Below are 137,176 nucleotides of genomic sequence, written 5' to 3'. Positions count from 1 at the left end.
ATGGGGCCCTGTGCTCCCGACTCTCCTAACTAGTCCTGGGCCATGTCTCCGTGGAGCCCTGTGCTCCCGACTCTCCTAACTAGTCCTGGGCCGTGTCTCCATGGGGCCCTGTGCTCCTGACTCTCCTAACTAGTCCTGGGCCGGCCATGTCTCCCTGGGGCCCTGTGCTCCCGACTCTCCTAACTAGTCCTGGGCCGGCCGTGTCTCTGTGGAGCCTGGTCCTTCTGGTGGAGGAGGGTGTTGAAGGCTGAAGACGAGGTGCTGGGGGAGATGTTTTGTTTTTCAAACCGACGCCCGACGTCCTCTCTGCCCCCAGTGACCTGTGTGCGGGACTGATCGGCGGTCTTGGCGTGACACCAAGTGGCAACATTGGCGCCAACGGGGTCGCGATCTTCGAGTCGGTAAGCACCCTGCTGACGCCCAAAGCCGAATGCGGGCAACGGCGTGAGGACCGGGAGGGGGACCTGTATAAACCTGTGTGAACTCGGGTTTTCTCGTTGAATGATGCTTTGTGGAGGCTTTTTACATACGCTCGGTGTAGTCATTCGTTTTCCGGCTCTGTATCCTATTACTTATCCTTCCTCGGTTAAGATATTTTAGCAGAAGTTGATAAAGTTGGTTAGTCCGTGGTTTTGCAATTAAAAAAATAAAAGTTACTCTCGCCCTTTCATTTGTGCGGCCTTATTTCTAGGCCTTTGTCTGATGAGGGGGAGCAGCCACTGCCCAGGGTCTCCCACGGGTGCGGCCCCGGAGGAGGCTGCCTCCTGTGCCCCTGACTGTGCCCCCCCCGCCCCCCCCCCGCAGGTTCACGGGACGGCCCCCGACATCGCGGGAAAGGACATGGCCAACCCCACGGCCCTGCTGCTCAGCGCCGTGATGATGCTGCGCCACATGGGGATGTTCGACCACGCCGGGCGCATCGAGGCCGCCTGCTTCGCGACTATTAAGGGAGGCAAGGTACCGTACGCGTCGCCCGCGTGTCCTCCGCGTGTGCTCCCCGGGCCGACTCTGGGTGTGCACGAATCTATGTAATTGCTGAGGGAGGGGCTGCGTGTTTCGCAGGGGAGGGCTGAGAGGCGCTGAGAGCCGTGGGGAGAGCAGAGGCTGGGAGGCGGAGCCAGTGCAGGCCCGGGTATCCCCTTGGTGGTGATGGGATCTTGGCCAAGGCCGTTACTTTTTCTACGCGGCTTTTTTCTCCTCCCAACCAAAAGCTACTGTGTGTGTTATATGGTATGAAAAAGACAACACACTGAGGAATGAGATAAGGTCTCGGGCCTCCAGGAGATCTGAGGCGAGCGGTAGGTAGAGGCAGATGTGTCTACGACACGGTATTATATGTTATGCCACGTGCATCAGAAACAGCTACATGAATAAAAGAGAAAAATGCAAATTGACCATACCTTCGTGACACCCACCAGCCAATCAGGAGTGAGTATGCAAATTAACCCAACAAAGCTGTTGGGTTAATTTGCATACATGTGCCCAGCGGCTGGGGGCGGGACGCAGGCGTTCCACACTGCCCCAGCCGCTCCTGGCCTCTGGGCAGCGTGGGAAGGCGGAAAGGCGGCTCTGGGCAGAGCGAAGGCGGTGCCGGCAGCCAGGGGAAGGAAGGCCCATTCTTGCACGAATCTTCGTGCATCGGGCCTCTAGTAGAAGTATGAACGACTAATGTTAACGGGGTGCTTGCAGTTTACGTCAAGCTGTGTGAGAGCACGCACCTCAGCACACTGCTCTATGAGGTGGGTCCTACAATGAACCCCATTCTATAGATGAGGAAACTGAGGCACCGAGATTACGTCATCTGTCTAAGGTCTCAGGGCCACATGGCAGAGCTGGGTCACGCCCAGTCCGGCTCTGGCCCAGGAGTGTCCCTGTTTCCGTGAGCTGGTGGCCGCGGAGGCGATGGAGCACCCTGCACGCGGGCGGAGAACGGAGGAGGGGATGGCCTTAGGCTGATCCATCCTCCGAGGCCGCTTCCTTTCTGAATCGCAGTAAAACACGCCTGGTGCCAAGCTGCCCGTTTTGAAGTGGCACTGAGCACGCTCACACCGCCCATCTGCGGGCCTTTCCTCGCCCAGGGACACTGCTCACACCCTGTCGTCTGGGGCGGCCTTGTTGCACGCAGCTCCGTTTTCAGGGTCGGCTCCTTTAAAAACAGCCCGGTAACCTGAAATCACTTCTCACCGCCAGAGGCAAGAAACTCGGACCTGTTTTCCACAGCCGGGCAGTCCGGCTGAGGGGCGTGGGGCTTTGCGTTTTTTATTCTGACGCTGCTGCGTCTGTGAGTTTAACCGACGGAGCCGCAGAGAGAACACAGGGGCTGCTGGTTAGCAGGCCGCGGCGGTGGGAGAGGACATGGAGGTCCTGTGGGCGTGGCCAGGGGAGGGGCCTATAGAAAGCAGCGGCTGTGTGATTGACATGCTACCTTAGTCTGTTTCCCAGCTCCAAAACACATCCAAATGTCTTCTAAGTTCCTTAAAGTTAGGAATTCCCCAGGGGAGTCACGAGTCCCTGGTTTGGATGTGAGTGTCCATCCTCAGTGTTTCCTCGGGGCCTGTCCCGGTGGGCGGGCGTGGCGGGCGCCGTGAGCGTTGGGAGGAACTGGGCGGAGCCGGACTCAGCGGTGCCTTTAGCAGATCTCTCCTCGCTCTGGCTCCGTGCGATCCGTTTTTACTTTGCTTTCCCTTCCTCAGAGCTTGACAAAGGACTTGGGAGGCAATGCCAAGTGCTCGGACTTCACAGACGAAATCTGCCAGCGAGTGAAGGACTTGGAGTAAGGTTCCCGCCGGCGTGTCCGCACCAGCCGCTCCTAACGCCGCCACGTCAGCCGCCTGCGCGCACGCCCCGTGTGCACTCGGCCCCCCCGTCCCCGACCGAGCCCACTCCTGTCGGCCTTTTCACAAACCGGAGCAGAGGATGCAGGCGACGCCCGAGGTCTGCTCCCAGGGACGCCCCAGTGCGTGGCCGGTTTACCGAGGTCTATTTGGTCCACGTTTTTTGTAAACTCTACGCGGACTGTGTCATTTGCCATTGTTAACCATTTTACACTCCAGTTAAAACACTTTTCCTCAGCTGTAAATAGGATACAGAATTAATCAGAACACACCTAACTTTCTGAGGAAAAGGTTTTCCTTAGCTTATGAAACATGTAATAGAAATAAAACAATACTGATGTAAGAGCACAAGATGACATTCTTACGAGGTGAACGGGCACAGGAGACATCTAGGGACGTGCGTGTCACACGGTGACTGTGGTCTGTTTACGATGCGGAAGGTGAAGACGGGGTCTGTCCTGTGAATGACTGAGGAGGAGTAGAGACGACGGAGCCACGAAGCAGACGAGCAGTAACCGTCGGTGGACAGACAGGTAATACATTGGCCACAGAGACACAGACGCGGCGCTGGCTCGGTACTGGTCACCTTGAGAGTCCTCCTGAGCTTGTCACCAAGGGCAGGGCCCGGACACGCGGGGCATCGCGGGGAACCGCTCTGAGCTGACGGACACGTCGGACGTGACGTCTGACCGTGCGCGGCCACACTCCGCTGGTCCCGCTGAAAGGCCTGACCACGCTATTAACTTGATCTTTCCATGGCCGCCCCCCTCCCTTCCCCGAGCACCGCCACCAGGAGGCGAGGTCGCAGGGCAGCAGGCGGCTGTGGGCGTGGCTCAGCCCGACCCCCTGCGCCCGGCATGGCGTTTCTAAACCCTCAGGTGCCGGGTCACCATCTCATCGACAGCCAGCCACGCGCCCTTGCCCCTCGCGTAGCCACGCAGACCTGTGCTTGGCAGGAGGCGCCCAGGTCCCGGGGTTCCCTGACGACACCCCCGTCTGGGTGCTTTCAGGCTGGGCCCCGGCTCACCCCCTTCCCTGTATCTGCTGTGTAAGCTGCTGCTTCCGCTTTACTGGCTGCGAACGCCTCGGCTCACACTAATGAATAAAGAGTTCCAGAGCTGACTGCGTGTGCTCTCTCCCTCTCCCTCTCCCTCGGGGCCTGGGGTGCTGGTGCGGCCCTGGGAATGACCGCTTCGCTGGGGTCCTGAGCGGCAGGGGGCCGCGTGCGGGCGCCCAGGGTCACTCGTGCCCGCTGTACACAGTCCTGGGGGCTAAAGACCCTCCACCCCGCACGGCTCCCACCTGCTCAGCCGAGAAAACAATCGCCAGGGCCTGCTGACAGCTGGTTAAGAAGTTTAATGTCCAGGACACACGTTAAGGGCACAGGCAGCAGCAGCTCTAGGAGCGGCCGTGAGGGCGAGTGCGTGGGGAGCCCCGGGCAGGAGTGATGGGCTGGCCGCCCGGCAGATTCCGGAGGGAGGGAGGGAGGGAGGGAGGGACAGCGAGGCTTCCCTGTGGCCGCGGAACAGAAGCCCCCCCCCCCCCCACCAGCTGCTATTGGCCCTTCAGTGCTGGAAGGGAGCCGGTCTGTCACCTGAACACACAGCGACGCCGAACACTACAACTACGCACATGGGAAGCTTCTCGGGACGGCCAGCTGCCTGGCCCGCGGCCCGCGAAGGTGGATGCCGGCCTCACAGCCGGCCAGCAGCCCCGCCCGGCCGCAGAGCAGGGGGGCCGGAGGCGCTGGGGGCCCGGCACCTTCACTCCAGGTAGAAGGAGTCGATGACGTCCTTGTACTTCTCCAGGACCGCCGGCCGCTTCAGTTTCATCGTGGGGCCTGGACGGGGAATGGGAGAAACGCGCGTGTGAGGGGTCTGAGGCGTGAGGTCAGGATCCAGTCACGAGTCCTGTACCCGGAATGAAGCCACACCGCCCGGGAGCCGGCCCCCAAGCCGGCCGAGTGACCTGCTCCCCACGCGGCGGCAGCCCGTCACTCCAGGGAGCGGCCGCGAGACCTTTCCCTCCTGCACGTCCGGGCCCCTGACCCCTGACCCCTGACCTGCACCCGTCTCTGATCTCCGTGCACTTGAATAAATGACTCAAGTGGCCCAATGAAGACTATAGGTCTTCCCGGCTCACGGGCCTGTGTCTGGGGCAGCCACGGAGAGGCCCCGGTGGTGCCACACCCCGAGGGGGCGTGGAAGTGGCCCTGCAGGTGGCCCTGCCCGCTGACACTTCCGGAACCCCGGAGACCCCAGCCAGCACCGCCGGCGAGCTGCTGGGCGGTGGACCCGCAGAATGACCCGCAGCGCCTGCGCCCCGAGCGGCGGAGTTCTACGTGACACGTTGCACAGCAGCGACGCGCGTGCCCGTCCTCAGCACGGGACATGATTCTCTGCCCCCGAGATGGGGACGGGGCGCCTGCTGAGAGGCCTTCGCCACCCCCGGGCGAGGCTGGGAGGGCGCACCAGGGCAGGGGGACATGGCCGATTCGCGGCCCGGGAGCTGGACGTCCCCTCTGTGCTCGCTCACGCTGGGCCGTGTCACCGGAGCCGCCAGCCCGAGTCATTTATGGAGGCTGCTTAGCGAGGACACCTGTCTGGCTGGCTGGCCGCGCTCAGTGCTGGGCCAGGCGGCCAGCCGCGCCAGGGACGCGCTCCAGCCTGAGGTCCGAGGGCATCTCACGGAGGCGGCCCTGCCAGCTCCGCGCCCTGAAACGCCCCGAGACGCTGCAGGAGCGCCTGCCGCCCCCCCCCCCTGAGGCCGTGCCACGGGCCCTTCCGGTTCTGCGGGCCGCGTCCCGAGGGCCTTCACCCCGACCTGCCACGTGGGCTGACGGTAGGTTTCGGGGTCTCACCCACGAGAGGCAGGCGGCCCCTGGTGATCTCAGGGGGCAGGGGTCCCACAGCCACCGCCGTCGGATGTCACCGGTTCAAACTAACAAGTCCCAGCCCAGGCCTCGTCCCTGTGAGCAGTGTCCTCCCACGTGCAGGAGGTGGGCGCTGGCCACCCCAGCGCCGCCAGGGACCTCTGCTTCCCGCCAGGCACCCCCCCCCCGCCCCCGGAACAGGGGGCCATCAAAGCAAAGCCAACCTACCCAGCTCGCCGCCCGAAATGGAGAAGTCCCGCTCGAGGATCGCCCACTTCTGGATGTGGTAGGGCCGGGCGGCCGCGTTCCCGTTCACCCGCCGGATGCCCTCCTCGATGGCCCGGTACACGGCCTCGTCCCTGCGGCCCACGATGTCCGACACCCGCGTGGCCCTGCTGCCCACCCGCTGGCAGAACTCCACCGCCTGCTCCGTCAGCGTGTCGGTCGGGTCGCAGGTGTCCGGGTCCAGCGTGCACTGCGAACCGGAGGCCGTCAGCCCGCGCCTGCCCCACGGGACGCGGCCGGCCCGGAGGAGTCGCTGCTGGAGCCGGGCCCGCAGCTCCCGCCTCGTCCAGCAGCCGGAGCCGCGCCTGCTGAGCGGTGGCTGGCCGATGGCCGGGGACAGGGAGGCTGTCCCAAGAGCGTGTGCCACCCGCACCCCCGGGGGCAGAGGGCAGAGGACGGCCCTGGGGACGGCTGCCCGGTCCCGAGCCCGGTCCCACCCCAGCATGCACTGCGGGGACCCACCTTCAGGGTCAGCAGCATGGACAGGAACTTCCTCTGGTCCCCGATCAGCACGGCGCTGCTGATGAGCGGCAGCTCGGTCTTCACGGCCTCCTCGATGGGCACCGGGGGCACGTTCTCCCCGCCCGCCGTGATGATCAGTTCTGGGGGGGCGAGGCCGGGCCCGGCTGAACCAGGGCTCGCACCTCGGCCACCCAGCTGCTCTGACCCTCCCCCTCCCCCTCCCCCCTGCTATGTCCCCCCTCCCTGCCTCTCTGAGCGACATCTTCACCCCTGCAGGCACTGTGCCACCTGCCGTGTGTCAGCCACTCACTTCACCCTCCCCACAGGCCCTGACGGGAGGGAGCGCGGCCTTCCCATTTCACAGACGAGGAAACAGAGGCACAGCGCGGTTCAGGGACTTGCCCGTGGCCACGGGCAGAGCTGCCTTCAGCGCAGCGCCGTCCAGAGCCCGGGCCCGGGCCCAGGCGTGCCCACACGGCCCTCCGGGACGCCCCTCCCTTCTCCCCACTGCCCACAGGCCGCCTGCTCGGCCAGGACCAGCTCCGCGGCCTCCAGCAGCCGGCCCGCCTCTCCCCGTCACTACCGCTCCTCTGCGCTTTCTCGTCCGGTGTCTGCCCTCGGCAGGTGCCCCCGTCTTTCGAGTGTGCACGGGGCCTGCGCACGGGCCAGCGTGGGGCCTGCCGCTCTGTCTGTCCTCTGAGGCGGCTTCCTTCCTTAATAACGACCCTCGATCAACTCGGGGACGCTGTCCGCCTGTGCCCGTTCTACCCAGTTCAGCGAAGGCAAGCTGGTCCCACTCTGTGCACGGGCCGGGCTGACCCCGGGCCTCGGGCAAATGGGAAAACGCTAACGTTTACGTGTTCAGAGGTTCGGCAGAGACGCCCTGGCTTCTCGAGGGAGTCCGAGGCCCAGCTCCGCCGTCTACCAGCTGGGCGTCCCCAGACGAGTTCCTAACCTCGCTGGCTTCCTCATCAGCAATAAAGCCCTGCCCATCACGGCGGTGGCCCCTGAGGACGCACCGCTCTCGTGCGTGTCAAGGTGGTGGCCCGGCCCCCCACCCCTCACACCTTTGAGACGCCCTGTGATGGAGAGGAAGCCGGGGTGTAAATGGTGGTGCCCGCCCCCGCCCCCCCCCACACACACCTTTGAGACGCCCCGTGATGTAGAGGAAGCCGTCGCCGTCCAGGCGGCCGAGGTCCCCGCTGTGCAGCCAGCCGTCGGCGTCGATGGCCTCGCGCGTCTTGTCCTCCATGTTCAGGTAGCCCATGAAGACGGTGCGGCCCCACATGCAGATCTCGCCGATGCCCTCCGCATCCTGGTTCACCAGCTTCGCCCGGCAGCCGGGCACCACCTTGCCGGAGCTGGGGGTGGGGGTGCCAAGGGCAGAGGCCTGGTCAGAGGGACCCTGTTCCTCCAAGCCCGGGGATCAGCCCCCGAGGGCCCTGGGATCCCCAACTTCTCAGTCTGCACTGAGGGCCGGAGGGTGTCCCTCCCAGGCCTCTTGTACTCTGCCAGGGGCCTGGCGCTGAGAAGCAGGGCCAAGGAAAGGGTTTAGTGAATGAATGAATGTGCATGTCCCGGATGGGACGGCTCAGGCTCGGGGACAGCTGAGCAGGGACGGGGAGGCAGTTAAGCCTGAGACATGGCCTTCACTCGCTTCTCAGCCCTGACTGTCCTCTCTGCCCACCGGAGGCCGGCCCTGCCCCAGCTCCCACCCCTGTGGCGCCTGCGCCCTCAGCGATGCGGGGCACCTAACACTGTGTGGGTACGAGGAGAACGCCTCCCCGGAGCCCTGCTCTCCACCACAGACCGGGGAACACGGCAGAGACCAGCTCCCCGGGACGGGGACCCCACAGCCCGGGGCCGGAGCTCCGAGCCCCAGGCAGCGGGGGGGACCCCGGGGGTGTGAGCGGGGGTGGTGCGGGCACGGCCCACGCGTACCTGTACAGCCGGAAGTTGCAGGGGCTGGACATGAAGTGGGGGCCCGAGGTCTCGCTGAGGCCGTAGCCCGAGTACAGGCGGATGTCGAGGCCCAGGAAGAAGCGCTGGGTCTCGGCGGCCATGGGGGCCGCTCCGTAGAAGCTCTTCTGACACTTGGCGAAGCCCAGCGCCTGGCGGACCTTGGCCAGCACCAGGTGATCCGCCAGCCTGGCCGCGAAGGGCTTCAGGTCACTGCGGGGGAGGGGGGGGCAGGGCCACAGAGGAAACAACACACACGCACTCTCACTAAAGTGATTCTCTCTCATCATCGATGTTTCTCTCTCTCTCTCCCTCACCTTCCTCTGAAATCAATAAAATTTTTAAAATCAATAAAAAAAATTGTGACGATGAGCTGAGACCCTCTCTCGCGGGCACAGGGACCTGGTGTTGGTTTTTACTGTCAACATCCATTGTGGGCTCCCTGACCCAGCGAGGGGACTGCCTTCCCGCCTGGGGGCCTGGCCCCTCCCGGCCCCTTCGGGACCCCGCGCTTCAGGGCCTTCTGTTCCGAGTGTCGGTCTGTCTGGCTTGGATCGGTGCTGGGGATGGGGCGAGGAGACTGGGGTGTGGATGATTCGGCCCAGAAGGAACTGCGCTGGGAGCCCCCTTCTCCTTCCCCCGTCCCCCGAAGCCCCAGGCCCCTCACGACACGGAGGAGGGTCAGAGTCAGAGGGTGGTGGCAGGTTCCGGGCCCGCCAGGCACCCTGAGCTCAGTGGGGCCTGGCTTCCTCACACGTGCTCCCCTCCGATCCCGGAGAGGGGGGGGGGGCGCTATAAGAGCTTCAGGGCCCTTTTTATTTAAAAAATAAAAAGAAATGTGGGTCCTCAGGCCCATCCCAGACCCTTTGCCGGGGCCTGTGATTAGAACATCTTCCGGATGCGCCTGAACTCAGGCTGGGCCCTGGTCGGGGCACGGACAAGGATCACCCAACGAATGCATCAGCAGCCGATGTTTCCTTCTCCCTCCCACTCTCCTCTCTCTAAGTCACAAAATAGCCCTGGCTGGTGTGGCTCAGTGGATAGAGCGTCAGCTTGCGGACTGAAGCGTCCCAGGTTTGATTCAAGGGCACACACCCGGATTTCGGGCTCGATCCCCAGTGGGGGGCGTGCAGGAGGCAGCCGATCCATGATTCTCTCTCATCATGGATGTTTCTATCTCTCTCTCCCCCTCTCCCTTCCTCTCTGATCAATAAAAATATATATTTAAAAAAGTCACAAAATAAACCTTCAAGAGAAAGGGTGGGTGTTCATTGGGCCACACTGGCCCGGCCTGTTCTCTCCTGACTGCTTGGCATGGAGGCCGAATCCATTAGTGGACAGTTTACCTACTGGCCCTGCCTATGAACATGCCTGCATACGTAGGGGCAAACACGTCTCGAGCCAGGACACAGATGGAGCTGGGTACAGGCACCAGGCCACCAGGAGTACACACGTGCAGAGACTGGCAGCAGTCACGCCTAGACACCCCTGGACAGACGTGTGGGAAAGCCCGTAACTGCACCGACATGCACGTCCGCTTCATGCCTGCGCATAGGACGCGCAGGTGCAGGCACGTGCACACGTCTCATGAGCCGGACACCAGCCATGGAAGTATTTCTAACCCGGTCCCGACCCTCGCAGCACCGTGTGGGGGTTAAAAAGCAACTGCGAAGTCACGGGGAGGCCGGGAGCCTGGAAAGCCCACCCCTGGGGCCCCTTCTCCCAGGAGGGAGCGCGTCCAAAGGCTGACGACTCCTGTGGGGCCTGAGAGAGGGCGGGGCCTGGGAGAGGGCGGGACCCCTGTGGGGCCTGGGAGAGGGTGGGGCCTCCTGTGGGGCCTGGGAGAGGGCGGGGCCTCCTGTGGGGCCTGAGAGAGGCGGGGCCTGGGAGAGGGCGAGGCCTCCTGTGGGGCCTGGGAGAGGGCGAGGCCTCCTGTGGGGCCTGGGAGAGGGCGAGGCCTCCTGTGGGGCCTGAGAGAGGCGGGGCCTGGGAGAGGGCGGGGCCCCCTGTGGGGCCTGGGAGAGGGCGGGGCCTCCTGTGGGGCCTGGGAGAGGGCGGGGCCCCCTGTGGGGCCTGAGAGAGGCGGGGCCTGGGAGAGGGCGGGGCCCCCTGTGGGGCCTGGGAGAGGGCGGGGCCTGAGAGAGGGCGGGGCCTGAGAGAGGGAGGGGCCTGGACAGGGCGGGGGCCCCCTGAGGGGCCTGAGAGAGGGCGGGGCCTGAGAGAGGGCGGGGCCTCCTGTGGGGCCTGAGAGAGGGCGGGGCCTGAGAGAGGGCGGGGCCCCCTGTGGGGCCTGGGAGAGGGCGGGGCCTGAGAGAGGGCGGGGCCTCCTGTGGGGCCTGAGAGAGGGCGGGGCCTGAGAAAGGGTGGGGCCTGAGAGAGGGCGGGGCCTGAGAGAGGGCGGGGCCTGAGAGAGGGAGGGGCCTGGGAGAGGGCGGGGCCTCCTGTGGGGCCTGGGAGAGGCGGGGCCCCCTGTGGGGCCTGGGGAGAGGACGGTCTCCTGCACAGGCTCCCAGCACGGATAGGGGTCAGGGGTGAGGGTGAGGGGGGTAGTGGGAGCGCGCACACGAGGCTGTGACCCCGCCCTCCGTACCTGCTGGGGCAGCTGAGGTTGTGCTCCAGCATCACCGACATGGCCCACAGGAGCATCTTGCGCCGGATGAAGCCAGACTGAGCCACCACCTCCTGGATGCGCTCCATGATCTTCTCCCACACCCGGGGCACCCCCATGTGCGACGTGGGCTCCACCTCCCGCAGCGTGTCCACCAGGCTCCCCTGCTCGCCGCAGAGAGAGGCCGCTGGTTAGAGCCGGCGTGACAGGAGGCGGGCGCCAGGGTGGGCGCGCACCCAGCTCAGGCACCCTGCTCCCGCGCAGACAGGCGCCCACGCACCCGCCCGCATGGCAGGGCTCAGGCTGCGGCTGCTCTTTCCTCCAGCAGAACCTGGTACTGCTCAGAGGTCACTCCTGGGCTAACTCAGAGGCCACATCCGCCCCCTAAGCCCGGGCTGGGTCAGGGGTCGACATGTGACCCCACCTGGGCCAATGAGAGGCCGGGGGAGCCACCTGGGGCTGGGGGATTCCTGGTGCTAAAAGGCCCAGAGCCCTAAGCGGTGTGGCTCAGTGGATAGAGCGTCGGCCTGCGGACTGAAGGGTCCCAGGTTCCATCCCGGTCAAGGGCACATGCCTGGGTTGTGGGCACATCCCCAGTGGGCGGCGTGCAGGAGGCAGCTGATGGATGTTTCTCTCTCATCGATGTTTCTGACTCTCTCCCTCTCCCTTCCTCTCTGTAAAAAATCAATAAAATATATTTAAAAGAAAAGAAAAAGACGGGCCCAGAGAACAGGTAGCGGACGAGGCAGGCGCAGGGCGGTGCGGTGCAGGGGGGGTGGGGGAGGGGCATGTGCGACCATCTGTGCGCCCTCTGAGGATGCTCCTCGGCCGTGGCCCACAGAACTACTGACTGGACTTCCCTGCACGGAAGGTCATCAGAGTTCCTCCTCGGCTGACACAGGATGGGGAGCCGGTGCAGCCCCAACGCCCGCCCGGGGCCCGTGAGCACACACACGCGGGTTGGCCCCGGCACACATCCGGGAACCCCCATGCGGGCAGAGGGCAGACTGACCTTCAGGGCGTCGGGCTGGGCGAAGCAGACCTGGGCCCCCCACTGGATGCCCGTCCACAGGTCGTAGATCTGGGCGGCGATGTGGCTGAGGGGCAGGTAGCTGACCACCACCTCCTGCTGGACCTCGGCGGGCTGGATGCTGCCGGCCTGGCTGCCGTACCGAGCCGTCCAGGTGATCTGAGGACGATGGGGGGCCGCAGGTCGACACGCCACCCGGAGGTGCTCACAGCTACAGGGGCCGGGGCCTGGGCTCCTTCTTTGGGGGACCCCTGGAGTGTTTGCCCCTGGGCTTCTCTGCAGGAACCCCCCATGGGCAGCCCCCCGCCCCTGTGCGGGGCTCAGGGTGGGCCACAGACGGAGTCTGCCCACACCTCCTGCGCCCAGCCCCCCCCCCCCCCGGGCGCGGCCTACGTTGTCCTGACTCAGCATCACGCCCTTGGGGCTGCCCGTGGTGCCGGACGTGTAGACCAGCGCGCAGCACTGGTTGGGCTGCTGGGTGCTGAGGACGGCGTCCAGGTCCTCCTCGGGCACCTGGCCCCCCAGCTCCATGAGCTCCTCCATCTGCGGTGGGAGAGAGCGGGGCCGGGTCAGCTGGCGGCCCCGACGCCCCACCCCCCACTGCCAGGCGCCCAGGCCTCTCCCGTACCGTGTACACGTTGGCCACCTTCCCCACAGGAGGCTCCCCGTACATCACCACCGCCTTCAGGTGGGGCAGGTCTTGCCAGATCTGCGTGACAGAGACACGGAGTTCCACGGAGAACAGGAAGGTGGCCTCCGGGGAGCGGCCCGTCGCTGGGGGCCTGTCTGCCGGGCAGAGGCTCCGTGGGGAGGTCACTGGGCTCCCCATCAGCCTCTGACCCACAGGACACGGGCCTCCAGGCAGCTTTCCCTTCGAAGGACGTGAGTGGGTGGGGCAGCGGCGGGGGGGGGGGGGGGAGGACTCTCTCGGGGGGACGGTGTGCCCGCACGGCGAGGCGGAGAGGGAGCAGGAGAGAAACAGCGCAGGTGCCTCACGGGCTCGGGTGACGGAGCCGAGCGGGGGAAGCAGGTGGGCAGGAGGCGACAGGGATGTCGATGGCAACATGTCACCCCATCCGCCTTCCTGACATCGTTAACAGGACGCACATTGTGCCGTGGAGGGTCTCGCCTTCAATTGGTAAAAAAACACAACCTTGGCCGGCGTGGCTCAGGGGTTGAGCGACAACCTAGGACCCAGGAGGTCAGGGTTCGATTCCCGGTCAGGTCACATGCCCGGGTTGCGGGCTCCATCCCCAGTGGGGGGCGTGCAGGAGGCAGCCGATCCAGGATCCTCTCTCGTCACTGATGTTTCTCTCTCTCTCTCTCTCCCTTCCTCTCTGAAATCAATAAAAACATCTTAAAAAAACAGAAACACAACCTGGGTGGGGCTCGATCAGACAAACTATTCCCACACCGTGATGCTGACGGCCGCCCCCACCTGCTCTGCACCGAGGGGGGGTGTCAGGTGGCACAGCGCCCCCTGGAGGACAGAAAAGAAAGCGAAGGCGAAGAGGCCGTTGCTCATGAAATAATTAATTCAGGCAAACGTCGTGAGCGGAGTAAGGCCGACGGGACGTCACGTGGACGAGCGTGTGGCACGGGCACCCACGAGGAATTGCAGCATCTCCGCCTGCCCTCACCTGCCCGGCGAGGTGGTGCCAGGTGAGGGTAACAGCACCACCTGCAGGGAGCTCCCGCCCACGAGGTATGTCCTGAAACGCACGGCCCACGTGATCTCCGGGCACAGCCGGCAGGGAACTGCGGGTGTGGGAGGCTGGTGACCCGGATTCTGGAGGATCTCACCCACGAGCCCGCGTCAGCTCCCGGGGGCGGGGGGGGGCGGTAGAGGGGGTAGGTGCTGGATGCAGCCTGGGGGGCCCACACCCTGAGTTTCTGAAGCAATGGGTCTGGGATGGGGCCTGAGGACCCACATTTCTTTTTATTTTTGATTTTTGATTTCAGAGAGGAAGGGAGAGAGAGAGAGAGAAACACCCAAGATGAGAGCGAATCACAGACCAACTAACTCCTGCACGCCCCGCACTGGGGATCGAGCCTGCAACCCGGGCATGTGCCCTGACGGGGAATCGAACCGGGGACCCTTCAGTCCGCAGGCCGATGCTCTACCCACTGAGCCACACCGGCCAGGGCAGGGGACCCCCCTTTCTAACCAGCTCCCAGGTGGTACCGAGGCTGCTGGTCGGGACCACACGGGTCTGTGGCTTGAGGAGCAGCAGGTGGGGCTTTGATTTGAATTCAGACACTGAGACACACTGGGGTGGGCTGAGGTCCTGATCGCAACGCCGACGGAGAGAGACACGGGTGTCTCACGTGGAAGGGGGTTTGCTTGTTGGACGTGACACGGTCACTGTGATCGTTTACGAAAAGTGTCCCTTTTCTGAGATGCACGTTGGAATTTTCAGGGTCGGAAAGGGCGCTGTCAGAGGTTTGCCCGCAAATATCTCAGCACAAAGAGTGCACGGGTGAGAGGGGTGACGGGATGTCACGCCTGGCTATTCACCGGGGGATCGGCACACCCGGGCCCCCTGTCCGCCTCTGTGTTCGCCCGGAAACCTCTGTAACAGCTTTAATCCGGGTGATTACCAGGCGCGGCATTTCCTGATCCCGGGCCTCGGCTGCAGCTGCCCACGGGCCTGGGAGGGGGCACGTGGGTTAGAGCTACATCGGTGAGGGGGTGCTGTCTCCCCGAGGGATGGAACACAACTTCCTGGGGTCCCCTGAAGCTCTTACAGCACGCCCCGGCCCCCGGGATCGGAGGGGAGCACGTGTGAGGAAGCCAGGCCCCACCAAGCTTGGGGTGCCTGGCGGGCCAGGGACCTGCCACCACCCTCTGACTCTGACCCTCCTCCGTGTCGTGAGGGGCCTGGGGCTTCGGGGGACGGGGGAAGGAGAAGGGGGCTCCCAGCGCAGTTCCTTCTGGGCTGAATCATCCACACCCCAGTCTCCTCGCCCCATCCCCAGCACCCATCCAAGCCAGACAGACCGACACTCGGAACAGAAGGCCCTGAAGCGCGGGGTCCCGAAGGGGCCGTGAGGGGCCAGGCCCCCAGGCGGGAGGCAGTCCCCTCGCTGGGTCAGGGAGCCCACAATGGATGTTGACAGTAAAAACCAACACCAGGTCCCTGTGCCCGCGAGAGAGGGTCTCAGCTCATCGTCCAACAGACCAGAGCCCTGCGGCTGGGAGCTGGCGCCTCGCACACGCATGGGGCGTGTGGACGGGGCCCGTCAGGAAGGCCTGACACGCACGAGGAGGCAGCACCCCTCCAGGCGAGACCTGCGAGTCCCGAGTCCCGCTGGCTCAGGAGGCTCCCAGCTCCCGCCGTGTCCTCTGCAGACGCCCCGACACAGCCTCCCTGCGGCCCCCTCGCCCCATCCCTGGGAGTGAGACTTGACGGCCCAGGGTATCAGGGCCATGGGGGCACACGACCCTTCCCCGGGGCACGGGACCCCAGACCGCGGGGCCTGGCCCTGAAGTCACAGAGGCGGCTGGCTGAGAGCACGCTTCTCTCTGGCCTCAGTATTCTGATCTGGTAAATGGGTCTGTGAGTGCACGGCGGGGTGTGTGTGTTTGGCTGAGGATGAAGGGGACTCTGCAAGGGGGGTGGGAAGTTCCCTGCAAGCTAAGCTAGACGTCCCCGAGGACCCCCAGTCTCCAGCCCCACGCCTCCCCCTTCCCCCCCTAACCTTCAAGATCTTCTCCAGCTGCTTCTGTGCGTCGACCACGATGATGTTGGCGCGGCTGTCCCGGGCGATGTACCGGCAGGCCTCGGGGGAGCTGGTGGTGTAGATGCCGGTGACGATGCCTCTGCAGGGACCGGAGGCCTGTGTCCACGCCGGCTCGACAGCCCCCCTCTGCCCAGCCCCAGCCCCACGGAGCACCATGGCCAGCCAGGCAGGGCTCCCACAGACGCTCGCACAGCTGCCCAGGCAGAGGGGCCCGGGAGAGGTGGGGTGTTGGGGAGGGGTGGGGGCCTCTAAAAAGGAATAACCACCTTCTCTTCCCTCCCTGCCCACCTCCCGCCCCGGGGCTCTGCCCTGCCCGCCGCTCACCCTGCAAACACCGTGCCCACAGCCGAGAAGAACCACTCCGGGGAGTTGAAGCCGAGGATGGCCACACTGTGCGCACGCTCCAGGCCGAGCTCCAGGCGGGACAGACAGACAGCCAGGTCAGACGACGGGAAGGGTCTCCCGTGGCCGTCACGACCCCTCCGAGACCTCCAAGCCCAGGCCACCCGCTGGAGCAGGCCTGGGGCCCGCCCCCCAGCCCCCTGCTGCCCCTCAGCCCAGCACCCGCCTCCCAGCCCTTGGCTTGAATGTGACCACACACGCAAAGCCCCTATCAGGTGCCTGCACCGTGAGGGCTCGGTGCACGGGCCACCCTGTGTGGGCCCAGGTGCCAGTCACCGGGGAGAGGCCTGCGGGCCCAGCGAGGGGGGGGCGAACCCTGGGAGGGGAGGTCGGGTCTCCCTCGGGGCCTCACCTTCAGGAAGCCCTTGGCGGCCCGGCGGGCCTGCAGGTAGTACTGCGCGTAGGTGACGCGCTCCCAGGAGCCCTGGCGCTTGTAGCCCAGCGCGGGGAGGTGCCCGTACTGGTCCAGGGCCCTGCAGAACATCTGGTGCACCGTGTAGGCGCGCTGCTGCGGGCAGCTGGGGTCCAGGCGCAGGCGGACCCGCCCGTCGGCCTGCGTCGTCCACAGCGCCTCCTCTGCAGGGTGGGGAGAGCGCAGCTGGGGTCCCCTGGCCCCGTGCTGTCCCCAGCCACCCCGGGCCTCCCCTGGGCAGCGCGGCCCGCCCTCTGGTCCCAACGACGCCTTGGGCACTGGCCGTGGGGCTGGCAGGCAAGCCGGGGGGGCTGCCTGGAGGAGGCGGTGGACAGCCTCGGAGGGCAGGCACGGAAGAGGGAGCAGCTGGAGGCAGGCGGCCTTGCCCCGTCCACCAGCTACGAAGCCTTTGCTCAGCAGAAGTCTCTCAGGTTCACACTGACCATCTTTTTTCAAAACCACAACACAGCACCTCCTTGTTCTGAGGAGCCAAAGCGGTTCAGAAGGGATGGGCTATGCAAGGGGCAGGCCGTCCTGCGCCCGCCCCTCCAGGCCACCACACGGACACGGTGTGCGTCCATCCGGCCGACAGAAACGCACGCGTGGGGCGTTGGGTTTCATTCTGCGGCCGCTGCTTTCTTCTCATCCGAAGCGGGGAAGGGCCCTGACCGGTGTGGCTCAGTGGATAGAGCGCCAACCTGCGTACTGAAGGGTCCCAGGTCCCAGGTTCGATTCCGGTCAAGGGCATGTACCTTGGTTGCAGGCACATCCCCAGTAGGGGGCATGCAGGAGGCAGCTGATGGATGTTTCTCTCTCATCGATGTTTCTAACTCTCTATCCCTCTCCCTTCCTCTCTGTAAAAAATCAATAAAATATATTAAATTAAAAAAAAAAACAAGGGGGGAAGGATTACATTCCTGCTGTTAGCTGAGGGCAGCAACCCCGAAGCCCTCGGGGGCCAGCTGGGGAGCGCACCCACGTCCTCATCAATAATGGAGGACGATCAATAATGCAAGAGCGCAGCGACCCAGGGCGTCCATCCGTGCGGCTCGCGGTGACACGGGCCTCAGGCTCGCTCTCGGGCCCTGGAGACATGCCTCGTCTTTCTGCTTCTGAGACAGACGAGGAACGGGGCCCGCGCACTAGGGAAGGAAGCCACACGCAGGGCAGTGGTGACCGCCGGCCCAGCGGTGCCGGGGAGGCGGCAGGGCGGGCGGGAGGCCGGGGGCGGACAGCACAGGCATCCAGGGAAATGACAGTCACCTGCGATCTGGGTGTTTATTTGTAATCACCTGGTTTTTAAAATACTGGCTCACAGTTTTAAAATAAGTATTATGTGCCCTGGCCAGTGTGGCTCAGTGGATAGAGCGTCAGCCTGCGGACTGAAGGGTCCCAGGTTCGATTCCGGTCAAGGGCACATGCCCGGGTTGTGGGCTCGATTCCCAGTAGGGGGATGTGCAGGAGGCAGCCGATCCATGATTCTCTCTCATCATGGATGTTTCTCTCTCCCTCTCCTTCTCCCTTCCTCTCTGAAATCAATAAACATATACTAGAAGAAAAAAAAAAAACAGTATTATGTGGAAAGAAAAAAAACGAGAGAAAAAAAAATTCCGTGGACCAAGTCAAACACAGCCGTACGCCAAAGCCTGCATCTTAGCCTTGTGTGGGTGTGCGTCTCCCTCGCGATGGGTGTGTGTGGGCAGGACGCCGCGGCCTGGCCTCACCGTTCACTCCACTTCCCCCGACACTCAGATCCAGCCCCCAGCCGCCTCCCGGGCTCCCAGGAGGACCGGTTTCCACAGGTGGCTTCGTGGGTCAGAAGAGACCATTTACACGGAGTGGCCAGATGATGATGATCTCTGAACGCATAATAATCCGGCCACTCAGTGTCTATCCTATAGAATAAAAGGCTAATATGCAAATTGTCCCCTCGACCGGGAGTTCGACCAGCAGGCAGGCCAGCCAACTGCCCGTGTCCCCTCCCCCTGGCCAGGCTGGCCGGACCCCACCCATGCACGAATTCATGCACCGGGCCTCCAATATATATACACACACACACATACTGAGTGGCCAGGTTATTATGCGTTCAGAGATCATCATCATCTGGCCACTCAGTGTACATCTGACAGGCGTTCTGGACAGAGCTCCTTCATCTCATTCCTTCTGTCCCATGATGGACCCCCTGAGCCACAGGCCCTGAAGGCAGAGCCAATGGCTCCCGGGTCCTGAGAGCAGGGTCCAGCTCAGGGCAGAGGTCAGGGCCCTGCGGGGAAGGACACGTGAGCCTCTCCCCCCGCTCACCCAGGAGGGCTGGACCGAAGGACCGCGTGTCCAGGGACCAGGCCGCGGCCTTCCCCCAGTCCTCCCAGGCTGACGCCCGTCCTGCCTGCCCGGAGGCCCTGCCTGCCCTGTGCTCTGGCAGGAGTCCACTCCGCCCAGGCTCAGGGCCTCCTCCTCGTGCCCGGGGCCAAGCCCCCCGTGGGCGTGGGAGCTGCGAGGGCAGCGAGGTGGGGCTTTCCCAAGGCCCGGCGTGCACTTTCTGCCCTCTCTCCCTCCTCCCCTCCCTCCTGCTGCCAGGCCTGCCTTATCAATCGCCCATTATGCGGGCGCCCAGCAGGCAGGGGCCCTGGGAGAAAGGCGGCCAGGCAGAGAGAAGCCCTCCGAGGACGAGGATGGAGGGGAGCGGGGTGCTTGCTGTGCCCCGTGGGAAAGGCCTGGCCCGCTCCCATGCAGAGCAGGGACGCTGGCCCGGGACGGGGGCTCTCGGGACGGGGACAGATGTCTCGCCCCGGCGCCGGGACCCGGCCCCTGTGTGCAGAGGGCCCAGGCCAGGCTCTCCGGGGAGGAAGGAGGACAAGGCCGGCCTGGCCGGAACAGTCTGTCTGGACCTTGACGGTGGAACGGGGTGTACCGGCTCCAAGGCTGTGGCGTCCAGGGACCCCCAGCTGCTGGCCTCCCAGCTGCTCCCCGGAGGGTCAGAACTCCGAGTGCTGGCCGCTAGGCAGTGACCCTGGGCAGAGCCCGCCCTCCCTGGGCCTGCGTCCCCAGCTGAATTCCACCGGATGGGCCGCGGTTTCAGCTTTCTGTCCCCACCCCGGGCCTGGACCCCCGGGTGGGAGCTGAGCTGGCCGCACCGCTGGCGAGGACGGAGCCTGGGAGGGAGGCGGGGGTCCCGGCTGGAGCCTGCGGCGGGGGCGCCCACACTTGCTGTGTGTGCACAGGCGGGGCTCCTGAGGGACAGGCAGGTGAGGACCCCCGCGGAGTCTGAACATCTGGGCCCCATGGCCCCTGCCTGAGACCCAGCCATGCCTGCAGTCCCCGCCCCTCGACGGGGTGCCCCGCCCCCAGGCCCCGGGACCTTGCGAGCTCTCTTCACTGCCCGCACCCCCTCAGGCGCCTGGGCTGCAGCCATGTCCTCCTGGGCACGAGCCCGGCGGCCTCCTGCCCTCTGCCCTGCATCCAGCATCCGGGCCCCGGCCCAGAGTGTGACCGGACAGAACTGGACGTTCTGATAGGAAAAGGTTTCTACCAGGATCCCCGAGGCCCCGCTTTCTCTGGCTGCGGGGGGGGGGGGGGGGGGGGGGGAGGGGGGGAGGGGGAGGGGGGATGAGGCCTTTCCCACCTGCCCTGTCCCCTCCCCTGGAAGCTGCCCTGACCGTGGGCTCTCCCTGCCCCCCAGCCTCGGGCTGTGAACTGCCCCAGGACCAGGGGAGTGCCCGCTCCTCCCAGCCAAACCCACCAAGCCCCGTGCCCTTGAAGGGTGCGTTCGGGAAGGCGGCAGCCAGGGCAGAGCCGGCCGGCACATCCCTTACCTCACTGGGCTGCGGGCCAAACTGGGCCGAGCTCCCAGTGGGGTGGGAGTGACTGGGAGACGGGAGACGGGGTGGGAAGCCTGCAGACCTCCGGGCCCAGGCCCAGCAGCTACTCTGCCCCATCCCCGCCCCGTTCCAGCTGGGCTCACGCTCAACCTGGACGGTCTAGAGAGGAATGTGTCCCGGCCAGCACAGGGCTGCCTCTGGGGGGGAAAGGGGGGTCAGATCCTGGCCGCCCTGGGGCCCGATCCGTGGGGCTGCCCTGGGGAGAGTGGCCACCTGGGGCCAGAGCTCAGGACCCTCGAGCTCCCGGGGCCCTCGGAGATCTGGGGACATGCGTCCGTTAGCAGGCAGGGCCTGGGGGACCCCAATCCAGGCATCTAGGTCCCCCAGAGGCAGCGTGGCCACCACGAGGAGACCCCCCCTCGAAGGAGCTGCCTGCGCTGAGAAACCCCTGACCCTCTGAGCTCGGGTTCCCATCAAAGGAGACCGATAAAGAGTCCCCCGCTTCCATCCCCCCCCCTGCTGCAGGGCATCCAGGGACAGCTGAGAGGAGCTCCTGGGCCTGGGGTGCAGGCCCCTCCCGGCCCCCCCCCCCATGCTTCTCTGGGGCTCAGGGGACGCTGAGCTCCCCCCACACTTCCTGCCCGAGTGGCCACCACGGGGCCAGGACTCCGAGCGCCAGGGCTTCACGTGTGCCAGGCCCCGGTGCCCCGGCCACCGAGTGCCGGAAGGAGCCAGAAGCCTGCGGAGCCGAGCCAGGGCGCGGGCGGGCCTGCCAGAGGTGACAGCGAGAGTCAGGAGGTGCCCGGGCCCTGGAGGAGGACGTGGGAGGCCTCCCGCCTGACCCCCACCCCCCACCCCTTCCCCCGCCCCCTGCGGAAACCAGTCGGTCCTCCTGGGCCCAGCTCCTTCCTTGTCTCTGGGGGCCGGTGGGAGTGACAGGTGCGCCCACCTGGGAACCACCCCTCAGGCCAGGCCACCGAGACCTCGGCTGGGAGAGCACAGCCTGTCTGACGGCAGCTCAAGCCCCACGGGGGGCGGGGGGGGGGGGAGGGACGGACATGTAGTCTCCAGGGAGCCAGGTGGCCTGGTCACCCCTTACGCCCCCGGTGCCCAGGCTCCTCACGACAATGGGCAGGGGCCAGTGCCTGCTCCCACCCTCCGGCCGCCGTGCTGTGACAGCGCACAGGGTCCTACTGTCCTGTCCCCCCCAGTTCGGCCCTCGGAGCCCAGAGGGGAGGCCTCGGAACGCGGCCCGGCCACTGCCCCTTCCTCCTGCCCGGTTCTGGCCCCCTGCCCCGTTGGGAGACCCTGGGCACCGGCCTCCCAGCTGGCCAACCCCCACCCCCAAGCCCAAACCCGTCTAAAAACGAGGCCACGCCAGGCGTGCACAGATCGCAGGGCATGCTACAAAGCGCACGGCCAGGTCCAACGCTGCCCGGCACGCAGCGCCCACTCCCGGACCGGCTCCCACCCCAGGGAGCGGGGGCGGCTGACGGTCAGGCTGGGAAAGCCACAGCTGGAGACCTGGCACCTGGCGGAGCTCTTCTCCCCGACCCCCAGGTGGCAGGCGGGCGGCCGAGGACAGCGTGGGGCTGGGGGGGGGGGCGGGGGGTCAGAGACAGTGACCCCGGGCCGCGCTGTTCCCATTCCCTAAGCTCCCGCTGTTGCTACAACATCATCGTGCAGCCAATGAAAGCCAATAAAGGTGCGATTATCCGACGGGAAGGTCAGGGAGAGAGCAGGTGACTCAGCCGCCAGAGCCAGCCCTGCCCGCGGCCTGCCCCTCGCCCCAGTGCCCCGCTGGCAGCGCCAGGGCCTGGCTCACCGCGCCGCCTCGGGCCTCAGCCCCGCCCCGGTGAGCGCCCGGCTCTGCCGAGGCCTCAGCTGCCCAGCCCTGCCTCTCCCCGTCCTCAGCTTCTGGAAGACACCTTCTCCCACTACCTTGGTCACGCTGGCCACGGGAGGGTGTGGTGGGGAGTGCCCCTCCCCGCCCCCACGCCCTGCCCTGAGGCTCCCTGTCTTCTTGCCCCAGCGCAGCTGGGTTCTGCATCCAGCCGTCCCGCCCGCCCGCCCGCCCGAGGCGCCCCTGACTCACCTGCGGAGTTCGGCTGAGCATCGTTTGCCTTCTCCGGGGACGAGAGGTCGAGAGCGTGGCTTAGGGCCTCTTTGGAGAGTGTGTGCCCGTCAGTGAGGGAGCTGGCGGGTAGGGAACAACGGTGAGCACCGGCAGACACGCATCCGGGCCGGCTGGTCCTGCTCCACGCCTCCCAGGGGGCGTCGGTGGACCAGACCCCCCGGAGCGGCAGGGGCTTCGCCACCCACCCGGCCTGTCCCTGCAGGTTCTCAGGGCTCAGCAGGAGGAGAACTCGGCTGGCCCTGCTGTGCTGTGCTGTGTGACTCTGGGCAAGTGCACGGCCCTCTCTGGGCTCGGTTGCCGTCCCAAAGGACACCAATGGCCTGGCCCTGCAGGCTCGGGGCTGGGCGGACTCCCCGCCCTTAACCCCCCACACGCTCCGGGGCTCTCAGGGGTCCAAGCAGGCCCAGTGGGGCCTGTGGCTGGCCCTGTCTTCACCCACAGAGAGAGCATGGGACCTGGAGGCCTGGCCCCGGTGGTGACTGGGCCTCCCTGCGCCTGGCCCGCCACGACGGGGCCCACCCAGCCTCTGTGGGCGAGCAGGTGGGGACCAGCAGGCCCTCAGCACGGGGCAGGGCTGCGGCCGCACCAGCTCAGGACGCGCTCGGTCAGCGTGTGCACAGCCCCCGGGGGCTTTGGGCTCCAGGGACACCTGTCTGTCCGTCTCTCACAGGGGGTGGGGGGCCCCCTTCCCAGGCAGCGGGCCAATTACCTGCTTCTCGCATGCGGCCTCGCGCCTCGCAGGGACCACGCGTGCAAACTAAGTTTGCAGACACACCTGGGCCCGCCGGGCGGCAGTCTGCTTAAGAACCTGAGGTGAGTTTTAAAGCAGAGACACCAGGAGGTTATGAAGGGAGAAGGGAGGGAGAAGGAGCCGAGTGGGGGGCCGAGCCGTCCCTTCCGGGGAACTCGGGGAGCAGGGCCTGGCTGAGGGGCTTGGTGCTGCCCTGCTGTTGCTATGGAGACCGGCGGAGGGGATGCTGCGGGAAGGACAGGGAGGAGGACCAGGCCTGTTTCTGGGGGAGGCCTACGGTGCCAGCGGGGGGCACGGGGGGCCTGACCGCGTGGGGACAAAGCTGCCAAAGAGCCGAGTGCGGGGCTCAGCCAGCCGCGGGCCCGAGGGGACATACACAGCGGGCTGCGGGTCCCGCTGTGAGTGTCCGGGGCCATGTCCGCGCCCCATCTCGGCCCGTCTTCAGGACCGGCTGGTCGCAGGGCCACCCCAGGGCTGAAAGCGGCCGACCTTTGAAGTCAGCAGCCGGGCAGCCACCCTCCAATTAGCGGAGGCCGCGGGCTGTCATCACGTCTCCTTCCCCTTCCCCTTCCTCACACACAAGCCTGTCTTTAACCCGCCCCCCCCCCCGCCCCCGTCAGAGGGACAGGCAGCGTGTCTCCCTCTCCTAGTCTGTGCAGCTCCACAAGGACCAAGCGAACAGACGGCCGCCCGAGGAAGCCGAGGCCAAGCACCTCACCTTGCTTGCTGATGGGGAGACGGCTGCTGGAGCCCCTTCTCAGGGCGTCTGGCACCCCGTCCTGTGGCTCAGACACGGCCGCTGCCCCTCCCCTGCCTGCCCTGCCCGCCCTCAATGGCAGGTGAACCGCGGCCCCTAGCTGTACCTCGTGTGACAAAAACACCTCACTCACCCCTACGATGGCCCACGGGGTCTCCCCCAGCCTCTGCCGCATGCCTCACGGAGAGCAGGGCGCACCCCGCCTCCCAGAGGGCCCACCCCCCAGCCTCTCCCTCGAGGCCCTGCAGTGGGGTACCGCCATGCCCACCCTCTGAAACGGAACTCACTGACCGCCCTGAGACTTCCTGCTCACGCAGGGTCACCACCCACCACAGACCGGCTGCCCGGCCCCTCACCCCGAGGCCCCTGCCCATGCGTCAGCACGGGTGCTGCTGGTGGCGTCCCCGTTCGTAAACCCCCTCGTGTTGCTAATGGTCAGCTCCTCGTGCTGGCCCCGCTTTGCAGCCTGCCGGGAACCGATTCCAGCATGTCATCATTACAAGAGTTTCATCAAAAGGTTGGTGAAGCTTGGGGGGCTCAACAAGGGCTGAGCCACATATGCAATTACCTGTTGGAACGGCTATGGCACTTCCGCCCAAAACTGAATAGGATAATCGTTTGCTGCCAGACAGCTCAGGGCATCTCAATCTGCATGTTATTGCCTCCTGTTGGCCAAACACCTGAACAGCTGCAGGCTATTCCCCAATCTGACACTGCTTCTGTAAACCCTACCCTCTGAAGTGTATTATCGCCACCTGGCCTTAGGACAAATTGTGTTAATAAAAAGCAAGGGTCCTGAGACAAGGAGAGAGTCTTTAGCTCCTTTAGCGGAAGCTCCTTTGACCCCCAATGCCTTTCAAAACTATCTTTCATCCTTGGACTCCTTGAATCTACGCGCAGCCCCTTTCTCCAGATTGCTGAACCCTTTGTAAAGCTGGGACAAGAACCCCGGCAGCAGCCGGCCGGGAAATTAGACGGCCACGCTGGACGGCCATGCCTGTGGGGACTGCAGGTTCCCACGGAGGACCTGCCTCCACAGTGGCGCCCAGGATGTTTCCCTCCGAGAGAGGCACCTGTGTTTGGGGGCAGACCCTACTGTCCCGACACCTGAGGGCACAGGGGCCTCTCCGAGTCTTGCCGCTGTCCGGGGGCACCTGGCCGGTACATCAGCCCGGCAGGTGGGGTGTGACTCGTCACCATGGTCACGACCTGTCAGTGGGACAGGCCCAGGAGGGCTGCCTCTCAGGACACGGAGAGCCTCCTGAACAGAGCGCAGTGCCTGGAGGCAGGCGGCGGCCTGGGCATGAGTCCCCCCTGTCCCGAACGACAGGGACCAGTAATGGTGGGGAAAGGGCCCCAGGAGGCGGCCCTGCCTCCGCTGTCCCCTCCGTGGGAGGAAGGAGGCCGAAAGGGTCACCTTGCTGAGGGCAGGGTCTGCACCCGCCCAGCGTACACCCGGTGAGCACCCTGCCTCCCCTGCATCCACAGAACAAGCCTCCCCAGCACCTGCCCCGCAGCACAGGGAGCAAGCACACACCGGCAGGGCCTGTTTGGGCACATCCGAGGGGCGTGGGAGGAGGAGGAGGCGGAGGCAGCCTGCATGCTCCCTCTCCCTGAGCAGTCTGTGGGGGATGGGCCTCTCCTTGCCGCAACTATGCTGTCAGAGGAGCTGATGGGAACCACTGAAGAAGACAGAACCTGCCGAGCCTCCTCCAGCCCCTCCTCCAGGAAGCCCTCCTGGATTAACCCCAGCACCCTCTCGCCCTGGGACACTCAGGTTTGGCCTTTGAAGGCCGCCTGTGGCCGGGAAGCTCCCTGAGAGCAGGGCCGGGCCTGCCTCAGCTATGTCCTCTGCCCGAGCCGTCGCTGAGGGGCGCCGAGGGGGGGCTTGGTCACATGGCTGGATCGAACCTTCTCGAGTCCCCACAATGTGCGTGGCCCATCGTCGAGGGACGGCCTTTTCCCCGTGAGCCGCTCAGGGATGGGAATCCATGTCCCGTTTTATTTCTGCGGCCCTTTCTTCCCATCCGGCCCTCAGTGGCCAGGCCGGCCACGGCTCCGTATGCAGTAGGTGCCCAATAAATGCTTTCTTGCAACAACACACGGCATGGAGGCTCGCCGTCGGTGGCCTGCCCGGGCTCACAAGGCGGACTGGCTGTGTGACGTGGGCAAGTCACGGTACCTCTCCAGGCCTCCGTGTTCTGCCTGCATCTACAGCGATTGTGGGGACACACCACCCACAAAAACGCTGAGGGGAGAGTCAGCCCTCGGGGTCCCCGGCGGACTCCCACGGGCCTTTGGGAAAGCGCGTAGAAGGAAATGCTCTGGGGAGACGAGGAGGGGACCAAGTGTGCGAGGGTCAGGCGTTGCCCGGCCCGGCGTCCGCCCTGCCGGGGCAGCGAGGGGCCTGGTTCCTTACGCGGTCCTCAGGATGGAGCCGGCGCCCCTGAGCAGGAGCACCTCTGGCATGGTCCCCGGGGGCGGCGCACCCCTCGGGCCGCCCGGGCGAGAGCCTCAGAGCGCGCGTCCTGGAGTCCCCCGGGGCAGCGGCATCAGCCCCAGAGAGGCCCGGTGCCACCAGGCCGCCCTGCAACAGAGACACAGCGTGAGTCACGGCCCGGCGGCCCGGCGTCGCCCTCCTCCTGCCGTGACTCACCGGGCCGGCACCTGTCATTTGCTTCCTCCTGAGCCCACGGGCCTCGCAGGAGGGGGCGGCTGGGGCGCCCTCTCTGTTCCCCAGGCCCCACTGCCTGCCAGGACTCCCCGCACCACTGGCTGCCCCCCTCCCCGCCTCCTCCCGTGACCAGCTCCAGGTCCTGCCTTCTCTGCTTGGGGGCAGTTGGAGGGGGACCTGCCCCGCCTGCACGATGGAGACTCTTTCCAATTGGGGGGGTGTTGCCCCCACACTCCCCGGTCCTGAGGACCGAGCAGGGAGAGAGCATGCCTGGGCCTGGCTCTCAGCGGCAGCCAGGGTGTGCGAGATGCTGGCCCGGCCTCTCCCGTCCCCTGCAGGGGACCCAGCCCCTCCTTTCTCAGTCTGCATGCTGTACTGGCCCGAGGACCCCACAGAGGACTCGGGGGGGCGTGCCGGGGGCCTGGCTGCCCGGGCGCTCACCTTCCTCCGCGCGGCCAGCAGGCTCGGGGCTCAGCATCCCCTGTGCTCTCAGCTCCGGCTCGAGTGTGGGCGCTGCCAGCCCGGGCCCAGGCTCCAGGTGAGGAGACAGTGGGCTGGGCGAGAGGGGACCCACCCCAGATGCCTGGGGCTGCCCGAGAGGTGTGGCTCCGGATACCTTTGACCCACCTGGCACGGCCCCGCTGCCCACCTGCGGGCCTTACCCAAGAGGGACCTGCTGGTGCGGCTGGGAGAGGCGCTGGCTGTCGGCCCTGGCAGAGCCGCAGGACTGTCGCCGCCACGGGGCCTCCACCTGGAGCCGCCCCGGGAGCCGCCTTCCCTTTTCCTTACTAACTGCACGGACTGCGCCTGCTCCTCGCATCCTCGCACGGGCAACCTCCGTGTGGGCTTAGTGAGCGACCCGTCCCCAGACGAGGCCACAGCCCCGAGACCTGAGGCTTGTCCGTGCCACACGCCAGAGCTGTCCCCTGTTTGCATCGTAAAACTCAGCCAACCGTGTCACCCACGTCCCGGGGAGCCCCTGCCATGGTAACAGACGGCCCAAGACCGCGCCCTTTGCCCCGGTGCCCCCCACTTCCTCCCGCGGTGCAGGGTTGTGGCACGAGACCTGCACCCTCAAAAACCAGGGGCCTGCTTCCTGGAGCCCTCCTCCCAGCCCCCCCTCCTGAGACCTCCCAACTCCAAACCCCCCACCGCCCCCGAGACCCCCCCCAACTCCAAACCCCCCACCGCCTCTGGGTGCGTGGGGCTGGACGAGGTGCAGCGATGGGGACCCGCCCCCCACTCAGATGGCAGACGACACGCAGAAGGCTACACGAAGGTCCATGCCAACACTCCAACTTCCAGAAAGTTCTGCCTTCGCCAGACGCTAGTTCCTTCAAGGCCTCTTTTCCCACGGCCACCTCAGGACACCCTGAAACAGGACCTGGGGTACTGGCCTGAGCCTCCTATGGGCTACGAGCCCCTTTGAGAACCTGCTGGGGGACCCTCCACCCCACCCGTGGGCCCAGACGCGCTCTCGCTGTTTGGGCTCCAAAGATTTGGAAGCTGTGAACAAGCCCACCCCGGCAAACCCCATGAGCAGTGCTGACCCGCCTCTGCCCCCCCCCGCCCCCCCCCCCCCCCCCGCTCTCCTGCGAGGGCTGAGCGGTGAGGTTAAGGACCGAGTGGGCGCTGGGGAGATGGAGGTGGCGGACATGTCACCACGGGGGCGCTGGCAGGAACCCGGTGCCCAGACCTCTCAGGCCCTCCGGCAGCTGATGACCAAGCTGGATGCAGAGTTTCCAGACGGAGGAGGAGGCCGGGCAGACGGGCCTGTCCCAGGACCGGGAGGGCCCGGGACAGGTGGCACCCTCCCTCTCCACCCCCCGCAGGTGCCACAGGCTGCCCTGCCCCACGGGCGCCTCCTCCCCCAGGAAGCCCTCTGGGAGGGTGCCCAGGCCCTCGTGCTTCTTCCTGGAGCTGCCCTGGCCAAGCCCCCCAGGCACTCAGCATTTAGAGACGTAAACACACGACTATCCACCATGCTGTACAAGTCCCCCGTCCGTTCCCGGGGGGAAATGACCGCTCCTGCCTCAGGACCAGGGTCCTCGATCAGCACGTCCCTGTGCAGACGGACAGGGGGCAGGGGCAGGGGGCAGGGGGCAGAGGCAGGGGCAGGGGGCGGAGGTGGGCACAGGAGCCTGGTCCCTGCCTCCCAGGCTCCGAGGTGATGGGTCTGATTGCCACTAAACAAAGTCCCGTTCCCGATCCCTGTGGGACCCCCAGTCCCAGGCAAGGGCAGGGGCAGGAACGACATTGAAGGGAGAAGCCGGCGGGGGGCGGGGAGGAGGCGGGATTACTTCATGGAGCAGAGGGCGGGGCGAGCGTCCCGGGCGGTGGGCAGTGGGGGCCGCTGTGGGGAGGGACACAGACCCAGGGCCAGGGTGCCCGGCCAGGTGTGGCCCTCACGAGGGGCTGGGCCGCGGCAGAGGTCTGGGGACCCGGGGCTCCTGGACAGGAGGGCGGGCTGGACCCGCCAGAAGCCCCGTGGCCGTCACTGAGCCAGAGTCCCAGCCCCGATGGGAGTGGAGGCCTCAGCCCCCAGGGCTTCCCTCGGCGCCTGCCGGTGGGCGGGGGCGGTGCCGCCAGCCAGCTTCCTTCTGACCCAGTTGGCAGCGCCCGGATGTCCCCCCTCTGAAGCCGCGTCCCGCAGCCCGAGTGACAGGCAGCAAGCTGCCCGGGAAGCCGGAGGAGCTGGCAAGCAGCGTGGTGCCGAGAGGACGGTCCCTGGGGGCGGGACACCTGGGCTCCGGCCCGGCTCTGCCTCTGCTGGGTCACCCTGTGCCCCCTATCCCTGCCCCCTGCCCCTGCCCCCTGCCCTCTGCCCTCTATCCCTGCCCCTGCCCCCTGCCCCCTATCCCTGCCCCCTGCCCCCTGCCCCTGCCCCCTGCCCCCTATCCCTGCCCCCTGCCCCCTGCCCCTGCCCCCTGCCCCCTGCCCCTGCCCCCTGCCCCTGCCCCCTGCCCCCTATCCCTGCCCCCTGCCCCCTGCCCCTGCCCCCTGCCCCCTATCCCTGCCCCCTGCCCCCTGTCCCTGCCCCCTGCCCCCGGTCCCTGCCCCTGCCCCCAGCCCAGTTTCCTCCTCTACGTCACAGACGGAGGGCGTCGTGTTCTCTGGGACGGTGATGGGGCGGGGGCTGGCATCCCGCTGCCCTGGGCAGGGACAAGGCTGCCAGGTGCCCAGGCCTCGGGGGCAGGGCAGACAGCAAGGCAGGACCAGTCATGGTAACAGCTGGCAGCGGCCACTGTGGGCCTGCATGTCCCCATTTTACAGACGGGGACACTGAGGTGCAGAGAGATTGCGTAACTCGTGCAAGTCCCTCTGGGGAGCAGAGTCGAGATACAGAATCAGGCAGGCGGGCATCAGCGTCTATGCTCCTAACTCCCAGGCGGCACCCCAGGGTCTCAGGGCCACCGAGCGGGGTGGGGGGTGGGCACGCTGCGAGGAGGCAGAAGGGGCGCCCATCTTGTGTGTTGGAGTGATGGTCAATTTGCATATTACTCTTTTATTAGATAGGATGACTTAGCCCAGTGGTCGGCAAACTCGTTAGTCCACAGAGCCACATATCAACAGCACAACGACTGAAATCTCTTTGGAGAGCCACATTTTTTAAACTTAAACTTCTTCTAACGCCGCTTCTTCAACATACTCGCCCAGACCGTGGTATTTTGTGGAAGAGCCACACTCAAGGGGCCACAGAGCCGCATGTGGCTCGCGAGCCGCGGTTTGCCGACCACGGCTCCAGAGCGTCCTCTTTCTGCTCCTCACACAGACAGGTCTGCTGTGAACAGTCCCGGCGCGGCCGGCAGCAGCCTCGCGCCCCCGGTCGCATCACGCCCCGTGCTGATGTCACGCCGCTGTTGGGCCGAGCCCTCGGCTGTCCCACACGCTGCAGGGCGCGCAGAGACGCGGGCGGGGAGGGGGTACCTAGGTTGGAGCTGGGTCAGCGCCAGGCTCCACGCTCCCGCGATGCCCCACCCACAGCCCGCAGTCCCCTGTGTGTCATCACCAGGCGTCACCACGCGTGCGGGACGTGGACTGAGCGATGCGTCCCGGCTCTGAGGGGCAGCCCTGCGGGCAGGCCCTGCCCTGGCCAGACCCGACCCTGTGGCTCCCGGGTCCTGGCCCCCTGCCTCCAGGCCACCCCACTGTGCCCCACTGCCGGACTCACCTCCCCAGCCAGCTCCCCCGGCTCTGCGGCCGCCCGGCCCAGCTCCCCTCTGCTCCTCCTCTGCCCGCTGTCCGCACGCCTGGCTGCCCTCACCTGGCCACACCAGCCTACCCAGACCTGGGAGCTCCCGGCCCCAGCCTGTCCTGTCTACTGGGCACGGCTACTCCTCTGCACCCACCCCCTCAGGCCACACGGCACCACGCTTCCCACCGCAGGACGAGCCGCCCCGCTCCAGGTCCCTGGAGGCCCTCCATCCATCCAGCCCGGGCGCCCTCCAGCTCAGAGGCAGGTGTCTCCTGGGCTCACAATGGGCACCCCTGAGGGATGGCCGGGTCCACAGCCACAGCCTCAAAGGGCACAGGCCTGTCCCAGTTCCCGCCCAGCTGGTTCCGCCCCTCCTGGCCTGGCCCCTTCCCGCTAGGCACGGCCCCTGCCCCTCGGCCCAGCCCTGCACGGCCCCTGCCCCTCGGCCCTGCACGGCCCCTGCCCCTCAGCCCAGCCCTGCACGGCCCCTGCCCCTCAGCCCTGCACGGCCCCTGCCCCTCGGCCCAGCCCTGCACAGCCCCTGCCCCTCAGCCCTGCACGGCCCCTGCCCCTCGGCCCAGCCCTGCACGGCCCCTGCCCCTCAGCCCTGCACGGCCCCTGCCCCTCGGCCCAGCCCTGCACGGCCCCTGCCCCTCAGCCCTGCACGGCCCCTGCCCCTCGGCCCAGCCCTGCACGGCCCCTGCCCCTCAGCCCTGCACGGCCCCTGCCCCTCGGCCCAGCCCTGCACGGCCCCTGCCCCTCAGCCCTGCACGGCCCCTGCCCCTCGGCCCAGCCCTGCACGGCCCCTGCCCCTCAGCCCTGCACGGCGGCGTGGCAGCTCAGTGAGGCTCAGTCTCCAACCCCACCTCCTCTCCCCCGAAGCACGGGGAAGGCGAGGGGAAAGGAAAGGCACCTCTCAGGCCCCCTGCCCGGCAGCAGCGCGGCCACACGGCCAGGACAGGGGGCAGCCTCGTGCGGAGCCGGCGGGAGGGGCGGAGCGCAGCTGTCACCACCTCTGACGTTAGGACAACAGAAACAAGGGCTCCGAGCCCTGTCCTCACAGCAGGGCTGACAGCAGGCAGGACCCTCCCATTGGACAATGGGGAGACTGAGGCTGAGCAGGCAGGACCCTCCCTTGGACAGATGGGGAGACTGAGGTGAGAGGGTGTCTTGCCCAGGTCGTGGACAAGGCCTCCTGTCTCCGTCTGCACCCAGCGGGGGACGGGCTCAGAGTCCCTGTGAGGCGAGCGCTCGGCCGGGGGTCCAGCCGCTCCCCCGGGCCCTCACCGGCCTCCCCTCCCTGCACCAGGAGGCTCTGCCTTCTGTGGGTCTAACCGGGCCCCGACCTCCGTGAGCCACGTGCCCGCCTCCCCAGGGCGGCCAGGCTCTCACCGCCCCCCCCCCCCCCCCCGTCACCGTGGGCCGAGGCAGGGACCTCCAACACGGGCTCCTGACCCCACTCTGGCCCTCCCTGACGGGCAGGGACCCTGAGAGCCAGCAGCCCTTGTTTCTCACGTCCCAGGCCGAGCCTGAGAGCACCTCCCGCACGCCCGGCACCTCCGTGGTGAGGGCGGACCCGCAGCTTCACTGTCGGGCGGGGGGGGGGGGGGGGCGTGCTCCTGAGGCTGTGCGTGAGGTGAGGTGCCCCGCTTCGGGAAGGACAGGAGTCCGCCTCGCTCTGCCAGCCACGGGGAGCCTCGGGGCTGAGGCACACTCACTCCGATGCTTCTGCTCCGTCCTTCCTTCCTGCCTCTCACCCGCCCCGTCAGAACAGCGGCCACCACCGCGCTGTGGCTCACGCCCCGGCTCGGCCCACATCCCTCTGTCCTCGCGCACTCCGCGCTGCGCCCAGACCCCTCCTGTCCCCGAGTTCCCTGTCCTCCTCCGTGTCTTCGCACCCTCGCAACGCTGCTCCCTCTGCCCGCACGCCCTCCCTCGCCTCTCCCCCTGCCAATGCCCGGACCCCCCAAGGCCTGTGTCAAGTGCCCGTCCTGGGCTCTGGGGCCAGGGTCTGCCTGCTCCCTGCTCCAGGCTGGGGAGCTCCGGCCTGAGCTGGGGTCCTACCTTCTCAGGGTGCCCACACCCTGGACGGCCAGGGCCTGGGCCCACTTCTGGCTGCAGCTTAGCAGGACTTACGGCCGACGGCTGTGGGGAGCCCGCACCCAGTGCACGCAGGCGGACAGGGAGGCGGGAGCCCAGACAGGGACAGCGACCCGCCAAGGTCACACCGCGTGCTGGAGCCAGACCCTCCGGCTCGCCCCATCCTTCCGTCCTTGACTCCGCATGCCGGACGCGCCGGGGACACTCTCCGTGACTGGAAAATGCCTCCTCTTTCCGGCCGCAGCCCCCGCGCGTGAGCAGTCCATGGAGCCCCTGGGCGTGCACGCGACCAGCACCCCACACAGCACACGCCCGGCCAGGACTCTCCCCGCCCAGAGACACAGGCTCAGGGGGCAGGTGCCCAGGCCACACAGCACAGCTACACCCTGACCCCAGGCTCCGTGCACAGAGGCCCGGCCGCCGCCCACGTACCTGGCCCCCAGGTTCTCCTGGGTGGTCCCCAAGCCCGGGTCCGGCCGGCGGGCCTGGGGGGCCTCTCGGCTGTCCGGCATGCTGGGGTCCCGGGGGGCAGCGGCGTCCGGCTCCAGAGCTGCGTGGGTCCGCCTCGGGCATCCGCTGCGGAGGCTCGGTCTGGCGCCGCGCCGGGCTGGCCTTGAGTGGGCAGTGGGGGCGGGCAGGGGGCGGGGAGCCCCTGGAGTGGCCCAAAGAGGCCATTTCCTCTGTTTTTGGAAGCTCACAACGCTCCTCAGTGGCGGGGTTGTCGGGACTGAAACTTTCCTTTTCTTGGTGGTTTTGTTCCACTCGAGACAAGGAGAATGTCAATGAGGCCAGTGTTCTTTCTGATGCAAATCCACTCCCCTCTCCCAGGAAGCCCTGCCAGTCCCCGGCCAGCAGCCGGCTGCACCACCGACCCTGGGCTCTCCCCCCACCCTCACCCTGCGGCCCTGCTCCCCCCACCCTCACCCTGCAGCCTGGGGGCTCTCCCCCCACCCTCACCCTGCAGCCCTGCTCCCCCACCCTCACCCTGCAGCCCTGCAGCCCTGCTCCCTCCACCCTCACCCTGCAGCCTGGGCCTGCTCCCCCCACCCTCACCCTGCAGCCCTGCTCCCCCCACCCTCACCCTGCGGCCCTGCTCCCCCCACCCTCACCCTGCGGCCCTGCTCCCCCCACTCTCACCCTGCAGCCCTGCTCCCCCCACCCCCACCCTGCAGCCTGGGCCCTGCTCCCCCCACCCTCACCCTGCAGCCTGGGCCCTGCTCCCCCCACCCTCACCCTGCAGCCCTGCTCCCCCCACCCTCACCCTGCAGCCTCCTCCCCCACCCTCACCCTGCAGCCTGGGCCCTGCTCCCCCCACCCTCACCCTGCAGCCCTGCTCCCCCCACCCTCACCCTGCAGCCTCCTCCCCCACCCTCACCCTGCAGCCTGGGCCCTGCTCCCCCCACCCTCACCCTGCAGCCCTGCTCCCCCCACCCTCACCCTGCAGCCTGGGCCCTGCTCCCCCCACCCTCACCCTGCAGCCCTGCTCCCCCCACCCTCACCTTGCAGCCTGGGGACTGCTCCCCCCACCCTCACCCTGCAGCCTGGGGACTGCTCCCCCCACCCTCACCCTGCAGCCCTGCTCCCCCCACCCTCACCCAGCAGCCTGCTCCCCCCACCCTCACCCTGCAGCCCTGCTCCCCCCACCCCCACCCTGCAGCCTGGGCCCTGCTCCCCCCACCCTCACCCTGCAGCCTGGGCCCTGCTCCCCCCACCCTCACCCTGCAGCCCTGCTCCCCCCACCCTCACCCTGCAGCCTGGGCCCTGCTCCCCCCACCCTCACCCTGCAGCCCTGCTCCCCCCACCCTCACCCTGCAGCCCTGCTCCCCCCACCCTCACCCTGCAGCCTGCTCCCCCCACCCTCACCCTGCAGCCCTGCTCCCCCCACCCTCACCCTGCAGCCTGGGGACTGCTCCCCCCACCCTCACCCTGCGGCCCTGCTCCCCCCACCCTCACCCTGCGGCCCTGCTCCCCCCACCCTCACCCTGCGGCCCTGCTCCCCCACCCTCACCCTGCGGCCCTGCTCCCCCCACCCTCACCCTGCAGCCCTGCTCCCCCACCCTCACCCTGCAGCCTGGGCCCTGCTCCCCCCACCCTCACCCTTCAGCCCTGCTCCCCCCACCCTCACCCTGCAGCCTGGGCCCTGCTCCCCCCACCCTCACCCTGCAGCCCTGCTCCCCCCACCCTCACCCTGCAGCCCTGCTCCCCCCACCCTCACCCTGTAGCCCTGCTCCCCCCACCCTCACCCTGCAGCCCTGCTCCCCCCACCCTCACCCTGCAGCCCTGCTCCCCCCACCCTCACCTTGCAGCCCTGCTCCCCCCACCCTCACCCTGCAGCCTGGGGACTGCTCCCCCCACCCTCACCCTGCAGCCCTGCTCCCCCCACCCTCACCTTGCAGCCCTGCTCCCCCCACCCTCACCCTGCAGCCTGGGGACTGCTCCCCCCACCCTCACCCTGCAGCTCTGCTCCCCCCACCCTCACCCTGCAGCCTGGGGCCTGCTCCCCCCACCCTCACCCTGCAGCCCTGCTCCCCCCACCCTCACCCTGCAGCGGTCCCTGGACGGGGCCCACCTCTCCCAGGCCCCCGCGGGCAGCTGCCCTCCAGGGAACAGCCCACCCCGAGGACTGTCAGGTGCAGAGCAGGGCCCTGGAGTAGACCTGAGACAGGAGACCCCGGGAGGGGCCGTCCAGGGCCCCCGGACACACGCAGGCGCCGTCTGTCCTTCAGCACCAGGGGAGGACAGTGCTGGTGGTGGGTGTGCCAGCCCCAGGCACAGGGGGGCCGCGAGGCAGCGGAATCCCCTCTAACACTGCCTGTCCTCGGTCCCTGGGCACGGGACAGAGACCCGGCCTCGGGCCTTCAAACCACAGGACCTTGTCCTCACCAGCCGGGACGGAGGCCACGTCCTGGTGCCTCAGGGCCGCCCCCTCCCGAGGCGCAGGCTCAGGGCAGGTCCGCGTTCTGGGGCAGACGCTCACTCCCACCTCTGCCGCCACCTTCGCAGGCCGCCGTCCCTCCGTCACGTCTTCGCCAATGACATCTGTGAAGACCCAACTCCAAGTAAGGTTACGTCCCAGGCTCTGGCTGGACGTGATTTTGGGGGGACGTGATTCGACCCAGAATAACTTGTATACAGAAGGCAATGGTGGGGAGTCCCACGTCTCCAAAAGGGGGCAGTGAGGGGGGCTGCTTGGGGGACAGGGCTGCCGGCTGGAACCAGAGGGGCTCTGGGAGCAGTACGGATGGCAGTGGGGCCCAGCCCACGGCACTCCCTCCAGAGACAGCCGTGGACGGTGCTCCCCCCCGGAGACTGGGCACCCCTGAAGTCACAGGAGCCATGTGTGGTGCGTGCACGTGTGTGTGTGTGTGTGTGTGTGTGTGTGTGTGTGTGTCCCAGGGGAGGGCTCCAGCCCTTGGCAGATCCTCAGGTCTGCCGGTGAGGGAGGAGCCACGGGAAGGGAAGCCCAGGCTGCAAGTGACAGACCTGGTTCAATGCCTGTCTTTTTTGTTTTTGAGAACTGCCAGTTTTTGTTACTGTTTTAATCTACACTAGGTCCTCTAGTCACGTGGGAGGTCTGTTCCTACGGCGACGTGACGCGATTTTCGCTGTGAGTCGGAACCCACCTACATAAGCGCCTACGTCACTCACATGGAGCACAGACACAGCAGTGATGAAGTGAAACAGTAAAAAAATTAAAAGGAAGATAATTCCTGACCTTTACTTGTGGGAAATAAATAATAAGAAACATGAAGCACATGTGTACAGACATCGAAATGACGGAACTTTTTTTTTTTATAAATAAACTTGAGGCCCGGTGCACGAAGATTCGTGCCAGAATGGGCCTTCCTTCCCCTGGCTGCTGGCACCGCCTTCGCTCTGGCCCGGAGCCGCCTTTTCGCCTTCCCACACTGCCCAGAGGCCCGGAGCGGCTAGGGCGGTGGAGAACGCCCCTGGCGCCTGCATATGCAAATTAACCCGCCATCTTTGTTGGGTTAATTTGCATACTCACTCCTGATTGGTTGGTGGATGTCGTGAAGGTATGGTCAATTTGCATCTTTCTCTTTTATTAGCATAGATGGGAGATGGCAAGGTAACCACGAAACGACATACATACATCCAGTCCGATGTAACCCGAGGACTGCCTGTATTTTTATTGATTTCAGAGAGGAAGGGAGAGGGAGAGAGAGAGAAACATCAATGATGAGAGAGAATCATGGATCAGCTGCCTCCCCCACGCTCCCCACTGGGGATGGAGCCCACAACTCAGGCACATGCCCTTGACTGGACTAGATGGAGCCCACAACTCAGGCACATGCCCTTGACTGGACTAGATGGAGCCCACAACTCAGGCACATGCCCTTGACTGGACTAGATGGAGCCCACAACTCAGGCACATGCCCTTGACTGGCACCACCCGGCCAGGGCTCTCCTGGGTACTTGCCAGTGGCCTGGGCGAGGGCCTCCACCTCTCCTGAGCTCCGCCGTGTGGTGGGTTGGGGATCGCGGCTGCTCGGGGGTGTGGTTGAGGAGCCAGCGAGGACTGGGAGGTGGCCAGCATGCAGCGGGTCGCGGGGCGTCCTCGGGGACTGCTCTGGGTGGGGTGGTGCCCTGGTTTTGGGTACTTGTCTGCCTCCGTCCTTCCCAGTGGGCCATGTTCCCTCCGCTGGTTCACAGGACATGGAGCGAAGACTCCCAGGAGCGGCTGGCCTGGGCCTGTGGGCGGTGGGGACAGGCAGAGCCAGTTTTTCCTCTCCTGGAGATTAGATAGGAGGTGGAAGCGGGTGAGCAGGGAAAGGAGAATGAGGGCATGTGGGGCGGGACGGAGCAGTCCTTGAACCCGAGGGGAGGGGCTGGAGGGACAGGGTGTGCGGAGGCTGAGCCCTCCCGCCAGCGGCTGTGGCCCCGAGTGACCGCCCTGAGCCCATGGGGTCTTGGGCCCCCTGCGCAGGGAGGAGGCCATCAAGGCCCCAACACACCTGAGCCTGAGAGCACCCGCTGTCCTGCCAAACCAGCCAGAGGCGTCCCTGCTCCTTCCGTGGGCAGCAGGCCTCTGACCTCGGTGCCCGTGTCTCCTCCCCCGTCACCAGCCACACGGGCTGCGCCTGCTCCTCTGTGTGGGCTGTCCCTCGGCCCGGGAGGCACCATCCCCATCCATCAGCCAACTCTCCTTCACCCCAACATCCCCCCACCCTGAGCCTCCCCCTCCCCTGACCACCCATGTGAACCCACGCCCCCCTACCCCCCGCACCGTCACCATCATCTCACTCTAATGTGTCTGTTGTCAGGAAGACGGGCTCCTGACACAGCGCCTGGCAGGGAGCAGGCCCTCGGCGAACACCTGTTGGAGGAATGACCGGGACCGGCGAGGGTCACTGGCTCAGCCGTGGGCCCGGCCACCGGGGCGCCATCAGTAGTTCCTCTGGAGGTGGCTCCGGGTGTCTGCAAGCAGAAAGGGGCTCCGTGTAACAGGCACTGGGGCCCGGACGACGATTCAACCTGCAGATAGGCCGTTCGGTTCGTGGTGGGGAGAAAGGGTGGTTAGGAACACCCAGAAAACAACTTGCAACAGTAAATCACGGCACAAATAGGAATGTGGGGGACCGTCGGCGACGAGCTGGAAGAAGACAGAGCCTCCGTGTCCTCAGTGCGAGGCGTGCTCTCTTGGGCCCCCAACCACGGGGAAGGAGACCACCCACAAGGAACAGGCCACCCGCAGGGAAGGAATCCACCCAAGGAGTCTACCCACGAGGAACAGGCCACCCACGGGGACAGAGGCCGCCGGTGGGGAAGAGACCACCCAGCACAGCGCAGTCCTCGCTCACTCACTGGCTCCCAATCTGACCATCAGAACCAGTTCATCTCTAAACTCCCTTCACGCCGTTCGCCACATCTGCCTTTGGGATTGGAAGTCATTTTTTTAAAAAATATATTTTATTGATTTTTTACAGAGAGGAAGAGAGAGGGATAGAGAGTTAAAACATCAATGAGAGAGAAACATCCATCAGCTGCCTCCTGCACACCCCCCACTGGGGATGTGCCCGCAACCAAGGTACATGCCCTTGACCGGAATCGAACCTGGGACCCTTGAGTCCGCAGGCCGACGCTCTATCCACTGAGCCAAACCGGCTTCAGCAAGGAACTGGATGTCATTTAATCATTGTTGTCACCTCGATGCCCTTTTAAAATTTTAAAATCGAACCTGGTCGGCGTGGCTCCGTGGTTGAGCGTCGACCTATGAACCAGGAGATCACTGTTCGATTCATGGTCAAGGGCACATGCCTGGGTTGCAGGCTGGATCCCCGGTGGGGGGCGTACAGGAGGCAGCTGATCAAGGGTTCTCTCTCATCATGGATATTTCTACCTCTCTCTCCCTCTCCCTTCCTCTCTCTGAAATCAATGAAAAAACTAAACAAAACAAAACAAAAAAAGTTTAAAAATTAAAAATTGTGGTCTTGGCCAGGTAGCTTATGATTAGAGCATCATCCCAATATGCCAAGGTTGTGGCTTCGATCCCCGGTCAGGGCACACACAAGAATCAACCAATGAGTGCATAAATGGGTGCAACAACAATCGATGTTTCTCTCTCTCCCTTTCTCTATCTAAAATAAATAAATAAAAAATTCTAAAAAAATTTTAAAAAATATATTTTATTGATTTTTTTACAGAGAGGAAGGGAGAGGGATAGAGAGTTAGAAACATCAATGAGAGAGAAACATCGATCAGCTGCCTCCTGCACACCCCCTACTGGGGATATGCCTGCAATCAAGGTACATGCCCTTGACTGGGATCGAACCTGGGACCCTTCAGTCCACAGGCTGACACTCTAGCCACTGAGCCAAACCAGTCAGGGCTAAAAATTGTTTTAATTTGACTCTCGTTTCATCCTAAGTAATTAGATTTGTGACACCACAGATTGAAGGGCTCATGATATATACACATACCTATATAGATATTTCCCAATACACGTTAAAATTAACATGAAACGATTCTTTAAATGTCCATGTACCACCCAGCCAGCGTGGCTCAGTGGTTGAGCGTTCACCTATGAACCAGGAGGTCAGGGTTCAACTCCCAGTCAAGGGCACAGGCCCGGGTTGCAGGCTCGATCCCCAGTGGGGGGCGTGCGGGAGGCAGCCAATCCATGATTCTCTCTCATCATGGATGTTTCTCTCTCTCTCTCCCTCTCCCTTCCTCTCTGAAATCAATAAAAATATATTTTAAAAAAATAATAGCCCTAACCGGTGTGGCTCAGCGGATAGAGCGTCGGCCTGCGGACTGAAGGGTCCCAGGTTCGATTCTGGTCAAGGGCATGTACCTTGGTTGCGGGCACATCCCCAGTAGGAGGTGTGCAGGAGGCAGCTGATCGATGTTTCTCTCTCATCGATGTTTCTAACTCTCTATCCGTCTCCCTTCCTCTGTAAAAAATCAATAAAGTATATTTTTTAAAAAATAAATGTCCATGTACCACCTCTACAATTTGATCACAGGACACTTGGAATCTGCTATAGAAGCAGCTGGGAAATTAAACAATTTTTTTCATTAAAGAAGGTAAATGTGATTCACGGGAACGGCTGACAGGGTGGGACGTGAACGGCCGCTCGCACCCTCGCCTGACGCGGAGGCCGTGAGATGCTGGAAAGTGGGTGGCGGGAAGCGAGAGTCGGGCAGGGGGCGGGGAGAGAGCGAGCGGGACGAGCTACATCACTGCACACAGGCGAGGCTTAGGGCTGGTCCACCGGGATCTGGAAATCAGCTAGGTTCTAAAACTGTGGAACCCTCTAGAAAGAGGTATTCGGAATGAAAACGGTAAAAAAAAAAAAAAAAAGTGCCTCAGGGGCCGGGGCAGGAGAGAACTGCTGTGCCTTTTCAACTTCAGAGCTTCTGGCCAACTTTTGTGTTGCTATGTGTGTGTGGTAAAATTTTTACTTACGTTTTTTAAATTTCCAAAGGCTGCAGCCTTGGGCTCTGGCGGGAGGCCTCCTGGCCCAGGCCCAGGGCTCAGGCGGGACGGCGGGCCTCTGCTGACCCCTGGTGGCCGCAGATCCCGCACCGGCCCGGCTCCAAGGAAGAGTCGCCGTCTTTTCCCATCTGCCTCCCCGTGTGTGCCTGTCCCAGAGGCCAGCGGGGAGCCCCCGGGCGCCTGGGCTGCCTCCCTGTCCTCTCGGGCCCCTTCTGAACTGGATGGGTGGGACCCGGGTCCAGGATCAGAGCTGAGCCTCCCCCTCCGGATCCAGCCCCCAGGACGGCTCTCCTGCAGGCGGGGGCAGAGGGAGCGGGCACAGGGCTGGGAGCCGGTGGCGTGCCCCCAGGACCAGGCCCTTTGGGACAGGAGGTCCGGGCAGCAGCGGAGGAGGCAGCGCCCTCTGCAGGACGCCCCCTCCTCCGGCCGTGGATCTGCATCGAGGGCCGTGTGGCCTGTGTGGATCCGGAGGGCACGGGGTAGAGTGGAGCTCCCCGGTGCGGGGGTCAGCTGAGGGACCCCGGCCAAGCCCCCCTTGCTTCTCGAGTCTCCGTTTCCTCCTCTGTAACAGGGGAGCCTTGGTGGCCAGGAGTAGGGAGCGGCTATAGGGTTAAGCCTGGGACTGACCTGTTGGCAAAGCCACAAACAAGGCGCAGCTTGGAGGGCACAGCCCACTTGGCATGATTAAGCTTGACCTTATGACCCCCCCTAGATCCTTCCTGAGTCGCTGATGGGCTGTGGGAGGTGCAGCAAGTGCTGTCAAAGCAAGTGAAACTCACAAGAACATTGTAACCATGGTGACCACTACCTTGTTTACCTCTGACTATAAAATAAAGGCTCAGCTGGCCGTCCGGATCTTTCTCTGCAGCCTCAGCCAGGCACAGGAGATCCACCGAGACCCAGCTTATTCTCTTTGTCTTTTCTTCAATCCTTCGCCGCCCTCCCTCAGGCCCGCCGAACCCCTGGCTGAGCTGGCCCGGCACAGCCAGGGGCAGACACCCTAACTCAGTGGTTGGCAAACTTCGGCTCGCGAACCACGTGCAGCTCTTTGGCCCCTTGAGTGTGGCTCTTCCACAAAATACCACGGCCTGGGCGAGTCTATTTTGAAGAAGTGGCGTTAGAAGAAGTTTAAGTTTAAAAACTTTGGCTCTCAAAAGAAATTTCAATCATTGTACTGTTGATATGTGGCTCTGTTGACTCATGAGTTTGCCGACCCTGCTCTAACTGAAACCAGCTTAGCAAAAAGGACAAATAACTCACATGCCCCAGGGCAAGGTTAACAACTGAAGGTGGAGGGTGAGAGGAAAGACGGGGACAGGCTCACCTGAACAGACTCCCACCTCTCCCCTCCTCGTCCTCACCCTACACTGGCCTCCTGTGCAGACACGGAGCGGGAAGGCCGGGGTCAGCTCCCACCTGCCCCCCTCAGCAGAGCCCGGCGTGTCTAGCCTTCCTGTGTGACATGGCAGAGCCCGAGTTCTCTCGTGAACAGCGGGCCGCTCAGCGGTGCTCTCGCGCCTGTATCTGCTCTCCTCCCCGCCCCCCCGCCCCCCAGCTCCTTCCCCACTGGCTTCCTTTTCCTCCCACTTCCTTTCCCCTCGCTTTTGGACCCGGGGACCCACGCCCAGCAAAGCCTCAGGGCGTGCACTTGCTGTGGGCTGTTTAGGGAAACCTGGGACCAGACAGGCTGTGTGGCCTTGGATACACGATTAACCTCTCTGCGCTCCCATTTCCTCACCTGTAAATGGAGCTCTAACAATCTGTACCCCGCTGGGTGCAGTGAGCTGGACACACAGAAAGCACCCCTTTCACTAAGAGCCAGCCGGACATTTTTATCACTGGGACCCCAGAAAGCTCTGGATTGGGACGGGGCAGGTCCCCATGAAGCTGGGGGATGGGCTGCGGCTGGGGACCCCCAACATTAGGGAGCTCCGGCGGGGGTGGGGGGGCTGGTCTGAGTCTGGGGACTTCCCCGCTGCTGCCTGGGCTGGCTGGGTGGGTGCCCTCCCCCAGGGGATGGCGGGACGGGGGAAGGGGAATGTGGTGAGAGGCCCGGCAGAGGAGTCGGGGCCGGGGCAGGCCGGGGCAGGCCGGCGCTGCTCAGCACGGGAATCACACAGCGAGCGTGGCCAGCCCGCCTGCTCAATCCCGTGTCCCCCTTAATGACAAACCGGCAGGGCCGGCGGCAGGTGGGAGGGTGCCCAGGGCGCATCTCTGCTGCGCCAGGCCGGGCCCTCGGTGCCAGCGGACCCGTCCCCCCCAGGTCCTGCTCCTTCACGCCACGGGCCCCGCTGGGAAGAAGCCGGCGCCCAGAGCAGCTCACTCTCGGGCGTGAGGGCTGCTGCCTGCCTCGTGGTGCTGGGAGCCTGGCCTTTGAGACGGGGCGAGGAGGGACGTGCCCAGGGCCATGCCAGGTGTCCCCATCCTCGTGCCTCACCCGTGTGACCCTATGGTGCCGGGGGACGCCAGAGGGGCTGGGATGTGCCGAGTCCTGCAGCGAGCACTTACCAGGTAGATGGGGCGGGAGCCGGGCTGGCCCGCTGCGAGGGGGCAGGTGCTCATCGGAGGACGGGGGTGGGTGGAGGTCGCCCTGACCTGGAACGGGACCCTGTGGAACTCCCAGTGCCGTGGTCACAGCTGAAGGAGTCGCGTGTTCCCTAACGTTGCCACGCAGCTGAAAAACATGTTTCCTTTTTCCAAACAGGAACGTGAGCGCCTCCACAGACCACGCTTGGCCGCTGGGACCTCAGGAGCCCCGTTCTTTATGGGGGTCTCCCTGAGGCGGAAACAGATAGACCTTGACTCCCTCCGCCACCCGTCCCTCCCCCCCCCCAAGAAGGCACAGGGAGCCCCACGGAAGAGCCCTGGCCTGGCAGATTGGGAACAGGTGGGCTCAGCCTTGAGCGGCCCTCCCTGAGCACCCGGGACCTCCTGAGAGCTCCCGGCCTCCCTCACCCCAGGCTTCCCCCGCTCACCTCTGCCAGGAAGCCTTCCCGGATGCCCTGCGTGCTCCATCTTTCTCTGGGACGCTCCTCGGAGGCCTCCTCCCTCCACGGTCAGCTCCTCTGTGAGCGACTCTCCTGCTGGGTCTGAGGGCTGACCACACGCTCGGGCAGATGCGTCCAGGCCCGTGTGGCCACGCGTCCATCTCTGGGGACCACCCCACGGTCCACTTCTGAGGAGGTCACAGCCCGGCTGGGAGGGAGCGTCCGCGCCCTGGGGTGGAGACGGGACTGCTCCTACGTCAGGCGCCCGCTGTGCCAGCAGGCTCTGCGCACGCTCTCCCACGCGGCTGCCGTGACCATCACCTACAGGTGCGGACACACAGGTGAAGTATGGTAACAATAATCTCAGGGAGAAACTGCTGTTTGGCTTCTGTACTTATTTGTTTGCTGAAACAATAGAAAGTTATTTTGATTTTCTGAACTTATGTATACTATCTCAGTATTCCATTGGGTTTGAATACCCCATCGATTGTGATCTCACTGGTCACCGAAGCACATTCTTCTGGGACCCAGGACAGCTCAATTACCCTAAATTGTCTCAGTAGCTACCCATAATGCATTCCGGTTGACTCAGTGGTCCCGGAATCCGGACAGCACAATTCTAAATTGCCCCGGTGGTCCCAGATAATGTGTTTCTGTTGACTCAGTGATACTTTAGATACTTTAGATAACTAACTTGCTAAATTTCGCTTCTGTAAAAATGCTTTTCGCGAAACAGGTTCCTCTTTCCAGACCCAAAGATGTAATCCAGGCGTCCTCAAACTACGGCCCGCGGGCCACATGCGGGTGTTTTTGCCGTTTTGTTTTTTTACTTCAAAATAAGATATGTGCAGTGTGCATAGGAATTTGTTCATAGTTTTTTTTAAACTACAGTCCGGCCCTCCACCGGTCTGAGGGACAGGGAACTGGCCTCCTGTTTAAAAAGTGTGAGGACCCCTGATGTAATCGATACGTTTGTGATATTCTGCCAATATAAGCCAGACGTGGCAAGCTGTTCGGGGCTGCGAGGTCTGGAGCGCTTTAGGCCCTCACATGCCACTGGCCTTTAATAAATGACTCCATAATTGGACTTCTCGAGGCGTCCTGTGTGAGATGGGGTGCACACAACACAGGGAGCCAAGGACAGCGGCTCCGCCCGCAGTGCCAGCTGCCAGAGCACCCCCGTGTGCCACTCAGGAGAGGCCCCTCGTGGGTCGGAGGCGGCTCCTGGTGACGGTGGCTTTTCAGTGAAGGAGGGCGTGGATCTGGCAGACACGTGGCTGGCACGCAGTGACCGAGGAGCATGGTGGGCCCGGGGGGAGGACTGACCGGGAGGAGGTGCAGGTTCACAGCTTTGAGGCGCTGAGGCTCGGGGGCTCGTGGATGGCAGAGTGACGGCCCCCGACGACGTCCGTGTCCTGCCGCCACCGACCGGGGATGGCCGACTCACCCGCCAAGAGGGACTGGGCAGGCGTGACCACGCTGAGGGCCTTGAGGTGTGACGATGACCCGGGGTCACCCAGTGGGGCCAGGGTCACCGCAGGGATCCTATACGAGGGAGGCGGGAGGGCCACAGCGCCTGCAGGAGAGGTGGCGATGGACACAAAGCGAGAGAGCGAGATAGAGGGGGGGGGGGGGAGCCCTAGAAGCCGGAGGAGGAAGGAAACAGGCCAGCCCCCCAGCACTTCCATCCCAGCCCCGTGAGACCCAGGTTCGCGCTCCGGCCTCAGAACTGGGAGGGAGTAAACACGGCAGCTCAAGCCACTAAGTTCCTGGCGTGGTCACAGCAGCCGCGGGAAATGGACCCGGGGCTCGGGGCGGGCATGGCGTGGGCACTGGGACTCCCGGCCGCCCCACCTCCCGGGCCTCTCCGGAAGCCGGATTCAACCCCACACACGCAGGGTGGCCCCCCAAAGGCACACACGCTTCAGCAGCAGGTTCCATGACATTCTGAAAGTGGAACGGAGTCCAGGAAACACGTCTGTTATAGTCATCCGACGTGTGCGTACTTCTGGGGGGGGGGCACCTGTGTGTATGAGCACCTCCCGCACGAGGCGCGGCGCCGGCCCCGCCCGGGGAGACAGCGGCCGAGGAGAGGCGCAGCCCCTGCCCTGGGTGGGGCCCCGGTGCCCTCGGAGGTCACCCCACCCCACCCCTCACTGGGCCGGAGCCCGGGCCAGGATCAGCCGGTTATCTCTAGCCAGCAGCCCGCACAGGACCAGCTCGCACGGGGCAGGGCAGGCCCTTGGCTCGGCTGGAAAGGGAGTGACGGGACGGCTCAGGGGATGGCGCCTCTCAGCGGGCGTGCCCACTGCCCTTCCTCAGAGGGGCAGGTCGCCCCCAACCGAGCCAGAATCCCACCCCGGGGAGCCCACCCAGCGGGAGTGTCCGTGGGAACGTCCGTGCAGCAGGACACGCTAGAATGCGCACCACAACCGCCCCTGGACGCGCCAGGGCCCCCGATGGCAGCCTGGGCGCCACGGGGCGATCCGGTCCCACAGGAGAGCACTAACCCACAGTGAGAAGGAACCCGTCAGAGCCAGCGCCCGCAACCATCCTCACGCACGTGACGCTGAGCAGAAGAGGCCAAACGCCAAGGAGTACCGATTGCGTGACTCGATTGATACAACGTCCACAGAGAGGCACGAGGAACCCATTTTAGAAGCAAACAGGGCCCTGGCCGGTGTGGCTCAGTGGATAGAGCGTCGGCCTGCCGACTGAAGGGTCCCGGGTTCGATTCCGGTCAAGGGCATGTACCTTGGTTGCGGGCACATCCCCAGTGGGGGGCGTGCAGGAGGCAGATGATCGATGTTTCTCTCTCATTGATGTTTCTAACTCTCTATCCCTCTCCCTTCCTCTCTGTAAGAAATCAATAAAAAACATATATTAAAAAAAAATAGAAGCAAACGGGGCTCCCCTGGGGGTGCGCGCGGGTGATGTTCTAACCCTGCACGCGGGGGGAGGGGGAGAAGGGAGTTCAGTGTGTGGCTCTGCACCGTCCGCCCACGACGTGTGAATTCCCACCTGTATGTACATCGCAGCGGGAAGGTCACTCGGAGAGGGAGCGTTCCGGGGCACGTGACAAGGACTGCATGTTCTGGTGGCGATGGGACGTGGGGGGCGCTGGCTGGGCGTCAGACGGCCCGGGTCCTGGCCCTGACCTGCCCGGACGAAGATGCTGTGTGATGTCCGTTTCCTCCTCCCCCAAGTCGGGAGGGCATGTGGGTGACGTGGTTTCTGCAGAAACCCTACAAAAAGCGTCCCCGCGGCTAACTGCCTCCGTGCGCGGACCTGGCTCTGCGCCCAGCGGCCCGGCTCCCTGGCCCCGGCGCAGGGCAGGTGTGTGGTGGGCTGGAGAGGCCGTGGGCTCCGGGCGCAGTCAGTCTGGGTCAGGGTTCGGGCAAGGTCCCCACCTCCGTCGCCTGTGACCTTCGGCAAGCTGCTTCGCCTCTCCGAGCCTCGGTTTCCCCCCTGGACAGACGAGGGCGACGGTGCCGCTGCTGGGGGTGTGGAGACGCTGTGACCAGGGCCAGCCCGCGGTGGGCACGGCCGCTTGTCCTACGCCCAGGGAGGTCCCTGCGGGGCAGGTCTCCTGCGGGACCAGGCGGGGGACGCTGGTGTTTCTACCTGGTGATCCAAGCTAAACAGAGGAGCGCTCTCTGCCTCGGGGGGCGGGGGCCTGGGGAGGGGTCAGTGTCTGGGTGGCCCTCCCAGTGCCTCGTGGACCTGCTAAGGGCAGGTGCCAGGTAGCGCCCCTGTACTGTGGGGACCTGCGCCCCGCTCTGCGAGGACTCTGGGGAGGGGTCCCGGGGATGGGGGTGGGGGATCGTGACCGGGGAGGGACGGCTGGGGACATGACTGCGTGGGCACGGCAGCCTGGAGAAGACCAGCGGCCTCGGGCGCCCGGTTCTGCTAACCCACGGGCTTTCTGGGTGCCTCTCTGTGGGACTAGTGTTCCTCCAACCCCAACTCTCTCAGAGAACCCAAACCTGCTCATTTTTAAGACTCGCTTCTAAGATGTATGTACCAGAGGCCCGGGGCACGAATTCGTTCCCTGGTGGGGTCCAGCCGGCTGCCTGAGGGGATGGGGGCCATCGGGGGCCGGCCGGCTGGGGCGAGGGGCCACGGGCATTCCAGTCATTCTGTGGTTCAGTCAATTTGCATATTACCCTTTTATTATATAGGATGCCAGACATACCCACACGCGTGTACGTTCCTGCAAACACGAACGGAAACACACAGAAAAGCAAACTGAGGAAATAAACACACCCCATCCTTTCACCACCCGGAGCAGCAGGTGCTGAGCCTGTCCCCTGTGCCCCAGGACGGCAGTGCCTCCGCGGGAGGAGGGAGCCCGAACCCTTTCCACCAGCTGGGCCGGCTGGGCTCCAGGCCTGTCACCCTCAGGGGCCAGCGTCTCAGTAAATTGGGATCTTAGGGGCCTGGGGTCTTGGTGCGTTAGGATCTTAGGGGCCAGGGGTCTCAGTGGGTTAGGGTCTTAGGGGCCTGGGGTCTCAGTGGGTTAGGGTCTTAGGGGCCTGGGGTCTCAGTGGGTTGGGGTCTTAGGGGCCTGGGGTCTCAGTGGGTTAGGGTCATAGGGGCCTGGGGTCTCAGTGGGTTGGGGTCTTAGGGGCCTGGGGTCTCGGTGGGTTAGGGTCTTAGGGGCCTGGGGTCTCAGTGGGTTAGGGTCTTAGGGGCCTGGGGTCTCGGTGGGTTAGGGTCATAGGGGCCTGGGGTCTCAGTGGGTTAGGGTCTTAGGGGCCTGGGGTCTCGGTGGGTTAGGGTCATAGGGGCCTGGGGTCTCAGTGGGTTGGGGTCTTAGGGGCCTGGGGTCTCAGTGGGTTGGGGTCTTAGGGGCCTGGGGTCTCAGTGGATTAGGATCTTAGGGGCCTGGGGTCTCAGTGGGTTGGGGTCTTAGGGGCCTGGGGTCTCAGTGGGTTGGGGTCTTAGGGGCCTGGGGTCTCAGTGGGTTGGGATCTTAGGGGCCTGGGGTCTCAGTGGATTAGGATCTTAGGGGCCTGGGGTCTCAGTGGGTTGGGGTCTAGGGGTCTGGGGTCTCAGTGGGTTAGGGTCTTAGGGGCCTGGGGTCTCAGTGGGTTAGGGTCTTAGGGGCCTGGGGTCTCAGTGGGTTGGGGTCTTAGGGGCCTGGGGTCTCAGTGCGTTAGGGTCTTAGGGGCCTGGGGTCTCAGTGGGTTGGGGTCTTAGGGGCCTGGGGTCTCAGTGGATTAGGATCTTAGGGGCCTGGGGTCTCAGTGGGTTGGGGTCTTAGGGGCCTGGGGTCTCAGTGGGTTGGGGTCTTAGGGGCCTGGGGTCTCAGTGGGTTGGGATCTTAGGGGCCTGGGGTCTCAGTGGATTAGGATCTTAGGGGCCTGGGGTCTCAGTGGGTTGGGGTCTTAGGGGCCTGGGGTCTCAGTGGGTTGGGGTCTTAGGGGCCTGGGGTCTCAGTGGGTTGGGATCTTAGGGGCCTGGGGTCTCAGTGGATTAGGATCTTAGGGGCCTGGGGTCTCAGTGGGTTGGGGTCTAGGGGTCTGGGGTCTCAGTGGGTTAGGGTCTTAGGGGCCTGGGGTCTCAGTGGGTTAGGGTCTTAGGGGCCTGGGGTCTCAGTGGGTTGGGGTCTTAGGGGCCTGGGGTCTCAGTGGGTTGGGATCTTAGGGGCCTGGGGTCTCAGTGGATTAGGATCTTAGGGGCCTGGGGTCTCAGTGGGTTGGGGTCTAGGGGTCTGGGGTCTCAGTGGGTTAGGGTCTTAGGGGCCTGGGGTCTCAGTGGGTTAGGGTCTTAGGGGCCTGGGGTCTCAGTGGGTTGGGGTCTTAGGGGCCTGGGGTCTCAGTGGGTTGGGGTCTTAGGGGCCTGGGGTCTCAGTGGGTTGGGGTCTTAGGGGCCTGGGGTCTCAGTGGGTTGGGGTCTTAGGGGCCTGGGGTCTCGGTGAGTTAAGGTCTTAGGAGCCTGGGGTCTCAGTGGGTTGGGGTCTTAGGGGCCTGGGGTCTCGGTGGGTTAAGGTCTTAGGGGCCTGGGGTCTCAGTGGGTTAGGGTCTTAGGGGCCTGGGGTCTTTGTGGGTTAAGGTCTTAGGAGCCTGGGGTCTCAGTGGGTTGGGGTCTTAGGGGCCTGGGGTCTCAGTGGGTTGGGGTCTTAGGGGCCTGGGGTCTCAGTGGGCCAGGGTCAAGGCCCAGGGTCCCAGGGTACTGGTGTGTGTGAGGAAGGGAGGGGGGTCCCAGTGAATTGTGGTCTCAGGGTCCCGATGAGTTGGGATCTAGGTAGGCTAGGTGGTTTGGGTTTGGGGGGTGGTGGTTTGGGTTTGGGGGGGCTGGGTCTTAGGGGCCTGATGTGTCTGTGGACTGGGGATCTCAGGGGCCTGGGGTCCCGGAGGGCTGGGGTCTCGGTGGGTGGAAGGCACAGGAACCCCTCCCGCTAGGCTTCCCCCTCCCCAGTCTGCCCCCCTCCCCCGCTCCCGGAGGCGCCCAGAACTGGGCGTGGGGCGCCGGGCGCTATCGCAGGGCTACAGCCATTCGGGCCCCGAGGAGGCACCGGGCGGGGCGGGCCTCACCGCAGCGCGGCGCCCGCCCGTGACCGTGACCGTGACCGCACAGAGGCCCCGCGCGCAGCCCGGCCCCGCGGCCCCGCGAACCCGCCCGACCCCGCCGATTCGCACGGCCCGCGCCCCAGCGGGAGGTCCGGGGCGGGGAGTGTGGGCCGGCGGCCGCCCAGCTTCCAGAAAGTTCCGGGCGTTTGTGGCGTCACCGTCCCCGCGGAAACGGCCGCCCGCGCCCCATAAAAGCCGCCGCGGAGGCGCCGGCGCCCCAGGGCGAGCCGTGACGGGATTGTGACGTGACGCGGCCGCGCCGTGACGTGCCGTGACGCGCCGGGCCCGAGCCTGACGGGACGCGGACGCGGCGGGAGGTGACCGGCCGGGCGGGCGGCGGGGCGCGGAGCGGCTCCTGAGCGGCGTCGCCCGCCGCGGCGCGGGGACAAGATGGTGAAGGAGACGCAGTACTACGACATCCTGGGGGTGAAGCCCAGCGCGACGCCCGAGGAGATCAAGAAGGCCTACCGGAAGCTGGCGCTCAAGTACCACCCCGACAAGAACCCCAACGAGGGCGAGAAGGTGGGCGCGAGGGCGCGGGCCGTGGGGGCGCAGCGGCCGGGCCGTGGGCGCGAGGGGCCTGGGGACGTGGGCGTGAGGGGCGTGAGGGGACGTGAGGGGGCGCGGGGGGACGTGAGGGGGCGTGAGGAGCGTGAGGGGACGTGAGGGGGCGTGAGGGGGCGCGGGGGGACGTGAGGGGGCGTGAGGAGCGTGAGGGGACGTGAGGGGGCGTGAGGGGGCGTGAGGGGACGTGAGGGGGCGCGGGGGGGACGTGAGGGGGCGTGAGGAGCGTGAGGGGACGTGAGGGGACGTGAGGGGGCGCGGGGGGACGTGAGGGGGCGTGAGGAGCGTGAGGGGACGTGAGGGGGCGCGGGGGGACGTGAGGGGGCGTGAGGGGACGTGAGGGGGCGTGAGGAGCGTGAGGGGACGTGAGGGGGCGCGGGGGGACGTGAGGGGACGTGAGGGGGCGCGGGGGGACGTGAGGGGGCGCGAGGGGACGTGAGGGGGCGCGGGGGGACGTGAGGGGACGTGAGGGGGCGCGGGGGGACGTGAGGGGACGTGAGGGGGCGCGGGGGGACGTGAGGGGACGTGAGGGGGCGCGGGGGGACGTGAGGGGGCGCGAGGGGACGTGAGGGGGCGCGGGGGGACGTGAGGGGGCGTGAGGAGCGTGAGGGGGCTTGAGGAGCGTGAGGGGACGTGAGGGGGCGTGAAGAGCGTGAGAAGGCACGGGGGGGGGACGTGAGGGGACGTGAGGAGGCACGGGGGTGGGGGACGTGAGGGGACGTGTAGGGGCGCGAGGGGCGTAGGGTTTGTGAAGAGCAGAGGTAAGGGGACGTGAGGAGGCGTAAGGAGCGTGAGGGGACGTGGGGGGCGCGAGGGGCGTAGGGTTTGTGAAGAGCAGAGGTAAGGGGACGTGAGGAGGCGTAAGGAGCGTGAGGGGACGTGGGGCGACGCGAGGGGCGTAGGGAACGTGGGGGGGACGTGAGGGGACGTGAGGAGCGTGAGGGGGCTTGAGGGGCGCGGAGGACTGGGACGCGGCTGATCCAGGAGCTCGGTACGGGACTCTTGCGGGATGACGGCGGGAGTTCCTTTGGACTCGGAGCCCCCGGTGATGCCTGCGCCCAGGACGAGGGTCCCTCCTGGGGTGGCGCCCATCTCGGGTCGGAACCACCTGGCCGCACAGGGAGGGGGGATCCCCTTTTCTCCCTTAAACGGGGGCGCCGCCCTTTCAAGGGAAGGTCCCAGGCTCCCGGTGACAGAGGCGGCTCCCGAGGACCAGCCATGAGGGGGACAGGGGGGAGGCGGGGCGGGGAAACGTGCGTAACAGGCCCCGGTTCCGTGCTTTCATCCCCGTGGAGGCCCCACGCCGCCCGCCTGGCCGCCCGGAGAGTGACGGGGAGGAGCGGGCACTGTCCCTGGTGGGCCCGCCCGCTCCTTCCGGTCTTGCCAGCTTTCTTTTCTTTTTTTAAATATATTTTATTGATTTTTTACAGAGAGGAAGGGAGAGGGAGAGAGAGTTAGAAACATCGATGAGAGAGAAACATCGATCAGCTGCCTCCTGCACACGCCCCACTGGGGATGTACCCGCAACCAAGATACATGCCCTTGGCCGGAATCGAACCCGGGACCCTTCAGTCCGCAGGCTGACGCTCTATCCACTGAGCCACACCGGTTAGGGCATTGCCAGCTTTCTTGTAAAATGTGCGCATCCCGGATGGTTTTGGGGAGGCCGGGCCTTTGTAGGAGCGGATACCAACGACACCCTGCCCACTTTTTAAAATATATATAAATTTTTTTATTAATTTCAGAGAGGAAGGGAGAGAGAGAGAAATATCCATGATGAGACTCACGGATCGGCTGCCTCCTGCACGCCCCACACTGGGAACGTGGCCTGCAACCCGGGCATGTGCCCTGACCCAAATTGAACCCTGACCTCCAGGTTCACAGGTCAATGCTCCAACCACTGAGCCACCCGGGCCGGGGTGCCTGGACCATTCTTGAAGTCACAGGTGCGCCCCCCCCCCCACCCCGGCAGTTAGACTGGGGAATGGATGCTCAGATCTCGTTACCTGTCTCTGCCTGAGCCGCTCTGGGCTGGGGACGGCCGCTCGGGGCAGGCCGGCGGGTGGCAGGAGTGACGGCATGTTTATATTTAGCCGTCGGCGCCCGGTGTGGCGGTCACAAGCTGAGTGCTTTCCTGGACGGCCATCCGCCGCTCGCTGGCCATCTCTCTCGTCTATATTTAGGTGGCTTACTGTAGCTTTTAAGGTGACTGTCTCAGGGCTAGGGGTGCCGGTGATTCACAGGGTGCTCCCCGCCCCCACCCCCACCCCCACCTGTTCACCGTCACCTGTTTCTGAGAAGCAAGCTCCTTGGAGGAGAGCGCATCCAGGTGTCCAGTTTCCCCGTCTCAGAGGGCGGCGTGTGGGAACACCGATTTTTATTTATTTAATCGTTTTGTTAATACGTTTTTATTGATTTCAGAGAGGAAGGGAGAGGGAGAGAGAAACATCAACGATGAGAGAGAATCACGGATCGGCTGCCTCCTGCACGCCCCACACTGGGGATGGAGCCCATCGAACCCTGACCTCCTGGTTCGTAGGTTGACGCCCAGCCCCTGAGCCACGCCGGCCGGCCGGGAAGCCACTGTTTAACGTCGGAGTGACCTGCACCGAGTGTTTGTAGGTGTCACCCTGTCGTACCTGCCTGAGCAGGGGGTGGGTTGTAGCCTCGCGTCTGCGTCTAGCCAGGCGCTGACAGTCACCTCAGTGTGGCTGCTGGTGGTGCGGGCCGGCAGGTCCCTCTCGGCTGGGGATGAGCCCACGGCCAGGAGGCCCACTTGGACCTGGAGACTGAGCCCTGGACCCGGTCCTCCTCCTCCTTCAGTCAGGATTCCGTGTGGGCACCTGCATGCCCCCTGCCGCCCACGCAGGGCAGGGACTGCGGCCCCCTCGCCCGCGTATGGGCCTCGCGCCTGGCTGTGCGGGGCCGGTGCGGGGCATTGGTGGGCTGGCCGAGTGGATGGAGGTGTCCCGAGAAGGAAGCACTATGTAAAGGATCGGGGGGGCGGGGGGGAGACAGCCCTGTAGAGGCGCAGCTGGGGGGCAATTCTTGTAGTGAAGGGGGTTGGGGGGTCCGTGGAAATGAGGGCTGGAAATCAAAGGGACCATAGAAACTCTGCTGTGAAGTTCCCTAGAGAGAACTCATTCATTCATTCATTCATCCATTCATCCATTCAATTCACTCTCTCGTTCGGCAGATACCTTCTGTGTGTGTTGTCCTACTGTGTGCCGGGCACACTGCGTAGACCTTTTCTCCTTTGTGCGTAGTTCTCATCCGCTTTACCTGCCATGGGGGGAACATTTTTATTCCTCCCTGCTCCGCCCGTCACTGTATTATTCATGTCTCTTCAAAAATAGATGAAGGCAGGCCTGTCCCCGCGCGCGCTCCCTCGCTCCAGCCAGCCAGGCGGCCGGCGTGCGCTGGTCTTTGTTGGGGCCTGTTGTCCCGTGTTGCTAAGCACTGGGCAGCGTGTGTGGTGTCAGGCGCTCTCCATGGACTCTGTCCCTGTCTCGTCTGCGGCCGTTCTCTGCGAGACACTGGGCGGCGGGTCGGGGAGCGCTTCCCTTCCAGAGGCAGCGATGGGGGTGTTCCTGGCTGTTACCCCAGCTGGCTTTTGAGATGACTTCGGTCTTTTGGACAGTTTCACTGTAACTTTTAGTTTGAAGAATAGGCTTTCATGAAAGTTTGAAAAAGTCATAGGAGAGCAGAACAGTGCAGAGAAGTTGGGACGATAGAGGCAAGGCCACCCACTGCGCGCCCCTCCCAGCCCTCCTGCCATGCTCCTCCAGGATGAGCACACGGGGGTCACTTCTCGCCCTGGATGTTTTATGTCAGACTAGAGGCCCAATGCACGAAATTCGTGCACGGGTAGGGTCTCTAGGCCTGGCTGGAGATCAGGGTTGATCTGTGGGACTACTGGTGGGGCCATTAGGGCCCCCCGCCCCCCGCTGGCACCTGCCTTGGCCCGCCTGGGGTCTGCGGGCTGGGGGCAGCCCCTGCGTGGAGTGTCTGCCCCCTGGTGGTCAGTGCGCATCATAGTGACTGGTCATTCCACCAGTCGATTTGCATATTAGGCTTTTATTATATAGGACATTTTCCCCAGCTGCTACCTAGTCTCCACGCCGTTCTTTCCCTCCCAGAAGCACAGTCACTCCATGAAAGGCCTGTGGCCGATGATCACAGGCAGGAAGCTGGTTAGACTCCAGAGCCAGTCCCCTCTCCCACCCCCCCCCCCCGACCCCCCATCCCCCCACTCCCCTGTGCAAGACCCAGCCCAGGGTCTCGAGTCATTCTCCTGTCTTAGTCCTGCAGGATGTCCTTGTGTGTGGGATTTCTGACTCATTCCTTCTTTTTTTAAAAAAAAAATTTAAAAAATATATATTTTATTGATTTTTTACAGAGAGGAAGGGAGAGGGATAGAGAGTTAGAAACATCCATGAGAGAGAAACATTGATCAGCTGCCTCTTGCACACCCCCCACTGGGGATGACTCATTCCTTCTTTACCGTTGGATTCCAGCGATGGCCCTTTGGGTGGGAACGCGACGTGTGGGGCATTTTTGGCCATTTTTGGCCGTAGAGCAGGAGATGCGCAGCTGAAGGCACGCACCCCGAGAGGATGTGCTGACAGATGAGAGGGGAGGGAGGTTTGGCAGGGAGGGAGGGAGGTTTGGCCTTGTGATAACTGCGGTCTAGGTTTACACACAGTGCCTGCAGCCTTCAGGGGAGAGGCGCTCACACGATGTCCGTGGCTGATTTCAGGCCAGTATAGATGGCAAGCAGTCCCGAGCTGGGGAGCCAGGCGCAGCGCCCGCCCGCCCGCCCGGGAGTCCTGGGCCGACTCGCTGTGGGCTGTGCCCTAGATCCGCGCCATTTTCCTGTCCGGGGCAGCCAGCGTGAGGAGGAACTCCTGCCCACTGCTCGCCCTCATTCTCTGCAGTGGCCCCATTTCCCACCTGGCGGGGAGCAAGTGGAAATTGGGTTCCAGATAATGGACCGACCTGCTGGTTGGGGGTCGGGGCCGAACACTTCTAACGCTGCATTCCTGGGGTGGGTTTGCTTCATGACCCAACTCAAGCCATCGCTCTCTTTCTTTTCAAGTTCAAGCTCATCTCCCAGGCCTATGAAGTGCTCTCAGATCCGAAGAAAAGGGACATCTATGACCAGGGCGGCGAGCAGGCCATCAAGGAGGGGGGCCTGGGCAGCCCCAACTTCTCCTCCCCCATGGACATCTTCGACATGTTCTTCGGCGGTGGCGGGCGGATGGCCAGAGAGAGGAGAGGTCAGTGCTCTGAAGTCCACGCGCGTTGTATGTACAGCTCCAGGTTGCCCATGACGAAATCAGGACGGATCGCGCCTTAAAGGGGTCGCTGTCATGGTCTGGGGCCCTCAGCTCTAACGACTGCATCGCGTGTCTAGTGTCCAGGCTCCCTGGCGTCCCCGCACATTTATCCATAGCCTGCCACCCTCCAGCCCACGCAGGAAGGGCAGGTGGACTGGCGAGTAGGGAGGAGGGAGGTCACGTTCATCTGCCCTCTTCCTCTCCGTGTGGGGTCCAGCTCCCGAGTGTCCGGACCTGCTGTGGTCGTCAGTGATGCCTCTGCCAAGAGTGCTGTGCCTCTCCCCTGCACGCACGCCCTCCTCCCCGCATGCACGCCCTCCCTCCCCGCACACATGCCCTCCCTCCCCGCACACAGGCCCTCCTCCCTGCACACACGCCCTCCCTCCCCGCACACATGCACTCCCTGACACACACACCCTCCCTCCCTGCACGCACGCCCTCCTCCCTGCACGCACGCCTCCTCCCCCCACACACACGCCCTCCTCCCTGCACGCACGCCCTCCCTCCCCGCACACACGCCCTCCTCCCCGCACGCACGCCCTCCCTCCCCGCACACACGCCCTCCCTCCCCGCACACGCCCTCCTCCCCGCACACACGCCCTCCTCCCCGCACACACGCCCTCCTCCCCGCACACGCCCTCCCTCCCCGCACACGCCCTCCTCCCCGCACACACGCCCTCCCTCCCCGCACACGCCCTCCTCCCCGCACACACGCCCTCCTCCCCGCACACAGGCCCTCCTCCCCGCACACACGCCCTCCCTCCCCGCATGCACGCCCTCCCTCCCCGCACACAGGCCCTCCTCCCTGCACACACGCCCTCCTCCCCGCACGCATGTCCTCCTCCCCGCACACACGCCCTCCCTCCCCGCACGCACGTCCTCCTCCCCGCACACACGCCCTCCCTCCCCGCACACACGCCCTCCCTCCCCGCATGCACGCCCTCCTTCCCGCGCCTCCCGGCTGGGCCCTGGGCCCCCCTTCACCTGCATGCAGGGCCTCCTCCACCTGCTCAGGAGACTTTCTAGTCCTTGTCCTTGAACGTCTTTGTAAAAGAACCTCCACCCTCTCCCAACAGCATTAAGATGAGCGGCCTCCTCCCCAGATGTGGGGAGGCTTAGTCTGGGCTGCATGGCCCTCGGCAGCGATGAGGGTTCGGGCTGTGCTCTCCCTGGTCGCCCTGCTCCTGGCCTGCCAGGATGGGGTCCCCTCTGTTCCTAGTGACCCATCTCTGACAGCCCCCCTTCTGCTCAGTGTACTGCTGACAGACTGCTGTGCACCTCGAAACCAGATAGACAGCCGGTGCTGCAACCCAGGACGAAGGCAGAACCAAACCTCTGCGTCGGGGCTGCGCAGGGCGGTGGTCACAGCGGGCCCTACGCTCGGCTGGACTTTCCCACATGATGGTGGACTTGGAGCTCCAGGAGCCTGCCTGTGGGCGCTGGGAACGGCGTGCTGAGCACCGCAGTGTGGATTAGGGGACCCCGCCCCGTAGTCGGGGTGTGTTGCCTGCTCGCATAGTGACGGCGCGAGCGTGATGAAACCTGGGGACTCTTGCCTGCCCAGCCTTCTCGCTGTCGTGAGAGGAACGACGTCTTGCCCTTAATTAAGTCGTCTCTCGGGGACAGCCACTAAACATAGGACAGCTTATCCGCGGCCACGAGCAGCCGCGGCTCCTGTGCCCTGGGCCTGAGGGCTGCAGAGGCCCGAGCACAGACCCCGCCCGGCACAGACCTGGCATCAGCCGATGAAAGCTCTCCCGCACTTTGACTCCACAGTGATGGGAGGTCTCGGCGTGGGGTGCGTCAGGCTCAGGGAGAGTCTCCAGAGGGTCCCATCAGCGAGGAAAGGGCTCCTTCCGGGGGGGCCCAGCGGATCCGTCTCATCGTAGAGAGGGGCCTGCCTTCGGATTTGTTCTAGAAATACAGCTGGACAGTCTCTGTGACATCCATAAATGACTAATGAGCTCATAGCCAGACGGGGTATTGTCTCGCCCCGGCAGAGAGCCAGGGGAACTCTGCCAGGGGAACGGGCAGGTGTGAGAGCAGCGCTGCTCCCCAGGGGCAGGGGGAGGGGCTGGGACACAGCCTCGCGTGGTCCGTCGGGGTGGGATGTGACACGTGGCGTTGTGACTGCGGTATTCCTAATCGGCCGTTTCTCTCCCCTCCTCAAGGCAAGAACGTTGTGCACCAGCTGTCTGTAACTCTTGAAGATTTATATAACGGAGTCACAAAGAAATTGGCCCTCCAGAAAAATATAATTTGTGAGAAATGTGAAGGTACACACTTTTGAGCGATTCTCAGAGTTCTGATCCCTTAGGTCGCAAGCAGTTGTGACGGTTTTAAGTTCAGAGGAAGACAGTCTCATCTCAGATGGGGGGCCGGGGGACACTGGTTTCTTGGGCCCGGGCATTTTCTGTTTCGCCTGCACACGAACATCAGGACAGCTCACCCAGCCCAGGGGTCAGCATCCTTTCTCGGTGAAGCCCCAATAGGAAGGGTTTGAGGCCTTTGGGGGTCACGTGGGCCCCGTCATAACTGTTCGACTCTTGGTGCACACACAGCCCCAAACGGGACGTGCGTGAGGGGGCGTGCGTGTGTTCCAGCAAAGTTTATTTCCAAAACCAGCAGCCGGTCGGCGCTTCCCGACCCTCGACCTAAATGTACATGCAATTAACGTAATTTTAAAAATCTGGTTTGTCAAGAGCAGTCAGACCCACACTGTCCCCCAAGCACTGGCTGAGCTGGGCAGCCGCCCGTGGACAGGCCGTGTTCTCCCTGGGGTGGGAGAAAACACACGTGATGGGGCTTTAGTGATGAATTCGGCTTGAGACGCAGATGTTAACATCTGGCTGCCATCTGCGTGGCTAGGACCACCCATCACGTCCGCATGGGTTGTCATGTTTATGAACAGGCAGAATTTAGACCCCAGGGAAGAGCGCAGCTCACATCTGCCCCCCCCTCCCCTCCAGGTATCGGAGGGAAGAAGGGCTCCGTGGAGAAGTGCCCGCTGTGCAAGGGCCGGGGCATGCAGGTGCACATCCAGCAGATCGGGCCGGGCATGGTGCAGCAGATCCAGACCATGTGCATCGAGTGCAAGGGCCAGGGCGAGCGCATCAGCCCCAAGGACCGCTGCGAGGGCTGCAGCGGCGCCAAGGTGGTGCTGGAGAAGAAGATCATCGAGGTGCACGTGGAGAGAGGTGAGGCCGCAGCCCCGGCTGCTCTCCCGGGCGGGCGGGCGCATGCGCGCTGCCTCTGCGGGGCTCTGCGAGGGCGTGGCCCGGAAGAGAGTGGCTAACCAGCAAGGGCGATGTTCCCTAGGCATGAAGGATGGGCAAAAGATTCTGTTTCACGGAGAAGGCGACCAGGAGCCCGAGCTGGAGCCTGGGGATGTCATAATTGTGCTTGATCAGAAGGATCATAGTGTCTTTCAGAGGCGAGGCCACGACCTGGTCATGAAGATGAAAGTCCAGCTCTCCGAGGCCCTCTGTGGCTTCAAGAAGACGGTAACCACCCTGGACGACCGCGTCCTGGTTATTACGTCCAAGTCAGGTAATGCCGCCCGCGTGCTCCGCCGCCGCCGCGGTCCTGGGCGTGGTTCAGCCACTGGCCGCGCAGCCTGCTTTCACACGCAAGGCTGCTCGTGGGACGCAAGTTAGTGACTCGGTTCGTCTAAGTTTAGTCATCGGGGACTTGGAAAATGTGTGCATTAAAGCCTCTGGCACCCGTTTCCTGACCCAGCCTCTCCCGCGGCAGGTGAGGTGATCAAGCACGGGGACCTCAAGTGCGTGCGCAACGAGGGGATGCCCATCTACAAAGCGCCCCTGGAGAGAGGCAGCCTGGTGGTGCAGTTCCTGGTAAGTGCCCGGCCGGCCACGCTCCTGGGCCACGGGCAGAGGCTCGGCCGGAAGGAAGCCTCATGTCCCGCCCCCTCCCGTCCAGGTCGTCTTCCCCGAGAAGCTGTGGCTTCCTCTGGACAAGCTGCCCCAGCTGGAGGCCCTGCTCCCTCCGCGGCAGACGGTGACCCTCACGGACGACATGGAGCAGGTGGAGCTGCAGGAGTTCAGCCCCAGCGACCAGAGCTGGCGCCAGCACCGGGAGGCCTACGAGGAGGACGAGGACGGGCCCCGGGGCGGGGTGCAGTGCCAGACGGCCTGACGGCCGGGGGCGCCTCGGCGGCGCCTGAACGCGCCCCGCTCCGACAGCTGCGGCGTCCCGTGTGCGTGTTCAGCATTCCCAATGCCTGAGTGTCTTTTTGGGTTTTCTTTTGGTTGTGACCTAAGTTATAGCTTAATTTATATTTAAATGTTCTAAGTGTAAACCTCCTCTCGTCTGCACATGGAATCTGTTTGTTCACGTGTTCAGGACCCACCGGAGGCGCCGGCGACCACACAGGCGTCTCTCACAGTGGCTTTGCCGTCACTCAGCCCCACATACAGCCCCGCCCAGCCGGCCTCCAGGCACCACCTGGGCCCCGAGGGCTCGGGTCTGGGCTTCTCCCGCCCCCTCGCTGCTCTCAGGGCTGCGAACGGGACGCGAGTCTAGGTTCTAGCTGGTCCTCGATGAAAGCACATGGGTGGGCAGCCTGGGCTGCGGCCTGGTTCCCGCGGACGGGCTGCACCCGAGTGCCCGGATGGAGCGCGTGTCTGACCCCCTCCTGGGCGCTTCCCGAGCCTCCGGCCTCCCGGTGAAGACACGCCTGCGTGTGCCAGGGCCCCCACACCTGTTGTGTTTTGATGATTTTCTGTTGATGTTTGCAATGCTCTCCCACCAAAGTGCTTCCTTGTTAGATGAACCCTCCCTCCCGCGTCCCCAGCAGCTTCAGTGCAGCCACGCGGCCGAGGCCGAGGCGGGGAGGACGCAGGGTTTGGCCCAGGCTCAGGGCACGGCCCGCTTCCTGGATGGCTTGAGAGTCTGGAGGGGCACAGGCCGGGTTCCCCACCTCATCCTCCCAGACCAGCCCCTCCCACAGGACGCCTCTCCCCCACAGCCATGAGGGCTCCTGCTCGGCCGCCGTCCGGGACCCGCACTGACCGCTGCCCTGGGTGGGCGCCCGCTGTGAGCGGTGGCTTGTCGGGAGGGCTGTCAGGCGTTAACGCATTCCTGGCAGGTAGACTAGGTCCGAACTGAGGGTCACCTCAGCCTTTAGCTGTTACTGACGCTCTCCCTCGCTCCTTAAAAACACTACCTTCTAAGCCGCTGGGTCAGAGCAGAGGCCTGGTCACTCCCACCCTCACCTGGTCACGCAGCACCCCGCGTGGCTCTGGCCAGGACCCCCCGGGAGGTCGGCAGGCGCGGCAGTTTGCTGGCGGTGGGTACAGAAGGCCCCCGAGCCCTGTGGTGGCTGTCAGGACAGACACGGAACCTGGTCTTCCACACCAGCCCGTGGACACCCATCGCCATCGGCGTGGAGGTGGGATCTGGAGGGTGTTGCTGAAACTGTCCCCACCTGTACCTGTCGCGTCACCATTAAAGTTGAGCTGTATGACACGCGTGGCTGTGGCTTTACTTTCCGGGCCTCGGGGGAGCGGCGTTGAGTGCAGCCTGCCTCACGGGTGGATGCCACCGAGTGACGTTCCACTCACGGAGCTTCTATCTGGGGGTCAACGCCCCGGCAGTGGGGTAACAGAAGGGGAGCAGTGGGAGCGGGTGAGCCTCATCCCAGCCACAGAGCAGCTCCCTGGACGCATCTGGCGGGGAAGGGGGGACCTCCGGGCCGGGGACAGGCCGGCCTGCGTGGTCACGGTGAGCGAGCAGGAGAGGGGTGGGGTACAGGACTGACTCGGGCACGTGAGGTTACGATGAATGAAAAGGACAAGCTCAGTGTCAGCTACGCCTGCCTGCGTTCACTTGCAGACACGGCAGCCTCAGGGACAGGTGCCCCGGGAGGCGGGCGGTGCCCCCGGAGGCGGGCGGGGCCCTGGGGCGCGGGCAGGGCTCCGGGGTGCCGACGGGAGCCGGACACTCAGGCAGCAGAGCCCAGCAGCAGCTAGAGGCTCCTGAGATGAGCAGGTGAGGCAGAGTGGCCAGGGCCATCACCAACAGCAAGCAGAAAGCTGCCCGACGGGAAGGCCTGCAGGGCGTCCCCTCAGCAGACACCCCATTTCCTTTAGGGCCCGTTCTGGACGGATCCGTTCCCTCCCCAGCTCCTGCAGACCCGACCTGGCCCTCAAGGGAGCCTGTCTCTGAGCGGGAGGCTCAGGGGGCTCCCGGCCTGCCTCTGAGGCACGCACTGCACGTCAGACGCCGGCTCCCGTCTCTGCCCCGTGACGGGCACACGGAGAAGGAGCGTGTCCCAGAGCGGGCGTGGGCATGGACACCACCTGACGTTAAGTACGAACAGCACTTGCAATAAAACATGAAAATATTTATGTCGTATCTACACACGGAGGTCTCTGCCGGACAGAGGCCGTGCCTTGCAGCTGGAAGGCAGGAATGTGAAGTTCAGTCCGCCCCTCCCTGCAGCCTGCGGGAAGACGCGTCAAATGGGGCAGTCGTAGACGTGAATTTCCTGGTCGTCTCCAACCGACACGATTTTTGAGCCGTTTCCATTGTACTTCACTCCCCAGACCTGCAAATACAGTGAAGAAAGGCCTCCTGACGCCCTTGTTCACGAGCAAACGTCCATCACGCATCTCCTCACACCCAAGCCGGAGGACCCTGGGATGAGGGGCTCGTGCCTCTGATCGCGGGAGGCCTCGGTGACCACGCCCCTCGGCTCCCAACGCGGAGATGTCTTTTCTGAGCAGAAACAGGACGCTCACACCTTTACAACGCAGGCCCAGGAGAGCCTCGTGCCAGGAGACAGAGCCCCCAGCAGTGGGGACGCCCAGGTCTCCCGACGAGAGGCCCCCACCACCTGCGCTGTCCCCCCCAGCCAGGGACCTGCACTGGTTCATGCGCCCCGTGCCCGCCCCACCTCGCCCCGTGCCTGCCTGTCGGTACTTCTATTCTCAGAGCCCGGTGGAGCCTGCCGGCCCCGGGAGCTGAGGGAACAGAGCCTGCCTCCCTCGCGGACAGTGTCACCCGAACCCCGAGCTGGGCGTCCGGCCCCGACTCGCGTGTGATTGGGCCACAGGCACCTCCACGCCCGCCATCTCCCGGGACACCCCACAGCGGCCCCACCCCAGCCAGGACCGACGCTGGGAGTGGAATGGCAAGGTCAAACCACCTCGACGTTACAGGCAGGGGTTTAAAGTTAAAGGTAAAAAAGCACAAACAATTCCGTTCCCTTTCGTTGCTTCCCAAGTGGAGGGGGATCATCCCAACCCCGTGAAGCCTGCAGAAGCCACGCCCACGGCCAGGCACTTGTGTTTATGCCCCCTGGTTCCGAAGACCCGGGCCGCTCGCAGCGCCGGGCCCAGCAGCACCGGCCGCCCCGGAGCCGGCAGGAAATGCAGACGCTCGGGCCCAGGCCTCCGAGTGACACCTGCCCTTCCGCTGGATCCTGGGCTCCGGCGTAGAGCCCCTTCCCCGTTTCAGTTCCTGGCAAAGCTGCGTCCCGTGAGCACAGCCTCCTTTCCTCACGCAAAGACCCAAAGGTGTCCACGTCACAGGGACCAAACCGCCTGCAAGAACTCTGGCTTCCAGTTAAAACACCGCTCCTTCCTGGCGAGCTCCCCCCAGGACACGTGGCTGTGCGTGAGCCGCGGCCTATGAGCAGGCAGCCCCCCGCCAGGGTGCACCCAGCCAGGGCAGCACAGGCGGGAGCACTGGACACGCAGGCGTGGAAGGTGTGCGACCAGCACGTGTTTCCTGCCTCCACGTGCCCAGCCTGAGCACAGGACACGGGCTGGACGGGTCTGAGCTCCGCCATCCTGACCACCAGCAGCAAGGTCAGGAGGAGGGGCTAGCACGTGGCAGACGCCACAGCGAACCCGAGAATCGCAGTGTCTGGGGCCGTACCTGATCCTGGTGGTCGAAGAAGGTGTGAACACACGTCCTCGTTCCAACGTCCCAGACTTTCACGCTTTTGTCCGACGAACTTCATGGAAGAGGGAACATTGGTGTCAGAACCCAGGTTCAGGTCCAACGGGAGGAATCTGACTCCAGATCCCGGACTCTCTGGCGCCGACGCTGCCTGTGCCCTCGTCGGTGGCCTCCCGCCCTGACCCTGACCCGCACGGCCCCACGGCCCGGGTTCTCGTCAGGAGCCCCCATCCCTTAACTAACTGCAGGCGGAGGCCCAATTCACAAGGAGAACTACGCGCTGGAACTACGTTCAGAAGGACCCGCGTCTGCTCGAGCGGAGCGCAGTTAACTACCCCCCTAAACGGAAACCCGCGGCGAGCAGAGGCCGCCTGAGTGAGTGTGAGGCGGCGCACACGTACCTGGAAACAAAGTGCGTGTTGTCAGGACAGAAGGCCACGTTCAGCACCCAGGACGCGTGGCCGCTCAGGGTGCCCGCCAAGTTGGCGTGTTGTCTGAAATGAGAACGGGTCCAACGCGGAGAGGCGTCAGCTCGGATGAGTCACAGGAGGCACGTGACTAACTGCCCGCTGACCAGGGCCCACCTGCTCCCTGACAGCGACAGCTTGCGCCCATCACTCACGCCCTCGGGAGGGCACGTCGCCCACGGCGACAGAAAGGGCCACACAGCACTGACCCAGAGCCCGCTGATGCCACGCAGAGCCGGGAACGGGTCCCTGACGAGCAGAGCGCAGCCGCTCACGCAGGAGGAGCCACGCCTCCCTGCAGGTGCCCTGACCACCCACATGGCTTGGAGAGGACACTTTAAAAATATACACCGAGTGGCCAGATTTTGATGATCTCTGAACGCATAATCATCTGGCCACTCAGTGTACTTCTCTTGAGCACCTCATTGATTTGATATCAAAGATACTATAAATCGTGCACCTGATCAGTTTTCCCCTTTGCACTGGCTGATAGAAAGCTCAGGGCAAATAGGTGGCTGATCTCCAGCCAAAGTCTAGAATACTTTTGGGACCCATTGGAGATACAAATACACTGAGTGGACAGATGATTATGCGTTCAGAGATCATCATAATCTGGCCACTCAGTGTATATATTGCCCTGGCTCAATGGATAGAGCATCGGCCTGCGGACTGAAGGATCCCGGGTTCGATTCTGGTTAAGGGCACATGCCCAGGTTACAGGCTCAATCCCCAGTGAGGGGCATGCAGGAGGCGGCCTCCAGGACACCCCACATGCCCCGTCCTGTGTGACCCGACATGCGTCCTTAGCAACAAGAGACCAGCTCGGCAGGCGACTCACACGTCGTAGATCTTGATGTAGCCGTCGTCCGAGGCCGTGACGAGGAGCTGGGAGTCCGGGGAGAAGGTCAGGGAGCGGATGGGCATGGCGTGGCCTGGAACCACAGGGCCTCGTGAGCCGGGGTCACTGTCCCGTCCCGTCCCCCCACCCCCGTGCTGCCCCGGCCGTGCCCGCGGACGAGGCTGAGTGCCCTCCCAGGTGCCCGTCAGAGGGGCACCGACGGCCTTGCCTCCCGTGACTGGACGTCCCGTCCCCGAGGCCCAGCCCCTGAGTTTCTCCTCAGCTCCCCCCACCAGTGACCTCAGCACACGGCTCAGGACAGCCGCTCTGTGCGGGCGAGGCCACACGGACCCCGGGGCCTTCTGACCAAACAGGAGCCGTCTCCCTGCAAACCCCCCGCCTGGGGAGGACGAGCTGAAGTGGGGCAGCTCCTTGGAACGCCTCAGAGCAGCGTGGCCACCTCCTTCCAGGCCCAGCCCCTGCCCAGAGCCCAGTGTGGGGCAGGCACCCCATTCACTCGGGGACACAGTGTGGGGTGGGCACCCCATTCACTCGGGGACACAGTGTGGGGTGGGCACCCCATTCACTCAGGGACACAGTGTGGGGCGGGCACCCCATTCACTCGGGGACACAGTGTGGGGCGGGCACCCCATTCACTCGGGGACACAGTGTGGGCGGGCACCCCATTCACTCAGGGACACAGTGTGGAGCGCCCGTCATCAAGCAGGAGCTGCTCTCTCGTTACTAAGGACTCTACTCCGGGGCTTGGAGCGGACTCGGCAGAACGAGACACGTGCAGCGGGAGCCAGCAGGGCCGGGAGGTGACCCCAGGGTCAGTGCGCCTGGAGGCGGGAACCTCACACCCAAGGCCGACCGCTCCATGGGCCCCCCCTTTTCCCTCCCCCTCCCCTCCCCTCCCCCTCCCCCTCCCCCTGCAGACGGAGAGGCGCGAGGCGCGTACCCTCCAGCGTGTGCAGCAGCTTCCCGGTCGCGATGTCGAAAATATTGATGATGCCGTCGATGGCTCCGCTGGCCAGGTACTTCCCGTCGGGGCTCTGCGCACACAACACGCGGACACGTGAGACCACGTCGGGCCAGCCCGCACACACAGCGCCCCTGCCGGCTGCGGTCTTGCGAGCTGGCCGGCCACCCCCTCCGCCCCCATCACCCCCAGGGCGATAGCAGCCGCCCCACAGGCCGGGGAGCCGGCGGCGGGGACACGCGAGCTGGACACGCGCGTGAGGTTGGGGGGCGGAGAGCGCGGCCTCCTCACGTAGGCGATGCTGAGGATGAACTTCCCGCGCGTGTCCAGGGAGTACTCCTTCTTCCCACTCTCCACCCCGAAGATGTTCACTTTCCCCACGTGCGTGCCCGTGGCCAGATGCTGGGAGTCGGGAGAGAAGGCCAGCGTCCAGGCGTCCACTGCGCAGAAGGAGAGGGAGAGGCAGTGAGACGGAGGGAGCCCGGTCCCGGTCATAAAGCGCGTGGAGCGCGGTGGGACGGGGAGCGAGGCAGCCACTCTAGTGTCACAGCTTCTCCCGGGAAACAAGCCCCCCCAACAGGCCAGCCGCGCCAGGCGTCCCCACAAGTGGCTTCCGCACGCACGAACGAGCGTGGAACCGGGGAAGCGCCCGACGCCCGTCCACGGCGGCTCCGTGGGCAGGTGTGGCCCCTCCTCCCCGGGAGGAGGCTGCGCGTCACGAGGGACAAAACTCTGGTCGCACGGCACCCGGGACCTCGAGCCGCCACGCAGGAAAGCACGAGGACGTGCGAGAGTTTTCCCAAAAGGCAACACGACGGACAGGGCAGAAGCTGAGGGGGCGATGGAGGAAGCGCCCCGCTCCAGCCGCACCCCCGGCCCTGGCGTCCCCCACAGCTCCAGCCACACCCCCGGCCCTGGAGTCCCCCACAGCTCCAGCCGCAGGAGCCACGGGCCCGGGGCCCGGCCTCGGGTGCCCTCGGTCCAGGCCACTGAGAACCGCCGTCCGCCCCGGCGGACTCACCCGGCCCCGCGTCGATGGACTTGATCTGCTTGCCGTTCTCCAGGTCCCAGAGCCGGATGTGGGCGTCGAGGGAGCTGGAGGCGGCGACGGGCAGCGTGTGGCTGATGTCCACGGACACGACGCCCAGCTGGTGCCCCTCCAGGCTCCACTGCAGGTCCAGCCGCTCGTCACGCCTCAGGGGGACAGAGAGACGCGTTTCTTCACACACAACCCCGACCCGGCACAGCATCGGCCCGCGGCCACGCGTGACCGGAGTCTGCGGGATGGAGACTCGGGGGCGTGAGGAGCACAGGCACCAAACAGCCAAGGGCGACCTTGGGCCTCACCCGAGTCACAGGGAGGCAAGAGGGAGACGAGGGCCCCTCAGACACCACCCGGCCCACCAGCCCACCCACCGGGCCCACCCGCCCACACTCTTCGGTCTGGAAAACAGGGAGCCCCTTCCTGACCGCACGGGGGAGCAGGACGCACACCCCTGAACCCGTCCCCCGGGCCGCCGTCCGGGGAGGCACTCACCATTTCCAGACCTTCACCAGGTCGTCCAGGGACCCAGTGACCACCGTCTCCGCGTTCTCCTTCTTGTTGGTCCCCCAGGCCACCGACCAGATGGCGTCATCGTGGGCTGGAACGGAAGCTGCCCTTTAGGACGACCTCGGCGGCCTCTATGCCGACCGTGCCCCCAGAACGGAGCCAAGCGCCGTCCCCCCTCCCGCAGGCACACCCGTGTCTGCTTCGCGAGTGCTTTCCTGGGGGGCTCGTAGGATGACTGAGGACTGGAGGTTCCGAGGAAGCCCCCGCTCCAAGCCCAGGCTGGCCGGCGGAGGGGCCGTCTGGAATCGCTCGCTGCCACAGCCTGATGGAGACGGGCCCCCCCACCGCCCGAGAGAGCCCTCAGCCGGGCAGGAGCTGCCCCCCAGCATCTGGGAGCCGCCGGCACCGACTGCGAACAGCAGAGGCCCGAGCACGTGCCTGATGCGGCCGCACTGGTGTTCTGTGTCAGGGGCCGGGGACCCCATTAATCCCCCGGAAGTACCATCTCCATTCGCTGCCACCACAACCCTACGGAGCAGGCGCTGTGACGGCACCTCATGCTACAGCCGAGGTATCAGAGGCTCGGAGGAGCCTGCGGTGCAGCCGGGGGGCTCAGGGGCTGCGAATCGGCCCACGAACCAGGTCACTGGGCCGGTTCCTGGACTGAGGACTCGTCCTTCGTAGGGGCGTGCAGGAGGCAGCCAGTGGATGTCTCTCTATCCTCCCTTCCTCTCTCTCTACAATCAATTTTTAAAATGTTTTTTCAAAAAGAGAAGACTAGTAGCTCACTGGAACTCCAAGGCTAAGAAGGGGCAGAGCCCTGACCAGTGTGGTTCAGTGGATAGAGCATCGGCCTGCGGACTGAAGGGTCCCGGGTTTGATTCCGGTCAAGGGCATGTGCCTTGGTTGCGGGCACATCCCCAGTGGGGGGTGTGCAGGAGGCAGCTGATCGATGTTTCTCTCTCATCGATGTTTCTGACTCTCTATCCCTCTCCCTTTCTCTCTGTAAAAAAATCAACAAAATATATTTTTAAAAATTTTTTAAAAGAAGGGGCAGAGCTGGGACTCAAAGCCGACCTCACTGTTAACGGGAGTCCCTGCGGGCCCCCCGTGTGCAGTGGCTTCTGGGGAGCCACCCCTCTGGGGGCCACCCCGGCAGCGGGGAAGCCCTCCGCCCGCTGGCTGCCTCCCCTGCCTGCGTTGTTGTTGTGTTGAAGTGAAGCTGTGATCTTCCTGCAGGGAGTACACTGGGCATGGCATGCCTGGTCGGCATGACAACAGCGCTTAAAGGAGCCAGGACCACCCGTCCCGCAGGTGAATGGGGGGGGGGGCGGGCTGCTCACCTTGCTCCTGCTTGAAGAGAATGCTGTACTGGAAAAGAGCGGAAGCCACGTTAGACCAGCGGTCAGAGTTCAGCCGTATCGCATCCCCTCCCGCCTCCCCGCCGCGCCCCCGGAGATACAGTCACCACCGTGGTAGCTACTTCCTGTCACCCTGACCTGCACGCGCCTGACTCGGGCTCATGCAAGATATGCAGTCACACCAGGAACCATTAGTTCTTAAAGAAACTGGCCCGGCCGGCGTGGCTCAGTGGGTGAGCACCGACCTAGGAACCAGGAGGTCAGGGTTCGATTCCCGGTCAGGGCACAGGCCCGGGTTGCGGGCTCGATCCCCAGTGGGGGGCATGCAGGAGGCAGCCAGTCAATAATTCTCTCTCCTCATTGATGTTTCCATCTCTCCCTCTCCCTTCCTCCCTGAAATCAATAAAATATATTAAAAAGCAGCAGCAGCGAGGGCAGTTTCTCCACTGCCCTAAGAGACTAACAAACGCGCTCTTCCCTGCTCTGCTCACCGGGAAGCCCAGGGCCCGCCGAGCCTCGTTCTTGCTGTTGTATCACAGGCACAGCCTGCAGAGCGACCCGTTAACCTCGTCCCCGATCTGATCACAAAACGGGTCTCCTCTGCTGATCTCCGTTTCCTGTGCTTTTGTGCACGGATTCTCCCAGCCCCTCACCCCTGTGCACCGGGAGAATCGGGGAGCACGCTCCTGCTCCTGGCGCTGTGCGGAAGCCGGTGCCCGGCCACCCGACGCCCGCCGGAGACCCGCTGGTGCGCCCCCCCACAGCCTTACCTGGTTGGTCATGTCCTCGGCCGGGCGAAGGGCTCCAGGACAGGCAGCTCTGCGGGAACACGGGCTCAGTGAGGGGTGCCCTCAGCACAGGGTTCCACAGGAGGCTCCCCTGGGCCGCCGATGCCCTGACACGTTTCCCGGGTCGGTCCCAGGAGCTCCCCTCGCCAGGCCCTCGGAGCCGTGGACTCTGCCAACAACCCGTCCCGCCCCATGTTTCCTTCTCTCCAAGCCTGACCCCAGAGGGGACCGGTCTCCGCCCCCTGCCGCTCTTTGGAGAGAGAACCACGGGCCTTTGATTTATTTACTAGAGGCCCGGTGCACGACATTTGTGCACTGGGGGGCGAGGGATCCTTCAGCCCGGCCCGCGCCCTCTCGCAGTCCGGGAGCCCTCAGGGGATGTCCGACCAGGAGCGGGCCTAAGCCGTCAACCGGACAGCCTTAGCGCTGCCGCAGAGGCGGGCCACTGCACATGCCAGCCAACAGCCCGGCTTGTGGCTGAGCCACTGACACCAGGTTGGCCAGCGGGGGAGGGACCGCAGGAGGGCTCCCGGGCGTGCCCGGCCCATCTCGCTCAGTCCCAATAAGCCAGACCCCAGCAGCAAGCTAACCCACAGGTCGGAGTGTCGGCCCCCTGGTGGTCAGTGCATGTCATAGCGAGCAGTTGAGCAGCCTTAGCATATTATTAGCATATTACACTTTGATTGGTTGAACAGCCAACTGGATGACTGGACACTTAGCATATTAGGCTTTTGTTATATAGGATTTTTTTAATCCTCACCCAAGGCTACTTTTCCATTGTTTTTTTAGAGAGAGTGGAAGGGAGAGAGAGACAGAGAGAGAAACATTGATGTGAGAGAGACACATTGATTGGCTGCCTTCACACATGCCCCAACCAGGGCTGGGGACCGAGCCTGCAACCGAGGTACCTGCCCTTGACCGCAGTCGAACCCGGGGCCCTTCGGTCCCCAGGCCGACGCTCTTCCCGCTGAGCCACAGCGGCCGGGGCCCACAGGCCCTTTCACTGCCCATGGCTCCCGGGGCCATACTGGGCTCCGGTCCTGTGAGCTTCTGGGAACATTTCTGCCCACTGATCAGTACGTGACTGTTGTGTGTGTGTCTCTGTTTAAAGACATCTTACTACATGTTGGTGATTCACTGACACTGAACTCATGCCCGGCAGCACTGGGTGCCTAACGGGAGCTCATCTGACACGTATGTTCTCTGCGCCCCGCACTGAGGGACACGAAGACGCACCTCCGCACTGCGCTCGGGGACTACTTTCAGCAGCGAAACCACCAACAAGCACCGACATGCACAAGTCATGGCTCTGCACAGGCTGGAGAAGGACACGCTTACAGTATGAGCTGGAACAAGAAGGCACCTATGTCACGTGTGTGTCACGTGACCTGAATTCCTCGCCTCCCTCTCACGCCCTCAAAAGACCACGAAAGCACTGGTTTTGGGGCAAACAATACATCTTAGCAAGTAGGCGGTTTTGCAAACACGGAATCTGAAAGTAATAAGGATCGACTGTAGGCCAAAACAAGTTTTATGGAAAGACAAAAAGTGTGTGTGACCATGTAACATGTGATCTTTTAGTCATCTGTTCTACAACAACTAGAGGCCCAGCGCGTGATTAAATCGTGCGCTTGTAGGGTCCCCTAGGCCTAGCCTGCCATCAGGGCTATGTCCGCCACCCTACGACGCCTGGCTTGCTCCATGGACGCTGCCGGCACCCCACGGGAGGGTGGGCGGAGAGCCTGAGAGGGGCTCCATGCACCCCTGGTGACGGGTCACTCGGTCGTTACGCGTTACAGCCACTGGCCTTTTATAACATAGATATCTAGCAGCAAGTCTGGCGACTGCCACGACTTCAAAGTCGTGATGCACTTTCAGTGTCCTAAGATGTGTAACTACCTGTGATTTCTACTGGTGACACGTCACAGTTAATACCGCGATTTTGCCGCCTCCATTTATAATTGCAAAAAACGCTAAGTTCCCGCTAGAGGCCCGAGAACATAACGATGCACTATTTCTGCTCATCCATGTTCATTTCTATTCATGAGCAAAGAGATGGCACAGCTAAGGCATCCGAGGTTCAGGTCAGTGACTGGCTTTAAATCTGCAAACTCCAGAAGGCGACTGTGAAAGGTTTCCGAGAATAACGGGGCAAATAAAAACAACCAAAGATTTCTAAATAATTCTTGAAGATGTCGACCACACTGGTCGTGCACAACTTGTCTGTCCCCCAGAACACAGTCCTGCCCAGGGTAGGAGGGACAGCGAGGAGCTCAAGCCAGTTTTGCTGACGCGCCCAGCATCCCACCTGTGCCCAGGCACCTGCCCTCTCCCCTCTCAACCCCCGCCTCACACGCAGCAACGGAGACAAACAAGAGTGGGAGGGCTTGCAGGAGGCCAACACCCAAGAAGCCAGCATCCTCAAGACAAAGGTGAACTTCCATCAAGTAAACATCGGCCCTGGCTGGTGTGGCTCAGTGGATAGAGCGTCGGCCTGCAGACTGAAGGGTCCCGGGTTCGATTCCGGTCAAGGGCATGTACCTTGGTTGCGGGCACATCCCCAGTAGGGGGTGTGCAGGAGGCAGCTGATGGATGTTTCTCTCTCATCGATGTTTCTAACTCTCTATGCCTCTCCCTTGCTCTCTGTAAAAAATCAATAAAATATATTTTTTAAAAAAGAAGTAAACATTCTGCCCGGCTGGGGTGGCTCAGTGGCTGAGCCTCGACCTATGAACCAGGAGGTCAGGGTTCAATTCCCGGTCAGGGCACATGCCCGGGTTGTGGGCTCCATCCTCAGTAAGGGGCGTGCAGGAGGCAGCCGGTCTATGATTCTCTCTCATCACTGATGCTTCTCTCTCTCTCTTTCTCTCCCTTCCTTTATGAAAACATATTTTTTAAAGTAAACATTTTAATTTGGAAACAGCCTAAGTGCCCATCAGCAGGTGAGTGGATTAAAAAACTGTGGTCCATCTCCACAATGGAATATTATGCCACTATAAAAAATAAGGCACTTTTACCATTTGCAACAGCATGAATGGACCTGGAGAGCATCGTGCTCAGCGAAATAAGCCAGTCAGAGAAAAATAAATATCACATGATCTCACTCATATGTGGGATATAATGATCAACATAAACTGATGAACAAAAACAGATCCAGAAACAAATGGGGGAGGGGCGTTTAAAGAGCAACCAAAGGACTTGTACGCATGGGTATTAGCATAACCAATGGACACAGACACTGGGGCGGTGGGGGCTTGCCTCGGGTGGGAATAGCTGGGGGGCGGGTATCAATTGGGGTGAAAAAAAGACATATGCAAAACTTTAGACAATAAAAAAAAAGTAAACACTCTAGGATGTGCCGAGTTGGGCCCATTTTTAAGTTCTAGACACTTGGATTATCTCGCTCACCACCACCACCCCTCACCCCGGCTCAGTAGGTACCTTTACTCTTCTCTTCTCCTTCCTGACAAGGAAAGGGAGACAGGGAGGCGAAGCTGGTGGAGACAAGCTCTGACCAGGCCTCCAAGCCACATCCCCGCTCACCCCAGGCTCTGATACCAACTCATGGCAGAGCTGAGAGGACCCCAAACCCTCCTCTGCCCCCGTCTTTCCCCCACAATTCCCCACGCGGAATTCACTGCTCGCTCCTCTGCGTTTCCAACACAAAACACAACAAAAACACACCCCACGTGCCTCTCTTGGCCCGATCAGGCAGGACTGACCCACAAGACCCCATGGCACCGGGACCACGGAACCCAGGCGCGCTGGTACCTGCCCAGTGATGGGAGGCCGGCTACCTGCGAAGACAGCGTGGCCCTCCTCCGGGGAGGCTCGGTTGGGACGGGCCTCCCCCCACGGGGACGGGGACACCGGCCCTCATCTCGAGGCTGCCCGGAACATGCCCAGGACGCGCCCCGACGGGGAGCGGGGCAAACGGAGGCACAGAGGCGACCTGGGGCCCGCGGCCTGCGGCCACCGTGAGCGGGCCTGCTGGGCGGCAGCCTCGGGCCCGCCCTGGCTCCCCCGCCGTCCCGCCCGGGCCATCAGCGGCCCCGACGGCGGCCACCCGCACCGGCCTGAGAGCCCGACTCACCGGCTCACTGCCCCGTCGCACAGTCCCGGCGCGCGTCTGACGAAAGCGCCACGCGACCGCGACGCTGGGCTATGAGCTCACGGAGGGGCGGGGCATCTCCCAGGGCAACCGCGCACGCGCAGCTCCCTGCCGAAGCCGTGCCCCAACGGGGGCGGGCGGAGATTGCGCGGAGGCCACGCCCCTTTCGTTGTAGGCCCCGGGAGGCCACGCCCCCTCCCCTGGGGGCGGGGCCTCGGTCACCGGCTCCTGGAGGCGCACAGGTCGGGTTCCTGCAGCTGGGGTCGGGTTTCTTCATTTTAGTGGCTTCTCGAGTTCTGTCGCTTCAACACTTTTCAGTGAAATGGAGGTTTGTTTTAAAAACTACAATTCAGCCCTGGCCGGTATGGCTCAGTGGATAGAGCGTCGGCCTGTGGACGCAAGGGTCCCGGATTCGATTCTGGTCAGGGGCACGTGCCCAGGTCGCAGGCTCAGTACCCCCAGGAGGCAGCCAGTCAATGATTCCCACTCATTGTTGATGTTTCTGTCTCTCTCTTCCTCTCCCTTCCTCTCTGAAATCAATAAAAATATATTTTAAAAAATAAGAATAAAAATAAATAAAAACTGCAAGTTATGCCCGCCTGGTGTGGCTCAGTGGTTGAGCCCTGACCTATGAACCAAGAGATCAGAGTTCCATTCCCGGTCAGGGCACATGCCTGCGTTTGGGGCTCGATCCCCAGTGTGGGGCGTGCAGGAGGCAGCCCACCCATGATTCTCTCTCCTCATGGATGTTTCTCTCTCTCTCTCCCTCTCCCTTCCTCTCTGAATTTCCAAACGAAGCAAATTGTTCTGGGTATCAAGTGAGATCTTGTCAGCCCAAAATTCAACTAATCGTCTCCCAAAAAAGAAATAGGTTAGATTAAGAAAAATAGATGTAAGAGTGGGTAGCATGTATAGTAAAGGTACATATCTTGTATTTAAAAAAAGAAAAAAGAAACACCCTATTTCACATCTGCACATGTGAAGAAATGTTATGGGACACGCCCCCAAGGCAGTGACCACACGTTCATATTGTTAAATTTTTTTACCATGCACCCCTGTATGTGCATGTTACTTACAAATCATGTGCGTGCTACTCTGCTAATACATTTATTTATAGGCATAATAAAACAAATACAAAAATAGAAATTTTTAAAATATATTTTTATTGATTTCAGAAAGGAAGGGAGAGAGAGAGATGGAAACATCAGTGATGAGAGAGAATCATGGATTGGCTGCCTCCTACACGCCCCTCACTGGGGATCTAGCCCACAACCCGGGCATGTGCCCTTGACCGGAATCGAACCCGGGACCTTTCAGTCCACAGGCCCACGTTCTATCCACTGGGCCAAACCGGCCAGGGCCAAAAATAGAATTTTAAAGAGGATGAGATTAAAAAATATATAATCAGAGGGTCTGATATTTTCTTCCCACGCCCCAGCGGATGGCTTTGCTCACCAGCTGGGGTACACAGCCCCACTTTGGAGACCCCAGTACCTCCTAAGGTTTGTCTTGGTTGTAAACATTTGGGGAGCCACAACGGTGAACGTCCAGACTGAGCCGCACGCCGCGAACACAGCAGCACCGAATACTGTGACGAGGCCGGGGCGCAGGGGTGAACCCTGTTTCACACACACGGAAGGATACTGACCCCCGGGGCGGCAGTGAGGACTCCAGGGGGGACTCGGGCCCCATGGAGATGGCTAGTGGCTTTTTCACCCCCAGTTCCACGGTGTGAGGAGAGGGAAAGGTGGGGACAGGTCACAGGAAGGAAGGGGGGAGCTGAGAGGGCCAGGGAATCCCTGTTCCAAGCCGGAAGCAGGAGTCTGTCTGGGTTCAAATCCGAACGTTCAGCCCGGGCCAGCGTGGCTTGAGTGTTGACCTATGACCCAGGAGGTCACGGTTCCATTCCCAGTCAGGGCACATGCCAGGGTTGTGGGCTCCATCCCCCGTGTGGGGCGTGCATGTGTGTGTGCAAAAGGCAGCCGATCCCAGGAGCCTGGGGCTTGACCACGGATGGCCACAGGGTGGCAGTGCCCGCCTGCCGTGGGCCACCTGCCGGGCACTTGCTGCTGGGGATGAAGTGGCTGGCACCTGCTTGCCCGCCCTCTTCAGCTACCCCAGCCCCACAGGCTGCTGAGTCATTATGGGACCCCAGACAAGGGCCTCCCGGGCCTCCGTTTCCTCCTGCAGAAAATGGGAGACCCAACACCATGGCCTTCGCCCCTAGAGCATGGTTAGGAGCACCTGGTCGGGATGGCTCAGCGGCTGAGCGTCGACCTAGGAACCAGGAGGTCACGGTTGGATTCCCGGTCAGGGCACAGGCCCGGGTTGTGCGCTCAACCCCCAGTGTGGGGCGTGCAGGAGGCAGCCGATCCATGATTCTCTCTCATCACGGATGTTTCTGTCTCTGTCTCCCTCTCCCTTCCCCTCTGAAATCAATAAAATACATTTTTTAAAAAGAAAGAAAATGGGCAGGAGCTACCCTACACTGGTAGACTGAGTCACAAGCCCAGGGCAGCCAAGGTGAATTTGGAGGGCACAGGCCCTGTGCATCCGGAAAGGGGGCGGGGGCAGTCAGGCCCAGCAGTGCATAGAACTGGGGCAACCGCCACCACCACCACCTCCCGGGCCTCTCTGGCATCACTTACCTGCTGACTCGGGAAGCAGCAAAGTCAGGCAGGGGAGCCAAGGAAGCCAGGTAGGCTGCCAGGAGGCGGCGGCAGCTGCAGTCCCTGGACGGGGGCAGAATCAGGTGGGCAGGTGAGGAAGCTGTGAGCCAGCGCCTAGGCTGCAGAGAATGAGATAGGAGAGGCCGAGGTGTGGGGGGGAGGAAGGTGGAGGGGCTCACCTGGGTGATGGGGGGCCCACGGGAGCCGCGGGTGGAGGAGCCGCACCCGGTTCACAGCACAGGCCAATGGCTATGGTGTTCACATGGCTCCGGTGTGCAATTTATTTCTTCTTTTTTAAAATATATTTTTATTGATTTCAGAGAGGAAGGGAGAAACATCAATGATGAGAGAATCATTGATCGGCTGCCTCCTACATGCCCCCCCTTCTGGGGATCGAGCCTGCAACCCGGGCATGTGCCCTGACCGGGAATCGAACCCGGGACCCTTCAGTCTGCAGGCTGATGCTCTATCCACTGAGCCACACCGGCCAGGGCCCGTGGGTGATTTCTTTTTTTAAAAAAACATATTTTTTATTGATTTCAGAGAGGAAGGGAGAGGGAGAGAAAGAAACATACATGATGAGAGAGAATATGGATCGCTGCCTCCTGCACGCCCCACACTGGGGATCAAGCCCGTAACCCGGGCATGTGCCCTGACTGGGAATTGAACCCAGGATCCTTCAGTCTGCAGGCTGACGCTCTATCCACTGAACCACACCGGCCAGGGCCGTGGGCGATTTCAAGTTACTGACGAGGTATAGCTTACCAATCCGTAGAACATGCTGTAATAAGGGGGTACGCACCAGCTGCAGACACCCCTGGTGATCTGACACAGCAGGGGGGTGTCACGCTTGGCCCCAGAATGCATGGGTGTGCACACCTGCCGAGTCCATCCCACAGGCCACCGGGGCAGAGCGGGTGTGAGCGGAGGCCCCACTCCGTCCGCAGCCCCCTGCCTCTCTAGCACGGCTCCTTGGGATTTGGGGGAGTGGCCCCCCATGACGTCAGGGCTGCTGGCTGTCCCCCTCCATGTCCCATTTGCTCTGTATCCGCTTTCTTTCTCTTTTTTTTTTTTTGTATAATATTTTTTTAAGTACATTTTGATTGATTTCAGAGGGGAAGGGAGAGGGAGAGAAATGTCAATGATGAGAGAGAATCATGGGTCAGCTGCCTCCTGCACACCTCCTACCAGGGATCGAGCCTGCAACCTGGGCATGTGTCTTGACCGAGAATCGAACCCGGGACCCTTCAGTCCGTGTGCTCTATCCACTGAGCCAACCAGCTGGGGCCGTGCCTTCTGGGTCTTCGCTGAGGGAGGAAGCCAGGCCCCGGTCCCAGGGAGGGTCGGGCCTGTGCAGGTCCAGTAAGAAGAAGGGGTTAAGCCAAAACCAGTTTGGCTCGGTGGATAGAGCGTCAGTCTGCGGACTGAAGGGTCCCGGGTTCGATTCCAGTCAAGGGCATGTACCTTGGTTGCGGGCACATCCCCAGTGGGGGGTGTGCAGGAGGCAGCTGATCGATGTTTCTCTCTCATCGAAGTTTCTAACTCTCTCTCCCTCTCCCTTCCTCTCTGTAAAAAATCAATAAAATATATTAAAAAAAAAAAAAAAAGAAGGGGTTAAGGCTCCAGAGGCTGAGGAGGCCCAGCTGCACCCCAGAGCCCTCCACAAGGGACCCAGTTTCCCTCCGCGCGCACACACACACACACACACACACACGTATGCACACGGGCACACAGGCCCTCGGGGTGCCCACGGTCTCAGTCAGCCCAGAAGGGCCCTGAGCCCTGCCCGGAGGTGGGGGGTTGTTCTGCGGCCTCTGGGGGCCCGGGGGACGGGTCCTGCTCCCTCGTGGCTGCCCCCGCAGCGCCTGTCAATTAACTCGGGGCTCCGTGTGCAGGGCAAGCGGTGTTTGAGAGCCGTAATGACTCCCCGTCAGACATGAGCGATGGGCCCGCCGGGGGCCGCGGCCGGGCCTCCCCGTGCCCCCTCCCCGAGGCCTGCTTTGTCACGGGGTCCCCGTTTGCACGCGTCACTGCCCGGCCACCCCGGTCAGCAGGTGGCCGCGGGGGACTCGTTGGAGGCCCATTCTCGGCGCCGGGTGTGAGGGCGGCCCATCTGCACACACCAGGCCCTTTGTCTCGGCCGGGCAGACGGTGAATGAATGGATGGAGGGGGGCTGTCGTGAGGCCCCGGCTGCCTGGGGACATGCGGGCCCCGGAAGGACCTGGGCTGGGTTTTGGGGGAACCTGGGAAGATCCAACAGGCTCCCCCCAACCCCACAAGAGAGTGAACAGGCAGGAGGGGCGAGCGGCCCAGGGAAGGCGGGAGTCAGCCGGGTGGGGTGTCTGTTTGGCTCACGGGAGCGGCCGCCTGCTCTCTCTCTCTCTCTCTCTCTCTAATGTTTTTATTGATTTGAGAGAGAGAGGAAGGGAGAGGGACAGACAGGTAGAAACACCGATGGGAGAGAAACATCACCGGTCGGCGTGCCCCCCACAGGGGATGGAGCCCACACCCGGGCGTGTGTCCTGACCCGGAATCGGATCGGTGGCCTCTTGGTTCCTGGGTGGACGCTCAACCACGGAGCCACACCAGCCGGGCCGGGCGCGTGCTGTGGGTTAGAGGTGGCTGGGACCGGACTTCCCCAGCAGGCCTTTCCCTGCCCCTGCCAGCCCTGCCCCCGCCCCCCCCCCACACACACACACGAGGGTGATGCCCCCGGGACAGCCGTCCGTCCGCGTCCGCTGTCCCGGCAAGGACACGTCGGGCCGAGCGAGGATGGATCGGTGATGGTTCAGGAGTCAGTGAGCCCACCCCCCGGGGGCCGGGGACCGATCCAGCCGCCCCGGCTCTGAGGCACCCACGCCAGGTGGGCACGGAGGCCTCGGGGCTTCGTCAGGACGAGACAGGGCAGAACCACCACGGGGGCATTTCCAAGCCCGGGAGGGCGGGCGGCAGGAAAAGGCCTCCTCGGCCTATAGGTGGGGGGCGCGGCGCCCCGAGAACCTCCAGCCGGGTGAAGGCAGCACCACACAGGGACCCTCCACCGTGGGGAAGGCGGACACCCAGGTGGGGGCTGGAGGGAGTCCTTCTTTTCGGGGTTCATCCCCTACCACCGCCCGCCCCCACCCCCCCATTCTCTGCTCCTGGGGTCCCTCCTAACAGGCCCTTTAATTGTCTGTGGTCCAATTTCCATGTGAAACGTGGGCTCCGATTCCCACCCTGGGCCCTTGGACGGGAAGGGGGGCCGTGTCCAGGCCCAGGGCCCCCAGGATGGCGCCTCGTCCTGCAGGGGCACCGGGGTGTGGGCGGCTCTGGAGGGCCAGGAGGGGGCCAGCTGCCCGGGGCTGGCTGTGCTGAGAGGGGCTGGCAGGCGGAGGGCTCCCCCGCTCCCCGGCGCTCAGCGGAGGTAACAATATGCCCATGAATCACGTTTGCAAACACCCAGGGAGCGGGAGAGAAGCGATAATTAAATACTCCCTCCTGCGCGGGGGCGGGGGGGGGGGGGGGGCGTAAGGCAGGGCCCTTGGAATGCAGGCGTCTGGTTAAGATGATGAATTTTCACGTTATCGGCGCTAATGCAGTCGCCATCCAGGGCCAGAAACCCTCTTCACCAGGGGAGAGGGGGGGCACGGTGAGGGGGCAGCTGTACCCCAGCCCTCCTCACCCTGAGGCCCTCAGGGAACTTTCAGGTTGGGGCTCACCCAGCTGCCTCCCCTGGACATCTGGGAGGCAGAGCAGCTGTCTGCCTGTGGCTGCCCGGCCCCCGGCCCCACATCCGTCAACCTCGATTAGGGCAGCCACAGGGAGCCGGGGGCTGCTCTGGTGTGAAAGGCCATTCATTGGCGTGACCGGCGGGCATTGTGCTGGCCGCACGCGCCACGCAAGGGACCGCGGCCGGGGGTGATTGATCAGGCACCGCCGATGGGGCCCCTCTCCTCACGGACTTTCAAAGGAGCCATGTGGCATCTGATCGATCGGTGCCAGGCAGCTGACCCCCCTGCGGCCACCGCCGGGCGGCAGGTGGACGGGCCGCGTGGGGGCCGGCTCTGCGCCGGGAGCCGAGGCCAGGCCATCAATCCACCGGCTCCCTCTGCACCGGGAGGGAGCGGGAGCGGGAGCGGCTGCTGCCGTGTTTTCTGATGAGTGATGGCCGCCCGTCCCCCAGCCCAGCGCCCGGAGGATCCCGGCGCGCGTGTAAATCAGACTAATGCGAGCTCGGGCTGGCGTTTTCAAGAGCGGGCGTTCGTGCCAGAAACCTCCGTGGAGTGCCGGCGACGTGCCCGGGCCTGGGCTGAGCTCTGGGGGCGCGGACGCAAACCGGGGAGGGGAGGGTGGCCTCGGCGTGGAGGGCCCATGGCCCGTCGGGCTGGAGGCGGTGGCCAGGCAGCCTCGGGGGAGGAACCGGCTCCACCACCTCCTGGCTGTGTGGCCTTGGCCAGTGTCTCAGCCTCTCTGAGCTAACTAAGCTCCCTTTCACAGGATGGTTGTAACAAGTAAATGACAGCCCCGGACCGTGTGGTTCAGTGGATAGAGCGTCGGCCTGCAGACTGAAGGGTCCCGGGTTCGATTCCTGGTCAGGGCACATGCCTAGGTTGCCGGCTCAATCCCCAGTGTGGGGCGTGCAGGAAGCTGCCGATCCATGGTTCTCCCTCATCATGGATGTTTCTATCTCTCTCCCTCTTCCTTCCTCTCTGAAATGAATAAAAATATATTTTTTAAAAAGAATAAAGATCTGGGGCCAGACATGCACCCCCAGCTGGCGTACCCCCAGCTCTGAATTAACCAGCGAGCTGTGCCCTTACCCGTGATGAGTATCGCTCCCAGGGGGGAGGTAAAGCATGGACAGACGGATGGATGGACAGACAGACGGATGGATGGACGGACCTGGCGGGCGATCGAGTCAGAGCTCAGTAAATGTCGGCTATTTCTTCTCCGGTGGGCTCCCTGACCCCCAGGCCCCCCGACTCCCCCTCCAGTGCACCTTCCACTCCATTAACCTCAGGAAGCACCCCCCAGGGCAGGTACACACACACTCCCCCCCCCCCAGTCTTTCCCGGGAACCTGGCTCTTTGTCCTGTTCTGCTGACTCCAAGAGTGTCCCCGCACAGCGGCCCCAGCCCCCACGACTGTGTCCTGAAGACCCCCTCCTGGAACCCTCTTCAGCGCCCCCAGCTTTGGGGACTGAACTCTGACCCCCATTCTTCCAGCCTGAATTCAGCCTGCCGGAGGGCACGGGGCCAGGCCAGAAGGCCCTGGGAGGCTGGGGCCCTGGCGGGCCTCCAGGCCGAAGCAGCAAACCTCAGCAGAAATGTCCCCGACCGAGGACCGACAGGGGGACAACGGGGAGCAGGTTGGTGGCCTGGGAAGCCGAGGCGGGAGCTGCCTGCGGAGAACAAAGGGGCCTTGGAGAGAGGGCCCCGGCCCAGCTCCCGCTCCCCCGTCTGAAATCCACACCCCGGGGGCAGGGGGGGGGGCAAGACCAGGAATTAGCTGCAGCCGCAGCCTGCGGACAACCTGACGTCGGCCTGGACTCGGGGATCCCCTGATGCTAAGGGGAGGCCACCTGATGCTGGGGGGGGCAGGGTGACGGGGGAGCCCTTCTGCAGAGAGGTGTCCCCTGGGGCTGTCAGGGGCTCTGAGCTCCAGGCCCCAACTCTGCTGGCTCCTGTCCGGAGGCCTTTCCCCTTGCCCTGCCTGCTGAGATCCTAGCCACCCTGCAGAGCCCTGCGTGAGCTCAACGTCACCTTCTCCGGGAAGGTCAGACACCCCGGAAGTGAGGTGATGCCTCCCAGTCCCCATTCACAGCACTGACACACCGTCCCTAACTCCATCTCGGGGCAGCCGGGGCGTCCCGCCAGGTCCCAGCCATGGCCCTTCACCTCCCAACCCCAAGCCTGGCCCAGAGCGTTCCTCCCAAGAACACCGAGCGAGTCAGAGAATCCACTCGTGGATCTGATGTTCCAGGAGTCTTTTTTAAAAATGTATTTTTATTGCCCTGACCGGTTTGGCTCACTGGATAGAGCGTCGGCCTGCGGACTGAAGGGTCCTGGGTTCGATTCCAGTCAAGGGCATGTACCTTGGTTGCGGGCACATCCCCAGTAGGGGGTGTGCAGGAGGCAGCTGATCAATGTTTCTCTCTCATCGATGTTTCCAACTCTCCATCCCTCTCCCTTCCTCTCTGTAAAAGATCAATAAAATATATTTTAAAAATACATATATATTTTTATTGATTTCAGAGAGGAAGGGAGAGGGAGAGATAGAAACAACCATGATGAGCCCTAGCCGGTTTGGCTCAGTGGATAGAGCGTCGGCCTGCGGACTCAAGGGTCCCGGGTTCGATTCCTGTCAAGGGCATGTACCTTGGTTGCGGGCACATCCCCAGTGGGGGGCGTGCAGGAGGCAGCTGATCGATGTTTCTCTCTCACCGATGTTTCTAATGCTCTAATCCTCTCTGTAAAAAATCAATAAATTATATTAAAAAGAAAAAGAAACATCCATGATGAGAGAGAATCATGGATCGGCTGCCTCCTGCATGCTCCCTACTGGGGATGGAGCCTGCAACCCAGGCATGTGCCCTGACCGGGAATCGAACCGTGACCTCCTGGTTCATAAGTCGGTGCTCAAGCACTGAGCCATGCTGGCGGGGCCAGCCCTCTTTACCTTTTGCCCGGACCTCTGCAGTATACACTTCCCTGGTCTCCAGGCATCCCATCTCGATTTCCTTCAATTCACCCTCCAGTCCTGCCCCCAGAGGGATCGGGTTCAGGTGCAATCTGACGGAGGCACCGTGTACCCTTCAACCTCACAGGATGTCCAGGGCTCAACCCTTTTTTTAAAATATATATATAGACTAGTGGTCCAGTGCACGGATGCCTACACATTGAAAGGAAATTAATTAGAAGAAATATTTTTAACATCGCTCTTCGCCCTTTCTCTATAATGGAAGTGTCAACCAAATTCACGATCAACCATGACAGACCGAAACACATGCATGTGACTGGTGCCTGCGAGAGCTCTATATGTATGGTGCATGCGCGCGTCAACGTTTATTTTTAAACTAGAGGCCTGACGCACGAAGATTCCTGCCAGAATGGGCCTTCCTTTCCCTGGCTGCCAGCACCGCCTTCGCTCCGGCTGGAGCCACCTTTCTGCCTTCCTATGCTGCTCAGAGGCCCCTGCCCACTGGAGCCCATGTATGCAAATTAACCCGCCATCTTTGTTGGGTTAATTTGCAGACTCGCTCCTGATTGGCTGGCGGGCGTCGCGAAGGTACGGTCAATTAGCATGTTACTCTTTCATTAGGTAGACTGCCAGTGTATGTCATATGTACTGGCCGGTGAGTGGGATGGTCAGACGGACAGACGGTCGGTCACTTAGCCTTTCATATGTAGAGATTTTTTTTTTTATTGATTTCAGAGAGAGGAAAGGCGAGGGAGAGAGAAACATCAATGATGATGAGAATGACTGGTCAGCTGCCTCCTGCACGCTCCCCACTGGGGATCAACCCTGCAACCCAGGCATGTGCCCTTGACCAGGAATCAAACCCAGGACCCTCCAGTCCCCAGGCCAACACTCTATCCACTCAGCCAAAGAGACTAGGGCCGCCTCAAGCACTTTCATTGTCTCCCCACCTACTAAGCCCCAGATTGTGGGCCCCCATCCCGAGGCCGGCCTCTAGCTCCCACGCCTGCCCTCACCCCCTCTTGCAGGTACGCAGGTCAAGGAAGATTGCAGGGCCAATGTGGGGTCCCCCGGAAAGCTTGTAGAACACAGCTTCCTGGGCCCCACTCCTCGCCCCTGACTTCCTGAACCCCCTGGGGGTCTCCATGCCGAGAGAGCCCGCCCAGGTTGCTGCGATGCCCGGCTCAGGTCACAGACGGGCATCGGGGAGCCACCGTCCTTGCTCTAACGCGGCCCCTCCCCATCGCCACTGCCCACAGCGCCACCCTTGCTTCCGGGGCCCCTGGCCAGGCCCGCCCCCTCCCCCCCAGCCCAAAGGGAAAGCCGCGGCCACTTGGCACAAACGCAATAGGACCAGGGCGCCCTGTGCCCCCAACCCTTCGAGGTGCCTCTGTGGCCCCTTGTGCTTCGTGGGAGGCGGCTGCTCACCTCCTGCGTCACCCCTTCGCACCAGGCGCCGCGGCCACGCTGAGGTGCAAGGTCCCCCAAACACACAGCTCCGTCTTGCCACAAACTGTCCTTTACCCTGCCCACAATCTCGCGGGATGCTGGGTTCGAACGCTGGGTGGGGGCCCATAATCTCGCGGGATGCTGGGTTCCACCGCGGGATGAAGGCCCACAATCTCGCGGGATGCTGGGTTCCACCGCGGGATGAAGGCCCACAATCTCGCGGGATGCTGGGTTCCACCGCGGGATGAAGGCCCACAATCTCGCGGGATGCTGGGTTCCACCGCGGGATGAAGGCCCACAATCTCGCGGGATGCTGGGTTCCACCGCGGGATGAAGGCCCACAATCTCGCGGGATGCTGGGTTCCACCGCGGGATGAAGGCCCACAATCTCGCGGGATGCTGGGTTCCACCGCGGGATGAAGGCCCACAATCTCGCGGGATGCTGGATTCCGCACAGCTGCGCCCAGGAGGGTGCTGACGGGGCGGGGTCAGGCTTTCCCGCTCCGGCCCCCCTTGGTCCCACGCACGTGGTGGGTGGGGACACGGAGTGAGATCCCCGACGCCATAGCAGAGGGGTCCGGCTGGGCACGTGCACAGACGCCCCTGGGAGTGGGCGAGGCGGCTCCCATCCCCGGGTGGCCCCACCCCGTTATGTTAGGGATGTTCTCAAACACACACCCACGTGGCCAGGGTGGCCCGACCAGCCTGTCAACCAGGAGGTCACGGGGGTCAGGGCACATGCCAGGGTTGTGGGCTTGATCCCCAGTGGGGGGCGTGCAGGAGGAAGCCGATCCCGGATTCTCTCTCATCATGGATGTTTCTCTCTCTCTCTCTCCCTCTCCCTTCCTCTCTGACATCAATTTAAAAAAAAAAAAAACAACACATATATTTTGTTATTTCTTAATCCTCTCCGGAGGACATTTTTTGCATTGATGTTTAGAGCGTGTAAGGGAGGGACACATGGATTGGTTGCCTCCTGCATGCCCCCGACCAGGGCGGGGACCCTGCAACCGAGCTACCTGCCCTTGACCGGAATCGAACCCGGGACCCTTCGGTCCGCAGGCCCAGGCTCTATCCAGGAGCCAAACCAGCCAGGGCAATAAAAAAAACATATTTATATATTTTTTAAAAAGTGGAGAGGATAGTAAAATGCCTCCCCCACCTCCTCCCCGCGCAGCTTCCACAATGACCCCTCCGTGCCCCCATCCTGTTCCCTCCAACCCCCCAGCGCCCGCTGTAAGAATGGAGCCGGGGGAGGCGGTGGCAGCGCGCCCCTTCTCCCAGTTGGATCTCGGGGAGCTGGTGCCAGGCTTGCACCCTGGAGACCCTCACGCCCGGGGCGCAGCGAGGGAGGGCACAGGGGCTGGGGGCTACCGGCTCGCAGGGGCCGCGGGGCGGGGCCGGGGGCGGGGCGCAGTGGGCGGGGTGGGGGCGCTCTCCTTAGACTCGGGGCGCGCGCCGGGCGCAGAGCGCAGTCTCCGCCGAGCAGCTCCGAGTGCGCCCTCCGCTGCCGCCGCCGCCGCTGCCGCCGCCGCCGCCACGATGCCCAACTTCGCCGGCACCTGGAAGATGCGAAGCAGCGAGAACTTCGACGAGCTCCTGAAGGCTCTGGGTAAGCGGGCGCGGGTGCTCCCCCTGGAATGTGCCCCGAGTCCGCAGAGGGTGGGTTTTGGGGACCGACACCCCTTCAGGAGAAAGTCGCCGGGCTTAGATCCGAGGCGCGGGCTCCACTCCCGCGCGCGCGTCCCGCGGGGGTTTGGCTGGGGGTCGGACAAGGTCTTCCCCCGACGGCTCCACCTTTCGCTCCTGGAGCGATGGTTCCTGGGGTCCGAGGAGGGTCAGGGACTTGAGATTTGGGGTGTCGGTTTGAAACCAGGCCCTGCCACGGATTCCATGGGTCTCCCAGCGACAGCCACTCGCTCACTCGCTCTCTCTGAGTTTCTCCTCTGGAAGATGGAGTTGCGGGGAGGTGGGGTGGGGGGTTTGCAGGATGCGGAGCGGCCCCCTCTCCCTGCGGAGGCTCCCACCTGCAGGCAGGCAGAGGGTGTGGGGTGCCCCAGCCCTGCCACCCCAGCCCGCGGCGCGCACGCTTCCCCGCAGGTGTGAACGCCATGCTGCGGAAGGTGGCCGTGGCGGCCGCGTCCAAGCCGCACGTGGAGATCCGCCAGGACGGGGACCGGTTCTACATCAAGACGTCCACCACCGTGCGCACCACCGAGATCAACTTCAAGGTCGGCGAAGGCTTCGAGGAGGAGACGGTGGACGGACGCAAGTGCAGGGTGAGCGAGCGCAGAGCTGGCAGCGCCCGCCCGGGGTCCCGCGCCCCGCCGCAGCCGCGCGCGCACCCCCCAGACTCCCCCCGTTGCAGCCCGTGGCGCGCTTTCCCGGGCAGGGCGTGTGCACCGGCGGTTTGCAGAGGTCTGTGCAGCCGGGTGCCCTGGGCTTTGGGGGGAAGCCCTGCCCCTGGGCTTCCAATCCGGTCCCTTAAGCCGCCTCCCCGGTGCTAAGAGCCGCGCGCGCCGCGTTCCCGCGGGGGTTTGTGCAGCGCTTTGCGCGCGCGGGCGACCCCGGTGCGGGTGGCGCCGGAGCAGGAGAAGGCGGCGGGGCCGCCACGTTTTCTGTCGCAGGTGGATCGGCAGCTCTGGGGTCCCGCCCCCACGTCCCTGCGCCCCTGGAGACGCTCTGGGTCCAGTTTCAGCAGTCTTGGGGGGGGGGGTCCCTCTCCCCGCCCCCCTCCCACCCACCTTCACTGGTTTCTTAAAGGAAAGGTGGAATCTAAAGGGGATGGACTAAGGGCTCTCTCTCTCTCTCTCTCTCTCTCTCTCTCTCTCTCTCTCTCTCGGGTCCAGGGCAAGAGTTTAGCATTTCCCCGTACATCAGCCCCAGATGCACACGGGGGTGGGGAGTGGGGTACGCGAGGGGGTGTCCCTTCCTCTTGCAGATGGGCAGGTTTGCATGGGGGTGGCCCCCGGAGTGGCATGGAGGGTTGGTCACTCCGGTTTTTGAGGGCAGATGGGCCACTTACTTCCAAAGTAACAAATGCCATCCTGCCCCTGGTATTTAGAAGGAAGGAAGGAAGGAAGGAAGGAAGGAAGGAAGGAAGGAAGGAAGGAAGGAAGGAGAGAGAGAGAGAAACAAGGAAGGAAGGAAGGAAGAAGGAAGGGGAGAGAGAGAGAGAGAAAGGAAAGAAAGAAAGAAGAAAGAAAGAAAGAAAGAAAGAAAGAAAGAAAGAAAGAAAGAAAGAAAGAAAGAAAGAAAGAAAGGAAAGAAAGAAAGAAAGAAAGAAAGAAAGAAAGAAAGAAAGAAAGAAAGAAAGAAAAGCTGGTCCCATTCCAGAGCCAGGCGTTGTTTTCACCTTTCCTGAGTCTGACGTGCCCCGGGCGGGCGGGCGGGCGGGCAGGATGGCTGGGCACCGGCTTGGGACAGGGACATGGAGACCCGACCCCATGGCAACGCTGGGCCCTGAGGCTGGCACGGCCTGAACATGATGGCCAGGCTGGGGGGTGGGGGATCGGAGCCGCTGTCGCCGCCCCGATTGGAAAGAGCCGGACGCTCGTCCCAGGGAGGGCTCCGTGTGGGGACCCTGACGGTGGCTGCGGCCAGAGGCCGTCCTGCTGACTGAAACCCGGAGTGGGGCCTTTGTCCCCCATCCTGCTGACCAGCTGCCCGTGTGTCAGTTAAAAAGAAAAAAAAGCCGGGGTGTCCTGGGTCCCCAGCCCCCTGGCCAGCTCTGCTTTGTGCAAACGGGGTGGGGGGGAGAGAGCAGGGGGTCCCCTCTTTTACTTTCCACCTCCCACAGCATGAGGACCCTTGAGAGGGCTGTTTTGTTTGATTTTTTGCATTTTTTTTTCTAGAGGGAGGTAACCTGGAAAGTGGCCGAGTTTTTTTTTGGTTTTTTTTTTATTGATTTTTTACAGAGAGGAAGGGAGAGGGAGAGAGAGTTAGAAACATCGATGAGAGAGAAACATCGATCAGCTGCCTCCTGCACACCCCCTATTGGGCATGTGCCCACAACCAAGGTACATGCCCTTGACCGAAATCAAACCCAGGACCCTTCAGTCCGCAGGCTGAGCCACACCGGTCAGGGCCCAAATTTTTTTAAAAATATATTTTATTGATTTTTCACAGAGAGAAAGGGAGAGGGATAGAGAGCTAGAAACATCGATGAGAGAGAAACATCGATCAGCTGCCTCCTGCACACCCCCCACCGGGGATGTGCCCACAACCAATGTACATGCCCTTGACCGGAATCGAACCTGGGACCCTTCAGTCCGCAGACCGACGCTCTATCCACTGAGCCAAACCGGTTTCGGCAAATTTTTTATTTTTTAATATTTAATAGATTCTTATTGATTTCAGAGAGGAAGGGAGAGGGAGAGAGAGAGAAACATCCATGATGAGAGAGAATCATGGATCAGCTGCCTCCTGCACGCCCCCCACTGGGTATGGAGCCCACAACCCGGGCATGTGCCCTGACCGGGAATCGAACCCTGACCTCCCAGTTCACAGGCCACGCCAGCCGGGGCGCCGAGTTTTTATCCTCAGAGCCCGAGACACCCCGTTTTATCAGACAAGGGCACCCAGAAGCGGAGGGGTTCTCCCCGAATCCGTGCTGGGAACAGACTCCTGCTCCGCCCGCGGATGTGGTCACAAACGTGGTGTCTCTGCCGGCGTAAAGTCTGTGGCTCTGGCGTGTGGAGGTTCTCGCCTTTGAAACCCAAATCGCTGGGAGGGCGGTCCTTACACGAAGCGTGGGGTGCTCTCAACTGTATTCCTGGAGCTGCCGAGCCTGCCTGAGGCTTTGCTGCCTCGGTGCGTGTGCATGTGTGTGTGCGGGCATGTGTGTGTGTGTGTGCATGTGTGCGGGCATATGTGTGTGTGTGTGTGTGTGTGTGTGTGTGTGTGTGTGTGTGTGTGTGTGTGTGATAGCAGGTATATACACTGAGGGGCCAGATGATGATGATCTCTGAACGCATAATAACCTGGCCACTCAGTGTGTGTGTGTGTGTGTGTGTGTGTGTGTATATATATATATATGAGGCTCGGTGCATGAATTCATGCATGGATGGGGTCTGGCCAGCCTGGCCAGGGGGAGGGGACAGGGGCGGTTGGCCGGCCTGCCTGCTGGCCGAACTCCTGGTCGAGGGGACAATTTGCATATTAGCCTTTTATGATATAGGACATACACGGGGTGGCCAGATGGTTATGCATCCAGAGATCATCATCATCTGGCCACTCCGTGTATAGACGCCCCACCATCCGCAGCCAGCGCCCCGAATGTGGACTGGGGTGCCTCGGGGGGGCGGGAGGGGGCCGGAACCTTGCTGACGGGACCATGTGTTGCTTCGCTGCTTGGCCGGCCGTGGGCCTCACTGTCGTCCGGGCCCCCCGCCACGATCCGATGTCATGCGTGTCACCCCTGGCTTTCCCGCCCGCAGAGTTTAGCCACCTGGGAGAGCGAGAACAAGATCCACTGCACACAGACCCTCCTGGAGGGGGACGGCCCCAAGACCTACTGGACCCGCGAACTGGCCAACGACGAGCTCATCCTGGTGAGGTCCTGCCTGCCCCCCCGCCCCCCCCCCCGGCGCTCGCCCACCCACTGTGCGCCCTGGCCCGCCCGGTCCACCTCGCCGTTCAGGGCTGAGACACTGTCTGCCCGGGTTAGCACGCAGGCAGAAAGCCTGAGATGACAGCTTCGGTCAGAGGGCGTCGCTGCGCCGTGGGGCAGAGCAGCGGCTGGAGGTGGCTGCGGTCAGCATCCGGCCCCCCCCCAACCCACCCCTGCGCTGACTCTCAGAGGCTACCCCCCTCCACCCCCAGCACTGGAGCCTCTGGCTCCCTGAGGGCCCAGCCCTCACTTTCCCCCTTCTCACTCCCCGCTGTCCTGCCTGGGAAAGAGTTCGGAAATGTTCCTGGTCAGCGCTGGGGGGCTTAGAGACACGTCACGTCCATCCCCTCACCCCCACCGGCACGCACAGACCCCACCGGCCTCCGAGAGCCGGCACGTTGGGCAGATCTGGGAAGTGTCTTGGGGTAACACGACGTGAAGGTCGGGCGGGGGGGCGGGGTGGGCTCAGACCTGGAGACGGGGAGCTCTATCCTAAAATTATTCCGATGAAAACATTTTTAAAAAATACTTTTTATTGATTTCAGAGAGGAAGAGAGAGAGAGAGAGACATCCATGATGAGAGAGAATCCTGGATCAGCTGCCTCCTGCACGCCCCACACTGGGGATGGAGCCCGCAACCTGGGCCTGTGCCCTGACAGGGAATGGAACCTGGGACCCTTCAGTCCGCAGGCTGATGCTCTATCCACTGAGCCACACCAGCTCGGGCAATAATTTTTTTTTTAAAGAGAGAGGCCCTAGCTGGTGTGGCTCAGTGGATAGAACGTCTGCCTGCGGACTGAAGGCTCCCAGGTTCGATTCCCGGTCAAGGGCACATGCCCGGGTTGAGAGCTCGATCCCCAGTGGGAGGCCTGCAGGAGGCAGCCGATCCATGATTCTCTCTCATCATGGATGTTTCTCTCCCTCTCCCTTCCTCTCTGAAGCCAATAAAATATATTTTTTAAAAAGAGAGAGAGAGTAGGGTGGAGGGGTTCCTGAGCAGGAACAGCCGTGCCGAGTGGCCAGGAGTTCCCTCCTCAGAGGAGAAGCCGCTGACCACTGATGGCCAGTGTTTCCCTGACACCACGCAGGTCGGGACGATGCCCCAGCACGTGCTCTGGGGGGGCGTCTCCCCACCATCCAGGGACCTGAGCGTGGCCGGAAGCTCCAGCCGATCCAGCCTCCCAGGCCGGGGCTGCTAACCGCCCCGGACTCAGGCCCCCCGGGAATCCGAGACATAGGGGCCCGTGTCCCCCTCCCCCCCCCAAACATATCCATCTGCACACGGACCCCCACATCAGGCCCAGAACCCGGGGAATTCTTGCTTTTCCATTTTGTTTTTGTTTCTTAAATACATTTTATTGATTTTTTACAGAGAGGAAGGGAGAGGGAGAGAGAGTCAGAAACATCGATGAGAGAGAAACATCCATCAGCTGCCTCCTGCATGCCCCCTACTGGGGATGTGCCCGCAACCAAGGTACATGCCCTTGACCGGAATCGAACCCAGGACCCTTGAGTCCGCAGGCCGGCACTCTATCCACTGAGCCACACCGGTTAGGGCTGTTGTGTGGGGTTTCTTTAAATGCATCTGGGGCCCTGGCCGGTATGGCTCAGTGGATAGAGCATCAGCCTGCGGACTGAAGGGTCCCAGGTTCGATTCCCTGTCAAGGGCACATACCCGGGTTGCAGGCTCCATCCCCGACCCTGGTCAGGGTGCGGGTGGGAGGCAACCAATCTATGTGTCTCTCTCACGTCGATGTTTCTCTCTCTGTGTGTTTCTCACCCTTCCTTCCGCTCTCTCTAAAAATAAATGGGAAAATACCCTCGGGTGAGGATTCAGAAAGAATAAAAATAAAATGCGTGTGGGTCTCCCTGCTCCGTTGCCCAGGAGGGCCCTGGGGACCCGGCCTCTGAGTCAGCCATTCGTTGCTGGTTTGGGGGAGAGTGGACGCAGCCGACTTAAACTTAGGGACGGTAGGGCTTCAGGGGCCAGAACACAACGGTCCTTGCTCTGTGGGATGGTTTACATCCGTGGTCGGCAAACTCATTAGCCCACAGAGCCAAACATCAACAGCACAACGATTGAAATTTCTTTGGAGAGCCAAATTTTTTAAACTTAAACTTCTTCTAACGCCACTTCTTCAACATAGACTCGCCCAGGCCGTGGTGTTTTGTGGAAGAGCCACACTCAAGGGGCCAAAGAGCCGCATGTGGCTCGCGAGCCGCGGTTTGCCGACCACGGGTTTACATCCTCCCCACAGCAAACAAACACATGAGAGCCATTGCGTTTAGCTGGAAAGAGCCTTTTTATTTTTCAACATATTTCTATGGATTCCAGAGGAAGGGAGAGGGAGAGGGAGGGAGAAACATCCATGAGGAGAGAGAATCACGGATCGGCTGCCTCCTGCACGCCCCCCACTGGGGATGGAGCCCACAACCCGGGCATGTGCCCTGCCCGGGAATCGAACCCTGACCTCCTGGTTCCAAGGTCAATGCTCAGCCACGGAGCCACGCCGGCCGGGCGAGCTGAAATGAGCCTTTTGGATCCTGTTTGGCGCCTCCTCTCCATCCTCAAACGGTCCGGCTGGCTCTAGGTTGTAGGTGGCCGAGTGTTGGCTCTGCAGCGTCGCAGGCTGTGTCCCAGCTGCACAGCCGCTTCCTCGAGGCCCTCCGCGCCCACCCCACAGCCCTCCCCTTCGCCCGCTCCCCACCGGACCCCAGCTCCGGCTGCCCAAGGCCCTGGCTCCTCTGAAGTCACTGGATGAGAGACAGAAACCACTTCAGAAACGTCCAATAGGATGCTCTCCCTTTCTGTTTAATTCCTTTTTTAAAAAATAGGTTTTTATTGAGCCCTAGCCGGTGTTGCTCAGTGGATAGGGCAACGGCCTGCAGACTGAAGGGTCCTGGGTTCAGTTCTGATCAAGGGCGTGTCCCTCAGTTGCAGGCTCGATCCCCAGCCCCAGTTGGGGTGTGTGCGGGAGGCAACCAATCAATGTGTCTCTCTCACATCGACGTTTCTCTCTCTGTCTCTCCCCCTCCCTTCCACTCTCTAAAAAATCAATGGAAAAATATCCTCAGGTGAGGATTATCAAAAAATAAAATAAGAGTGTTATTATTTTTTTTTATTGATTTCAGAGAGGAAGGGAGAGGGAGAGAGAGAGAGATAGAAACATCAATGATGAGAGAGAATCATTGATTGGCTGCCCCCTGCACGCCCCCCACTGGGGGTCAAGCCCAAAACCCAGGCATGTGCCCTTGACCAGAATCGAACCCGGGACCCCTCAGTCCGCAGGTCGACGCTCCATCCACTGAGCCAAACTGGCCAGGGCAAGAGTGTTATTTTTAAAATAATAATAAGTATTGATTTCAGAGAGGAAAGGAGAGAGAGAGAGAGAGAGAGAGAGAGAGAGAGAGAGAGAGAAACATCAATGATGAGAGAGAATCATTGATCGCCTGCCTCCTGCACGCCCCACACGGGATCGAGCCCGCAACCCTGGGCGGAATCGAACTGTGACCTCCTGGTTCCTAGGTTGACGCTCAACCACTGAGCAACACAGGCCAGGCACTTTCAATTTACTTTTTTTTTTAAATATATTTTTTATTGATTTCAGAGAGGAAGGGAGAGGGAAAGAGAGAGAAACATCCATGATGAGAGAGAATCATTGATCGGCTGCCTCCTGCACACCCCACACTGGGGATGGCGCCCGCAACCCGGGCATGTGCCCTGACCGGGAATCGAACCCGGGACCCTTCAGTCCGCAGGCTGACGCTCTGTCCACGGAGCCAAGTTGGCCAGGGCCAGGCACTTTCCATTTAATTTCAAAACCGAATCCAGGGAGCGGGGATTGCTGATGTCAGCACGGGCCGGTCCCAGACGCACAGGAAAAGCGCCGTCACCTGATTCTCTCCCCTGGCTGCCTCGCTGCCAATACGGGGCTTCAGGGAGGAAAAAACGAAAGAGGAAACAAAAAACAACAACAAAAACCCCACTTAGCGCCTAACAAGAGCACGTGGCACAGGAAACGGAATGTCTGTTTCAGAGCGTCTGTAACGGGGCAGTCCGCGGCCTCATCCGTTCCCTTCCCTTCCAGACCTTCGGCGCCGACGACGTGGTCTGCACGAGGATTTACGTTCGGGAGTGACGGCGGCCGCTCGCTCCTGCCTCCCGCGTGGACAGCGCGATGCATGTCCCCTCTCTCCTCCCCACACCCCCGCTCCGAGGAACGGCGTAGGTCCGAGCCGCCAGTGACGTCCCCTCCCCGTGTCGGCGTTAGGCGGCCCCCTCCCCCCTGCCCGAGCTGTAGTGGTTCCCCCCCAGGCCTCCGCCAGGCCTGTCCCTGGTGCTCCGTAGTTTGGCATCTGCACGGTTTCATCATCATTAAACTGGTTGGACACATCTCAAGGCGTCTCCCTTCTTTTTTTTATATACTGGTGGCCCGGTGCACGAAATTCGTGCACGGGGGGGGGGGGGTTGTCCCTCAGCCCGGCCTTCACCCTCTCCAATCTGGGAGCCCTCTCACAATCCAGGACTGCTGGCTCCCAACCACTTGCCTGCCTGCCTGCCTGATTGCCCCTAACCACTTCTGCCTGCCAGCCTGATCGACGCCCAACTGCTCCCCTGCTGGCCCGATTGCCCCCAACTGCCCTCCTCTGCAGGCTTGGTTGCCCCCAACTGCCCTCCCCTGCAGGCCTGGTCGCTCCCAACTGCCCTCCCCTGCAGGCCTGGTCGCCCGCAACTGCCCTCCCTTGCTGGCCATTTTGTGGCACCCAACTTGTGTGTTGGAGTGATGGTCAATTTGCATATTACCTCTTTATTATATAGGATATACTAGAGGCCCAGTGCATGAATTCATGCACTGGTGGGGTCCCTCGGCCTGGCCTGCAGGATCGGGCCAAAACCGGCTCTCCGACATCCCCCAAGGGGTCCCAGATTGCAAGAGCGCACAGGCCAGGCCGAGGGACCCCACCAGTGAAAGATCGGGGCCGAGGAGGGACGTGGGAGGTTGGCCAGCCGGGGAGGGACCACAGGAGGGATCCAGGGTGTGTCTGGCCCATCTTGCTCAGTCCCAATCAGCTGGACCCCAGCAACAAGCTAACCTACCTGTTGGAGCGTCTGCCCCCTGGTGGTCAGTGCACATCATAGCGAGGGTTGAACAACCTTAGCATATCATTAGCATATTATGCTTTGATTGGTTGAACGGCTGACCAGTTGACCAGAAACTTAGCATATTAGGCTTTTATTATATAGGATTTTTATTGATTTCAGCGCTAGCCTGTTTGGCTCAGTGGATAGAGCATGTCAGTGGACTGAAGGGTCCTGGGTTTGATTCTGGTCAAGGGCACATACCTCAGTGGCAGGGTCCTCCCTGGCCTGGGCCCTGGTTGGGGAGTGTGCAGGAGGCAACCCATCGATGTGTCTCTCCCACATCAATGTTTCTCTCTGTCTTTCCCTCTCTCTTCCACTCTGTCTACAAATCAATGGGAAAATATCCTCAGGTGAGGATAAAAAACATTTTTTAATTGATTTCAGAGAGGAAGAGAGAAAAAGAGAGATAGAAACATCCATGATGAGAGAGAATCACGGATCGCCTGCCTCCTGCATGCCCCCCACTGGGGATCGAGCCCACAAACCGGGCATGTGCCCTGACTGGAAATCCAACCATGACCTCCTGGTTCACAGGTCGACGCTCAAGCACCGAGCCACGCCGGCCAGGCTGCCAGATGGCTTCTTGGTGGAAGGGGGCTGGAGAGGGGCCTCTCAGGAGGGGGGACCCTAGCATCAGGGGTTCCCTTGAATCTGTTTCTACATCATTTTCCAAAAAGCTATACGCTCAGGGCACAAGAGTGCCCCATGGAACCCAGTTTGGGAACTGCTGCTGTCATCTTCAGCCTTCACATAGTGCGTGTGCACATGTCACATACAGCATAGGATATAGGGAGTGACTATAGGGTCAAGCCTCGGACTGACCTGTGGCAGGGCCACATACAAGTCCCAGCGTGGAGGGCAGAGCCCTCCCAGCACAATTAAGCTGGACCTCCTCGTCCTCCCTTGTTCCTAGGTAGCTGATGGGCTGTGGGAAGGGCAGCAAGTGCTGCTGAAACAGGGCTTGAATCACAAAATAGATTGGAAACTCGCAAGAACATTGTAAGCATGCTGACCCGTCCCCTTGCTCTGCCTGGTGGGATCTGACTATAAAATAAAGCTTCGGCTGTCAGGCTGGGTCACTGTGTCCTCATCCAGGCACAGTGGTCCACCTGGCCCCAGCTGTATTCTCTTGTCTGTCTCCTTTCATCCTTCACCGCCCTCTTCAGGCTCACCCCTGGCCGTGCTGGATACAGTTCAATCTATACTAATACAAGGGTAATATGCTAATTAGACTGGATGGCTTACAGATGTCTTCCGGACATCCTTCCGGACATCCTTCCGGACCAAGCCACGGTGGCGGGGGCTGAGGCAGAGGTGGTTAGGGGCGATCAGGCCAGCAGTGGAGAGCAGTTAGGGGTGATCAGGCCAGCAGGGGAGAGCAGTTAGGGGCAATCAGGCTGGCAGGGGAGAGCAGTTAGGGGCGATCAGGCAGGCAGGCAGGCAGGCAGAGGTGGTTAGGGGCAATCAGGCAGGCAGGCAGAGGCGGTTAGGGGTGATCAGGCAGGCAGGCAGAGGCAGTTAGGGGTGATCAGGCAGGCAGGGGAACAGTTAGGGGCATCAGGCAGTCAGAAGGGTTAGGAGCGATCAGGCAGGCAGGCAGAGTGGTTAGGGGAGATCAGGCAGGCAGGCAGGCAGGCAGGTGAGCAGTTAGGAGCCAGCCAGCTGGTCCTGGATTGTGAGAGGGATGTCCTGGATTGGAGAGGGTGCAGGCCAGGCTGAGCGACACTCCTCTCCCCGTGTACAAATTTCATGCACCGGGCCTCTAGTATGATATAAACACTCATGGAGAATGAAAACCTACCCTGTCCGTCATCTTGCTGAACCACGTTCTAAATCTCGCTCTAAGCATCTTACTGCCCTGCTCAGCGGTCCCCGCAGTTTACTCCTTAGCCGGGAATACAACTCTCTGTGATGCAGCCTGGTCAGGTCCGTGAGAAAGAACAGGGGAGGTCGGCGTCGGCCAAACCTGGCTTCAGCGCCCGGCCACACCTCTAGGGTCGAACCTGAATACATCGCTCTGTGTCAGGGGTGGGCAACCTTCTCTCTGCTAAGGGCCATTTGGATATTTATAACATCATGCGAGGGCCATTCAAAATTATCAACTTGAGCCCAGCCCACGTGGCTCAGTGGTTGAGCGTCAACCAATGGACCAGGAGGTCAGGATTCAATTCCTGGTCAGGGCACATGCCCGGGTTGCGGGCTCCATCCTCAGTAGGGGGCGTGCAGGAGGCAGCCGATCTGTTGGGGACCCCACGAGACTTGGTTGGGAAGTTTGTAAGGAGGACATTCCGGGAAAAGGGAAGTGTGCAGAAGGCCGCCCGCCCTGTTTATCGGAATTCCGAATTAGGGGAGACTTAGGGGAGTGTTGAAGGCGGCGCTCCTAATTATCCCTTGACTTTTCCAAATAAGTCTGTGCACATGCAGACCTCTGGGTGTTTATTGGAATCCGTATGCTTAATCTTTGGGTTTCCTTGCTTAAAAGACACTACAAACACCTGTGTCCTCCCAAGGATACTCACCCTACTGATTGTATCTAAAAGATAAACTTGAGCCCTAACCAGTGTGGCTCAGTGGATAGAGCGTCGGCCTGCGGACTGAAGGGTCCCAGGTTTGATTCCGGTCAAGGACATGTACCTTGGTAGCGGGCACATGCCCAATAGGAGGTGTGCAGGAGGCAGCTGATCGATGTTTCTCTCTCATCGATGTTTCTAACTCTCTCTCCCTCTCTCTTCCTCTCTGTAAAAAATCAATAAAAAATATATATATATTTTAAAAGTTTATAAAAAATAAACTTGATCTCAAACTGCTGCTACAATAAAAGCCTAACGAGGCAGGCCATTGAGGCTGTCTGGTCCCTTTAGCCAGGCAGCCCCTTAGCCCTCTCTTTCATAGTAAACATTGTATCAGAGTAATCCATTCATCCGTCGCTTAATTTCTGCTGGTCAGCCCTGGCATCGATCCATGTTTCTCTCTGATTGTTGATGTTTCTCTCTCTCCCTCTCCCTCCCTCTCTCTCCCTTCCTCTCTGAAATCAACAAAAATATATTTTTAAACATTATCAACTTAAAAATCAGCCTGCTATCTTTGGTCAAATACTTAGTGAACTCACCCCTAACACCTGGCAGGGCCCTGATTCCCAGGGCCTTCTATGGCCCGTGGGCCGGACGTCCCCCACCCTGGCTCCACGTGGATCACGACTGTACGATCCCGTGTACATGACGTGTCCAGAAAAGACCAGTCCAGAGGCAGAGAGGACCGTGGTGGCTGCCTGAGGCCGGAGGTGTTGGGAGGGGAGCAGGGAATGGGAGGGACTGTGAACGGGGTTTCCTCCCGGGGCGATGAAAAGGCTCTACGATTGATGGGGTGATGGTTGAAGAGCTCGGCGAACACCCTGAAAACCACAGAATCGCGTGTTTTAAATGGGTGGATTGTATGCCATGTGCATTTATTTTTAATTCTATTTTACTTTTTTTTTTTTTGTATAGCAACGGTGGAAATTTATTGACGAACAAGTACAGGCTTCCACGTGGGGGGGAGGGGTAAGAGTCCCCTGAATTATATCTTCTTAATAAAGCTGGTTTTTAAAAGCATTTGAGATCCAGCCCGCCCGGCGTATGTCGTCAGGTTGGCTCCAATAAACTCGTAAAAATTCAAAAGGAAAACAAAGCCTTTTTATTTTTTTATTTAAAGGAATGTGCCGATCCCCCTGACGGGGAGGAATGCCGGGGAAGCGCTCAGGACTGCGGGACAAGGGCTGGACTCCCCATTCTGCTTTCCTTAGGCAACTGCTCTTGGTCAGGTGACCCCTTCTGGACCAATCACAGCTGGGTTAGGGCACAATGGTTAGGGCACAATGATTGGCAGGGCCTGAGTCATGTGACCTGTCCTGGGCCAGAGACAGAACCTGCTAATGTAGAAGTTCCCCCCCGCCCCCACTTCATTTATTTATTTATTTATTTATTTTTAAATTTCTTTATTGATTAAGGTGTCACATATTTGTCCTCATCCCCCCATTCCCATCCCACACCCCTCCCCATGGATGCCCCAACCCCCTGTTGAACTGAACCATTGGTTAGGCTCATATGCATGCACACAAGACCTTTGGTTGATCTCTCCCCCCTCCCCCCACCCTCCCCTATCCTCCCTCTGAGGCCCGATAGTCCGATCGATGCCTCCTTGTTTCTGATTCTGTTCTTGTTCATCAGTCTATGTTGTTCATCATTTCCCCTAGATGAGAGAAATCATGTGTCATTAGAGATATACTTATAAGAATTGAATGTGCGACGAGCAATAATAGTTATGCTGACAGGCAAATGAATCAGTCTGTAGTGAGTTTCTTTCTGGACCAACAGTTCTTTTGAGACCCAATATCAATGTCCACCAGTTCCTTATGAGTACATGTCGGCACTGACCCCTCAGCTCTGGATGGTGGACAAATGGTGGTAATGCAGGTCCGACTCCCTCTGGTTTGGTCTCGGCCGGACCCAGGGGCACGGCTTCACCCGGATCCAGGGGCCCACGGCCTCACCCGGACCCGGGACCCAGCCTCACCCGGATCCAGGGGCACACGGTCTCGCCCAGACCCAGGATTCAGCTTCACCCGGATCCAGGGGCACACGGCCTCGCCCGGACCCGGGGCCCAGGCTCACCCGGATCCAGGGGCCCACGCCACTTCATTTATTTTTGTGTGTGTGTGTGTGTTGTTCTGTTGTTCGTGGAAGGGGGGGAGGGAGAAAGAGAGAGAAACATCGATGTGAGAGAGACACATCAATTGGTTGCCTCTCATATGCACCCCGACCAGGGCCAGGGATGGAGCCTGCAACTGAGGTACATGCCCTTGACCAGAATCGAACCCAGGACTCTTCAGTCCACAGGACTGATGCTCTATCCACTGAGACAAACTGGCTAGGGCTCATTCTATTTTTTCTTGTATATTTGTTGAAAAAAAACTGGTTGTCTGTCCTGTAACGTTTCCCACTCGGGGTTTGATTTTATTATAAAACTAGAGGACCCGGTGCATGAAATTGGTGCAAGAGTAGGCCTTCCTTCCCCTGGCTGCTGTCACTGTTCCCCTCTGGCACCCGGGACCCAGGCTTCCCTCGAGCCCCAGCTTCATCCGGAAGGTCATCTGGAAGGACATACGGAACGATGTCTGGTGTAATTAGCATATTATGCTTTTATTATTATAGATTTTTTAAAAATTTTATTTCAGAGAGAGGAAGGGAGAGGGAGAGAGAGAGAGAGAAACATCAATGATGAGAGAGAATCATGGATGGGCTGCCTCCGGCATGCTCCCCACTGGGGATCGAGCCCACAACCCAGGCCTGACCTTCTGAGTCATAGGTTGACACTCAACCACTGAGCCACACAATATCATCACTCATTTTAAAAAATCTATACTAATAAAAGGGTAATATGCTAATTAGACCGGGAGACCTTCTGGACAAAGCCATGATGGCAGGGCTGAGGCAGAGGCGGTTAGGGGCAATCAGGCCAGGAGGGGAAGGCAGTTGGGGGCAAGCAGGCCGGCAGGCGGAGTGGTTAGGAGTGATCAGACAGCAGACAGGTGAGCGGTTAGGAGCCAGCGTCCCAGATTGCAAGAGGGATGTCCGACTGCCGGTTTAGGTCCGATTCCTGTGGGGTCCCAGATTGGAGAGGGTGCAGGCTGGGCTGAAGGACACCACCCCCAGCTCGAATTTCGTGCACCAGGCCACTAGTATATCTATACTCATAACAGGGTAATATGCTAATTAGAGCAGACATCTTCCAGGCGACCTTCCCAACGTCCTTCTGGACAAAGCCATAGTGGCCAGGCCAAGGCAGAGGCAGTTAGGGGAGATCAGGCCAGGAGGGGAGAGCAGTTAAGGGCGATCAGGCAAGCAGAGAGGTTAGGGGCGATCAGGCAGGCAGGCAGAGACAGTTAGGGGTGATCAGGCAGGCAGGCAGGCAGAGACAGTTAGGGGTGATCAGGCAGGCAGGCAGAGACAGTTAGGGGTGATCAGGCAGGCAGGCAGGCGAGCAGTTAGGAACCAGTGGTCCCAGATTACAAGAGAGTGCAGGCTGGGCTGAGGGACATCCTTCCCCATGCACGAATTTCATGCACCAGGCCTCTAGTATATATATATATTGATTTCAGAGAGGAAGGAAGAGGGAGAGAGAGATAGAAACATCACTGATGAGAGAGAATCCCCTTTTTCTGGTTAAAGGCGGTCAAAGAGAACTTAATACTACTTCTCCGAACCTACTCCGGGCAGCAGGGGAGAAGGGAAAAAACACACAACTCATTTGATTCCGTGTGTTCCTGGGAATTGGATTTTTTCCCAACGTTTCTCACAGTCTTCACTTTTCATTACGTTCCTTGTGAGAGTTTATGACTCAATATGTGTTCCCTACACATCGTTTCTGAAGCCAACCCTCTTTTTTTATGCTGGAATCCCGAAACCCCGCTTGCCCGGAGCATGACGAGTCAGGGAGATCTGGATCGAATGCCCCCTGAGGGACCCCACCCCCCTCCCCTCGCTCACCATGACTGATGAGCGTTCCTCCCTCGAGGAAACGAATGGAATTATAAAACGGGGACTGTCGTCCATTCTTTGCTCGTTAAGTAAACGTCTCCAAGTCCGTAGGAAACGTTCCCAGAAAGATGGATTATCCACTTGCAACAAATACCACACAGAATGTCTGCAGAATCCTTGTGGGAATTTGCTCTTTGCCCAGAAATTATGCTGAATGTATTCTTCCCAAAGAATGGGACATTGAGCCCGGCCGGTGTGGCTCCGCCGTGGAGCATCGACGGTTCGATTCCCGGTCAGGACCCATGCCCGGGTTGAGGTCCCCATCCCCAGGGTGGGGCATGCAGGAGGCAGCTGATCCATGGTTCTCTCTCATCATGGATGTTTCTCTCTCTCTCCCTCACCCTTCCTCTCTGAAATCAATTTAAAAAATATATGTATTTTTAAATGAGTGATCATACTGTGTGGCTAGGTGGTTGAGTGTCATCGACCTATGAACCAGGAGGTCAGGGCACATGCCCGGGTTGCGGGCTCTATCCCCAGGGTGGGGCGTGCAGGAGGCAGCCAATCCATGGTTCTCTCTCATCACGGATGTTTCTATCTCTCTTTCTCCTCCCGTCCTCTGGCACATGCCCGGGTTGCGGGCTCTATCCCCAGGGTGGGGCGTGCAGGAAGCAGCCAATCCATGGTTCTCTCTCATCACGGATGTTTCTATCTCTCTTTCTCCTCCCGTCCTCTCAAAAATCAATAAAAATATATTAAAAAAAAAAAAAAAAAAAAAGAAAGATGGCCCTAACCGGTGTGGCTCAGTGGATAGAGCATCGGCCTTCGGACTGAAGGGTCCCAGGTTCAATTCCGGTCAAGGGCATGTACCTTGGTTGCGGGCACATCCCCAGTGGGAGGTATGCAGGAGGTGGCTGATCGATGTTTCTCTCTCATCCATGTTTCTGACTCTCTGTCCCTCTCCCATTCTCTCTGTAAAAAATCAATAAAATATATATTAAAAAAAAAAAGATTTAGAAAAGTGAGAGATTCTGGTCTCTGGGTTTGGGCCGGAGCCTGGAAACCTTCCTTTCTGTGTCCCCGAGGGATTTCTGGTAGCACAGCTGAGCCAAGGGTCCTGGGGGTCTCTTCCCGCCCCCACACTCTGTGACCCCACTCTGTGACCCCGGGGAGTCTGACTCATGGCTTTGGGAAAAGAGGACCGAGTAAGAGGAAGGAGGCGGCCGGGAGGAAGAGAGTCCTAACCGCCCAGGTGCGTGCTCCCTGCGGTTCCCACGTGCCCCGGGCGCGAGGCACCACAGGGCTGGGCACCGGCCGGGCAGGGACCATCCCCGTCCCCATCGTCCCAACAGCACACTGAGGCCCGGCCCTGTGGCTCTGTGGCTGAGCGCCAAACTGGAAACAAGGAGGTCAGGGTTCGATTCCGGTCAGGGCACATGCCCGGGTTGCGGGCTCATCCCCAGTAGGAGGTATGCAGGAGGCAGCTGATTGATGTTTCTCTCTCATCGATGTTTCTAACTCTCTCTCCCTCTTCCTTCCTCTCTGTAAAAAATCAATAAAATATATATTTTTTAAAAAAAGACACATCCATGATGAGAGAGAATCATGGATCAGCTGCCTCCTGCACACCCCACACTGGGGATGTGCCTGCAACCAAGGTACATGCCCTTGACCGGAATCGAACCTGGGACCCTCCAGTCTGCAGGCCGACGCTCTATCCACTGAGCCAAACTGGCTAGAGCTCATCATGGGTGTTTCTCTCTCTCTCTCTCTCTCTCCCTCTTCCTTCCTCTCTGTAAAAAAATCAATAAAATATATTTTTTTAAAAACACACACACACAAAAACCCCACAAAAGACAAAAATCAGGACCCTGAGGCTCAGAGAGTGAAGTGCTTGGAGTGAGCGTGCACATGGCCGAGCTGGGACCACACCCCCGGCTGTCGGACCCCACGGCCTCCGCCGGTTGAGTGTCATCGACCTAGGAACCAGGAGGTCAGGGCTCCATTCCCCATCCGGGCACAGGCCCGGGTTGCGGGCTGCATCCCCAGTGAGGGGCGTGCAGGAGGCAGCCGATCCGTGATTCCCTCTCATCATGGATGTTTCTCTCTCTCTCTCCCTCTCTCCTCCTTTCTCTGAAATCAATAAAAATATACATTTAAGAAAACACACACACAAAATAAAACGGAGGCTCAGAGAGGTGAAATGACCGTGGGTGATGGGATTAGAGGCAGGTCTTCTCCGGGAACAGAGAGAAGGAAGAGGGAAGAAAGCCGAGAAGAGGGGGTGGTTCCTTGGGTCCCGGCGGGGCCCCTGCTGTCATCGCTCCCCGCAGCGAGGGCTCCTGGGGCCTTTCGGGTGGAGGATGGAGCGCCGGCCCCCCTGGCCAGCCCGCGGGCCGCCGGCCAGCCTGCCTCCCTCTCGCACTGCATTTCCTTTGCCCACGTCGAGAGGTGTCTCGTTTCACCGAGGGCTCCAAGCTCCTGGGTCTGGTTTTAATCAGGAACGAAGCCCTGAGCCCGGGAGCCACGGCCTGACCATCCTTCCCCAGCGCCGTCTCCGTCCCGGGCACCGGGTGGAGGTGGGGGTGGGGGGTGGGGGGGGCCCTGTGGGTGCCCCATTCAAGGCCCCTTCCCGAGGGCAGTGTCCGCAGAGGCTGGGCGAGGGGAGGCAGATGCTCCAATCAGGCCAACAACCTCTCATTCCCTCTGAGCTTGTCTCCTGCCGTCCACGGGGCAGATCCCACCTGCACCCCTTTGCCTCCCAGCCGGGGAGGGCCTCTCAGACTCCCGCCTCCATAGTCACCTCACAACCTGTCATAGGCCAGGTGAGGACTCTAAAGACCAACGAGAAAATACCCTCCGGTCAGGATTAACAACGACAACAAAAAAGATGGTTTTTAAAAAGTGTGGCTCAGCCCTGGCTGGTGTGGCTCAGTGGATAGAGCCTCGGCCTGTGGACGGAGGGGTCCCGGGTTCGATTCTGGTCGAGGGCACATGCCCAGGTTGTGGGCTTGATCCCCAGTAGGGGGACTTGCAGGAGGCAGCCGATCCATGATTCTCTCTCATCGTGGATGTTTCTCTCTCTCTCCCTCTCCCTTCCTCGCTGAAATCAATAAAAATATACTAAAAAAAAAAAAAGCGTGGCTCAGTGGTTGAGCGTCAACCCATGAACCAGGAGGTCAGAGTTCATTCAATTCCCAGTCAGGGCACATGCCTGGGTTGTGGGCTCGATCCCCAGTGTGGGAGGGGTGGGGGGCGTGCAGGAGGCAGCCGATCCATGATTCTTTCTCATCATGGATGTTTCTCTCTCTCCCTCTCCCTTTTTCTCTAAAATCAATACAAATATATACATATATTTTTAAATGTTTTTTAAAAAATATTTTTTATTGATTTCAGAGAGGAAGGGAAAGGGGGAGAGAGAGAGAAACATCCATGATGAGAGAGAATCATGGACCGGTTGCCTCCTGCACGCCCCACACTGGGGATCAAGCCTGCAACCCGGGCATGTGCCCTTGACCGGAACTGAAACCGGGGCCCTTCAGTCCGCAGGCCGAGGCTCTATCCACTGAGCCACAGCAGTTAGGGCCAAATATATATTTTTTAAATTTTTTTTAAAAGAAAACGAAGCCAGCACAGAAAAATGCACAGCTGAGAAATGGTGAGAAAGAGAGAGAATCCGGGCCCTGCTGAAACTCCAGGATTCCCTCCTGTAACAGTCTGTTACAAGAATCACCAATTTCCTTTTTTTTTTTTTATTGTTTTTGGTTGAACCTCGTGGGAGCTTTGATGCCTACAACCAAAGGAACTAACGGTTGTGGAAAGAATTGTTGCGGTTCTCGCCAACGGGGACACAGAGCCGTGAGTGCTTTGAAAAACCAAAACCAGAGCGTTTTGGCTGGGCCCCGGGGGGTTTTACAACAAGAGCTGGAGACAGAACATGGGCCTCCTCTCCATTGCTCAACGCCCTTCAACCCTCCCCCGTGGCATCTCCCGTGACCTCACTGCCGCCCAGGGACCAGGAGGGGCCAGTGGGGCCGGGCCAATGGGATACAGAGGAGCCACTGGGGCCGGATCAGGGTGAGCCCTCCGGGGAGGGGCTGGGTCAGCTCCGGGGCACAGCCGGGCCCTGGCAGTCTGGCCTGAACCAGCAGGGGGTGGCTGCCAGGGGAGCTGGCAGGAAGGATATCTTGGGGGGGATCCTAGGACACCTGATGGGATTTGTTTCATGTGCTGCAATCTATGCTCCTGCCCCAGGGCCTTTGCATACGCTGGTCCCTCAGCCCGGGAGGCCTCCCAACTTGGTCCATCTGGCCAACGTCTACTCTGCCTTCAAAATTCAGCTCAAGGGGCGCCTCGGCCTTCCAGAAAACCTGTGGTCGCTTTTTAAAAAATATCTATTTTTATTGATTTCAGAGAGGAAGGGAGAGGAAGAGAGAGATGGAAACATCAATGATGAGAGGGAATCATTGATTGGCTGCCTCCTGCACGCTGGACCGAGCCTGAAACCCAGGCGTCTGCCCTTGACTGGAATCGAACCTGGGACCCTTCCGTCCACAGGCTGACGCTCTATCCACTGAGCCACACCGGCAAGGGCTCTGTGGTTGCTTTAAGGCCGTGGTCGGCAAACTGCGGTTCTCGAGCCACATGCGGCTCTTTGGCCCCTTGAGTGTGGCTCTTCCACAAAATGCCACGGCCTAGGCGAGTCGATTTTGAAGAAGTGGCATTAGAAGAAGTTTAAGTTTTAAAAATTTGGCTCTCAAAAGAAATTTCAATCGTTGTACTGTTGATATTTGGCTCTGTTGACTAATGAGTTTGCCGACCACTGGTTTAAGGCATGGCTGCCTTCCTCCTCCTCCTCCTCCTCCTCCTCCTCCTCCTCCTCCTTCTCCTTCTTCTTCTCCTCCCATCAAGAGGTGGATTCTGTATATCCGAAGAAACTAGAAACACCAATCAGAAAGGATATATGCACCCCCATGTTCATAGCAGCACAATTCACCATAGCTAAGATTTGGAAACAGCCTAGGTGCCCGTCAGCAGATGACTGGATCAGAAAACTGTGGTACATCTACACAATGGAATACTATGCTGCCATAAAAAAGAAGGAATTCTCATAATTTGCAGCAACCTGGATGGAATTGGAGAACATTATGTTAAGTGAAATAAGTCAGTCAATGAAAGAAAAATACCACATGATCTCACTCATTTATGGATAATAAAGAACATTATAAACTTGAACAAAAAGATAGATACAGCGACAGTAAAGCATCAAACGGACTGTCAAATTACAGGGGGAAGGTTAGGGAGAAGTGGGGGAGATAAGAGATCAATCAAAGGACTTGTATGCATGCATATAAGCATAACCAATGGACGCAAAACTCTGGGGGGTGAGGGCATATATGGGAGTGGGGTGGGGTGGGGCAATGGTAAGATATGTACACATATAATACCTTAATAAAAAAATTGAAAAAAGAAAAGAGGTGGATTCTGGAGAAAGAAAAATACCACACAATCTCACTCATTTGTGGAATATAATGAACAACATAAACTGATGAACAAAAACAGATCCAGAGACAGGGAAACATCAATCAGACTGTCCAACCTCAGCGGGAAGGCAGGGGAGGGTGGGGGTGAGGGGGAGAGATCAACCAAAGGACTTGTATGCATGCCTATGGGCCTAACCAACGGACACAGACACCAGGGGGGTGAGGGCATGAGTCAGGGTTGGGGGTAATGGGGGAATAAGGACACATATGTAACACCTTAATCAATAAAGAAATTTACAAAAAACAAACAAAAACAAAACAAAAAATAAAAATAAAAAAAGAGGTGGGTTCTGCCCTGGCCGGTTGCGCAGTGGATAGAGCATCAGACCTTGGATTGATGGGCCCTGGGTTCGACTCCGGTCCAGGGCAAGTCCCTCCAATGCAGGCTTGATTCCCAGCCCCAGTCCGGGGCGTGTGCAGGAGGCAACCAACCCATCAATGTGCCTCTCTCACATCGATGTTTCTCTTTCTGTCTCCTTCCCTTCTACACTAAAATGAAATAAAAGAAAAATAAATTAAAAATAGCCCTGGCCGGTGTGGCTCAGTGGATAGAGCGTCGGCCTGCGGACTGAAGGGTCCCGGGTTCGATTCCGGTCAAGGGCATGTACATTGGTTGCAGGCACGTCCCCAGTAGGGGGCGTGCAGGAGACAGCTGATTGGTGTTTCTCTCTCATCAATGTTTCTGACTCTCTATCCCTCTCCCTTCCTCTCTGTAAGAAATCAATAAAATATATTTTAAAATAAATAAATTAAAATAAATGAAAAGAAGTGGATTCTGTACCTTGACTGCTTTGGCCTCTGAGTGGGTTGGACATCTTCAGAAGCTGAGTCATGAAAGGTCAGGCTGAGTCATGAAAGGTCAGGCTGCTTCCGCCTTGTGCACTGGGACACTCCCTCTGGAACCCCCGGAGACACCATGGAGAAAGTCCCACAAGGCCCTGTTGGCGTGGCTCCGTGGTTGAGTGGCGAACGGGAGGTCACAGTTTGATTCCGGGTCAAGGGCACATGCCCGGGTGGCGGGCTCATCCCCTCAGTGTGGGGCGTGCAGGAGGCAGCCGACCCAGGATTCTCTCTTGTCATGGATGTTCCTCTCTCTCTCCCTCTCCCTTCCTCTCTGAAATCAACAAAAATATATTGAAAACATGATCATGAAGTCTAGAAATAAAATAAAATAAAATAAAATAAAATAAAATAAAATAAAATAAAATAAAATAAAATAAAATAAAATAAAATAAAATAAAATAAAGTAAAATAGCCCTAGCTGGCTTGGCTCAGTGTATAGAGCGTCAGCCTGCAGACTGAAGGGTCCCGGGTTCGATTCTGACCAAGGGCACATGCCTGGGTTGCAGGCTCAATCCCCGGTAGGGGGCATGCAGGAGGCAGCCGATCAGTGATTCTCTCTCATCATGGATGTTTCTATCTCTCTTTCCTTCTCCCTTCCTCTCTGAAGTCAATAAAAGAAATATATTTTTAAAAAGGAAGAAAAAAAGAAAGAAGCAAGAATTTAAAAAAAATAAAGTAAAATAAAATAAATAAAATAAACAAAACAAAACAGAATAAAATAAAATAAAATAAATAAAACAAAAATAAAATCAAGAAGTCCTGTGGAGACCGGGGACCAGGGCTGTGTCTCCCTCACCAACGTGTTCCCACGCCCAGGAGCTGCCTTAGGCGATCTTCGCTGATGACAAGCCCGGGAGGAGAATGGCTGTTTCAGGCACGGAGACAGGAGACAGGTCCGATCAGGTGAGCAGCTGCCTGCTCCGATGGCAGCTGACACAGGCAGGTGACTCTCCCAGCTGGAGTCCCAGTGAGGCCCCCAGCCCGGGTGACCTGCCGCTGAGCCATGGAGGTGAAGGACAGCCTCAGGTCCTGCCGTCTGCACCCACCCTCGGAGGCTGGAGCGGGGCTGCGGCCACAGCGTGGGGCGTGGCCTCCAGGGAGGAGAGCCCTGAGGCCAGGAGCCAGGCCCGAGACCTGTGCCAGGGGTACACCTGCCCCGTGCGGTCAGGGGCCTGCTCGCCGACTTTTTTATTTTTTATTTATTTACTAGAGGCCCGGTGCATGAAATTCATTCACAGGGTGGGAGGCGCCCTCAGTCTGGATTGCGAGAGGGCACAGGCCAGGCCGAGGGACCCCACAGGTGCACCTTCAGGGCCAGAGAGGGACACAGGAGGTTGGCCAGCCTTGGAGGGACCGAGGGAGGGCTTCAGGGCGTGTCCAGCTCATCTCACTCAGTCCCGATCGGCTGGACCCCAGCAGCAAGCTAACCTACCGGTCAGAGTGTCTGCCACCCCTGGTGGTCAGTGCACATCATAGCAAGTGATTGAGCGGCCTTAGCATATCATTAGCATATTACGCTTTGATTGGTTGACTGGACAACTGGACAACCGGACACTTAGCATGTAGGCTTTTTTTTATATAGGACTAGAGGCCCGATGCATGAATTCGTGCACAGGTGGGGTCCCTCGGCCTGGCTGGCAATCAGGGCATTTGGGCCAGCCAGCCAGGGAGAGGGACTGCAGAGATTGGCTGGCTGCAGGAGGTTGATGGTGGGAGCACACTGACCACCAAGGGGCAGCTCCTTCATTGAGCGTCTTCCTCCTGGTGGTCAGTGCACATCATAGCTACCAGCCGGTTGTCTGGTCCTAACGGTCGCTTAGGCTTTTATATACACTTAGTGGCCAGATTATTATGATCTCTGAACGTATAATAATCTGGCCACTCAGTATCCTATCTAATAAAAGAGCAATATGCAAATTGACCATCACTCCAACACACAAGATGGCTGCCCCCATGTGGTCAAAGATGGCTGGCCCCATGTGGACACAAGATGGCCAGCAGGGGAGGGAAGTTGGGAGGGACCAGGCCTGCAGGGGAGGGCAATTAGGGGCAAACAGGCTGGCAGGGGAGCAGTTAGGCATCAATCAGGCTGGCAGGGGTGTGGTTAGGGGGTGATCAGGCTGGCAGGCAGAAGTGGTTAGGGGCAATCAGGAAGACAGGCAGGCGAGCAATTGGGAGCCAGCAGTCCTGGATTGTGAGAGGGATGTCCGACTGCCTGTTTAGGATCAGGCCTAAACGGGCAGTCGGACATCCCTCAAGGGGTCCCAGATTGGAGAGGGTGCAGGCTGGGCTAAGGGACACACACCCCGTGCACGAATTTCATGCACCGGGCCTCTAATGTGTGTGTGTGTGTGTGTGTGTGTGTGTGTGTGTGTGTATACACATTAGAGGCCCGGTGCATGAATTCGTACATGGGTGGGGTCTGGCCAGCCTGGCCAGGGGGAGGGGACATGGGCCGTTGGCCGGCCTGCCTGCTGGTCGAACTCCTGGTTGAGGGGACAATTTGCATATTAGCCTCTTATTCTATAGGATATACACTGAGTGTCCAGATTATTACGCGTTCAGAGATCATCATCATCTGGCCACTCAGTGTATATAGATATAAAAAATAATTTTTTAAATTAATTTCAGACAGTAAGGGAGAGGGAGAGAGAGAGAGAGAGAGAGACATCCATGATGAGAGAGAATCATGGATCGGCTGCCTCCTGCACACCCCACACTGGGGATGGAGCCCGAAACCCGGGCATGTGCCCCGACTGGGAATTGAACCGTGACCTCCTTGGTTCATAGGTCGACGCTCAACCATTGAGCCATGCTGGCCTGGTCTCACTTTCTTCTTTTCTTCTAATGCTACCTCCGAGACACTTAGCAAATACCAGCCGGTCCCCAAGCATAATTCCATCAGCTGCCACAGTAAAGGCTTCGGGCCCATGAATCGCATTTACTTAACTCACAAGAGCCAGGGAGTTCATATTCCCTCCATGGAGTTTGCCCTTCATGTAACAGGCCAGTGCATTGGCTGTGGGTCTCAGACAGAGGGCTGGCCCCCAGGGCGGGCGGGAAACAGTAGCCTGTGAGGGCCAGGCCCGTGTGGCTCCGTGGTTGAGTATCGACCTATGAACCATGAGGTCAGAGGTTAGATTCCCGGTCTGGGGACACATGCAACCGGACGCATGCCCAGGTTGTAGGCTCCATCCCCAGTGTGGGGCGTGCAGGAGGCAGCCGATCATCCCGGATGTTTCCGTCTCTCTTTCCCTCTCCCTTCCCCTCTGAAATCAATAAAATACGTATTTTAAAAAATATATATTTCTTTATTGATTTCAGAGAGGAAGGGAGAAGGAGAGAGAGAAACATCCATGATGAGAGAGAATCATGGACCGGCTGCCTCCTGCACGCCCCACACTGGGGATCGAGCACACAACCCCGGCATGTGCCCTTGGCCGGAATCAAACCTGGGACCCTTCATTCTGCAGGCTGGCGCTCTATCCACTGAGCCACGCCGGCTAGGGCCAAACACATATTGTTTTTTTAAAAAGAGTCATAGTGTTTGCCTCCAGGAATAGGGGATGGGGAGGGAGACCTGTGTGCGAGATGCCCCTTCCGTGGTCCTTTTTAAATTTTGTCCCGTGCCCTAACCGGTGTGGCTCAGTGGATAGAGCGTCGGCCTGCGGACTGAAGGGTCCCGGGTTCGATTCTGGTCAAGGGCATGTACCTTGGTTGTGGGCACATCCCCAGTAGGAGGTGTGCAGGAGGCAGCTGATCGACGTTTCTTTCTCACCCATGTTTCTAACTCTCTATCCCTCTTCCTTCCCCTCTGTAAAAAATCAATAAAATATATATTTTTAAAAATTAAAAAAAAAATTTCGTCCCGTGAGCATGCCTTGCCTCCTTGACGCTAGACGCCTGCCTGGCATTCCTGTAGGGCACATTGGAGAGGGCAAAGCGGTTCCCTCTTTTCATTGCAAAACGGGGGAAAATGCCGGCGAAATTCCCCCCAAACTGCCCGTAATTACAGCCCCGCCCCCGCCCCGCAGCCCGGACAGCTCAGCGTTTCCGTGCGTGTCTTTCAGCAGGGTCCCCGTCACACGCCTCCGCGCACGGCCCCTCCCCGAGGGGGGCGGAGGGGGCGGGTGAGTGGGGAGGGGGCGGCGTGGCTCCGGGCGGCAGCTGGCCGCGGGCGGCTCTCAGCACATCTGCAACCGCTTAGCGACCCCAGAGGTCGTGGGGGGGCGGCCTCGCTCGCAGCCTGAGCCGCCTGCCTGCCTGCCAGGCGCTGGGCTCGCCGCCTCCCTGCAGGGGTGTTGCCCCCACGGGGCTCCTACCCCCGCCTCACCCCCGGGAAACAGGGCACACAGGCGGCCGCCGGTCAGGGAGCCCCCTTGCAGGGACGGACCTGGGCCCCGCCCCTGGCTCCTCTTGGCCACGCCCCTGGCTCCTCTTAGCTCCGCCCCAGGCTCCTATTAGCCCCACCCAGGCTCCTCTTGGCCACGCCCCGGGCACCTATTGGCCACGCCTCTGGCTCCTCTTAGCGCCGCCCCAGGCTCCTATTAGCCCCACCCAGGCTCCTCTTGGCCACGCCCCGGGCACCTCTTGGCCACGCCCCTGGCTTCTCTTGGCCACGCCCCTGGCTTCTCTTGGCCACGCCCCTGGCTCCTCTTAGCGCCGCCCCAGGCTCCTATTAGCCCCACCCAGGCTCCTCTTGGCCACGCCCCGGGCACCTATTGGCCACGCCCCTGGCTCCTCTTAGCGCCGCCCCAGGCTCCTATTAGCCCCACCCAGGCTCCTCTTGGCCACGCCCCGGGCACCTCTTGGCCACGCCCCTGGCTTCTCTTGGCCTCGCCCCTGGCTTCTCTTGGCCAGTCCACAGGCTCCTCTTAGCCCCGCCCCAGGTTCCTCTTGGTCCCACTCCTGGCTCCTATTGGTCCTGCCCCTGGCTCATATTGCTCCCTCCCCCTCCCTCACCCCTCCCCCCTCCTCTTAGCCCCGCCCCAGGCTCCTATTGGCCACACCCTGCCTCTTCTTAGCCCCGCCCTGGATTCAAGGCTCCATCAATATGAGCACAGGCCCCCCCCCCCGCGCCCCCCCCTCCCCCCCCCGCTGATTTTGCTCAGTGGTTGAGTGTCTGCATGTGGGCTGAAGGGTCCCGGGTTCGATTCCAGTCAAGGCCAAGTATCTGAGTTGCTGCTCTATCCCGGGCCCAGGTCGGGGGTCATGTGGGAGGCAATCCATCCATGTGGGAGGCAAACATCTCTCTCACATCAGATGTTTTTCTCTGATGCCCCCCCCAATCCCCGAATCAATTGAAAAATATCCTCGGATGAGGATGAACAACAAATAAAAATTATACTAATAAAGTAAATATTTTTTAAAAAGATGAAAAAATCCAGGGCCACCCCTGCTTCTTGCAAATTAACCTGTGACCTCGATGAAGAGACAGCTGAGGCCCGGCCAGCTCAGGGGTTGAGCATCGACCTAGGAACCAGGAGGTCAGGGTTCGATTCCCGGTCAGGGCACACGCCCGGGTTGCGGGCTCCATCCCCAGTGTGGGGTGTGCAGGAGGCAGCCGATCGGTGATTCCCTTTCATCATGGATGTTTCCATCTTTCTCTCCCTCTCCCTTCCTTTCTGAATTCAATAGGAAAAAAAAAGGAAGGAAGGAAGGAAGGCAGGCTGGGTTTAGCACCAGGTCAGCCCCTCACGGAGTAGCTGGGGGACATCGTCCCCAGCCGGACAGCAAGGCGGCCCTGTCCTCTCTGGCCACCTCCAGCCCCGACGGGTCATGAACTTGGAGAGAAGCAGGGCCTTCCTGGGCCCCAGGAGACGCTCCATTGGGCGACTTGTTCCCCAGCTGGGCTCTGGGAAAACCGGGTCCTGGCTCAGGGAATGGCTCTGGGTCCACATGAAAGGCATTCCTGGGGAATGTCTTCCCCCTCCCTCCCTCCCCCCTTCACCCCCTCTCTCCCTTCCCCGTCCCTCGCCTGCTGGAGGAGCGTGTGCTGAGAATCATGGCAGCACTTGCCTGTCAGGATCGGCCTGAGAGCCGCCCCCCCCCCCCCCCACACACACACACACACAGGTCTCATTGCTTTATTGGCCCCAAATGTGTGCCCACCAGCTCAGCTCTCTGGCAACTTCTCTTCCCTCCACCTCCTCCTGGAACGAAGATGCTCGGAGAAGCAGACACAGGGCCTCGGGTTCTCTAGAAGACTGCCTGCACGCTCCGGAACCTCTACCAAGTCCGGAGGGGGAGGGGAGGGGAGGGGGCTGAGGGGACCACCTGGTGCCCCACCCCCCTGCCCTGAATCATGGTTTCACGTCTCCCATTCTTCTCAGAAACTTCCCAGAAATGACAGGCACAGTCATTACGGACCAGGATGCACCCCCAGGAGAACGCCTTCCCCTCAGTCCTCAGGGGCTACTGCCTTGTCACTACCACCAAGGACTCAATGCGAATGCCACTTCCTCCAGGAAGCCCTCCCTGACCATCATGGATCGGCTGCCTCCTGCACGCCCCCCTACTGGGGATCGAGCCCACAACCAGGGCATGTGCCCTGACCGGGAATGAACTCCAGACCCTTCAGTCCGTAGGCCGACGCTCTATCCACTGAGACACACCAGTCAGGGCTATTTTATTGATTTTTAGAGAGAGAGGAAAGGAGAGGGAGAGAGAAACGTCAGCGATGAGAGCGAATCATGGATCGGCTGCCTCCTGCACACCTCCCACTGGGGATCGAGCCTGCAACCCGGGCCTGTGCCCTGAGTGGGAATCGAACCCTGACCTCCTGGTTCCTAGGTCAACACTCCACCACAGAGCCACACACCTGGCCGGCACATTTTATTGAATCTAAACCACCGCGTGTGGCCAGTGGCTCGCGCATCCCGAGTGCAGCGCTGGAGTTTGGCCGCGCCGAGTGTGGTCTCTCCACGGCGGTGTCAGCACCCCCTCCCCCCCTTGCTCGCTAGCCCCCCTCCCGGCCAAGGGAATCAGACTCACATTTTAACAAGATCCCAGGTGGCTCCCTGCATGGGAAGATTTGAGAGGCGTTTCTCTGGAGCCCGGCCAAGCACAGAGGGGTAAGAAAGAAAAAGGAAGAAGGGGAGAAAAAGGCTCCTGGACCTAAAATACAATCATCACGGCCCGGCCAGTGTGGCTCAGTGGCTGAGCGTCAACCTAGGAACCAGGAGGTCACGGTTTGATTCCCAGTCAGGGCACATGCCCAGGTTTCGGGCTTGATCCCCATTGTGGGGCGTGCAGGAGGCAGCCGATCAATGATTCTCTCTCATCACTGATGTTTCTCTCTCTCCCTCTCCTTTCCTCTCTCTCTAGAAATCAATAAAATAGCCCTAACCGGTTTGGCTCAGTGGATAGAGCGTCGGCCTACGGACTGAAAGGTCCCAGGTTCGATTCTGGTCAAGGGCATGTGACTTGGTTGCGGGCACATCCCCAGTAGGGGGTGTGCAGGAGGCTGCTGATCGATGTTTCTCTCTCATCGATGTTTCTAACTCTATCCCTCTCCCTTCCTCTCTGTAAAAAATCAATAAAATATATATTTTAAAAAATCAATAAAATAGCCCTAGCTGGTGTGGCTCAGTGGATAGAGCGTCGGCTTTCGGACTGAAGGGTCCCGGGTTCGATTCTGGTCAAGGACACATGCCCGGGTTGCGGGTTTGATTCTCCGTGTGGGGCATGCACGAGACAGCCGACCCATGATTCTCTCTCATCATGGATCTTTCTATCTCTCTGTCCCTCTCCCCTCCTCTCTGAAATCAATAAAGATATATTTTTGAAATAATAACAAAATAAAATAAAAATCAATAAACTAAGAATAAACCCATATCAGTGGTCGGCAAACCGCGGCTTGCGAGCCACCTGCGGCTCTTTGGCCCCTTGAGTGTGGCTCTTCCACAAAACACCACGGCCTGGACGAGTCTATGTTGAAGACGTGGCGTTAGAAGAAGTTGAAATTTAAAAAATGTGGCTCTCCAAAGAAATTTCAGTCATTGTATTGTTGATATGTGGCTCTGTTGACGAATGCGTTTGCCGACCGCTGCCCTATATGAACAATAACAAAACTCCAAAAAACAAAACAAAACAAAAAAACAACCGTCGCCCGTCTCTGCCCCTTGGGCACAGAATCCGCTCAGCACCCACGGGGGCGTCTGGAGGGTCCCCTCGGCCACAGTGGCACCAGCTTTGTCTGCAGGACTTGATCGTCCAGCGGCTGAGATGGAAGCGAGCAGAGCCTGGGCCCGCTCGGACGCACCCGTTCCATCGGCGCCCAGGGCCGCGTGGCCGTGATGGAGGGTGCGGTCGGTCGGTCGTGGACATCTACCGGGGCCTGTCCCAACCTCCCGGGCCCACCGCCCGGGGCAGCCTTCCAGCATTTCCTCGTTAAGCCCCTGTTAGCGTCTGGGATAATGAAACACATGCTGGATGCCGATGAAATGCAATGTTCGAGCTGCGTCGTAAAAGGGTTTATTTATGGGCAGGTTTTTACATCCCCCCGCAGGGAGATACATTAGTCGAGGAGCCCTCGCCGCTCCTCCATGGCTTCCCGCAGGCATTGGGGGGGGGGGGCGCGGAATGTGGGGAGCCGGGCAGCCAGGGGCGGGGGGCAGGGGGCCAAGGATTCGTCCTGCTGGGTTTGTGGGTTTAGCTCACGTTCTGACCTCAGCCAAGTCTGATAGCGCGGTGGGGCTGGTGGGAGGGCTGCATTGGAGAGGTTTTTTGTTCTTTTAAAATATATTTTTATTGAGAGGAAGGGAGAGGGGGAGAGAGACAGAAACGTCCATGATGAGAGAGAATCTTGAACCGGCTGCCTCCTGCACACCCCACACTGGGCATTGAGCCCACATCCCGGGCCTGTGCCCTGACCGGGAATCGAACCCTGACCTCCTGGTTCATAGGTCAACGCTCCACCACTGAGCCACGCCAGCCGGGCCTGAAGTTTCCTTTCAGTATCTTTGCTGCATCGAATCTGTTACGCTTCTTGGGCCAGGCCCTATAAGAAGTGAGATGGTGGCCTGGCCGGCGTGTCTCCTTGGTTGAGCGTCGACCTAGGAACCAGGAGGTCACGGTTCGATTCCTGGTCAGGGCACATGCCTGGGTTGCGGGCTCGATCCCCAGTGTGGGGTGTGCAGGAGGAAGCCAATCCATGATTCTCTCTCTCTCATCATTGATGTTTCTATCCCTCTCCCGCTCTCCCTTCCTGTCCGAAATCAATAAAAATATATATTTTATTTTTTAAATATATTTTATTAATTTTTTACAGAGAGGAAGGGAAAGGAATAGAGAGTTAGAAACATCAATGAGAGAGAAACATCCATCAGCTGCCTTCTACACACCCCCTACTGGGGATGTGCCCGCAACCCAGGTACATGCCCTTGACCGGAATTGAACCCGGGACCCTTCAGTCCGTAGGCCGATGCTCCATCCACTGAGCCAAACCAGTGAGGGCCACCTATACTAATAAAAGGGTAATATGCTAATTAGACCGGATGTCTTTCAGACGTCATTCCGGACGTCATTCCGGACATCCTTCCTGACCAAGCCAGGGTGCCAGAAGAGGGAAGCAGCCCGGGTCCAGGGTGCCGGAGGGAAGCCGGTGCCGGCAGCCGGGGGAAGGAAGGCCTACTCTTGCACGGATTTTCATGCATTGGGCCTCTAGTATAAATGTATTTTTAAAAAAGAAAGTGAGATGGCGTTTAACCGGTCCAGTTCGGATTTCTGAAACGCTGGCCTCCCTGGCGTGCACGTAGCCCGTGTGCGGGGAACCGAGTCTGCCTAGGACCCGCCCCCGCCCCCCCCCACCCCCGCGTGGTTATGGGAGATGCAGTCAGCCTGACCTGAAATGTCCCTTGCTCTGCAAGAGCCCGCCCTCCCGGTGCCGACCGCCTCTCTCTCTCTCTCTCTCTCTCTCTCTCTCTCTCTCTCTCTCTCTCTCTCTCTCTCTCTCTCTCTCTCGGAGCTGGAATGTCCCAGTGAATCACGTCCGGTTCCTCCCACCGCACAAATGGTTTGCATTAGTGACCAGGGCTCTCGGCGGCCTTCATTCTTTCCAGATGAGGGAGGAGCGCAGGCCTAATTGGATGAGTGAGTGTGGTGATGGGGGCCTCCCGACAGCCCCACGAACCTTCTGACTGGGAGAGACTGACCCCCGCCCCCGCCGCCCCAGGCCCGGAAACCCCCCGACGGGGAGGGGGAAGCCCAGCGCCCCGCTGTGGGGGTGCCTTCGTCCTCACCCCAGGTGTGAAATCTTCAGCTGCAGATTCAACAGGAATGAATCTTTGTGAACGCACTCTTTTTATTTATTTAATTTTTAAAAATATATTTTATTAATTTTTTACAGAGAGGAAGGGAGAGGGATAGAGAGTCAGAAACATCGATGAGAGAGAAACATCCATCAGCTGCCTCCTGCACACCCTCTACTGGGGATGTGCCCGCAACCAAGGTCCATGCCCTTGACCGGAATCGAACCCGGGACCCTTCAGTCCACAGGCCGACACTCTATCCACTGAGCCACAACGGTTAGGGTGACTCTTTTTTATTTTTAATTTTTATTGGTTTCAGAGAGGAAGGGAGAGGGAGAGAGAGAGAAACATCCTATATAATAAAAGCCTAATATGCAAATTGTTTAACTGGGAGTTCGACCAGGACTTGGACCCCTCGCTATGACGTGTGCTGACCACCAGGGGGTGGCGCGGAACATGGCGTGCGTCGGCGACGTGGCAGCGGGCGGTAGTGGAGGCACTGTGGGCCCCGATGGGCTCCATGAGAGCAGGACCGCGGCGGGATGGTGGAGCAGGTGAGGGGGCGGTGCCAGGCCACCGCGGGGTGCCAGGCGGGGCTGTGGGGCTGCGGGGTTGGGGGCACGAGCTGGGGCCTGATCCCTGCAGGCCAGGGACCTAACCGTTGTGGCCCAGGGACCCCACCCGTGCACAAATTCGTGCACCGGGCCTCTAGTCAGTGATGAGAGAGGATCATGGATCGGCTGCCTCCTGCACGCCCTCCACTGGGGATCGAGCCTGCAACCTGGGCATGTGCCCTGAATTCCCTGACGGGAATCGAACCCTGACCTCCTGGTTCCTAGGTCGACGCTCAGCCACGGAGCCACGCTGGCCGGGCCCAGCCCCCAGTCTTCATTTCCCTCAGCCCCCTTTGGCAGCGGAGACACCCCCCTTACACCCCGTGAGTCATTCTCACGCCGGGTCCCATCCGTATCTCCAGGGCTTTGGCATTTGTGACTCAAAAGCTCAAAGGACTCTCTTGTCCTCGAGCGCTGCTGTGTCATTTCTTCCACCAAGTAGCAGGGAGGGGTCCTCTGCCTGGGGACTCGGGGACTGGTCCAGGGCAGAAGGGAAGGTCGGAGATGGGGGAACCAGGGCCCCGTGAAGACGCAATGTGTTCTCCCCACGCTGAGCTGCCGCCTTCCTGGGGGACGCGGCTCCGGGCCAGCGTCTGGCCGCAGGAACGGCCACAGTGGTGGCGACCAAGGGGCCTGCAAAGCCTTCAGCTCGGAGGCGGGAGCCTGAGAATCCCACCGTCCGTCCGTCCGTCCGTCCGTCCGCCTGTCCGTCCGTGAGGAAGGGTTCCTCGGCACACTCGGCGGGCGCCTCCGACCCTGCCCCCAGATGCACCGGCACCCCTGGCCTCCTGCCAGCCGCTGGTGCGAGAACTTCCTGCTGCAGCCACACCAGCTGTTTCTGATTACAGGGCGGGAAGGGGACCGGCTTTCCACACCCTCTGCAGCCAGTTTCCACGGAGACCAATGCTCGCTCTTCCAGCCACAGGGCCCTCTCACTGGACCCAGGTCACACCAAGCTCGCAGTCACCCCAGGGCCTTTGCACATGCTGTCCACACCCCCACCCCCTTGGTCACTTGGGAACTTACCAGGAAGGTCTCCCCTGATCACCACCCTGTTTTAAATTGCTAACCCTCGCCCCACCTGGTGTGGCTCAGTGGATACAGCGGCAGCCTGTGGATTGAAGGGTCCCAGGTCCGATTACGGTCAAGAGGACATGCCCTGGTTGTGGGCTCGATCCCCAGTGGGGAACGGCAGGAGGCAGTCAAGCCATATTTTCTCATCCTTGATCTCTCTCTCTCTCTCTCTCTCTCTCTCTCTCTCCCTTCCTCTCTGAAATCAATCCTATATAATAAAAGCCTAATATGCTAAGTGTCTGGTCATCAGGTTGTCCGTTCAACCAATCAAAAGGTAATCTTACCGTATAATAGACAAATATGCAAATTGACCGCACCTTTGCTACGCCCAAGCCACGCCCACTAACCAAGCCAAGCCCACCAACCACGCCCACCAGGAAACCGTTGCAGGGACGTTGGGGTGTGGCAGAGCCCAAGGCCGGGAAAGCCTCAGGCAGAGGCTTTCCCGGCCTTGGGCACCAGCGGGGAGCCTGCACCGATCGCAGGAAACCACTGGGGGTCGGCTCCTGCGATCGGTAGCAGGGATGCTGGGTGCCGCCGAGCCCAAGGCCACTGCCTGGGGCCAAGCCCCGACCCTGAAAAAGGCAGAAGGCGGTGGGTCCCTGGTGCTGGCAGAAAACTGGTGCAGGCAGCCAGGTGAATGAAGGTCTATTGCACGAATCTTCGTGCAAACGGGCTACTAGTATGCTAATAATATTCTAAGGCCACTCAACCGCTCGCTATGATGTGCACTGACCACCAGGGGGCAGATGCTCCAACAGGTAGGTTAGCTTGCTGTTGGGGTCCGGCCGATCGGGACTGAGCGAGACAGGCCAGACACACCCTGGAGCCCTCCCCAGCCCCATGAACCAGTGGGGTCCCTCGGCCTGGCCTGCACCCTCTCGCAATCTGGGACTCCTTGGGGGATGTTGGAGAGCTGGTTTCAGCCCGATCCCGCAGGCCAGGCCGAGGGACCCCACAGGTGCACAAATTCGTGCACCAGGCCTCTAGTAACAATATTTTTTTTAAATTGCTAACCCTCCCTCCTCATCCTCCACTCCCTTCTTCAGCCTCTTGTTCTCGGAGGCATTGACCCACTGGCCGGCCCTGTGCATGCTCTGTCTTCTGACTCCCCGAAGGCAGGGCCTCTGTCTGTCTTGCCCCGTGCTTTCTGCAGAAAGGGTGGGATGCAAGGGCCCCCGCAGGAGCTCTCTCCCTTCTCCCCATTATCCACCCAAGCAATGAAGCCCAGAGAGGATCATGGGTCGGCTGCCTCCTGCACTCCCCACCCTGGGGATGGAGCCCGCAACCCGGGCGTGTGCCCTGACCGGGAATCGAACCCTGACCTCCTGGTTCCTAGGTCGACGCTCCACCATGGAGCCAGGCCAGCCAGGCCCAGCCCCTAGTCTTCATTTCCCTCTGCCCCACTTTGGGAGCTAAGAGACGCCCCCTTATGCCCTGCCATTCTCACGCCCCAGTCCCATCCGTATCTCCGGGGCCTGCGAGAGAGGTTAGGCGACTCACCCAAGACCACAGAGCTGCTAAGACGGGGAACCCCTCCTGGTTCATTCCAGGTAACGCGTGGCCCGCACACATCCCGCGTTTTTTCCAGCGTTCTCCGATGAACTGCCCCACGGACACCTCGGGCAGCGGCGGGCGTCCTAGGCCTTGAGCCACCCCAGGCGGGGGCTGCCTCTCCCAGCTCAGCATCCGCTGTGTGTGCGTGTGCATGGCCCCCTGGGAAGTATGAAATCAGGCCCTCTTCCCTCCCCGCGGCCCTCCCGTGCGCCTTCCAAAATACCCATCTGTCCCTGAGAGCTGCACCGAAGGATGAGGGGCGTACGAGAAGGAATGGGGCCCGGCCGGTGTGGCTCAGTGGATAGAGCGTCGGCCTGTGGACCGAAAGGTCCTGGGTTCGGTTCTGGTCAAGGGCATGTAAATCGGTGATAGGCTCCTCCCTGGCCCAGGCCCTGATCAGGGCGCATACAGGAGGCAACCCATCGATGTGTTTCTCTCTGTCTCTCCCTCTCTCTTCCACGCTCTCTAAAATCAAGGGGAAAATACCCTCGGGTGAGGATTAAAAACAACAAAAAAAATGAATGGAGCCTGGCTGGCGTGGCTCAGCGGTTGAGCATCGACCTATGAACCAGGAGGTCACGGTTTGATTCCCGGTCATGGCACAGGCCCGGGTTGCGGGCTCGATTCCCAGTGTGGGGCGTGCAGGAGGCAGCAGGTCCATGATTCTCTCTTCTCATTGCTGATGTTTCTATCTCTCTCTCTCCTTCTCCCTTCCTCTCTGAAGTCAATAAAATATACAGTATATTTAAAACAAACTGTGGACTGAAGGGTCCAGGGTTGGATTCCAGTCAAGGGCACATGCCTGGGTTGTGGGCTTGGTCCCCAGTGGGGGGCCTGCAGGAGGCAGCCAATCAGTGATTCCCTGTTATCATGGATGTTTCTATCTCTCTCTTCCTCTTCCTTTCTCTCTGAAATCAATAAAAATATATTTTAAAAATAAAATAAAATAAAACAAACAAACAAACAAAAGAGCCCTAACCGGTTTGGCTCAGTGGATAGAGCGTCGGCCTGCGGACTGAAGGGTCCCGGGTTCGATTCTGGTCAAGGGCATGTACCTTGGTTGCGGGCACATCCCCAGTAGGGAGTGTGCAGGAGGCAGCTGATGGATGTTTCTCTCTCATTGATATTTCTGATTCTCTATCCCTCTCCCTTCCTCTCTATAAAAAAATAAATAATATATATATATATTTTTTAAAAAGAATGAATGGAGGGTGAGTCCCCCCGACCCCTCTCTAGATTACACATTTCTCACAGGCAGCATCTGTATGTGATACCTCATGCAGCCCCCCGCCAACCCCCCCCCCCCCCAGTACCTGCCTCTGGGTTTGTAAGAGGTGACCAGCTCCATTTCCAGCTCAAAGCTGTGCAATCGCCTGTTCCCGCCCAATCCCCCGTTGTACCCCCAGCCTCCACCCCAACGGCTGGGGGTCCCAGAGCAGGTGCACCCAGAGGGCGGGGCCCACATCCCCAGGACAGGATGGGAGGGGCTGCCACAGACCTTCTGGGCTCAGTCACCTCCCCCAGAGCAGCAAAGAGCAGTTCGGGCGCCCGCCCGCCCGCCCGCTGGCTGACAGCTGAGCAGGGCGGCAGCCCCCGCTGAGCCTCACAGCCTGCTTCTTGCTTAATGAGCCTCTGGAATCCGGGCTGTGGTTAAGAGCCCACGGGGGAGGGACCACCTACTGGTTCTGAAAACCTCACGTGGCTGCTCCGTGGATGACGGGCTCCCCGGGCAGCCGCGCTGAGATGAGAAAAGAGGAGACACACACACACACACACACACACACACATGGGCTCCCCCACGGCACCGTTCAGAAGGGCAGGGCGGGAGGGTTCTGGGCTGGCTGGAGGTGGGCACAGTGAAGGGTGACCCTAGGGCGGGGGTGGGGAACCTCCGGCCCAGGGGCTGCACAAAACCCGAGAAATCGTTGGGTCTGGCCCTGCCAAAGCACGAGGGGTGAGTTGATGATTTAAATGTTTCAGCAAATGTAACAGGCTGATTTTTATTTTATTTACTAGAGGCCCAGTGCACAAAAGCCGTGCACAGGGTGGGAGGGGTGTCCCTCAGCCTAGCCTGCACCCTCTCCAATCCAGGACCCCTCGGAGAATGTCCGACTGCCAGTTTAGGCCCGATTCCACATGGACTGGCAGTCGGGCATCCCTCTCGCAATCTGGGACCGCTGGCTCCTAACTGCTCACCTGCCTGCCTGCCTGATCGCCCCTAACCACTCTGCATGCCTGCCGGATTGCCCCCAACTGCTCTCCCCTGCCAGCTTGATCGCCCCTAACTGCTCCCCTGCCGCCCTGATTGCCCCTAACCACTCTCCCCTGCCAAACTGATAGCCCCTAACTGCTCTCCTGCCAGCCTGATCGCCCCTAACTGCTCCCCTGCTGGCCTGATCGCCCCTAACCACCTCTGCCTCAGCCCCTGCCACTGTGGCTTTGTCTGGAAGATGTCTGGTCTAATTAGCATATTACCCTTTTATTAGTATATGTTTTATTTTTTAATAACTAACTAATTAATTTATTTATTTATTTAGTTAGTTAGTTAACCTTCCCCGGAGGATATTTTTCTTTTTTTAAAATATATTTTTTTATTGATTTTAGAGAAGAAGAGAGAGGGAGAGAGAGATGGAAACATAAATGATGAGAGAATCATTGATCAGCTGTCTCCTGCATGTCCCCTACTGAGGATTGAACCTGCAACTCAGGCATATACCCTTGACTGGAATCGAACCTGGGACCCGTCAGTCCATAGGCCGATGCTCTATCCACTGAGCCAAACCAGCTAGGGCCCGAGGATATTTTTCCATTGATTTTTAGAGAGAGTGGAAGAGAGAGGGAGAGACAGAGAGAAACATTGATGTGAGAGAGACACATTGATGGGTTTCCTCCTGCACACGACCTGACCAGGGCCTGGGCTGGGGAGGAGCCTGCAACCCGGGCACACTGGGAATGAAACCGTGACCTCCTGGTTCATAGGTCGATGTTCAGGCCGCCGTCTGGGGGATCCGTGCTCTTCGCTGACAGTGGAGGCAATTGTGGCTCAGAGAGGTTGAGCCACGTGCCCAAGGTCACACAGCTGGGAACTGACAGTGTGCGGGGCTTGGGGAGAACCGAGGAGGCAGGAGCTGTTTCTCCCGGATTTGGGGGAACTTGGGCCAGGAAGAGAGAGGACATTGCACCTTCGAGGCCAAAGATCCTCCGTCACAGACTCTGCGGCTCAGCAAGATCCCGGGGGCGGTTGGGTCCCACACACCCCTGAGCCCCAGCCCTGGTCTGAGTGGGGGCGGGTCTGCAGGACACACGGACACAGATGAGCATTGGGATGTGGGCCACATGGTCCCTGGGTCCTCAGGATGAATCCAGGCCATTCTCAGAAAATGTCACTCGGAAACGGAATGGCTTCGCCGAGCTGCACGCACCGCCGACCTACACTGAGCGGCCAGATGATGATGATCTCTGAACACATAATAATCTGGCCACTCAGTGTGTATATAGCTATATCTCCTATCTAATAAAAGAGTAATATGCAAATTGACCATCTCTCTAACACAAAAAATGGCTGCCCCCATGTGGGCACAAGATGGCAGCCACAAGATGGCCAGCAGGGGAGGGCAGTTGGGAGAAACCAGGCCTGCAGGGGAGGGCAGTTGGGGGTGACCAGGTCTGCAGGAGAGGGCAGTTAGGGGTGACCAGGCCTGCAGGGGAGGGCAGTTAGGGGTGACGAGGCCTGCAGGAGAGGGCAGTTAGGGGTGATGAGGCCTGAAGGGGAGGGCAGTTAGGAGCAATTGGGCTGGCAGGGGAGCAGTTAGGCATCAATCAGGCTGGCAGGGGAGTGGTGAGGGGGTGATCAGGCTGGCAGGCAGAAGTGGTTAGGGACACTCAGGCAGGCAGGCAGGCAAGTGGTTGTGAGCCAGCAGTCCTGGATTGTGAGAGGGATGTCCCAGATTGAAGAGGGTGCAGGCTGGGCTGAGGGACACCCCCCAGTGCATGAATTTCGTGCACTGGACCTCTAGTATATATATATTAAAGGCCCGGTGCATGAATTCGTGCATGGGTGGAGTCCGGCCAGCCTGGCCAGGGGAGGGGACATAGGCGGTTGGCCGGCCTGCCTGCTGATCGAACTCCTGGTCGAGGGGACAATGTGCATATTAGCCTTTTATTCTATAGGATACACACTGAGTGGCCAGATTATTATGCGTTCAGAGATCGTCATCATCTGGCCACTCAGGGTAGATGTGGTGCATAAAGCAGATTTAAAGGCAGCGAGACGGATCGCCCGCGGGCACGGTTCTTATCCCGCAGGAGACGGCGGGAGCCCCTGGGATGCAGGGGGGTCCCCAGCCCTCCAGGAAGTCGAGCTGACTTAAGGAAAAGCAGCTCAGGGTGGCCGTGAGCGGGTGAGGAAGCTGCAGGGGGATCCTGAGATGCTGAGACAGGAGGTTGGACCGGGCCCGGGATCGCACCTGCCAGGTGACCTGGCTCCTCGTTCTTCCCAGCGCCACAGACCAGCAGTGACTTCCCAGAGAGGAGCCGAGATGAGAAAGGCTTTATTTGCTCGGCCAGCGTGGCTCAGTGGTGGAGCGTCGACCTAGGAACCCAGGAGGTCAGGGTTCGATTCCCGGTCAAGGGCACATGCCCGGGTTGCAGGCTCGATCCCCAGTGGGGGGCGTGCAGGAGGCAGCCGATCCAGCATTCTCTCTCATCATGGATGTTTCTCTCTCTCTCTCTCCCTCTCCCTTCCTCTGATATCAATAAAAATAAATATATTTTTAAAATGTTTCTGTTGCCCAACTGGTTTGGCTCAGTGGATAAAGCATCGGCCTGCGGACTCAAGGGAACCAGGTTTGATTCCGGTCAAGGGCACATACCTGGGTTGCGGGCTTCATTCCTGGCCCTGGCCAGGGCACGTGCAGGAGGCAACCCATCGATGTGTCTCTCTCACATCAATGTGTCTCTCCCTCTCCCTTCCACTCTCTCTAAAAATAAATAGAGCCCTGATGGTGTTGCTCAGTGGATAGAGCGTCGGTCTGCGGACTCAAGGGTCCCAGGTTCGATTCGGTCAAGGGCATGTACCTTGGTTGCGGGCACATCCCCAGTAGGGAGTGTGCAGAAGGCAGCTGATCGATGTTTCTCTCTCATCAATGCTTCTTTTTTTTTTTTTTAATTTCTTTATTGATTAAGGTGTCACATATTTGTCCTCATCCCCCCATTCCCATCCCACATCCCTCCCCATGGATGCCCCAACCCCCTGTTGAACTTAACCATTGGTTAGGCTCTTATGCATGCACACAAGACCTTTGGTTGATCTCTCCCCCCTCCCCCCACCCTCCCCTACCCTCCCTCTGAGGCCCGATAGTCCGATCGATGCCTCCTTGTTTCTGGTTCTGTTCTTGTTCATCAGTCCATGTTGTTCATCATTTCCCCTAGATGAGCGAAATCATGTGTCACTAGAGATATACTTATAAGAATTGAATGTGCGACGAGCAATAATAGTTATGCTGACAGGCAAATGAATCAGTCTGTAGTGAGTTTCTTTCTGGACCAACAGTTCTTTTGAGACCCAATATCAATGTCCACCAGTTCCTTATGAGTACATGTCGGCACTGACCCCTCAGCTCTGGATGGTGGACAAATGGTGGTAATGCAGGTCCGACTCCCTCTGGTTTGGTCTCGGCCGGACCCAGGGGCACTGATTCACCCGGATCCAGGGGCCCACGGCCTCACCCGGACCCGGGGCCAGGCTCACCCGGATCCAGGGGCACACGGCCTCACCCGGACCCGGGGCCAGGCTCACCCGGCTCCAGGGGCCCGCGGCCTCACCCGGACCCGGGGCCCAGGCTCACCCGGCTCCAGGGGCCCGCGGCCTCACCCGGACCCGAGGCCCAGGCTCACCCGGCTCCAGGGGCCCGCGGCCTCACCCGGACCCGGGGCCCAGGCTCACCCGGATCCAGGGGCCCGTGGCCTCACCCGGACCCGGGGTCATCAATGCTTCTAACTCTCTCTCCCTCTCCCTTCCTCTCTGTAAAAAATCAATAAAATATATTTTAAAAAAACCAACCAAGATGTCACCACAGTCAAGGCCGCGAGGAAACGAGCCGCGTGGAACGGGGGGGGGGCGCGTGTACGAGTGGCCTGAAGCGGCCCCAGGGTCCCCGTGGAGGTGTCTTGGCAAAGGAATCATGCTGAGCTGAAGGTCCGCCCTCCTTCCAGGAGGCTCCGTGTGTGGGCAGGTGTGAAGCAGGGGCTGGAGCAGCAGCTCTGGGACCTCGCCTGTCCCCCCGCTACACCCGCCAGCCCCCCCCCAACCCCGCCCCCTGCCCCCTGTCCCCCCTCCCCGCCCCCGCGTGTCCAGGTGGGCAGGGCCGATGCGAGATGGTCTGTGTCTCTGTCCACCTGGGGAGGCGCCAGGGTCGGCCCAGCAAGGTCACGGCGGGGGGTGAGGTCAGCATGTTTTGGGGGAGCCATCTGTGCTGGGACCGCCTCCTGCCCCCCCAGCCTCTCAGAGGCTCCGTGCTCACCTGCTCTGTCCCCGTCTCGCACCTGCTCCCTCCTGAGTCCCAGCTTTCAGGGCGTTGAGAACACACAGTGGCAGCCCGGCCGGCGTGGCTCAGTGGTTAGCGTCAACCTTGAACCAGGAGGTCAGGGTTCGATTCCTGGTCGGGGCACATGGCCGGGTTGCAGGCTTGAGCCCCAGTGTGGGGCGTGCAGGAGGCAGCCGATCCGTGATTCTCTCTCATCATGGGTGTTTCTATCTCTCTCTCCCTCTCCCTTCCTCTCTGAAATCAATAAAAATACACACTGAGTGGCCAGATGATGATCTCTGAACGCATAATAATCTGGCCACTCAGTGTCTATCCTATATAATAAAAGGTTAATATGCAAATTGTCTCCTCGACCAGGAGTTCGACCAGCAGGCAGGCCGGCCAACCGCCCATGTCCCCTCCCCCTGGCCAGGCTGGCCAGATCCCACCTATGCACGAATTCATGCACCGGGCCTCTAATATACACACACACACACACACACACACTGAGTGGCCAGATTACTATGCGTTCAGAGATCATCATAATCTGGCCACTCAGTGTATATTTTTAAAAAGTACCTACAAGGTACATAGCCCAGAGCCTGTCACACATAAACCTTCATTAAATATGAATCAGCAGCTCTTGCCAAGGGAATGGAGAGGCTAGTCTGAGAGAAAGTCAGTCATCAAGCTCTAACTGGTTTGGCTCAGTGGATAGAGCGTTGGTCGGCAGACTGAAGGGTCCCGGGTTCGATTCTGGTCAAGGGCATGTACCTTGGTTGCGGGCACATCCCCAGTAGGAGGTGTGCAGGAGGCAGCTGATTGTTGTTTCTCTCTCATCGATGTTTCTTTTTTTTTTTTTTAATTTCTTTATTGATTAAGGTGTCACATATTTGTCCTCATCCCCCCATTCCCATCCCACACCCCTCCCCACGCATGCCCCCCTCCCCCTGTTGTCCGTGATCACTGGTTAGGCTCATATGCATGCACACAAGTCCTTTGGTTGATCTCTCCCCCCTCCCCCCACCTCCCCTACACTCCCTCTGAGGCCCGACAGTCCGATCGATGCCTCCTTGTTTCTGGTTCTGTTCTTGTTCATCAGTTTATGTTGTTCATCATTTCCCCTAGATGAGCGAGATCATGTGTCACTAGAGATATACTTCATCGATGTTTCTAATTCTCTATTCCTCTCCCTTCCTCTCTGTAAAAAATCAATAAAATATATATAAAATAAAGAAAGAAACTCACACATCAAAACAGAGGTGTAGAGGGGAGGGATTCTTGCTGGTGTCATGAGGTTAAAGCCTTTTTAAAATATAAATATTTGTATTGATTTTAGAGAGGAAGGGGAGGGAAAGAGGGAGAAACACCCATGAGGAGAGAGAATCATGGATCGGCTGCCTCCTGCACGCCCCACACTGGGGATGGAGCCCACAACCCGGGCATGTGCCCAGACCGGGAATCGAACCCTGACCTCCTGGTTCATAGGTTGACGCTCTACCCCTGAGCCACGCCGGCCAGGCCATGTTTGAGTCTTAAAGCTTGTGTGACCTTGTGTGACCTTGAGCAAGATGCAGGACCGTCTGCCTCCTTCTCCCGCCCTAATAGGAGAGCCCCCTCCCGTCCCAGTGTCTGCGGGGACCTGGCTGTGGGTCCGGGCTCTCCCGCCACTCACTCTGCAGAATCTGGTTCTCATTGCCCTCCTCTTTCGGGGCCTCCTAGCGAGTTCCGGCTCCCTCTCAACAGGGATAAGTACTTCCACCTGCCTCAGCTATGCGTTCCTGGGGACACGGGGGCGGGGGGGGGGGGGGCCGAGGGGGTGAGGTGGGATGGGGAAAGCCTCCCCCGTCAGGGCCTGGCCGCCTGGTATGTGCTGGGGAAATGCTTGAAATGTGGGCCTTTTCCCTCCCCAACTCCTCTTCCTCCTCCTCCTCCTCCTCCTCCTCCTCCTCCTCCTCCTCCTCCTCCTCCTCTTCCCCCTCCTCCTCCTCCTCCTCCTCTTCCTCCTCCTCCTCCTCCTCCTCCTCCTCCTCCTCCTCCTCCTCCTTCTCCTCCTCCTCCTCTTCCCCCCCCTCCTCCTCCTCCTCCCCTACCCCACCACCTCCCCAGGCTCAGGCCTGGATGCTCCCAGTGCACGTGGCCAGGGGGTGCCCTCCCCATGCTGATCGCTGCCTCTGATGAGCAGTGAATGACTGGGGTCCAGACCCTGTGGGGCTGTTTCCTGCCCCGGCTCCCACTCATGCCACGAAGCCAGCACCCCCTCTTTGCACAGGGTCCCTGAGATGGGAGAGTTCACCCGAGTCCCACAGCAGCTGGCGGCAGGGGCAGGGCTGGGACCGAGAGGCCTGGAGGTCTGAGTCCTGGCCCCGCAAGTCTGACATGAAGGCAGCCGAGGAGGATGGCCGTGGGCACCCGTGCTCTGCGTCCCCACCCCCCACCCCCGGAGCGGAGACCAGAGCCGCCTCCCAGCATCACGCAGGACAATGCAGGCAAGGCTCCTGCGGGCCTGGGCTTGAAGCCTGGAAGCCCACCTGTAGCACCCGGCTGGCCGGCGAGGCTCAGCAGCTGAGCGTCCACCTAGGAACCAGGAGGTCAGGGTTCGATTCCCGGTCAGGGCACATGCCCGGGTTGTGGGCTCCATCCCCAGTGTGGGGCATGCAGGAGGCAGCCGATCCGTGATTCTCTCTCATCATGGATGTTTCTCTTTCCCTCCCCTTCCTCTCTAAAATCAATACAAATATTTATATTTTAAAAAGGCTTTAACCTCAGGACACCAGCAAGAATCCCTCCCCTCTACACCTCTCTGTTTTGATGCTTGAGTTTCTTTCTTTTTTTATATATATTTTATTGATTTTTTTAAAATATATTTTATTGATTTTTTACAGAGAGGAAGAGAGAGGGACGGAGAGTCAGAAACATCGATGAGAGCGAAACATCGATCAGCTGCCTCCTGCACACCCCCCACTGGGGATGTGCCCGCAACCAAGGCACATGCCCCTGACCGGAATCGAACCTGGGACCCTTGAGTCCGCAGGCCGACGCTCTATCCACTGAGCCAAACCAGTCTCGGCTTTATTGATTTTTTTACAGAGAGAAAGGCAGAGGGATAGAGAGTCAGAAACATGGATGAGAGAGAAACATCGATCAGCTGCCTCCTGCACACCTCCTAGTGGGGATGTGCTCGCAACCAAGGTACATGCCCCTTGACCGGAATCAAACCCGGGACCCTTCAGTCCGCAGGCCGACACTCTATCCACTGAGCCAAACTAGCCAGGGCAAGTTTATCGATTTTTAGAGAGAGAGGAAGGGAGAGAGAGAAATAGAAACATTGATCACCTGCCCCCTGCACGGCCCTACTGGGGATGGAGCCCACAACCTGGGCATGCGCCCTGACCGGGAATGGAACCAGTGAGCTCCTGGCACATGGGACGATGCTCAGCCAACTGAGCTGCACTGTCCAGGCCCAATAACACTGACTTTTATTATTTTTATTTTTCAAATAAATTTTTATTGATTTCAGAGAGGAAGAGAGAGGGAGAGAGAGATAGAAACATCCGTGATGAGAGGGAATCATGGATTGGCTGCCTCCTGCAGGCCCCCTACTGGGGATTGAGCCTGCAACCCAAGCACGTGCCCCTGACCGGAATCGAACCTGGGACCCTTCAGTCCGCAGGCCGACGCTCTATCCACTGAGCCAGGCCAGCGAGGGCTTGCTTCTCCCCTTTACCCACTGTGACTGCTCTTTCTGTCTGGGTCCCCTTCACCGCTCGCCCGGCCCTTTGTGGGGGGCGCCAACACCCCATCCCACCCCGGCAGCTTGTAGGAGCGAAATTCAGAGCGACCGGGATCTTCCTTTGAAGCCCCAACCTGTCTGACAGCCAGGCCTCCCCGCCTTCTCCCTCCCCCCCCCGCCCCCCGCCATCCAGGTGGACTTGATCCCACCCCAGGCCCCTGGGGTCCCCCCACTTCCTGCCCCCCGCTGCCCCAGCCACCTCTCAGTGTGGTTTGGGTTTAGCTCACACCTCTAGGTCTGGCCTTGCAGCTGCCCCGACCACACACCTTAGCAGAGAGGAGGGGGAATTCAAACAGGGTCTCACTAGTGCTATCAACAGTAATGTGCTTTTTCCCCCAAAAAAAAACTTTTATTTTTTTACTTATTTATTTTAAAACCCACAGTCTTTTAATATATATATATATATATATATATATATATATATATATATATTGATTTCAGAGAGGAAGGGAGAGGGAGCGGGAGAGAAACATCAATGATGAGCAAGAAAATCATGGACTGGCTGCCTCCTGGAGGCCCCCCACTGGGGATGGAGCCTGCACCCCGGGCATGTGCCCTGACCGGGAATCGAACCGGGGACCTACGGGTGCACGGGACGATGCTCCACCAGCTGAGCCACACCGGCCGGGGCCCTAGTGCTTTTGTGTGTTGTTTCGTTTTCCTTTGCTTTGTCGTCCCTCGGCGAAGCTTTTCCACACCCCGCAGCCAGAATGGCTTTCTCTTCCTCTGTCCTGCTCGCACGGACAGCCCTTCCCACAGCTGGACTGTCTGTTTCCTGGTGGGGGGCAGGGGGGGTCAAGTTCTCGGTTCTATATCGTCCATCACGGTGACTCAGCATAGGAAACCAAGAAGGGTTATGAACAAGTCCATTCTGGTGCCAGCGGCGGTTCATTACCCCGTTCTTTGATGTTCCTGCATCGCCCACATGAGGGGGGAACCCCCTCTTTTCTCATTTGCGGCTCCTCTGCTGAATGGGAGTGTCAGAGCAGCTGGGGAGTGAGGGAATGAGGCTTTTACAATCACCAGCCACGCTTCTATGGAGCCCACGAACTTGCAAATAACAGCTACAGAAGGTTGTAATCAGCATGAATTGGGGGGGGGGGGCGCGTTTTGGAGGAAAGGCATTCGACCTAGAGGTGCCCTTTCTTGAAAACGTGGGATCAGGCCCTACCTGGTGTGGCTCAGTGGATAGAGCCTCAGCCTGCGGAGGGAAGGGTCCTGGGTTCCATTCCCCCTCTGGGGCACATGCCTGGGGTGTGGGCTGGATCCCCAGAAAGGGGGCGTGCAGGAGGCAGCGGATCCATGATTCTCATCATTGATATTCCTCTCTGAAATCAATAAAATATATATATATGTATATATTTTTAAATATATTTTATTGATTTTTTAAAAATATATATTTTATTGATTTTTTACAGAGAGGAAGAGAGAGGGATAGAGTTAGAAACATCGATGAGAGAGAAACATCAATCAGCTGCCTCATGCACACTCCCTACTGGGGATGTGCCCGCAACCAAGGTGCATGCCCTTGACCGGAATCGAACCCGGGACCCTTCAGTCCGCAGGCCGACGCTCTATCCACTGAGCCAAACCGGTTAGGGCCATATATATTTTTTTATTGATTTCAAAGAGCAAGGGAGAGGGAGAGAGAGATGGAAACATCAGTGATGATGAGAGAGAATCATGGATTGGCTGCCTCCTGCACGCCCCTACCCGGGATGGAGCCTGCAACCCAGGTATGTGCCCTTGACCGGAACCCAACCTGGGACCCTTCAGGCCGCAGGCCAACACTCCATCCATTGAGCCAAACCGGCCAGGGCAATAAAATATATTTTAAATAAAAGTGGGATCAGGGGGAGTGGCCACCTGCCCGCTCCGGCTGGGGGGTGGGGGGGTGGGGGGGGACGGTGCAAGGTGCCTGGGGCACTTGGGATGAGAGGAAGAGGAGAAAAAACTCTGCAAATACAAGCCGGTTCTGGCCAAGGATCCCGTTATCGCTAAACGCCCTCTGGTGAACGATTCAGCAAACTGTACATAACGCGTTTCCCATTCATTGGTGTCTCAGCTTCTAGGGAGCCGGGGAGCTGCGGAAGGATGGCGGTGGTTGTTATTATTATTTTTTTAAATATATTTTGATTTTTTTTTTTTAACAGAGAGGAAAGGAGAGGGATAGAGAGTTAGAAACATCGATCAGCTGCCTCCTGCACACCCCCCACTGGGGATGTGCCCACAACCAAGGTACATGCCCTTGACCGGAATCGAACCTGGGACCCTTCAGTCCGCAGGCCAACGCTCTATCCACTGAGCCACACAGGTTAGGCCTATTTTTTTAAATGTATATTTATTGATTTCAGAGAGAAAGGGAGAGGGAGAGAGGGAGAAACATCCATGATGAGGGAGCATCATGCATCGGCGGCCTCCTGCACGCCCCACACTGGGGATCGAGCCCGCAACACCAGCAAGTGCCCTGACCGGGAATCGAACCATGACCTCCTGGTTCCTAGGTCGACGCTCAATCACTCGCTCGCTCTCTTTCCTTCTCCCTTCCTCTCTGAAATCAATAAGAAATATTTAAAAGCCCAGCCAGGTGTAGCTCAGCGGTTGAGCTTCCACCCAGGAACCAAGAGGTCACGGGTTGGACCCCGGTCAGGGCACATGCCCAGGTTGCGGGCTTGACCGAGGGTAGGGGGGTGGGGGGGGGGGTGCAGGAGGCGGCTGATCCACGATTCTCTCTCATCATGGATGTTTCTCCCTCCCTTTCCCTCTCCCTTCCTCTCTGAAATCAATAAAAATGTATTTAAAAAATAATTTAAAAGTAAACAAGGGGACGGAGCGAGAGGAAGGACGCGGGTGGAGGGAGGCGGGCGTGTGCGGGGAGGGGAGGGTGGCCTTGGGCTGGCGAGCACCGCAGGGGCAGCTGCCAGCGGGAGATAAGGCGGGGGGAGCGGGGATCCCGCGGAGGGGCGGAGTCGGAGCCCGGGGACCCGCCCCCCCGGGAGGAGGGAGGGAGCAGGCGGCGAAGACGCACCGGTTGTAGCGGCGCACGATGCGCGCTCCATGCGGCGAGCTGAGCGCCCCGGTGGGCGCGCAGGTGGATGCCACGCCGCACAGGCGAACCCGGGCCATCCATCCCCGGGGAGGACGCGAACTTCCGCTCCGCCCCGCCCCGCACACCCAGCGGAGCTCACAGCCCTAACGGGACACGTGGGGCCGCACTAAGTAACGGGCCGCGAAACCGGCCACGCCCGCGACCAGCCTCCCGGCTGGAGATCGCGCGAGGACACGCCTCCCTCTCGCCCCGCCCCGCCTCTTCCTTTGTTTCCTCCGTCTGGAGATATCGCGAGAACTGCGCAGCAAATCTCGCGAGCGCGGATTCGGGCTGGCTGGGCTGCAGCTCTCGCGGTGTTTGGACGAGACTGCGCCCTTCCTTCCTCCTGGCCGCTCGGCCGCCTTCTCCCCTTCCCCTCCCGGCCTCCCCTCCTTCCCCGTGGCCCGTCCCCGCGGGCTAATATGGTCTCCGGCGATGGACGCCCCAAGTGCAGGTCAGTGCCGTTCGCCGCCTGGCGTCGGGCAGCTGCGGGCGCGCGGTCCGGCGCCGGGTCCCGGTGTTTTTCGTCTGGAGTCGCCCGGCCAGCGTGCGGGCCTCGGGCTCGGGTCGCTCCCCGAGGCCTCCCTGCGGGGCCCAGTCCGCACCGGGCCCACTCGCGCCCGGGTCCCGCTGGCTCCTAGTCCCGTTAAGGGGCCCGCTTCCGGGCCCTCCCCGCTTCCTCGCCCCTGGAAGCGGAGTGGGAGGCGGTCAAGGCCGGGCGTCGGTGGGCCGGGCCCCCGGGCCACGCACTGCAGCGTTGGGCCTGCACCTCGCGGTCCCCGCTCCGTCGGGTCCGTGAGGTTCGGACGGCTCTGCCAGCGGGCCGGGCTGGTCTCCTCCTCGGACCGAGGGCCCGGCCCGGCCGAGGAGGGGGCTGCGCACCCGCCGCCGGGAGTCCATTGTGCCTTCCCTCGAGGCCGCCTCCCGCCCCTCCCCGAGGACGTGCGGACCCCCGAGGTCCCAGCCTTCGTGGTTCAGTCTCAATTCGTGCAAAACCCGGAAGAACGCGTCCTCATTTAGGGAGGATCGGCCCGTTTACCTGGAGGTTTTGTTAACACTTTTGCATTCACCCTCCAGGCCTGGTGGGGTCTTTCTTGGGTTGGGTTGGGTTTGATTTTGATTTTGTCCATGTTGTTGAATGCATTGTCATAATCTTGTCCTTTGATTCTTTTTTGATATATTCTTAATTGATTTCAGAGAGGAAGGAAGAGGGAGAGAGAGAAACATCCATGATGAGATAGAACCATGGATCGGCTGCCTTCTGCACGCCCCCTACTGGGGATCAAGCCCCCAACCCGGGCATGTGCCTTTGACCGGAATAGAACCCGAGACCC

General features: G+C 60.8%; 6 protein-coding genes across 10 annotated transcripts in view; 4 read left to right on the top strand and 2 right to left on the bottom strand.

Moving 5' to 3' along the window:
- The window catches only part of IDH3A (isocitrate dehydrogenase (NAD(+)) 3 catalytic subunit alpha), a 15,488-nt gene extending 12,311 nt beyond the window's left edge, over positions 1–3,177 (top strand). For both annotated transcript variants that reach the window (XM_079764133.1, XM_079764134.1), the window contains exons 9-11: positions 317–401; positions 805–957; positions 2,694–3,177. In XM_079764133.1, the coding sequence (XP_079620259.1) occupies positions 317–401; positions 805–957; positions 2,694–2,777 (322 nt within the window). In that variant the 3' untranslated portion in view covers positions 2,778–3,177. The remainder of the gene's footprint in view (positions 1–316; positions 402–804; positions 958–2,693) is intronic.
- An 851-nt stretch (positions 3,178–4,028) lies between these two features.
- Positions 4,029–27,456, bottom strand: ACSBG1 (acyl-CoA synthetase bubblegum family member 1). 2 transcript variants are annotated; one of them, XM_079763865.1, is made up of 16 exons: positions 27,187–27,456; positions 26,491–26,658; positions 23,273–23,371; positions 22,522–22,622; positions 16,549–16,772; positions 16,119–16,207; positions 15,753–15,873; positions 12,679–12,759; positions 12,444–12,593; positions 12,033–12,209; positions 11,003–11,184; positions 8,395–8,625; positions 7,597–7,814; positions 6,454–6,593; positions 5,935–6,181; positions 4,029–4,674 (listed from the first exon to the last, which is right to left on the bottom strand). In XM_079763865.1, exons 2-16 carry the CDS (start codon positions 26,538–26,540, stop codon positions 4,598–4,600), a joined length of 2,187 nt encoding a protein of 728 aa, XP_079619991.1. In that variant the 5' UTR covers positions 26,541–26,658; positions 27,187–27,456; the 3' UTR covers positions 4,029–4,597. The 2 variants fall into 2 exon arrangements, with proteins under 2 accessions (XP_079619991.1, XP_079619992.1); XM_079763866.1 differs by lacking the exon at positions 23,273–23,371.
- Positions 27,457–50,703: 23,247 nt separating this feature from the next.
- DNAJA4 (DnaJ heat shock protein family (Hsp40) member A4) lies at positions 50,704–62,047 on the top strand. Its single transcript, XM_079764119.1, has 7 exons — positions 50,704–51,084; positions 56,225–56,405; positions 58,637–58,741; positions 59,435–59,662; positions 59,784–60,014; positions 60,219–60,319; positions 60,405–62,047. The coding sequence occupies exons 1-7, from the start codon at positions 50,953–50,955 to the stop codon at positions 60,618–60,620; spliced, it is 1,194 nt and encodes a 397-aa protein (XP_079620245.1). The 5' UTR covers positions 50,704–50,952; the 3' UTR covers positions 60,621–62,047.
- Positions 62,048–62,808: 761 nt separating this feature from the next.
- On the bottom strand, positions 62,809–74,550 carry SKIC8 (SKI8 subunit of superkiller complex). 2 transcript variants are annotated; one of them, XM_079764139.1, is made up of 11 exons: positions 74,473–74,550; positions 70,362–70,410; positions 69,574–69,601; positions 68,216–68,321; positions 67,700–67,872; positions 66,970–67,118; positions 66,658–66,751; positions 65,697–65,790; positions 64,793–64,885; positions 64,368–64,446; positions 62,809–63,033 (listed from the first exon to the last, which is right to left on the bottom strand). In XM_079764139.1, exons 2-11 carry the CDS (start codon positions 70,371–70,373, stop codon positions 62,944–62,946), a joined length of 918 nt encoding a protein of 305 aa, XP_079620265.1. In that variant the 5' UTR covers positions 70,374–70,410; positions 74,473–74,550; the 3' UTR covers positions 62,809–62,943. The 2 variants fall into 2 exon arrangements, with proteins under 2 accessions (XP_079620265.1, XP_079620264.1); XM_079764138.1 differs by lacking the exon at positions 74,473–74,550 and adding an exon at positions 74,177–74,452.
- A 12,232-nt stretch (positions 74,551–86,782) lies between these two features.
- CRABP1 (cellular retinoic acid binding protein 1) lies at positions 86,783–95,135 on the top strand. 2 transcript variants are annotated; one of them, XM_079764254.1, is made up of 4 exons: positions 86,783–86,899; positions 87,388–87,566; positions 90,726–90,839; positions 94,987–95,135. In XM_079764254.1, the coding sequence occupies exons 1-4, from the start codon at positions 86,830–86,832 to the stop codon at positions 95,035–95,037; spliced, it is 414 nt and encodes a 137-aa protein (XP_079620380.1). In that variant the 5' UTR covers positions 86,783–86,829; the 3' UTR covers positions 95,038–95,135. The 2 variants fall into 2 exon arrangements, with proteins under 2 accessions (XP_079620380.1, XP_079620381.1); XM_079764255.1 differs by lacking the exon at positions 90,726–90,839.
- A 41,023-nt stretch (positions 95,136–136,158) lies between these two features.
- IREB2 (iron responsive element binding protein 2) overlaps positions 136,159–137,176 on the top strand; it is a 42,339-nt gene continuing 41,321 nt past the window's right edge. The window contains exon 1 of the mRNA XM_079764020.1: positions 136,159–136,296. Coding sequence (XP_079620146.1) covers positions 136,278–136,296 — 19 coding nt within the window. The 5' untranslated portion in view covers positions 136,159–136,277. The remainder of the gene's footprint in view (positions 136,297–137,176) is intronic.

Source organism: Cnephaeus nilssonii (assembly GCF_951640355.1).
Source record: "Cnephaeus nilssonii genome assembly, chromosome: 24".
NCBI lineage: Eukaryota > Metazoa > Chordata > Mammalia > Chiroptera > Vespertilionidae > Cnephaeus > Cnephaeus nilssonii.
The sequence above is the reverse complement of the archived record's forward strand: the minus strand, read 5'-3'. Positions and strand labels throughout refer to the sequence as shown.

Excerpts from the sequence above, each read along its gene's own strand:
- ACSBG1 (XM_079763865.1), bottom strand. The coding sequence starts at position 26,540 with ATGCCAGAGGTGCTCCTGCTCAGGGGCGCCGGCTCCATCCTGAGGACC. Across the intron at positions 16,773-22,521 it reads TGCTCAGCCGAACTCCGCAG|AGGAGGCGCTGTGGACGACG; the intron begins GTGAGTCAGGGG and ends CCCACCCTGCAG. Across the intron at positions 4,675-5,934 it reads CATTTCGGGCGGCGAGCTGG|GCCCCACGATGAAACTGAAG; the intron begins GTAGGTTGGCTT and ends TTCCCCGTCCAG.
- DNAJA4 (XM_079764119.1), top strand. The coding sequence starts at position 50,953 with ATGGTGAAGGAGACGCAGTACTACGACATCCTGGGGGTGAAGCCCAGC. Across the intron at positions 59,663-59,783 it reads CGAGGTGCACGTGGAGAGAG|GCATGAAGGATGGGCAAAAG; the intron begins GTGAGGCCGCAG and ends GATGTTCCCTAG. Across the intron at positions 60,320-60,404 it reads GCCTGGTGGTGCAGTTCCTG|GTCGTCTTCCCCGAGAAGCT; the intron begins GTAAGTGCCCGG and ends CCTCCCGTCCAG.
- SKIC8 (XM_079764138.1), bottom strand. The coding sequence starts at position 74,259 with ATGAGGGCCGGTGTCCCCGTCCCCGTGGGGGGAGGCCCGTCCCAACCG. Across the intron at positions 64,447-64,792 it reads AACACGCACTTTGTTTCCAG|TTCGTCGGACAAAAGCGTGA; the intron begins GTACGTGTGCGC and ends TCTTCCATGAAG. Across the intron at positions 63,034-64,367 it reads TCTTCGACCACCAGGATCAG|GTCTGGGGAGTGAAGTACAA; the intron begins GTACGGCCCCAG and ends CTGTATTTGCAG.
- CRABP1 (XM_079764254.1), top strand. The coding sequence starts at position 86,830 with ATGCCCAACTTCGCCGGCACCTGGAAGATGCGAAGCAGCGAGAACTTC. Across the intron at positions 86,900-87,387 it reads CGAGCTCCTGAAGGCTCTGG|GTGTGAACGCCATGCTGCGG; the intron begins GTAAGCGGGCGC and ends GCTTCCCCGCAG. Across the intron at positions 87,567-90,725 it reads TGGACGGACGCAAGTGCAGG|AGTTTAGCCACCTGGGAGAG; the intron begins GTGAGCGAGCGC and ends TCCCGCCCGCAG.